The sequence below is a fragment of the Adiantum capillus-veneris genome, chromosome 7 (genome assembly GCF_014529385.1).
Source record: "Adiantum capillus-veneris isolate H3 chromosome 7, ASM1452938v2, whole genome shotgun sequence".
NCBI classification, from domain to species: Eukaryota; Viridiplantae; Streptophyta; class Polypodiopsida; order Polypodiales; family Pteridaceae; genus Adiantum; species Adiantum capillus-veneris.
Genome location: NC_140937.1, coordinates 39,865,748 through 40,009,926, shown reverse-complemented (window position 1 = coordinate 40,009,926; position 144,179 = coordinate 39,865,748). Strand labels below are relative to the sequence as shown.

The window sequence follows — 144,179 nt, the reverse complement described above, 5'->3', positions numbered from 1 at the left end:
TACGTTTGAGGAAAATGTAAAAGCTATATTTTTACTTGTTACGTTGCCTGAGTCATGGGACACATTTAGGACAGCCATAAGTAACTCGGTTCCTGCGAATGAGTTGACAAGTACTAATGTGGAGTCTAGTCTTCTCACGGAAGAGATTAATCGAAAGAATAATGCAGGTAGTAAGTCTTCTAGTGCAATGGTTGTCAGAGGCAGGACTATGGACAAGTATAAGTCCAACAGGGGTAAATCTAGAAGCAAGTCCCGTGCAGGCACAAGTAAAAAGGATGTGGAATGTTTTCATTGTGGTAGAAAAGGCCATTTCAAAAAGGATTGTTACAAGTGGAAAAGGGAAAATGGAGATGGTAAGAAGAAAGACCATGATGCTAAGGACAAGCCTAAATCCAATGTCAAGATTGAGGAGTTAAATGCAACACAGGGAGAGTGTAGCTCTCAAGATGACCATGTATGTGCTCCGACTAGTGCTACTAGTGAAGAGCTTGGTGATGTGTTGCTTGCATCCTATTTTGATGACGCTTTTCTTCTCACTCATGAGCGTAGTATGCCTATGGATTGGGTCATTGAAGTGGTGCTTCTTTTCACGTTACGCCTCATAGGTCGTGGTTTCATGACTACGATGCTTCGAGCACAGGTACTGTCAGGATTGCCGATGGGCGTTCTATGCAGATTCATGGCATTGGGGATATTCATTTGGCTATACCAAACTCTACTACGTTTGTCTTGCAGCGTGTGCGTCATGTGCCGGCTCTTGCAAAAAGCTTGATTAGTGTGGGTCAGTTGGATTCACTTGGTTTCAATGTATCTTTTGGTGATGGAGGTTGGAAGATCACTAAGGGCAGCCTTGTTTTGGTTAAAGGTGCTAAGAGGAATACGTTGTATTCCCTTTGTGTAGCTAGTGTGGCTGATCACATTGTGGGGATCACTGAGCAACCTCCTGCTTCTTTATGGCATCTGCGTTTGGGGCATATGTCACTAAAAGGTTTGAAGTTGTTGGCACGTGCGGATTACATTCCCGTTTCAGATTTTGGTGGTTTTGAGTTTTGTGAGCATTGCCTTTATGGTCGACATGCTCGGTCTTCTCATAAGAAAAGTGTTCCACACAGATCTTTGGAAAAGCTAGCTTTTGTGCATAGTGATGTATGTGGGCCGATGCCCAATGCTTCTCTTGGAGGTGCTATGTACTTTGTTACGTTCATTGATGATGCTAGCAGGAAGGTATGGGCATACCCCATTCGTAAGAAGGATATGGTGTTTGATATATTTAAGCAATGGTTGGCTCTTGTTGAAAACCAATCAGGTTGTAAGTTGAAGTGCTTACGTACGGACAATGGGGGTGAATTTATGTCTCATGCTTTCACAACATTATGTGTTGAGAAGGGTATACGGCGCGAGCTTAGTGCTCCCTATACACCTCCTCAAAATGGTGTGGCAGAGCGCATGAACAGGACTATACAGGAAAAAGTCCGTAGTATGCTTTCTATGGCTGGTTTGTCAAATGGATTTTGGGCTGAAGCTGTTGCCACTTCTGTGCATTTGATAAATCGTTCACCTAGTGTTCCTTTGGGCTTCAAAGTGCCTGAAGAGGTATGGACAGGTTTGCCACCTTCGTATGGTCACCTTCGTGTTTTTGGCTGTGAAGCTTATGTACATGTACCTAAGGCAAAACGCAGCAAATTGGATCCAAAGAGCAAGAGATGTATCTTCTTGGGTTATGGTAGCTCTGGTGAGATGGGTTATCGATTGTGGGATCCTATTGACAGGAAGATTGTGCGCAGCCATGATGTTGTTTTTCATGAGGACTCTATGTATAGAGCATCACCGCGAACGGTTGAGGTTCGGCGTGTGATATTTGAGGAGGATGGTCATCGGTATGATGGTCCCATGGCTGCTCGTGGGCAGCCCATTGACCCTCAAGTGGGAGATCAGCCCTTGTTGGGAGATCATGTAGATGTGGGACAGCTAGATCAGCCCTTGTTGGGAGATCATGTAGAGGTGGGACAACCAGATGCACCTCCTGCACAGTCTTTGAGGCGTTCAAAGCGGCGTGCAAGACAGCCTCAGCGTTTTGTGCCTTCTATGGATTATGTATTGTTGACTGATTGCGGGGAGCCATCATGTTATGATGAGGCCATCTCTAGTGTTGACAAGCTCAAGTGGGAGCAGGCTATGCAGTCAGAGACGGATTCGTTGATCCAAAATGAAACGTGGGAGCTTACTCCTTTGCCAAAGGGTAAGAAGGCACTACCATGCAAGTGGGTTTACAAGATAAAATTGTGTTCAATGGATGCAAAGCCTAGGTACAAAGCAAGGCTTGTGGCTAAAGGATTCAAGCAACAGAAGGGCATTGATTTTGACGAGATCTTCTCCCCAGTGGTGAAGATGTCTACTTTGCGTATGTTGTTTGCTTTGGTAGCTACAGAAGACATGGAATTGAAGCAAATGGATGTAAAGACAGCTTTCTTACATCCGGACTTGCACGAGGATTTGTACATGGAGCAACCAAGTGGGTTTGTTATTCATGGTTCAAAGAAGATGGTATGCCGGCTTCTTAAGACCTTGTATGGGCTGAAGCAATCATCTCGTGAATGGTATCATAAGTTTGATGCATTCATGAGTTCATTGGGCTATGTACGCAGTTATGAGGACCCATGCCTCTATACTCGCAAGGCTGCAGATGGTAGTCTTATTGTTTTGGTTTTGTATGTGGATGACATGCTAATCGCAGGGAAGTGTATTTCTGATGTGGATGCCTTGAAACATAGGCTACATGAGACCTTTTCCATGAAGGATCTTGGGGATGCCAGTCATATTTTGGGTATGCGGATCACTCGTGATCGTTCTCGCAAGATGCTCTTTCTTAGTCAGAAAGAGTACATTGACAGGGTGCTTGAGCGTTTTCATATGGAAGGGGGCAAGGCCATTAGTACCCCGTTGCCTCCATATGTAAAACTCAGCCATGATGACTGCCCTCAGACAGATTTGGAGACTACAGAGATGTCTCAGATTCCCTATGCGTCAGCTGTTGGTTCCTTGATGTATGCCATGGTGGCTACGCATCCAGATCTTGCTCATGCAGTTGGTGTGGTTAGCAGGTACATGTCTAACCCGGGCAAGCGTCATTGGGATGCAGTGAGAGGTATTCTCAGATACTTGAGAGGGACTTCAGAGTTGTCCCTATGTTATGGTGAGAAGGATATGTCTGTTTGTGGATATACAGATTCAGACTATGCAGGGTCAGTGGACTCGAGGAAGTCTACTAGCGGCTATGTGTTCACAGTTGCAGGTGGACCGGTTTCGTGGGCATCACGTTTACAGCCATGCGTTGCTTTGAGCACTACAGAGGCTGAATATATGGCTGCCACTGAGGCTGCCAAGGAGGCCGTATGGCTCTCACGACTAGTGGGAGATCTTGGTATGGCTGGTGATGCTCCGATTCTACATTGTGATAGCCAGAGTGCCATAGCGTTGGCACGGAATCCTGTCTTCCATGCGAAGACAAAGCACATTGAGGTGAGGTATCACTTCATACGAGAGGTGCTAGAGGACAAGCGCATAGAGCTTGTCAAGGTACACACTGACGATAACCCTGCTGATCTACTCACGAAGTCGTTAGCCTCATAGCGGTTTGCACACTGCAGATCGCTGATGGGTATGGCTTGACTTCTTTTGCTGTACTTTGGCCACTTTAAAGGCACACTGCCTTTAAGTGGGAGATTGTTGGGTTAAAGGCCCGTGTGCCCGGCTGCCCGTTGTTCAGCCGCCCATGTACAGCCATTCATTTACTCATTCATAATAACTATACTCACAACTACACATTGTAGTGTGAGTACCGCCCCGCCACACACTGTGTCTATCTCCTTCTTCGTGTTGGCTCTCTCTGTGTGTGCTCTCCGATCCCAACAAGTTGATACCAGTTGTAGGTCATGGGGGCAACAACTTCCCGGGAGGTCACCCATCCCAGTACTGTTTCCGCGCATATGCGCTTAACTGTGACGTTCCACAAATTGGTCTAGCCATCCAGACCCCAAAACCTTAAGGTGTTAGGGACCTCCGGTCTAACCAATTTATGCAAGCCTCATAGATAGACACCACTTTGTCACCACAAGTTGGGCTTACCCCAACAGTTGCTGGATTTGATGTTGTAGGTGGATTACAAGCATTAGTGCAAACAACTCAAAGAGCAAAGAAAAGGTTTGGGGTCTCTCATGGGAAAGCAGCCAAGAGCTCATCTAAAGAAAGAAGAAAAGTAGGTCGAAGAAAAAGAAGAGGTCAGATAATTCGGATTCGGACAGCGATTCGGATTCGGAAACAGATACTGATTCAGATACGGAAATGGATTCTGATAGTGAAGAGGATTCTAGTGAGAATTCGGATTCGGAAGAAGATGAGGATAAGAAGAAGAAAGGCAAGAAGAAGTCAAAGAAAAAGTCTAAAGAGAAAGAGGATAGAGTGGAAAAATTGGTAGCAAAGAAATTGAAGAAGTTGGGAGTGCAGAAAGTTGTGGAATCAAAAACCCCTCATTGTGAAATTTGTGTTAAGGATGGGCATTGGACAAAGGCATGTTGGTTTAATCCGAATTTTAGAGGTGTCGTACCAGAAAGGATTCAGCAAAAGTTACAGCAACAAGGACCTCAAACTCATGGGGTGTTTCCAAAGATAGGAGGAAGGCAGGGGATGTTCAATAATCAAGGATGGCAAAGGCAACAACCGTATTCAGGGTGGAGACCACAGTTTAATCAAAGGGGACCACCATTTAGAGGAAATTTCAATTCGGGCGGAGGACCGTGATTTGGAGGATGGCAGAATTCAAGACTCCCGTGGGGGGGAAATTGCGATCAACAGCAGCGGTGGCAGAATTGGTAGCCACAACCACAAGGATGGAATCAGCTGGTTTGGAATTATCAAGGGGGGAATCAGCAACAACCAAGAGGGCCAGTGCCGCAGTTGCCAGCACCACCAGCACAGTCAGCTGAAGCAAACAAAGAGCCTGGAAGCAGTTTGATAGTAGTAGAATCGTTTCAGGATCAAGGGGTGAATGAAGTCGCTATGGATTGTCAGCCGAAATGTGATTGTTCTAAATGTTTGCAAGAGGAAGTAGATGTATTAGTGACAACAAGGTCCAAAGCAAGGTTGAAACCTCCACTGGATTGGGAGGAACAGAAGGAGATTCGGGATGAAGTAGCTAAAGATTTGATGGAAAAGAATCAACAGCAAAGCAAGCTTAAATCGAAGGAGAAAGGAGTAAAAAAGGAGGAGAAGTAAAGAGAAAGGATGGATGCTTTGTTTGAAGAGTTAACTAATTCCTCTATACATTTTACCTTGGATTAGTTATTGTCATTAGTTCCAATTTTCAGAGATAGACTATATACAGTGATGAGGAGGAAAAAGAGGAGGTGCAGCAGACAGTTCAGAGTTGTCAGATTAGCTTTGTGGTCATCAAGACGAAAGATTTAAAAAATACCTATTCTATGTTGTTGGGGAGGCCATGGTTTCGCACGGCTAAGCTGAAATAGGATTGGGGAAAGAATGAAGTGACGGTTAAGAAAGGAAGGAGAGAAGTTACATTACCAATGAGGCCAAAGAAGGAATTGTCAGAAGAGACGAATCCAATGTTGGCACAAGCAATTAACATGTCTGAAGGATTGGAGGATGATGAAGAAGCATATTTCCTAGCAGCAAATCCAACAATTGTTCCCGTATTTGAGGTAGATGTGGAGCAGATCATTGACAAATATGTAGAAAAAGAGAACAGTTTGGGAATTGATCAGTTGTAGGGAAATACAGATGGTGTGGAACAGGTAAATTTAGAAGAGAAGAAAATCCGAGAGGAAACTGTGATCGAGGATTCAGAATTGGAGCCAAAGGAGGCAATTCAGAGAGCGGAAGCTCTGTATGATAAGATGATAAAGAAAGTTTCTCAAGTTAAGGAGGATGATTTACAGGATCTGAATTTGGGAACAGAGGATCATCCAAAGATGGTAAGAGTTAGTGTTCATTTGGAAGAAGGCTTCAAGGAGGACTTGAAGGAATTACTGTTGGAGTATATTGATGTCTTTGCATGGGATTATTCGGATTTGAAAGGCATGGATCCTCAAGTGTATAAGCATCATATAAATTTGAAAACGGATGTTGTTCCAGTGATTCAGCGAAGATACAGGATGAATCCAAATTATGCCAAGCAGGTGAAGGAGGAATTGGACAAATTGCTGAATGCAGGGTTTATAGTGCGAGTGGATCAAGTGGAATGGTTGTCACCAATTGTAGTGGCACCCAAGAAGTCGGGGAAGTTAAGGGTTTGTGTGGATTACAGAAAATTGAATGCAACAATAGTTGCAGATCCATTTCCATTGCCTTTTATTGATTTAGTTCTGGATGAATGTAGTGGGACATGAGATGTACACTTTTCTTGACGGATTTTCAGGGTACAATCAAATACCAATGGCTGAGGAGGATATTAAAAAAATTGCTTTTATCACAAAATGGAGAGATTTTGCATATACAGTGATCAGCTTTGGATTGAAGAATGGACCACCATCGTTTTCGAAGGCAGCTTTTAAAACCTTTGAGCCACATTTGACAGATTTTATGAGGATTTTTATGGATGATTTTGCAGTTTTTGGGGAAAAAGTCAGGCATTTGGAATATTTGAGGAAGTGTTTTGAAAGATGTAGGATGTTTTGGATGTCACTTAATCCCCATAAGTGTGCAATAGCAGTACAGAAGGGAAAATTGTTGAGACATATCATCTCTCAAGAAGGAATGTCGATTGATGGGGACAAAATTAGTGCCATTCAGAAAGCTATAGCTCCGGAAAATTTGAAGGCAGTGATTCTGTTTGTTGGACAGATCAAATGGCATGGTAGGTATTTACGGTATTTGGTGGATGTGAGCGCACCACTTAGTCATTTGACTAAGAAGGAAGTGGAATTTGTTTGGGGAGAAGCTCAAGAGAAGGATTTTCAGATTATCAAAAAGATGTTGGTAGTTTCACATATACTTCAACCACCAAATTGGAAATTGCCATTTCATGTGTATGTTGATGCTTCCGACATGGAAGTAGGAGTTGTTTTAATGCAGGAGAAGATTAAGGGATGGTTCAGGCCGGTTTATTATGCTAGTAGAATGTTGACAGCACCAGAGAAGAACTACACAGTTGCAGAAAGGGAAGCTTTGGGAATGATTTTTGCTTTGGAAAAATTCTGACATTATCTGTTAGGGAACAAAGTGGTTTTTCATGTGGATCATCAGGCTTTATTGTTTCTGGTAAAGAAGCCAAAACTGGAAGGCAGATTAGCAAGGTGGATAATCATGTTGCAAGAATTTGATTACATAGTTGTTCATACTCCAGGAACTCAGCATGCAGTGGCGGATTACCTCAACAGATTGGAACATAAGGAGGAATTACCTGGAGTATCGGATAAATTGCCTAATGCGGATTTGTTCCAAGTGGAAGGACATTTTTTTGACAATTGGTATGATCAGATGGTTCAGTTTCTAACAGATGGAGTTTTACCTTCAACAATGTCTCCTGATCAGAGGAAGAAGTTTGCATTGAGGAGCAGACTATTTCTAATTATAGCTGGAGCATTATATAGAAGAGGAGCAGATCAGATTATAAGACGATGTGTTCCGGATGAAGAGCAAAAAGCAGTGTTGCAGGAGGCACATTGGGGATCAGCTGGAGGACATTTCTCAGGGGAAATTACAGGTCGGAAAATTTTACAAATTGGACTTTGGTGGCCTTTGCTATTGAAGGATGCATATAGTTTTGCCAAGGAATCTGTTCAATGTCAGAAGATGGGGCAGCCTACACAAGGGGACAAGATGCAAGATCATCCAATATTGCCATTAGAACCATTTCAGAAGTGGGGAATGGATTTTGTAGGCCCAATAAAACCAAGGGCTAAGAGGAGAGGTTCCAGATACATTCTTGTTGCAACAGATTATGCTACCAAATGGGTGGAAGCAATGGCTTTGAGAGATAATAAAGCAGCAAGTGTAGCAAGGTTTCTATATAAAAACACTATGACAAGATTTGGATGTCCTATTGAGTTGGTGTCGGATCAGGAAACACGTTTTTTGAATTCTGTGATTCAGGAGTTGACATCCAAACATATGATTTTGCATAAGAAATCTACCCCATATCATCCTCAAGCAAATGGGCAGGCAGAAAGCTCTAATAAAGTGTTGGTGAGAATTTTGAAGAAGATTGTGTCAGAAAACAAATCGGCTTGGGATGACAAGTTGGATTCAGCACTATGGGCTTTTAGGACAGCTTTTAAGGTGGCAACTGGAATGACACCTTTTAAATTGGTCTTTGGGATTGAAGCTGTGGTGCCAATGGAATATGTAATTCCAAGTTTGAGATTGTCATTTCAGCATAAGTTAAGTCTGGAGGAATCAATTCCTTATAGACAAAAGGAACTTCTTAAATTGGAAGAGGATAGAATTCAGAGTGCCTATTTGGTGGAAATTGAGCAGAAGAGGAGACAAGCATGGATGTCTAGGCAGGTGAAATTCAAAATTTTTCAGAAAGGGGATTGGGTGATGTTATACAATTCTAAATTGGGACCACATCCAGGTAAGTTGAAGCTGAGATATTTGGGACCTTATCAGATTGAAGCAGAACAGGGTCAAGGAACATTTTTGTTGAAAGATGTCTTTGGAACAAAGATGGTGAAACCAGTGAATGGATTCAGATTGAAGAAATTTTATGGAAAAGTGCCTGAGGTTCCCAAGTGGATGGTCAATAGGGCTGAGGATATTGGCAGTAAATTGTTGACAGTTGGTGTTCTGGGAGTTACAGTGGAATGTTCAGAGGCAGAACTGGCAATTTGTTCTAGCAATTCAAAACTTGTCAAGAATGTTGGGATTTGGATTTCGGATTGCGGAATGGAAATCGGAAATCGGACTATTGGATTTGAGGTCTCGAAAGTGGAAAGTTGGAGGAATTTGGTGTTCTGGGAGTTACAGTGGAATGTTCAGAGGCAGAACTGGCAATTTGTTCTAGCAATTCAAAACTTGTCAAGAATGTTGGGATTTGGATTTCGGATTGCGGAATGGAAATCGGAAATCGGACTATTGGATTTGAGGTCTCGAAAGTGGAAAGTTGGAGGAGTGGAATTGAACAAAAGGGTACAGAAGTACTAATAAGTGGGGGTACTTATTTTAAGGCAGAAAATTCGCTTAGTGCTGATGTGACTCACTTAAGGAAGAATAATTTTTTGGCGAATCCTGCATGGCGTGCCCGAATCGAGGAGAATTTTCATCATCATAAGAGTAAGGTGGTGAGAGGAGGTGAGGATCACATCCAAGTGTGTGAGGGTTGCAGTTTAGTGAGTGTTAAGTCAGATGAGAAGGGCGACATGTTTTCAGAGAATATTAAGGAGACGGCGATGGAGGAGTTGTTTAAAGCGCGGCAACAGGAAGAGCCAATCGAGGTGGAAAGCAATGAGGCCGAATCTCTGAGTGATCAGGGCAGTGTGGAGATGGCGGTGGCAGCTTTTGACCCTAATGAAGCAGAAACCCAAGTATGGCTAAAGCGTATCGGTCTTTATGAATTTGCATGTCTACCATGGGATACATGGGCAGAAAATGAATTTGCTGAGCAGCAGTGGAATATGATAAAGGAAAGTGATGGAATGATTACAGCAGATGTGCGTTTGACACCAAAGCTGGTGTCCAAAGTCCTCAAGGTTCCTTGTCTAACTGTGCCGGCTAAGACGAGGAAGCTAACCGATTCCCAGATGAAAGGGGAATTCGGAAATCCAGTAGGCACGAAGGCATACTACATGGTGAAGAATGCGGGTGGAAACAGAGCTTCAAGTTTGTTTTGGTATTTGGAAAAAGTGTGTATCCTCCAGAAGACTACCTACATGTCCAAGGAGGCTTTTGCTCCTTTGTTTCAGGCGGAGAGAGGTATTAAAGTGGATTGGGCATCAATTCTATATGATCGGATGCAGTTAACTGGAAAAAGAGACCGACGTCGGACACCAGCAGTGGGCAGAGTAGCACCTTATTTGGCTGCAATTTTCGAGTATGTTCTGAAGGTTCCGACAGTAGCAACAAGTTTGAAGACACCAGTGGTAGATGTGGCTAAAGAAGAGGGCATAACATATGGAAGCAAGAGAAGGAAATTGTTGTTGGGATCTCCAACAGTTGAAAAAGGTAAATCACCTTTCAAAGTGTCTTGGAAGGGTTTGGAAGAATCGGAATCAAAGCCGAACAGTTTCACAATGGAATCAGAATCGAAGAAATCGGAGTCCAAGGGCAAGAAGATAACGCTGTTCATGAAAGGAATGGGTGGAGGTGTTGAGAAGACTGCTCTGGAAAGTTTCAAAGTAAAAGCGGGAAGCAGTGACAGCTATGAGCATAAGGGAATTTTTTATGTGGAAGAGGAAGCTAGCAGTTTGACTCAACTGAATGAGTTTATGCAGAATCAAGATGCAGCTCTGAGGGTGATGGAAGCTGAGAAAATGGAGCATAAATGCAGTGCTATCCCGGAGTGGGAAATGCAGAAGGTTCGGATGCAGTTGTTTCAGGAGAGATCAGATAAACAAAGATTGCGGGAGGAAGTTAGACGGATTACAGGAGAGGCCTTGGCGAGAAATGTGGAAGTTCTGAGTGTAGTTGAGGATTTTACTAAGTGGGCAGACGGACTAAAAGCTGTAGTGGATGACCAATTCAAAGAACTGGGAGATAAAGTGGTTGAGTTGACTACTGAGAATATCTTCCTAATTAATAGATTGACTCCGTTCATAGATATGGAGAAAGCCGCATTGCAGAACCAGGGAATGACAGATATTTTGGTTGCAGATTCGGATGCAGATGTTCTGAAGCAGGAAGTGTTGGAGTATACACAAGAGATGTGGAATAAAGCTACAAGGCTCTGGAGGGAACACATGGAGGTGTCGACGGACAGATTCAAAAATTGGTTTCAGTTGTGGTAGGAAAAGAAAGTGTAAGGAGGGAGAATGAGGAATTGAAGGTGGAAAATTAGAAATTAGTGGCAGAGATGCAGGAGTTGAAGGAAAAAAGTAAGGAGATTGAAGTGAATGCAGGGGAAGTGAGTAAGTGGACAGCAGAGCTGAGCAATGATGTTATGGGACCAGATCGGATTGTAGCAGGAGGAGCGGATTCAGAAGTGGAAAAGGAAGTGGAAGCTGAAGCGGAAAAGAAGGCGGATTCGGATGTTGCAGCAGAAAAGGTAGATACAGAAGGAGATGCTGGGGAGCAGGTTGTTTGATCAAGGGATTGTGGGTCCAGGTCAGCCTGTGGCTCTAGCCACCAGGCTATGCCAGGTGTTAAGCCTAGGAATTTTACGATGTTTTACTTAGTGGAAGTTGGAATGTGAACTTTTGTACTTTTGGGATTCCAAGGGGTGTTCTTGGGAAAGGGCGTTGCCCATTAGTCTTATCGAAATATGTAACTGTCGATCAGTATCTTCTTGGGAATGTGAAGGCGGAAGTTATGGCGGATTTAGTCTGTTGTCAATTTCTGTGCTCCAATTCCAGTTCCATTCTGATTTCTGTGCTTTGTTTATTCTGAATGTATGTGCCTTAAACATGAAATATGTAAGAAAATCATTCAAAAAACATTACAATTTTTAAATTTATGCTAGTATTTCCAGTTCGCTTCTTTGTGGGGTGGAAACTAAGCCGACGGCCGCTTAATAAAAGAGACTTTCCTGAATATTGACTAGAATTAAGTTATAGAATGTAAGAAAAGTCAAGCCATGTGAGGCTGTGAATACTATTAGAGAAAAACCGAGATACAATGTATTTTAACCGGCTAAAATCATAAAATCGCGGCTAGATTTTGAGCTTACCTTGAAAAAACCCTCCAGATTTACACAAGTTTTAGTGTAAATACCGGCAAAAGCTTCAAAATTTGACTTAAAAACCGGTAGAATTTCAACTTTTCCCTTATTTTCTTCGGCTAGGAAAAATGTATTTTTTTAACTGTGGTTGTGAAATGAAATGTGAAATTAAACAAACTCATTAACATATGTGTGTGTGTGTGTGTGTGCGCGCGCGCGCGCATGCACGTGTGTATCCATAGGATTTACTAGAATTATGCAAGTGAAGTTTCACTTTAACATTATAAAACAATAGAATGCAAGAAAAATCAAGACATGTCACAATATGAAATAAAAGTGAGATAAAAAGATCCATTTATTATTTTAAAATTGAAATAACATTTAAGGTAAGTCGAAATCATCACTCAAAACATTGAAAGTATGCCTAACCCAACTCAACTCTAAGGCTTCTTTTAGAAAGCCAAAAATGGGCCTCTTTATATAAGGTCATACACTACTACATTATATATGGGATTGTGACCCTTCACCTTCCACCATCCTTTCTTTCCTTCACTCTTTACAAACTTGCCATAAACTTCAACACTTGTTTCTTGTATGTAAGTGCTATGCCTAGTTTATTTTATTATATGCATAAACAAGGCAACTAAGAGTGATGATATGCATATGGTTCGAAGGGAAAACTTCGCAGAGTCCGTCCATGGTAGCTGGTTAGCTTCAAATGATGCCACTAAATATGTCTCCTTGTTTATTGCTTGTCAAGGAGATCTCTTGCAACAATAGAGGTATGACGCATTTCTCAAAGGTGTACACAAAGGGTGTGGTCCAATGAAAAATAGAAGAGCTTCAATGTCTACGGTGCCACTAGCAATAAGCAATGTTATTAATCTAATTAATGAGGTGGTGGTGGAATTGAATATATCCAAAAGGAGAGTATTCACTAATGATGATGCATGGATAGTAAGGAAAAATCATGAGGGCACACTTGAAACACCTGTTATGGAAGGTAACTCCCTGTTGGACGGATACGCCGCGACGGACGTCAGCACAGCGAGAACTCACGTAACAAGATTTGTCAGCTAAGGACGAAGCTCGACCTGCAGGCGCGTGGAAGCAAGCATAGGGTGTCAACCTACGCTCGACCGACTCCTAACTAATTCCTACAGAGGTCTCTACCCAATGTCTAAGCTACAGCCTTCAGGAGTGCATAAGAGGAGATTTCCTACAACACTTTCTAGAGCCAAATACCCATCAAACGATCTCGAAACGTCACAGAACTTGAAGGAGACCCTATTATCACCAATAGGTCGCTCTACCTAAGGTCTATGAACCAAAATCCCAACCCAAAACACCTGGTGCAAAATCACGTAGGATGTCTGGCCGAAATTTGCAGGTCGTTGTTTTCAAAATTTAAAGTGCCAAATGTGTAGCTCTACTCAATGTGAACGCGTGGATATGCTGAAATACGAAAACAAACAACGTATGCTCACCGAATCACCAGATGAAGCTCATAGATGGAGCTCGCAAAATCGAACCGTACGCACGCAATGTAGATATTGGTGCGTAGCTCTCGTCGGGGGCAACACACTGCACTTCTCCACACTCGATTCCAACCACCGGTGCACGCGTAGCGTCAAGATGAAACTCTCACTCTCTCTCGTACATAGTACGCTTACTCACAGACTTCAAACTTTTTTAAAAATGACAAAAGGTTTTTCATTGAGGTCAAAAAGTGGTATAAATACCTTATAATTCTCAAACTCTAATGTTCCAATTTAACCATCTACTCAATCTAAGTGTCAAAACTGGGATACAATTTGGAAACTTTTGTAAGCCCCAATATTTACAAAGGTGTAATGTCGGGTTTTTTCAATAAATGAATAATTACAAAAAAATAATAATCCTCCGAGCAGTTATTTTTTGTAGGGTGTGTCCAGCTTCTAACACTCCCCCCCTCCTTGCTCATGTCGTCCCCGACATGGCTGTTGAGATGCTTCTTCATCTTAGGCTTTCTCTCATCTTGAGCAGTGACTCATATCTTGCATGTTGAGCCAGTGGTGTCGGGCCGAATATGCCAGTGCTGATTGTGAAGAAGCCGGTGTAGAAAGCTTCTTCAAAGGCCTAGAGGTGATAGGATGGCAAAAACATGATCCTTTGATACGATGCATGTATCACCTCCTTGGAAGGCTTACCAGACAGATCGTATGCACATCTGTATGTATCTTGAAAGAAGAAGATATTGTCTGTCGCCTGGCCTGGTTTGAACGTCTCAAAGACTGCCAAAAGTGTTTTGCAAATCTTTCTCATCATAATGCAAGATAGGTCAGGCGAGCCAGTGAACAATTTGATGGCGCCCGTTAGGGTTCTCACCATGTATTCAATACTTATTCTCTCGTCTGCCTTCGAGCCTGGTAGCTTCGGATAATTTAGCCAAGTAGGTTGGCTTCTTTGCAATAGCTCATGGGCCTTCCACGTCCGCATCCTTGGTAGAGGGCAGAAACTTAGGTTATCTCTGATGACTTTAGGTGCCTCTACCAGATGGATTAGATATTGTGGATACTTTGTTAGCCATGCCTTTCTCCACCTGGGCTGAGAGTCGACTATCAACTTTACCCCTTCAGGCTTGGAGATGTTTGCTTTGTACAGTGGCACTGTTGGCTCCTCTCTGATTCTTTTGTTGATTGTGGCAGCTTTGTACTTTAGCAGGGGATATGGGAGAGAGGGCTGTAGCCATTCACGCCGAAGGTTGTTGGCGTCTATCTTCTGAACAGTCATTGATTTAAAAACCCTCTACTTCCATTCCAAGGATTCTTTGGCCGTGTCTCTGATTTCTGATTCTATGGCCTTTCGCAGCTTCTCTTCTTCTTCTAGTGTCAGATCTTGTGGCTCTTGAGAGGGTCCTACAAGGATTTCCTCTTGCATGGGTGTGTCCACAGGATCTGCCACATTCTCTAAATCTATTCCTTCCATGGCTGCTGGCCCGGTGTTGAACTGCTCTTCTGTCTGCTGGCCTCTTAGCTCTTCTATTTTCTTTTGGAATGTCTTCTTTTCTGCTTCAGCTTGCTCTCCCATATTCACAAGGAGGTCGTTCAAATCAACATTAATCTTCTCCGCCTCCTCGAGCTTTCTCTTGATGGTTTCTAGATCATTCTGCATTGCCTTGTGCTCTTCTTCCATGCAGGTTTGCATGACCACTGACCCCTCGGCCATCATCAGCCTTTGCTTTTTCTCTAAGGTTAACTCCTTTTGGAGCTCTTTCATTTGTTCTTCATAAAGCTGACTCTCTGAAGTGGTGTGAGTCGATCTAGTCGCTCTGCTCTGGCAGGAGATGCCCGTAGCCATTGGATGGTTTGATCTTTAACTTTAATCTGGTCTTTGAGCTCAATGACCTCATCCTGGCTAGCCTCCTGCTCTATCTCTGCCTTCTCTTTGGCATTCCGCATGGCTTCCACTTCCTTGGATTCTTCAGCAACTTGTAGGGTTAGGTTGTCCCTTTCCCTTTCTGCATCTGTCAATGACTTGCTGAGTTTTCTGTATTCGTCCTCAGCTCCTTGCAGTCTTTGAGTTGCTGCCTGATTCTCTCAATCCATCTCCTGGCATCTTTGCAATGCCTTTGCCAGACTGGCTTGCAGCTCTGCTTCTTTCTCTATATGCCCTTGGTTCTGTCTTTGTAGTGTGTCTACTTCGGATTTGATAAAAACTTCATTGGCTTTGAGATTATCCATCTCACTTTTCGTGGCCATTGATTGTGTCCTGAGCCCGGTTAGCTTGTTCATCACCACATCCCAATCATTGGTGGGTGGCTGCAGTTCCACTGTATCAGTGGCCATCTCTTTTAGTTCCACTAACCGCAGGCTTTGCATCTGTTCTTTGGGCCCTGTGCTTGCCAAGTCAAATGCGACTGTGGCTGCCTCTTCTCTTGAATATCCCGCAGCTAGTAGATCAAGAAATGTGTTAAACCTTGCTTCATCTGGCTCTGGCTCCTCCTCTTTGGGCTTAGCTTCTTCTTTTTGCTCTTGATCTTGGCTATGTTCTTGCCTTGAATCTTCTTGATCTTCAGATTTGTCTAGCTCCTCCTTTTGTTGACTTTGTGGAGGGTTACAAGGAGGTGGTGATGGTGGTGGACTGGCCTCCGGGCTTGACGGTGGAGTTGCCGGCTTTTTCTTGAAGTCCTTGTCCACCTTTGTCTTTCTCTCTCTCTCTCGGCCTTCTTGCTCTTCTAGCAGTTGCCGTCGTACTTCATCCACTTCTGCTTCTATAAATGGTACATTTGGGATATTTTCTGTCGTAGCATCCAGGATCTCAAATTTTTGATATAATCTTCAAACCTATCTCTGTGCACCCTTCGAGATGATCCCGACATGGTTTCCAGTAATGACTTCCATAGCTCGCTCAAATCTCCCTTGAGGGCTCTTTCGGCTCTGAAGCTTTCCATTAGCCGCTCTAGCCGTGCCGCTTTCTGTGATTTTGTCTCTTTGACCGGCACTTGTACAGATTCCTTCTTTCCCTTCTTCAACTCTGGCTGCTCCTCTTGCACGGTCTCTAATCGACGCTTCAAACGTGTTGCTACCCTAGGTGCTTTGGGCGGCTCATCCTCTTTATCTTCCTTGAGCCTTAGCCAGTCATTCTATGATGGAGGGTCAGCCCATCTTCCCTTGGCATGCAATGCCCCATAAACCACTTTCGTGATCGGCTCACCCGGCACAATGTAGGTGGGGTTCTTGTTGCCCATCTTCACCAGATTGTCATGGATATAAACATCATAGTTGATCACCTTCGGCTTGCTCTTCTGCATTGCCCAGGTGAAGGTTGTGGCAATTTCTCCAGGCGGCATTCTGTACTTTTGTGGCCGCTTTGTACAAGCCGCTCGTGAAGTTTGGTGGCAAACGGACATGTGGTTTGGCCGCAAGAGCTATTTGACGCTTTGTGTGTCTGATGCCGTTTTTGAAGTTTAGTGCCGCTTCGGGTCACCTTTTGGTCGCGTGGGTTACAAAGACTTGTCGAGCATGTCGAGATGCTCCTACCCATGAATTTTGGTAGCATTTGGGTGTCTCTCCGCCGATTTCCCATTTGGTGGCCTCTTGCGGGGATCTAGGAATTAGGGTTTTTCCCGATGGTTTTCTACTTCCTTTGAGCATCCAAGAGTGGTCTCCTATGCTAGGGTAAGCTACCGATGAAGTCTCATTGCTTTTGGGTTAGCCGTTAGGTGGCCACTTCTACTTGTAGGTCTCTACTGCTCGCTTTCTGTGTGAACCCTACGCTAATTTTCACGACAAAACGACAAACATGCGCGAAAAGCTCAAGGTGGTGAGCCTACCTCTCATGTCTTGAGCTCGTCGGGTAGTCGTGCGCGTCGTAGAAGCTGCTGGAACTTTCGTTCGCTCTAGGTGGCAGAAGCTCTCTCTCAAAAGTCAATAGTAGAAATGAGCTTAAAATGAAGTGAAAATTTCTTATAATGGGGTCCCCCGAACCACTTTTCATGAAATTTAACATGTGCTCCCAACTTCTTGCGAGATACGGTTTAGGCTCAAAAATTTCTTGATTTGGACTCCATTTGCCCAGTTTCCGAGAAATTTGGCATTTCGGTCAAAATCTGGCCAAATCACGCTTTTCGCTCCATTCACATAATTGCACCCCCATTGTACCATAGGTTGTCCTATAGTCACTCGTCATCCCCATATTTTTTGTTTTTCATTACGACCGTTCTTCACCTGCTTTTTGTAATTTTGTATTTTTTCTACTGAAAATTAGTAAAATTAAAAGAAAAATAGCAAATTAAACCGAGAAAATCCCCAAAAATCATAATAAATCAAAAACATCACCACAAAACATTATATACACTCACATGCAATTTTTATGATCGGATTTCTCCGTTTTACCACACACACCAAGGGGCTTGATTTGGCGTTTGGTCCCATATACTTGTAGATTCATGCTGAATAAGGGCATATGTACTTTGATTAGTCCAAAAAGTTTCGCAATCAAATAGCAACCCTTAAAAATAGTCAAAAAACATGCCCTTTTTTGCTCTTTTTGCCATTGGGTCCGCATTTGAGAATGCCTCCCCCCCTCCTAGCCGGAGTCCTCCCGGACGACAAGGTATCGCCTCGAAGTATGTGTCGTGCATGGGTTGGAAAAATTGTGCTAACGCTTGGCCGTGTAATGTGGCCCTATATTATGCATACTCGGTCAATGCATGGAAAAATTAATGCTGTGCAAGAGAAGGGTATAAGCAAGATTCTTATTGGCATTCGCCGTCGAGGTTTTCTGTTTTCTTTGCAAATAAAAGTTGTAACTCCACCGCTCTTTGTTTGATCGTTTTTCTTGCAACAGTCGCGAGTGTTGCCGCTACTGTCGATATGGCCGTAGTCGTCTCCTTGGAGAGAATTGGCTTGGCCGAAATGGCTGTAGACCCTTTCTCTTTTGCTGTCCATTTGTAGCTTTGTTTTGCCGGTGTTTGTAGGTTTATTGCTACTGCCGCAGTTGCCATTGTTTTGTTGCTGATTGGCACCCACATAAATCGGTTTGCCGATTTCATATGCAGTTGTCTGCCTTCCGATGTTGCTTGTACTAAAGGGAGTTCGTGTTGCTTCGGTTTCGGGATCCAGATGCGAGTCGTATTTGAGTTGTTATTGAGCATTTTCTTTGGAATCCATATCTTTTTTATTCCCTTGGTGTTTGGTTTAACTATCTGCTTCTGTTGACTTCTTCTGTTGTATTGTTGTTTGTCGGCCATGTCATTTCTATCCTTCTGCACCCATACTTGTTTTTCTCGTGTTGCTAACTCTGATCCCTTCACTGCAGTCGGTGACTTTTTCTACTTGTAGTGAACAATGTTGGCAGTTACCTGTTTGTTTACCCTGGGTATCGTGTTGTTCTTTAGTGGCACCCTTCCTTTTGGCTCTTTATCTAGTGATTGCATTGCTGGCAGCTGATTCTTCCGGGGTTGCTGAGCAAAGGATATCACCTGTTGTTCTTGTGCATGCTGAATCTTGACTGCATTCGCATTCCATTCTATCTACACATTATACTCTTTTTTCCAAGGTTGTCCCAATAACATGGGGTGTTGTGTGCTTTCATCCTCAACCACATAAAACTTGTGTGGGTAAATATATTGATGTACTTGTACATGCAATATAGTCCAGCCCAATGTTTTCAGTGAATGTGATGTACTACTTTCCAGCACCTGTGGAGTAGGATGAAGTTGACCTGTGGGCTTGAGCTGTTTGTATAATCTGTAAGAGAACAAATTTGCTTGAGCTCCAGAATCAAGCAATGCCGTCGATTCAACTTGATTGCTACCCACTTTGACTGCAATTATTGGCTCCACTGTGTCTTCGTCAAAATTCTTTAGTCGAATAGCATTTATTCGCAAAGGTGATCCACATTGTTGTTGTTGGCACAGAAGCCGTTTTTTGGCAATACGTTCTTTTGCTTCTGCTTGGGCTTCTTCCCGTACCCTCTGTTTCTCCTTCATTCGTTGTTTTTCTTGATGGATTTGTTGAATCATATCCTGTGTTAGTGGTAAATGATATTTCTTTAATCGACACCCACTAATCCAATTTGGCATTTCTTCTCCTGCTAATGTAGCAAGCTTAACAGCTCCGCTTTGTGATAGGTCACTAATTACAAAGGGTCCCACCCCTCGCTTTTTAAGTTTCTTGACATGTTGCTTCAAGGTATAAACAAGTACATAATCACCTGTTTTGAACTCTTTCGTGCGCACATGCTTGTCAAAAAACTCTTTTTGTCTTCTCTTTTTAGCATACATCGAAGCTACAGCTCTCAAGCGAAGTTCATCTAGCTTTTCAAGATCATCTATTCTTGAAGAGAGCTCATGCCCTGTCCATTCTAAGCATTTCACTACTCGTAGAGTTGGAATTAAAAACTCTACGGGTAATATAGCATTTAGGCCAAACACCATGTTGTACGGTGTCGTTCCTATCGATGTTTTATAAGCTACCCTGTATGCCCATAGTGTTGAGTGTAACTGCTAATCCCAGTCTGTTCTTGACTCTGATACAATTTTAGTGAGAACCGTGCATAGTGTTTTATTTGTGGCCTCAGCTTGTCCATTTGCTCCTGATGCTCTGCAGCTCTATCAGAAACACTCACAGTAACTTTTGGACTTCACTTCAGCTTTCAAATACACTTTTGCGTCTTTTACAACTTTGTGATGAATCTAACAAGCAAGTATACATGCATGAAGTGCTCTAGATCCTGAATCATGATGTCCTACTTACTCTACTCCTACTCATCATGTGAAATGGTGATAATGGTGTTTTGGTTGCTTCCTGGCCACTCCGGACTCTCAAGCTCTCCTCTCACCGCTTCTACCACTCCAACTCCTACTCTCTACACCACAACTCAACTAAAACTACCTAAGTCTACCTAAGTCGAAGGATCTAAGCCAGACACACGCTCCCTAGACTCCCTCTAAGACCTAAAGAGTCCTCCACCCTCTGATCTTATCTAAATGTAAAACGAGACTCTTGGCAAGCCAAAGAATCCCTATCCTCAAGGACTAGTCTCGGTCACCTACCTAGGGTTTTCGTCTTCGACAGCGGTGCCAATGTTGGATGGATACGTCGCGACGAACGTCAACACAGCGAGAACTCACCTAACAATATTTGTCAGCTAAGGACGAAGCTCCACCCGCAGGCGCGTGGAACCAAGCATAGGGTGTCAACCTACGCTTGACCGACTCCTAACTAATTCCTACAGAGGTCTCTACCCAATGTATAAGCTACAGCCTTCAGGAGTGCATAAGAGGAGATTTCCTACAACGCTTTCTAGAGCCGAATACCCATCAAACGATCTCGAAACGCCACAGAACTTGAAGGAGACCCTATTATCACCAGTAGGTCGCTCTCCCTAAGGTCTATGAACCAAAATCCCAACCCAAAACACCTGGTGCAAAATCACGTAGGATGTCTGGCCGAAATTTGCAGGTCGTCGTTTCTGAAATCTAAAGTGCCTAATGTGTAGCTCTACTCAATGCGAACGCGTGGATATGCTGAAATGCGAAAACAGACAACGTATGCTCACCGAATCACCAGATGAAGCTCATAGATGGAGCTCGCAAAACCGGACCGTACGCGCGCAATGTAGGTATTGGTGTGTAGCTCTCGTCGGGGGCAACACGCTGCACTTCTCTACACTCGATTCCGACCACCGGTGCGCGCGTAGCGTCAAGATGAAACTCTCACTCTCTCTCGTACACAGTACGCTCACTCACAGACTTCAAACTTTTTTTTAAATGACAAAAGGTTTTTCATTAAGGTCAAAAAGTGGTATAAATACCTTACAATTCTCAAACCCTAATTTTCCAATTCAACCATCTACTCAATCTAAGTGTCAAAACTGGGATACAAACTGGAAACTTCTGTAAGCCCCAATATTTACAAAGGTGGAATGTCGGGTTTTCTCAATAAATGAATAACTACAAAAAATAATAATCCTCTGAGCAGTCATTTTCCATAGGGTGTGTCCAGCTTCTAACACTCCCACGGCCCAAAATATGAGTAGGTTACACAAAACATGCGACAAACTAGGAAAAAACAAGAAGAGCATAAATGGATTTGTGAGATAATTGATATTAACATTCATCCTAGTAGGTGGCAGTGGTGGGTGGGACCAATCCTAGAAGTGAAGTAAGATGCCAAGGCTACCTCCACGACAAGAGGAGAAAATGTAAAAAGCTAATTGACCAAAAGGGAAGATCAAGGTTAGTGTGTGTGTGTGCTCCATGCTTTTAGGGGGTGGTACATATTACATCACAAGTTGGGAAGAAAAAACTTATGTGGTTTTTTGGAGATAATATTGACCACGCCACAACTCCAGCAAATATTGTGAGTGAAAGACCTACAAGTTGACCCTATTGTCTATGGCCAGTTGCAATTGGGACATGCTTGGATCCTGAGAAAAAAATTTCACTATGGGATACAAGCTTTCATTTTTTGCAGACTCCTAATGAGGATGCATCTATAGAGACAACAAGTATAACAACTAGGAAAATGGAAGGGACAAGCTTTGTATTTAATGATGCAAATATTTGTCCCCTACAATGTGATGGAAAGAGGGTGATTATTTATATAAGGTATTCCTAATGGCTTCAAAAAAAAAAATCCACTATCTACATAGTGCAAGGACACACTAAAGAGAAGAAAACATTGAAGGGAAAATAAAGGAGAAGAGAATGTACCAAAGTGCACTCCACCACCTCTTTACATGGACACAAAAAGTCTTTTAACTTTCAACCTTTATGTGTCTTTTAATTTCCTAAACTCGTCCTTCACTTATGCACTTAAAATGTTTTGAAAGGAGTTATTTATTTTTAGATTGGGAGGCCCATTGGCCATTATTAAGGATATGGATGCATGGTTCCAAAGAGCAATTGAGATAGTTTGTGTCATCAACAATATCAATATTGTGCATGCAAGTGAGCATATGGTATTTATCTTATCAATAACATGGAGCAAAAGGAATAAATAATTCACAATGTGGTGATTTCTAGCTTTCCCTCTTGCACTTATGAGGACTTTGAAATGCGGGTAGGTGGAGGAAAAAGATACTTGGCCTGCAAGCATTTCTATTTTATCTTTGTCAAATATTTAAAACTTGATATGGATCAACAAAAACTTTCCCACCAAGCTGCATGTACAAAGAGAAAGCTTCATCAAGTTTTGCAATCAATGGTATAAGATGACTTTGGCATAAGCCTTTTTTTTTTTTGTATGGAGCAATACTTTCTTGCCTCTCACTAATCTAGCGATAATTATGGGATTGTACTATATACATGATGACCTTGGCTTGGTTTACATAGAAAATTCTTCTCTGCTAGTGATATGGATGCCCTTGGTATATTTTTGTATGAGTTATGGCTTGTTTTTGTTTAGAGGTAAACTTTAATTTTCCATTGAAGGAAAAACACTTGGCCATCAAAAAGTACACCTAAATCGCAAAAAATACAACTCACCTTGAATTTGGCCAAAAGTTCTTAAAAAACTAAAAAAAAAAATCAATTTTTGGAGCAACTTAAAAAAGTAACAATGAACATAGTCAAAAAGACTTCAATTTTTTGAACTAAAGTCAATATAGACAGTTTTGTAAGACAAAAAAGTGCAAATATTCCTTAAAAAATTACACAACATTCCACTAAAAAAACAATTACATCCTCAAAAGCTTACAATTGAAGACTCAAGGCTTTCAATTACGATCCTTAAAAAATTTCCATCAATTTTTTTATGGTTTGTTGACAAAGATGACCAAACTTCTTCAAAGTGAGACCACAAACAAGAATTTTTTTATCCTCCAAGTTTAATTTATTAATACGTAGTTTGCTATTTTTTGTTTTCTTGTTCTTAGTCACCTTGATCACCTCAAGTAGTACTTACTTGTATTTGCATCTTCTCAAATTGCTTTGTATCAATGAACATCGATTGAATACAAATTTACAATACACTTGTATCATAGAATACACGAGTATGAAGATTTTTGTTCATTTGTTGTGTATAAGTATTTTAGGATTTTTAATTATAGAAGACAAGAGTACTTCAATCTTGTATTCCGAAATACGAGTTTTAGCACTTCTCTATTTTAGAACACAAGATTGTAACAATTTTGTATTTTAGAATACAAAATTACAACACAAGTGTATTTTAGAATACAAGTTTGTAACCCATGTGTATTTTGGAATACAAGTTTGTAGCACAAGTGTATTTTGGAATACAAGTTTGTAGCACAAGTGTATTCTGGAATACAAGTTTGTAGCATAGGTGTATTCCAAAACACAACAAGAAGGTTTTTCTCTCTCCAGAGGTCGTATCTAGGTATGTCTTTTCCATCTCCATCTCTATCTCCATGTTCTCCATCTCCTTGTTCTCTGTGAGAGTTTGCTTTATCTTCACGTGTGTACTTTGCATGGTTGTGTGCAAATCATTTTTGCATTTTTGCACGTGCGTGCAAAGTTTAAAGGCAATTTTCAGGTCCAAAATTTGGATAAGCATATTCAGCATTCCGTGAAATTCTCCATCAGGTGTCTTGGGGTGCCCCTTTCGGAGTTGTTTATACCCTCAAAATTTTGTTTTGAGCATCACAGTAGAAGATAGTTTTCAGCCATACAAAATAACTTCCTGTGTATCTTACAAAAAACATGTATTGGTGTGGAGCTTAGAATTACACATGCATGATGGATTGAAGATACAAAGAGAGCTATGTTTTGTCAATCTTGTGCAGCGAAAGTCTCCATTGGTTGTTCGATACATTGGTTGTGTAGATCTTTGTACACATGGTGAGGATTTATTATTATATGCATAAGGACACAACAAGAAAGCAAGTGTGATTCTTCTATTCTTGATGTACTTTTCAATGAGTGTAGGTTGGATGGTATAAACTACTCTCTTTGGTCTGCCTTGGTCAAACGAGTACTTGTTGTAAGAAATTTGTGAGATTATGTGGTTGGCTTGGAGATTGAACCGTTGAGTGTTGCTCTAGCCACTCCACAAAGAGATAGTGTGAGTACTATTGTAGCACCTATTGTCATTGAGACACTAGAGCAAGGGATGTAACTAGCATAATACACTTGCTTTTGGTATCATTTTGCTAACATATAAAGATCTATTGTGCTATAACTAAAGACATACTTTGATCTTTTTGCTTTAAATACACATAAATTCTTAATTGTCTACTTAAGAAAGCCTTGAAATATGAGGGATTTTTTAATCTTCTTTGTTTAATTTTTTTGCAAATTTTATATACTTCTTGTTGTTTTTAAGTATATATTTTGGATTTGGCATGCTTGATAGCAAGAATTTATGGTTCTTTTGGCGATGTTTGCAGCTTCTTCTTTGTAAAGCCTTCTCCTTCTAGTGATGCTCATGTTTTTAAGAAGCAAAGAAGAGGTCAACAATCTAATCTTGCTAATCAATCTTCACCTTCTCTAATTGGTTTAGGTCGTAGAAGTTCACTCACTCCCTCACGTAGTAAACTTGCTCCCATCAGTCCTCATTTTCAAGCACTTAGGATGCGTGTGTCAATCACTGGAGAAGATTCTAGAATACAACTGCTTCCACCTCCTTTCGCTTTTGAAAGTGGTGCTCCTCAGTGACATTTGTTAGCTGCTCATCAATTTCTAGAACAAGCTCAAGGTATTGGCGAGACTTTGCCGATGGTGCCTTTACAGAGAGTCATTGTTCCCCCTAGAGATATGCTTGCTACCTCTCATAAACAAAAAAAAGCATCAACTCATGATGTTCAAATCCTTTGGGAGCATGCACAACACAAGAAGAGTGAAAGTCATGCTTGGTCAATTCGAGTAGGTGTTTTTGGGCACAATCAAACAATTATTTAACCTCTTATTTCTTTATGTCGTTGATGATAAAGGTCTCAACAATGAGGAAAGCATTTTCAAAGTGGTAGGTTATCTTGTTGATGTCAGAGAAAATACCTCGCACAATATCTTACATTGTCTTTTAGAAGGGAAAGAAAAACAAATTGTGACTGAAAAAAAGAAGAAATATGCTTTTAAACTTGCTTCATGATTTTCTTCTCAATAGAAGAAATGCATCTATTATTTTTTTAAATAGTTTTCTAGAGATCAAAGAGAAGAGACTATGTATGAATCCTTTTTAAGTCTGAATTCATGGCATGAAAGGGACAACTATTAGGCCAATAATGTTTGAAAATAGCATTGAAATGATTGAAGATATAATCAAAAGTGTCTAGCAAGCCAGATCGGCCTCCAACATGTCTAAACTAAGCTCTTTTTTGGGATATGTTAATTTCTATAGCAGATTTGTTTATACGTATGCAGCAAAAGCATTACCTTTATATGAACAAACCTAGAAAGGTGTATGTTTGGTCTCTCGAATATGAAGCAGCCTTCTAGCCACTAAAATCACCTATCGACACAAAATCAATACTTCACCAATACCCAACTATAAAGTAATTTTTCATGTACATGTTGATGCATCTTGAATAGCAATGGGTACCATATTATCACTACCTGAAGGCAAACGAGACTATCTGGTATATTTTGCAAGCAGAAGATTCAACAAGGCAGAGCAAGGGTACTCTACCGCAAAGAGAGAAGCCTTGGGAATGGTGTTCAGTGCAACCAAGTTCACGCATTATTTGCTAGGAAAATTATCACATTTTCATGTGGATATTTTATTTTTATGTGGATCATCAGGCCTTGTTATATTTGATCAACAAAGTAGTCATCCAGAAAAGGCTAATCAAATGCATGATGTTTCTACTAGAGTTTAAGCTCAATATATTTCTAAGCCTAGGAAAATAATCTATGGGGCTGATTTTCTTTTTAAAAGCATTGAAGGAGTCTCATCATCATCATTGAGGGATGAACCAATGTATGTTAAATTATTTTAGACAACAATAACTGAAAAACCAGATCTTGAATGCATGAGATTTATGATTTCTTGTGACAAGGGAGTCTACCAAAAAACTGTTCTCTGGCCAATAAAAAGGCCCTCATATTCAAAAGTATGAAATTCAAAATAACTAGAGGATGTCTCTTTAGATTGGGAATAGATGGGGTGTTAAGAAGATGTGTACCAATTCAAGCCAGAATGCATATCATCTGTGAAGCTCATACTAGGAATTTTGGAGGACATTTCTCCACTATAATCACTCATAAAAAAATCTTAGAGGCTGGAATATGGTGGAAAAGCATGATGACAAATTTACAAAATTTTTGTAAAACATGTGAAATTTGCCAGAGAATGGGCATACCCAATGTAGTAGATTTGACAACTTTAACTACCATTTAGCCTTTAAATGTATTCATGAAGTGCTTGAAACCTCAATTTTTTTGTTATGGAGTAGCTTGAACACAGTAACAATGACTTCAAGGGTGAGTTGTAACCCATAGTTGTTGATGGTGACAGTGGCTATTTTTGCATCAAATGTGTGTACCACCTATTGGATGATAGATATCTCTATAGGTACTTTAGAAACCTCCATTAGCTTAATCATGCCCCATCTTGTCAGTAAAGATTTCTCCTCATCTTTGAATACATATTTACCAATGGGCTGAAAATATATGATAAAATTTTCTTCCTCTATGATAGGCTTCACAACCTTGGAACATTTTCCCTTAACTATAGAATGAGTTTGGTGTGTACCTTGATCAAAAGATTATGAGTGGCTTGAACTACTTGGGGCTGGAAGCAAGGTGACCAAAGATGCAGGCTCCTGTGTGGTTGTTAAAGCAGGTAGTAGATCTTAAGTAGATGATGCAATGTGGAAATATTGTGTGGTTGTAGAGGCCCAACCTATGTGTTTGAGAAAGTACCCAGCATGTTGTTGGTGTTGAGATGTCGAGCTCTACACCTTGAGCTGGCATCCACTACGGGTCTTGGCCGCTTACGGCATTTACTCACTGGCGCGTTAGGTGACCGACACGGAGGATCTCTGCCAGTGATTCTACAGCTGGACTACACTTATAGTGCCAGCCTAGTACGCTTCTAGCGAGTTCACACTTAGTGACCGCATGTACATATGTGCTACTTTTCAGCTTTAGCACTTAGTCATTTTGTACTCTCTTTTCTGTGAAGAAGAAGAAGAAGCTTTCCATCTCTGTGTGCTTTGTGCTTGTCTTGTGTAGCTCTCTTGCATCCTCATTCTTTACATGGTATCAGAGCCTAGTGCAGGCAAGAGAGGCTAAGAGAGCAAGAGCATCACAATCCCTTCGTTCGCAATCCACGACCAGATTAGGGGTTTTTCGCACAAGTTTCTGAACAGGTCTCCAAAGTGCAGTATACAGAGATTTACTGTACAAGTACAGTGGTTGTGAAACGCTTGATTGTGGACACTCGTTGAGTGTAGAAAGCGTTACAGGAACCACGATAGCAGGTTCAGCAGATTTGCAGGTTTTTGCAGATTGCAGCTATTTTGTCTTAGTGCTTCAAGATGTCTGACGGTTTCAGTCAGATTGTTACTGAGAAGCTTGAGAAAAATAACTACCCTGCATGGAAGTTCAGAATAACAAATTTCCTAAAAGGAAAAGGTTATTGGAACTATGTAGAAGGAGACAATGAAAAGGAACCAGAGATTCTCGAGGCAAATGCTACAGCAGAACAAAGGAAAGCTTTGAGGGACTAGCAACAAGGCCAGAGCAAAGTGATGTATTGGTTGTCTATGAGCATCACAGATGGCATGATGGGCTATCTACAGGATGCTGAAACCCCCGCCATTGCATGGAGAAACTTAGGCAGAGTGTTCGAGGTGAACACCAAGGCCAGGAAGCTTCAACTAAAGTCGGAGCTAAATCAGGTTAAGAGGAACAACCTCTCAATCAATGATTATGCCTTGAAGATCAAGAGTATCATTGAGGCTCTTGGATCTATTAAAGTCTCAGTGGAAGACGATGACATTGTCCGTGCATGCTTGGATGGTCTAGAGTATGTACATTTTAGGTCTTCCATGAATACAAGAGACGACATGCCCGTGTTCCAAGATTTGATTTCTATGCTTATTCTTGAGGAGAAGAACCTTGACACATCTTCTTCTCATGGCAGAAATAATTCTGAACAGGCCTTCTATTCTAACTCCAACAGAGGTAGAGGTAGAGGTTGTGGTCGAGGCCTAAGGGGTTGCAGGGGCCAATTTCTGGAAGGTCAATCAAATCAAAACAATACAGGTGGCAGGGGAAACCAGTCTCAAGGCAGGGGGAGTCAAAGAGGTCGTGGTGCAGGATCAAGCAGGCAGCAACATACTCCAGATAGTAGAGAATGTTGGACTTGTGGTGAAAGAGGTCACATGTCACGTGACTGTCCAAAGGGAAAAGCAAGTAGAAAGAGAGAACAGTGCAACTATGCATCTACTAGCAGAGATGCAGATGACAGCAAAAACGAGCGCATGTTTGTTATGCAACATGTAATGAATACAATGACTGCAGAGAATTCCACCCAAGATGATGTTTGGTATGTGGATTCAGGTGCCTCTAATCACATGACGTCTCGTGGAGAGTGGTTTAGAGATATGCGCAAACCAGATGTGTCAGGCTATGTGCAGACAGGAGATGACACAGCTCACCCCATTGCTCATGTAGGGGACATACCTCTAAATACGAAGAGTGGGAAATCAAAGTACTTAGCAGATGTACTTCATGTCCCAAACATTACAAAGAATCTTGTTTCTGTTGGACAAATGGTTGAGCAGGGTTTGCAGGTTCGCTTCAATCCAAATGGCTGTTATGTAGAAGATTTCCAGAATGGCTGTAAGCTGATCACAGAGGGCAAATGTGTGGGCAGAATGTTTACGCTGAATGTAGACATGCCTGAGGTAAAAGCTGCATTATTTGCACAGGGCACAGGTGTTGTGGCTGATGTTGACATTTGGCACAAACGCATTGGCCATGTCAATGAGCAGAGATTGCGCAGCATGCAATCAAAACAGATTGTAAAAGGTTTGCCCAAATTCAAGGTGGATGGTATGCATAAAGTGTGTGCAGCATGCCAGTTTGGAAAACAGTCAAAGGGCTCATTTCCACATGAGCGCAATGTATGTAAAAGGCCACTTGAGGTGGTGCACACAGATGTTTGGGGTCCAACCGATACTGCAAGTATACATGGTTGCAGGTATTATGTCTCTTTCATTGATGACCATACAAGGAAAGTATGGGTCTACTTCATGCGTAACAAAAGTGAAGTGTTTGGTCACTTTCAAGACTTCAAAGTCATGATTGAGAAGGAGACAGATATGCAAATCAAGACATTGAGGTCAGATGGAGGGGGAGAGTACTTCTCCAATGATTTTTCAGATTTTCTGCGAATGCATGGTATACACAGGCAATTTACATGCAGATATACTCCACAGCAGAATGGGGTCGCAGAAAGGAAAAACAGGCACATTGCAAAGGTTGCACGTGCATTGATGAATGAGAAGAACATGCCTCATCATTTCTGGGCTGAAGCTGTAAATACAGCTGTGTACATTATGAACAGGACACCTATAGCTGCGGTGCATGATGTAACACCTGAGGAAAAGTTTACAGGTACAAAGCCTGATTTGGCACACTTGAAAGTGTTTGGCTGCATAGCTTATGTGCATGTACCAGATGAGTTGCGTAGGAAATTGGATCCTAAAGCAGAGAAATGTATTCTTGTGGGATATTCCCTTGAACAAAAGGGGTACAAGTGCTACAATCCTACTACACGAGAATTACGAGTGAGCAGAGATGTAGTCTTTGATGAGATGAGCAGCTGGTACAGTAATGCACATGGCACTATTGGGGCTAATGTAAAAGATGATGTGGTTGTACAAAATGTGAGGCCACAGTCACAGGTTTTGAGTGGACCACAAGAGTCCTCTTCTCGTGCCTCTGTTGAGAAACCATGGAATGGTAGACTACGTACGCAGGTTACTCCACCAACAGGTACAGGGAATGTATCACGAAAAGGAAAGGAAAAGGTTGATGAACCTCCCTTTATGGTTGATGCATCATCAGGTTTTTCACATGTAGACATGGATTCAGATGGTTCTGAACAAAGTCTTGATGAGGAATTTGGAATTCCGGCTGTCAGGACACCTGGTGTAAGGAAAGTACAAGAAGATGCTAGAGGGCAAAGGAGTGACCCAGGACCGCGCAGATCTAATAGAGTCAGAAATCCAGTTCAGAAATTGACTTATGATGGGTATCTAGCGCATCACCAAGCCTACATGGCTAAGGTGATACAGGATGTGGAGCCCACATGTTTTGAGGATGCAGTTGGAAATGTGCATTGGGATGATGCAATGAATGAAGAGATGGCTGCATTGGAAGCAAATGACACATAGGAGTTGGTGCCATTGCCAAGTGGCAAGAAAGCTATTGGCTGTAAATGGGTGTATAAAACCAAGCATAAGGCTGATGGTAACATTGAGCGTCACAAGGCAAGGCTGGTCGCAAAGGGTTATGCACAGGCGTATGGCATAGACTATGAGGAGACCTTTGCTCCAGTGGCAAAGATGACGACAGTGAGAGCTGTCATAGCACTGGCTGCATCTAGAGGATGGATTATGCATCAAATGGATGTAAAGAATGCCTTCTTGAATGGTGAGTTGCAAGAGGAAGTGTATATGGATCAGCCACCTGGTTATGTCGATCCAGGTTACCCAGATTATGTATGCAGACTTCTCAAAGCTTTGTATGGTTTGAAGCAGGGCTCTAGAGCATGGTATGACAGGATTGCCAAGTATCTTGTCAGTATTGGTTTTAGGAGAGCTCATGCTGATCATTCACTCTATGTACGTGAGAGTGATGTGGGGATTGTGGTCATTACCATATATGTAGATGACCTTATTATTGTTGGTGACAATGCTATGGAGATTGACCATGTGAAGGGTCTTCTCAAACAGGAGTTTGAAATGAAAGATTTAGGCGAGTTGCGCTACTTTCTTGGCATTGAGGTGATCAGGACTCCAGAGGGTCTATGGCTATCACAGAGACAGTATGCTTTGGACATGTTGTCAAAGTATGGTATGGCTGATTGTAAGCCAATTTCTATTCCCTTGGATGTGAATGCAAAGCTGAGTGCAGAGAAGGGTGATGTTGTTGAGGATGTCAACATGTACAGGAAGATTGTGGGTAGTCTAATCTACTTGACTATCACAAGGCCAGAGTTGAGCTACACAGTAGGCTTGGAGAGTCAGTTCATGCAGCTTCCGAGGAAGCCACATTTGGATGGAGTACGACGCACACTTAGGTATGTGCAAGGTACTCTTGACTACGCATTGTTCTATGCAGCAGATGCACCATTAGCATTGTATGGGTATACAGATGCAGATTGGGCAGATAGCTTGGCTACGCACATTACTTGAGGACTTGGGAGTGCAGGTGGACCAGCAGATTTTCATCCATTGTGACAACCTCAGCAGCATGCAATTGGCTAGGAACCCAGTGTTCCATGCCAGGACCAAACACATAGAGGTCCATTACCACTACGTTCGAGAGCGAGTGTTGGTGGGTGACATCGACTTGGTCTACGTCAGCACAGAGGAGCAGATAGTGGATATCTTTACCAAGGCCCTCAGAGCTGAGAAGCTTCGACGGTTCCGGACTATGCTTGGACTCTGCGACATGCAGAGCTCGAGGGGGAGTGTTGAGATGTCGAGCTCTACACCTTGAGCTGGCATCCACTACGGGTCTTGGCCGCTTACGGCATTTACTCACTGGCGCGTTAGGTGACCGACACGGAGGATCTCTGCCAGTGATTCTACAGCTGGACTACACTTATAGTGCCAGCCTAGTACGCTTCTAGCGAGTTCACACTTAGTGACCGCATGTACATATGTGCTACTTTTCAGCTTTAGCACTTAGTCATTTTGTACTCTCTTTTCTGTGAAGAAGAAGAAGAAGCTTTCCATCTCTGTGTGCTTTGTGCTTGTCTTGTGTAGCTCTCTTGCATCCTCATTCTTTACAGTTGGCATGGGCAAAGGATGAAGCCTACTCAATTGATTTGAGTATTGTTTTGTATAAGAGTGTGGTAGCACAAAACGGCACTAACAAAACATCAAATTTTGTTCAAAGTTTGTTATGTTCTAGTAGCTTGCATACTAGAAAACATTTGAACTCGATCACACTAAGGTTGCAATGCTATCACTGAAAAGCAAAGAGGATCAAAAGGGAACACACCTCGATTGACCAAAAAGATGTATGGAAACCGATCAAAGGAAAAGGGAAGAGAACATTAGATAAGCATGAAGCTACCTCATAAATTGCAAGCTTTACAAAAAAAAAGCCTCAAGGAAAATTTGACACTTTGGTTGACTTTCACCATCTACCTTATGATGCTCCACTAGTGCAATTTAACAGTGACAAAATTATCTTAATTTAGTGATTTTAATGTAGTAGCCTAGTTAATTGAGGCTCAAGCCCATAGGAAATTTGGTTAACTTACCTACTTGAAGAAACAGCTAGTACAGGAGATCAACACTAAGCTCAGTGGAAACAAGAAGCTCAACAACGACAAGGCCTGCTTAATGAAGAATAAGAAGCAAGAGACCAATACAGGAAGAGAATTAAGGAGCTACAATAAGAATCCCAAAATTTAGAGACTGTGAACTCGAGACTAGTAGCACATAACAAAAGTCTAGCAAAGGAGCTCTAACAAAAAAGAAAAGAATATGAGTTACTTCTGAGCTAGAAACAAGCCAATATAGAAGGCTTAAGGGCTACAAAGAATGTGTTGAAATAGGGCATCATTTATAAACATATCTATCAATCATTGGTGGATATCACTAATTCGGAAGCAATCTGGCCTTGAACCCGAAGGATTTACAATAGCTATTTGCTAACAAGAAGGACAATTTGGATGTTGCTGCTTCAGAAAGCACTATTGCACTTGCCAATCAACTGATCATTGAGCACCTCCAAGAAGGGCAAGACACTGAAAATTTGCTAGATAAAGAAGAAGATAAAGATGATGAGTAAGAAGAGGATCAAGATAATAAAGATGATGAAGATGACATGGAGGATGCCATTATTGAACAAGACCCAGATTCATCACACAAGAAGGACGGCAATGATGATGATGATAATGATGACCTTGATCAAAGAAGAGGACTTGATAATACTAAGGAAACTCTAGCTCAACCCAAGGAGTAGCAACAACAAGCTTCAAACAACCAAGCAAATTAACTTGATCACATTGAGAAGCAACAAAACAATCAGAATGAGAACTAGTTAGAGTTCGCACGGATGGATAAGGGTGAAGTTGTTCAAATTGAGAAAGACTTAGATACCTAGTCTAGCCTTTTAATTTTAGATCAATTTTCAAGTTTGAATGCTCAATTGAGGAAGGAAAATAAGCTCTAGATTCAGGCTTATCTGAACAATGATGATTCTTATGTCGATCTAGAGAGATTTGACATGCTATGTGTGGGAGACAAAAGGATGGTAGCACATTGGAAAGCTCACAACTTTCATGATAAAGAAGAATGCCAGCTACCTCCTCATCCAAATGCTATATCCTGAGCAGAGTCCCACACTATGCACTGCCCAAGGCATATATGGATGTTAGTCCCCAGGTCAAAAAGCTGACCACAATGAACATGCAAAGCTTGAGAATGCAGTCGAAATTCTTATTGGGAAATCAACTCGCTTACAAGTGTATGCAGGTAGTGAGGAATCAAATGAAGTCAACCCTTTAGCAAATGCATATTGCTAGAAGAATTCTTGATCACATAGTAACTACCTTGTTGGAGAATAAAGCCTCAAGCAATAAAGAGAAGATCACCAGGATCACACTGAAGGAGCTCTCTAAAAAGACTATTCATTTGGTCCAAATCATAAGAAAGATGATGATGGTAGAGAATGATAGCCAGCTCGTGCAATTCAGAAGGCTGAAGTCAAGAAGGCACCTAACAAGGGGAAGGGCAAAAGGAAAAGATGATGCCTTTTTCACTCATGAGTTTTTTGAAATTTTGGATATGACAAAATTTAAAGAAAGGGGAGGAGGAATGTAGATGATGGGAGTAATCTCTTCGTTAATCTCAATGATGTCTCTTGATAGCACTCTTCTCAAGGAGGAGATCCATACTCCTGGGAGCAGGACTTGTCCCATATCGAGGTGTTGCAGCAATTTTATACTACATGTGGGTGGAACAATCAGAGCCCCGGAGGTGACACATATAAATAGAGCCCACTAATGTCATTTTGAAGACTATTGTTGACCATTAGTGCTTTGTAAGATTTTGAATATGAATCAATTTGTAGTTAGATATTATCATCGTTGTAATTTGAATCATGTTCAGAGTTGTATTAAAATGTTTATTTAGTAGCTGAATCTATGCTTTATATGATTCCATATAATATGATCATTTGATAGTTGAGGCTCTAAACCACTATCAATTCTTACCAATTCACCTAGTATTCAGATCTCCTATTCAAGAACTTTGAGTCTATCTCTAGAAGAGTTGTTAAGCTCCAACTTTTTCCATTGGACAAGAAACCAAGTTAGAAAATTGTAAGTAAATAAGAAACTAAGCTAGGAAATTGTAAGCTTACCATGACTAGTTCTTGCCTAGTTTGGCATGTGTTTTGCTACAAAAAATTTCTTTTCTAATTACACTCTTCAAAGTGATCATTGAGGACAATGATTTAGGTTAACAAGGTGAGAAGCTTAGACATTAAGTAAAACCTGTCGTATTTACAAGATTTCAAGCATTGAAAAGTCCATGAATTTATGATCCAAAAATTGCTAGGGTCTTTAGACCAAACATAGGTTCTAAAGTTGGACAAGGTGCAAGTGTGTTAGTAGGTTGGATGGGTAGGCATATCAAGTGTGACTACAACACCTAGAAACAGAGGCACCAAGATTAGCCATGGATTGCAGCAAGTAGTCAAGAATCCGGCCTAGGCTTGGGGTGCTCATAGAAGGAAAAGAAGCAAACATGGGACATGAATGAAAAGGGGTAATGGAGGATGCTCTAGTGGAGCCTCAAGGGCAAGGTCTCACATGACTATTCTAGAAGGGAAAAGTCTCACGAATTGGTTAGAAGGGCAAGCGCTTTTCCTATAATAAGCTAAGGTTGGGTGGAGATTTGAACACACTATGCTCATTTTTCACGTTCTCTCTCCCATTTTTTCTATGAGCGAATGGAGTTTGTGAGTTCTCCATATTTGTGAGACAAGTGCTTCTCACACTAAGACATTCAAAGAAGTTTGGGCATTTCTCAAGGTTACCTTTGGTGGTGATATTAACAACTCCAAGCTATTTCTTAAAATGTAGCTTTATAGTTTTACTTATCAACTTGTTGAAAATATTAAAAAACATTTTGATGTACTGATTCTGCTTTTTAAATAATTGGCTACTCTGAAGTGTTCTGTAGATGATGACAACAAGAAGGTTGCACTGCTTAAAAATCATTCAAAAGAAGATAGATTTATCTAGACCATCACTACTCTCAAGGTTAAGAGAGAAATGAAGTATATAGAGATGATCACCATTGTCTGAAAGTTGAGCAAAGGGCGTCTGACACTTTCAAGCAAGAGTTACCTCAAAGTCTCTCTAAAGGAAGGATGCAAAAAGAAGTGTACTTTTTTGCAAAGTGATTGGTCACATTGTTGATCAAATCAACGATGTTCCCAATTATCTTAAACATGCAAGCAAAGCTTAGGTTTAGTGTCACTAGTATCATGGAATTTTCATGTGAATTTTTGACTTTTATCTATGATTTTTTCAATTCATGCATGGCTTGTGGCTATATTCCCTTTTGGAATGTTCTTGTAGGGTGATTAAAGAGCACATTCTCTCAGTTTGAAACACCATGCTAGACTCTGGGGATGGTGTTACAATGAGAGTGTTTAAAAAACAAGGATGAAATATTCTATTTTTACATTCCCTAATGATTGCATTATTGGAGACATGCCCAAAACAAAGATATAATGCAAAGGCATCCAAGAACAAAGCATGGCACAACATGTGATGCAGTTTTTTTCACTTGTACCTCACAACAAGATTTCTTTTAATGTAAACCAAAAGCTGCCAATATGTTGTGGCACAAGGCCACGACATAAGATTTTTGCAAAATGTTTGGCTTGCAATCACATTGATGATACATGGCCACATTTTATGCTCAACATAATAGATAATGAATTGTTGATTCAAGATATAATGGTGGGCTAGAGCATGGGAAAGAAGATTAGCATGGAGATTAAGGAAAATATAATTTGCTTTTGTATACTTCACAAGTCAATGTTGGAGAAATGGAGAAATGGAAGGAATAAACAACCACCAATGTACTACCTAATGAAAGAAGGCAAGATCTAAACGTTCATGAGGTAGTACATTGGTGGTTGTTTATTCCTTCCAAAAGAAAGCTATGTAGCTTCTCTTTTCCACTTTTCATTCTCACATTAGTCAAGCCATTTCTCCAACGCTGACTTGTGAAGTATACAAAAGCACTTTATCGTTTCCTTAATCTCCATGATAATCTTCTTGCTAGCAAAAGGGAATACAACTTACAAGTGAAAAACAAGGAGTGGAAATTTTATAAATATTCAATCCTAAGGTAAAACCCTATTTACTTTTCCTTGGTAAGGTCTTAGGTGATTTTTCCCTGAAGATGGTTGTGCATTGTTTAATGTATTCCAAGACATACTTGCTACTTTCTCCCAAGAATGACAATGTAGGGTGGATAGGGTTGACACAACATGACACATGTTTGATCAAGGAGTCATGGCTAATCACAACCTACTAATTGATGATGCTCATTAGATGTAGAGCCAAGTGGTAACATAGATTTTGGATTTAAAACACTACGAGAATTGATCAAGGTGAATTATAAAGGATTTGATAGGGAGATATTTGAACATGATGTGTATTGGTCCAAGGTGAACATGGAAGGGGATGGTGCAATGGTGGGTAGACGAGAGTCAGTTTTTTTGAAGGTAGACTTGAACAAAAAATGGAATGAGCTATAAGGCATGTTCATCCCTTTCAAGCACTACATGTGGGTATGGACACCGCTTGAAGTACACATGGCCCAGTTGCAGGTAGTCTTAAAAATTGTTATGAGTAGCTTGATTAACTTTGAGATAGCTCAACAAAAGGAACCAATTTTTTTGAGGGAAGATATGCAAACAACTGAGGCGGTGCCAATTGTTTACTTCAGCACAAAGTAATCGTCCTTCAAAGATAAATTCCAAAGGGGGCTTGTACCCCAACATATGAAACATTGATAAAAGTTGAATTCTTAAAGGTGGTTCAAAGCATCTGATGGGTAGGGACAATTGTTGTGGCAATTGAAAGGCATGAAGTGCACTTCAAAATAAGGTAATAGAGATCACGATCTTGATTAGAACTACACCATGGGTTTAATAAGATCGAGTGAAAATTTATATGCTTAAGCGAGCTCCTTTATTTCTCAATGGTGATTTTTATCATGTTTAACATAGGTTCTATGAGACTAACATGTGAAACTTTGCATTTTCTCCATCCTTGGTCAAAGATGGGATAACCTAAATGTATAAATTGAGAAAAATGTGATAATCTTCTTAATTGTAGAGCCCTTCAAGATTCATTCATATAAGTCAGTTAAGCAACATCACCCACACCTTCAATTGGGACATTTGGTATGCCCAAACGACAAGGCCATATCATTGCTTCACCTTCTTGGGCTAACTAATCTCCAAAGTCATTTTTTAATTTGTTTTAATGACTTTGAATCATTCTCATTGAATATCTTTGCGATAAGTGCCACATTTTGATGAGGGATATTGGAAAGGTAAATATATAAAAATGGAATCTCTCTCTTTTTTTCTTGGCAATGCTCACACATTGTGAGCTATTTAAATTACACAAACAAAAAGACATTCATACAACCCATGCACCCACAGTGACATGGGCCCCCAACCTCGCCACATACAGATCATCATAACATCGTCCCAAGGGCTTTTACAGAGAGCCCTCAAATTGAGGTACAAGTAGAAACACATAAGCCATACATAAGCAAACTATAATAATGCTAAAACTAAACATGTTAAGAGAAGTAGACCTAGGTTGCCACCACAGAAGAAGGCCTGTGATCTCCCTTGATTTGCAAAATAAGATATGCACTTTAAGTGTACACACACTCTTTCTATCTTTTTACAAAACAAGGGGAAGCTAGTTGAGAGGAGTAAATAATTTCTGTTAAGAGAGAAAAAACTAGGCAGGCCTTGTGATTCAATCACTTGTTTATTTTATTTTGTACTATGATGCTCTAAGAAATGTGCATACATACTGGCTCCTTGTCATTTCTATCAGATGAATCTCGCAAGATTCTCTTTCGCTCATGGGAGTCTCCCTTATAAAAGGGGAGAGATCAATCGTAAGGATCAAACAAAGGTCAACACATGCTTTAAATTCCAGAAATGCTGGCCTAAGCCATCCATGATGGGAATGGGATCATGCTAGCTAGGGTGGATGAAAGAGAAACATCGTGCACACAAGTGAGTCTTTTGTTGGCTAGATTATCACTCAAGAGAATTAGGTTCCAAGATCAATTAACTTGGAATCAGTTTTTGCTAAGCCAACACAAGCTCACCATAAACAAGGGAGATGTAATGCAAAATAGACGATTTATTCATTCATGAAATGAGCTTTAAGTAGCTCTACAACCTTGCACCACTGCATGTGGGATAAATCCACTTTTCCTCTCCTTGACTCGTACTCTAGTACGTTAGGACAAAGCTCACACCTTACAATCCTCCCCTTGAGGTTTGGACTAGGAAGACACTAAAGAAACTGACATCTCTAGCACACTCCAATCCAGGATAAAAAAGAACATCTCCAATCCAGGAGACCATCCCCGATCCTGGAGACAAACTATCTCTAATCCAAGAGACACTCAACACCTCCCCTCAAATAGATGTATAGAACTGAGACCAAGCTAGTCCAAGCTATCTCCAAACAAATACAGCTGAAGGGGAAATGCAAAACAAAAAATCTAGAAAATGTCGTCGTAGACTAGAAGGCTATTGCCACCTTCTTCTTCATCTTCATCTTTGTCTTCTTCTGCCAAATACACTTTGGGCCTTGGATTTCTGCTAGTGCTACCTCTGTCCCTTTTGAAACACTTGGAAGAAAGGTGACCCTTCTTCTTGCAAATGTTGCAAGCCTTCGATGCTAAACTGTCCTTTGCTATGTGCCCTTCTTTGCCACACTTGAAACAAGTTTTGTAACTAGAGCTAATTGCAAAAGCTCCTCCCCCTGAAGTAGCATTCCTCCCTTGCTTCTTCTCCTCGGACATTAAAGAGTTGATGACATCTTGAAAATCTAGTTGTGTGGTCATGCTTTTGAGGCGATTGACCAAGCTTGGAATATCTTCGTTATGTTCCATTTGTAATTTGTATAGATCTTTCTTTAAGCTCACTTTGCTCTTCTTTTTCCTAGCTCCAAAGTTTTTTTTCTAGTGCTTCCAATGTAGCTGATGAGGTATCACAATCATTAGTAAAGTGTACATAATTGTCATGTAGTGGAGTGATTATGATTCCTAATGCCTGCTCATCCTTAGCTTGATTTTGTACGCTTATTGCTCGTGTCTGTATGTATGCTCCATCAATGACAGATTAGATATAGTTGGCTTGACGATTCCCCATAGCCCCTTTTTCATTAAGTAACCTTTTAACTTGGTCTGCCAAGTGTGAAAGCCCTCCCTGTTAAATTTCCTAAGCCCTTTCTCTTCCATTGCTAATAGAGGGGTCTTAGCTTAGGAGACTCCCTCGCGAGTGTCCACCTCTTTACACGAGCACAAATACCCCTTAGGAGATGATGTAAATTTATTTGCAAGTTATTATGCTTGGCTGCAATATTTGGAATTTTTAATTGAGAGAGAGAGAGAGAGAGAGAGAGAGAGAGAGAGAGAGAGAGAGAGAGAGAGAGAGAGAATTCCCTTTCGTGAAGCTCCTCTTCATCGGAGTGAATCTCCTCTTCACAAAGAGGTATTGCCCTTTGCTTTGATTGGTGATGCTTTGCCTTGGAGTGCGAACCTTCGACCCTTTGCTTGGACCTTTGATAGCCTTTGAAAACTTGCTAAAGTCCCTTTTGAAGCTTTTGAAAGCTTTTGAACAAATTTTGGAGAAGGCCTTTTGAATGCCTGCTTAAATTCCTCGAGAGAATGGGCAAAAGGGCATGGAAATGCTCCCCTTGTGAGGGCTTGGCTCTTGGGGTGCTTGGGGTTTCAAATCGGCACGGTGCGGGAAGGGGGCCCCCGTAGGAGCGGACCTGGAAAAAACCTTAAAAACAGTTGAGCGCCTTGGGGGAGGATGGTCGGACGTAGCGCCTTGGGGGAGTCAAGCAGTGTGGTGATGGTTGGACGGGTAAATTGCGTAGGCAAACGGAGACGTCGGTCGGAGGGTAAGAGGCGCAAGCGGTTGGTTCCAGTTTGGTGGCAAGCGTCCGATCGGTTGGTTCCAATTCGGTGGCAGGCGTCTGATCGGACCTGAAGTATAGTTGTAGCGCACTTTACCATTGGACTTCAAGTCTGCCTTGGCTCTTGGGCGCCCAAGTGGCCAAGTGCCTTCCGAAAAAGGGGTCAAACCCTCTGAAAATAAGCCGTTCCCACCACGTGGGGCTTCACAAGCTAAGAAAAAAAAGGGTAATAGTATGACAATAAGGTGATGAGCATTTAATGCAAAAGAAAATCCACCCCTACACACACAAAATTGGGCTTGTGCTGCAGCAGTTCCAGAGAGTGAGGGTGTGCAAGAGGGAAAAATTAATCAAGCTCTAGAATAGGCAAATGAAGTGCGATTTTAGCATGGGTAGGCTTGACGGGAAGCTCTCAATTGGGGCCACACACACACACACCAATTGCAAATGCCAATTTTGCTAAAATGAGGAGCAGCTATTGAATGAAAATACAAGTTTCGAATGGAAAATTAATGAACTCTAATGCTAATTAGACTTTGAATTAGCTAGTGAGTAGTGGCCCAAAAGTCTTTAACTCAAGAACATGCTCATGCTAGCCAATGGTATACTAATTAGGCATGAGATATGCAATAAGAGAGTAAACCTAATAGATCTAGCTAATGATGATTAAGGAATGCTAATCATACTAACACACAAATACATAATAATGAACATAGCTAGCATACCCATGCTGTGATACCACTTGATGAGACTGGGATCGTGCTAGCTAGGGTGGATAAAAGAGAAACATCGTGCACACAAGTGAGTCTGTGTTGGTTAGATTATCACTCAAGCGAATTTGGTTCCAAGATCAATTAACTGGGACTCATAAACATGATCTTGAGTATTTGCTAAGCCATCACAAGCTCACCATAAACAAGGGAGATGTGATGCAAAATAGACTTGATTTATCAATTCATGAAATGAGCTTTAAGTAGCTCTACAACCTTGCACTACTGCATGTGGGATAAATCCACCTTTCCTCTCCTTGACTCATACTCTAGTACTCTAGGACAAAGCTCACACCTTACAATCCGAGAAAACGGCCTTCATGCTCACCACAACGTGCATAAACCTAACGAAAATAAGGTGAGGAATCACGATATGGCCTGGTGAAGGTAAGGGGGGACAAGATTTATTGGGAGTAGGTCTTAATTGGTGCTGTAATTGTAATGTTTTGGTATAATATTTTATTGCCCATATACACACATAATTACAAACTAGCGGTTCCAAACCGACCTATTGGTCGGTCTGGCCCTCATCATTGCCTTTGATAACGTATTGTGGATATGGGAAATGCACTTTCCTTTTGTCCTTAGTCCCCCACACACAAATGCACACATGTCAAATGGTCAACATATAGTGAGATTAAAATTTGTGTAAATGTAGAAAGGAAAGGGGAGTTTTTTATGACCTTCAAAATGCAAAAAGTAGAGTCACCCTTAAGCAGACACTTGGATGCCTTGAGGTCTTACCAATTTTCCCAAGTTCCATAAAAAAGTAGAGATGCCCTATTTGTTACGACGGACCCACTTAAACAACAAAGTGAAAAGATCACATTGGCATTTTAAAATAGAATAAAATAAAACAAGCAAAATAAAAACAACAAAATAAAGAGATCCCATTATAAACTAAAATTGTTAGTTTAATAAGCATAAAGAATAATAAAATAATCTCTTTTAAGAGGTTCTTAAATAAAAAGATTCTTTCACAATTTAGATATTGAGATATCTCACATCATGGGATCAAAATTCTATGAATGCTCTCCTTAATGTCTTGTTCTTAAGGAGTTTTTTAGCAAGCCAATAATAATACCTTCATAAGAAAAGATAGGTTTAATAAACATAACAAATAAGAAAATAATTTCAAAAAAAGTAGTTTTAGGAGGTCCTAAAATGAAAATATTGCAATATTTTACATCATAGGATCAAATTTCTACAAATGCATATCCAATGCTTTGTTTAAGGCTTTTTTTAGCAATCCAAGTAAACAAAGACAAAAAGAAAGAAGAAGTCAAGAGATCTTTAAATGAAGGACCAAATCACAATGACATTCACAATAAAAAAAAAATATATAATCTTTACAAAACTTTTCTTTTCAATCAAAGAGGACACGTGTCTACCATTGCCAAGCTATGATCAACGACCGAAAAATTGCTCCATTTCTCCACTACCCCCCTATGGCCTTCTTCATGCCAAAAAAAGAAGCTTAAGGCTCCTTTCGTTTGCCATGCGGCTTGCCCACCTCTTGTTGTTAGCTCGTCGCCTCCCCTGCTTTCGACGATGCGTGGCTTGCTGCGGCCAGCTTTGCGTGCAGTGCCCCGCCCCCCCCCCCCCCCCCCCCCCCCCCCTTCTCTCTCTTCCTTGAGCATTTCATTTCCTTGTTGATTCCTGCTAAAATGCGAAATCGTAGGCACATGCTTAGATGCCAAACGTATATTTGGCCCCCCTATACAAAATTGTAAACGAGCTTAGTGTCAACGTCTTCGCCTTCGACTCGGCCAGTTGAGTGCGCGGAGATGGGAGGAGGTATGTGTTTCTTCGCGCTCGTCGTTTTCTCTGAGATCTCTGTGTATCTGCTTAGCTGCTATAGAAGCTTTCAATTCGACAGTCTATTCGGTATAGTGTTGGCGTTGAAGCTTCCTCCAAAGCTGTCCCAAGCGAATCCAGAATAGTGGAAGGGGATTCAAAAACTACATAGGTTCAGGGTTTACCATTACGTTTCTCAATTGTCTCCCAACCTCCTGGCCTTGGCTACAACTGGGAGCCTCATGTTTCCATGAAGGAGCGCAATCTCGAAGTTGAATTAATGAGAAGACAATGGTACGCTCCTATAGAGTTTATAGAGTTGGATAGGTTGACCCGAAGGTTCCATGAATTTAAGCGCCTCTTTCTCAAAAACGGTTGAACGAGAGTTAGGAGCCATACCATTTGAGATGGTTTCCATATACAATAGTTACTTTGTACCCATCAGAAAAATAGAGATTCCATATGGATGTTGCATGGTAATATCTCCATAAAATACTTGTTAGATGTCTTTGCTAACAAGGACAATCATATCAAATAGGCCCAAGGACATTCTTAGGAGCCAAAAAACGTTGAAATCAACACATTGCTAAGGGTATATGTGATAGACAGTTGTGGTTGCTACCATATTATGATTGTGATGTGCGTGCAGTGTCACCATGAAACGCATCGACGCTGAAACGTTTCACCCTTGAAATGTGGTGTTTCAAGATGAAATGTTTCAGTCTAATTTGGAGCAGAGTGAAACATGGACTGAAACATGCATAAATTTTGAAAAGCCCTAAAACCTAAAACTATTTGTTAGTGAAATGGCATGTGTTTCACTTGATGAGCGAAACGTTTCAAGGCTTGAAATGTTTCACCTGTTCGGACCCATTGAAATGTGTTTCATGGTGACCATGTGTGTGTGAATACACTTAGAACTATTGGTCCAAGTTGGTTTTGTGTAGTTTTTCCTCTACACGGGCAACTTTTGCATCAGGTGCAATCACTACCCATGGCGGACAACAATGATGTTTTTTGCATGTTGTCTTCTGAGGAAAAAATGGAATGTGGACAACTACCACAATGGATAACATGTTAGAGCTGGATGTGGGTGAGTTGGGGCTTGGCCGATGCTCACATGACAGAGAGCAGATGGAGTATGGGAGATACCTCACGGAGATGACGACTGCACATGGGTTAGCCATACTTAATGGCTTACAACGATTTCCTGGAGCAGCCGGTTTCACATGCTTTCCACACAGACACGGGGCCAGTACAGTGGTGGACTATGTTATGGCACAACCGAGCTTTATTCCTTGTATTCAGGATTCATAGTGGGAGCCAAACCAGTGGGCGTAGCAGTGGATCATGCACTTTTGACATTTTCTGTTTCATTTCAGTATAGTACAGCCCAGACATCAGGAGGTAGGTCACATACCCGTTATACATTTACACCAGAGACTGACTCAGTTTATACAGAGATCTATAGCCGTCTATGCACAGCTCGTCCTGGACTCGTTGCCTCTCAGCGAAGGAGTGCATGTAACAAACTGCTGACATGTCAAAGCCTAAAGAATGGAGCCAACTTACAGATGTGGCCGAGGGGCCTAAACTGTCACAAAGTGATGACGTGGCTGTCCGAGAGCAAAAACCCTAACCCTAATTTCTGTCAAAAACCCTAACTGTTGAAACCCTAATTCTAGAAAATCCTAACCCTAAAACTTGCAAACCCTAATTTTGGAAACCCTAACCCTAAAACGTGCAAACCCTAATTCTGTTGCCAGAAACCCTAAAACTGCAAAAACCCTAACCCTAATCCTAACCCTAAGGGCAGTAGGGAGATTTCCGTGTTTTGCGCTGGTGGTTGATGATGTGGTAGGTTGTACGGATTTCCGTGATTTACGCTGGCAGCTTTTTGGCTTTGCTTTTGAACCAGATGCTTTTGAGTTTGAAGGCTTTTCACTGAAATTGCTTTTTAGGCCAAGGGCCTTTAAATATGAGGTTAGGGCTCATTCTCTGGCATGCTTTTTGGCGAAGGTGCAGAGTCTCGAGTACCGGCTTGTACAGTGTTGATGCATTATAAAGAAATACCGAAAGGGGTGCCAAGGTTTGGGGCCAATACTCTCTGGGGTGGAATTCCGCCACTCCGTGTCGCGTGTTGTCTTTCTCTCTCTCTCTCTCTCTTTCAATTCAATTGTTAATGAATTGCTAAAAGTCTGTTCAATCTGTTCTTTTTTTTCTATTGGCACGTGGTGCCCGTCTTGTGACAGTGGTGTCAGAGCAACATGCGTGTGCTTTTCTGAAAGCATACCGGTCCTACAAAAGAGCAAACAGAGCTATTGATGGAATTTTATTTGAGGTATCTTCGCCCTCCAACCCGGACTTATTAGCCACTCCCACCCTTACTTCATCGCGCATCGGGCGCGCTCCCGTCTTCACCGCTCATGTCTTACATGGCATAAGCCATTAAGATCACTTGCAAAAGAAGAATCCCCGATTTGTTTCAAGTCATTGTTTTTCTCAGAAGCAGTGCCATGCAGATGTTGATGTCTACAGCTACCAAGTAGCACACTCCAAGGACTTGGTAAGCTTTCAAGAAAAATTTTGTTCGAAGTTATATGGTTTTTGACAAAATTTCTTGACATCTCTCAGTAGATGTCTCTTCACGAGCTGATGACCTTGGAGGTCCGATGTGACTGATATATCTTGGGACTACCATCGCCACCAATGAAAACATTGTTTGTCCAAGAGCTGATGGACCATGCTGTGCTCGGCCACGACCCTATGGAAGAAATCTAACCCTAATTTTTGATGCAGGTTTCAGGATGGAAAGTCAGTCGACTTTTCGAGCTTGACTGATGTCGAGATTGCTTTTTAAGTTTGAGTTCTGTTTGATCTTGTTTGGTGATCCTGTTTGGAATTTGTTTGAAATGGATGGTGTCTGTTTTGAACCTGTTTTGGTGCCGATTTGAATTGTTTGACTCTGGTTTGAAATTGGTTTCAATGATTGGTGATTTTACTCCCGGGTGGAGAAGTGAGAAATTATGTTTGAGAATGCTTGTTCATACTCATGGCCCGGACCCTTGTGGTTATTTACGGGGGAGTATTGTTGTTGTGACTCCCGGTTCGGACCTGGATGGTTATGCGGGAGGAGTATTAAGAAGTTTGAGCAGTGGTTACTCTCAACACCTCCAAACGACGCAGGCTGCGGTCTGGGGGCGTTTGGTTGTAAAAGGCCTCTATATCTCCCAGCCCGGACCTTTTTAGGTTATGCGGGAGGAGTGATGAGGGAGTCGTTAAATATCTCCCGGCTCGGACCTTGTTAGGTTATGCGGGAGGAGTGTTCATCGGCGGCTTTATGTTTCTATGTCTTGTAACATGCATATGTAAGCATTTGTGTTGCATTGTGATGTGTCAACTACTGAATATTCCTAATTGGATGAGATTGCCTGGGTATGTAATTTTAGTGCATCAAGACACCCGTGGAAGATCAGTATGGTCTGGGTGTGATGGCTAATTTTACTATGCCGAAATATCAAGAGTTCCGATCTGGACGAAAGGAGAAGCTAACTCCTTGATCAAAAGAGCAGAAAGGAGAAGCTAACTCCTTGATCAAAAGAGCAAACTGATTGTCCCTCGGAACGACCCTCGGAAATTTTTGAGCTAACTTGAGTTGTTTTGCAGATATGCTGTAACCACGGACGATTACTCTCTTTCAGGAAGGGGAGATGTAACAAACTGCTGACGTGTCAAAGCCTAAAGAATGGAGCCAACTTATAGATGTGAGGGGCCTAAACTGTCACAAAGTGATGACGTGGCTACCCGAGAGCAGAAACCCTAACCCTAATTTTTGCCAGAAACACTAACTGCTGAAACCCTAATTCTAGAAAACCCTAACCCTAAAACCTGCAAACCCTAATTTTGGAAACCCTAACCCTAAAACCTACAAACCCTAATTCTGTTGCCAAAAGCCCTAAAACTGCAAAAACCCTAACCCTAACCCTAAGGGCAGTAGGGAGATTTCCGCGTTTTGCGTTGGTGGTTGATGACATGGCAGGTTGTACGGATTTCCGTGATTTACGCTGGCAGCTTTTTGGCTTTGCTTTTGAACTAGATGCTTTTGAGTTTGAAGGCTTTTCATTGAAATTGCTTTTTAGGCCAAGGGCCTTTAATTATGAGGTTAGGGCTCATTCTCTGGCATGCTTCCTGGTGAAGGTGCAGAGTCTCGAGTACCGGCTTGTAATGTGTTGATGCATTATAAAGAAATACCGAAAGGGCGCCAAGGTTTGGGGCCAATACTCTCTGGGGTGGAATTCCGCCACTCCGTGTCGCGTGTCGTCTCTCTCTCTTTCAGTTCAGTTGTTAATGAAGTGCTAAAAGTCTGTTCAGTCTGTTCTTGTTTTTCTATTGGCACGTGGTGCCCATCTTGTGACAGTGCACCCACTTTACTGATTGAGACACTACATGGTGCAACATCAGAGGCATACCCACACACTCAGCCGGGTTGGAGGCGATATTCTAGGAGCATGCCTCAGAATAGTTGGTATGATGAGGAGTGCAGAGAGATGAGAGCCCAACTTCAGAGGGATCTTCTTTTAGGAGTCATCACTTACAGACAATTTTGGATTGCTTCCCGACGCCTTGTGCGAGGGAAGAAACGAGCTTACTTGGCCCAGATGGAGCGAGACTTGTATTAGCTGTTCTTGAGTAGAGACTAAGGAGAGCTCCCCCAATGATTACTTCTCCTGATGTGTGGGCCCAGCATGCCTCATCGTTATATACGGTTCCTGGAGAGGATCCCCTTCCAGATCCTACAAAGCCATGCCCACCTGCCAGCACCTTCTTTACTACTGAGATGGTAAAGAGAGCCATTGATAGGATGAGGACCAGCAGGGCATATGATCATGATGGTCTAGTAGCAGAGCACTTTACACATGCTAGAGATATGCTGGTAGAGGTTCTTGTAGTGTTGTTCAATCGTACTATGTGTGAGGGGTTACCTGAGACTTGGAGGTTGTCTAGTATTGTGCCTATCTTCAAAGCAGGTGATCCTATAGAGCTTGGGAATTACCGCACTATTATGTTTGGGCACACATTGGCACGGTTGTATGCATCCATTCTTGAGCAGCAGTTGAGTAATTGGGCAGAGGGTGAGGGTGTACGAGCAAAGGGCCAAGCCGGTTTCAAGAGGGGTTTCTCCACTCTTGATCATATTCTGACACTCAAAGCCATCATTGAGGAGGGCAGGTCACATGGGAGACGGATTTATTGTGCTTTGTGGATTTCCGCAAAGCATTTGACATGGTACCGAGAGCTCGATTGATGCACATATTGCAGGAGATCGGGGTGCCCATAGTGTTGATTTGGGGGATTATGGCTCTCTACAGATCAGTGATGGGACATGTACGCACTCCGGAGGGGATATCTCATTTAGTTCACTCCACCATTGGGGTGAAACAGGGTTGCCCATTGTCTCCTACTCTATTTGGTATGTATGTTGATGAGGTGTCTGATTACATTGACAGAGAGGGTGGTAGAGGTGCCCAGCTGGCAGGGACGTGGATCCCATTGTTGTTATATGCTGATGATATTGTGTGGATCTCTGACTCACCAGAGGGTATGCAGCGACAATTGGATGCATTACACAAATTTGCAGAGGATAGTGGATTGTCTGTAAATCTTGGTAAAACCAAGGTTATGGTGTTTAACACCACACCATAGTGGATCAGGAGATCAGCACCGACTTTCACATATGGTCAGAGATTGTAGAGTATACAGATGCATACACTTACCTTGGGGTTGTCTTTACTGGGCCGAGTTTTTTTTTGGGGAGAGCAGCAGAGACTAGACTGACTAGAGCTTTTGCAGCCTTGGGAGTCTTGGAGAGGATGTGTTCGCAGGTTCAGTTCCAGGAACCTCGGACAAAGTTATGGCTCTTTGATACCTTAGTAGCCTCAACTATGTTGTATGGGGTGCAGACATGGGGACCTTCTGTAGGTCAGGATGGTTGGAGACGTATGGAGAGGCCCTTGGTATCTATGATCTCTCGACTGATCAGAGCCAAGGCCTCCGTACCCCACGCTATCATTCGAGCAGAGCTAGCTACCCCTCCTATGGAGATTGAGGTGCTTACCAGATCAGTCTCCTTTGTGCACAGCTTGTGGGATACTAGTAGAGACAAAATATGCTAGATTGGCCCTTGAGTCTTCCAGATAATTAGCTCTTCAGGGGGACACTTCATGCTGATATGCACAGATGACATCATGGTTTCAGATGCATGGCTTCACCATGGACAAGCTGCCCCCTTTCCAATACTCTCTTCAGACACCCTCGATGTCTCTTACACGTGTGGAGATTACTAGACTCATTCGTCAGGACCTGATCCAACTGGATACTAGGAGGACATGGATAGAGCCGCCACAGGAGTTGGGCACGAAGATGGCTTTCTATAGAGAGCATCTTCTCCACCTCAAAGGAGATGGGTTTGTAATTCGACCCAGCTACATGGACACACATATGTCTCATGGTTTGCGGTGTGCCATTGGTCAGATACACACATCCTCACATCAGCCGGAGATTGAGACTGATAGATTTAGAGGGATACCAACAGACAGCTGGATATGCCGCTTATGCCAGTTAGAGCCAGAGCCAGAGTTACATTACAGATGTCATTGCACAGTGTACTATGAGATACGGGGCCGTTTCCATTGCTTATTCAGAGAGGGTTTCGGTCCTTTCTCTAGGGTCATGAGTTATGAGGATCAGAGATGTCTTGGGCTATATCTACTTGAGTTACACAGATATAGAGACACCTTACTAGGGAGAGATAGAGAGAGCCAGTCCCAGAGACAGATTACAGATTTCTTTTCACTAGATATGGGATAGCAAGAGGAGCAGTCATCATTGTAGAGCTCATCCCACACTCATTCGACCACTATCGGCACTCTGATCGACCGAGCACTAGAGCTACGGAGATCTAGATGGCCACTATTGAGGAGAGGGGCTACACAACATCGACGGAGACTACAACAGAGGATTCGAGCCATACTCTCTTGATATCCAGAGTGCAAATGAGGATGGATTCTAGTAGTAGTATCTAGTTCTTTTGTACCCAGACATGGTATTAGATTCACCATTTTGTAGCAGATTGGTCTCATAGGTCATTTTGGCCTTTTGAAGACGTTAATATAACATTTCGTTTCATTTCATTTCATCTCTCTCTCTCTCTCTCTCTCTCTCTCTCTCTCTCTCTCTCGCGTTACCCTTCCCCTCGGGGTTGACAGCCTACTTGCAAGTTTGCACTTGCAGATTGCTATGCGTGTCCATTCGATGGGTGGTACGCGATAGGAGATTTGTTGCGATAGATCCGAGATCCATTGGCTGCCTGGTCCCGAGAGGAGGTTTTCTCACGGTTATAGACGAGATCATCACCCAATTCACCCTTTTCCGCTGCACCTTTTGACATTTTCTTCACACATGGACAAGATCATCGGTTCTTTTCAATTGGGGGACCATACCCATATCACATGGCATTATGCACCTCCACAATGGATCATTTCACACTCATCGTACTGGCCACCTTGATGTTTACATAGCCCTCGCATTGTTGTTACTTGCTCTAGGGGATAGGCCATTGAGCATCTTCAAAGGTCTCTTTTGTACACAGAAAACAGCCCCTTTTCTCGCCAAAAGAAAGGAAGAAAAAAAATGAGGTGCTTGTGTTTGTGTGTTGCTTTTTACTACAATGCCCAACACCCTTAGTGACACCCGTGTTTGGGGGGGGGGGGTGTTCAGGTTGATAATCCTCTGCTGTGAAGGGTTAATGACGGGAGGTTCCAAATATTATCATTGAGAGTCCCATGAACGGATTTTAGATGAATTCAAGAGCACATGCCACCTCGAGTAGTGCCTCCATAAGCAAGAAATTGCCAAGCTGGTGGCAGTAATCAAAACACCCGACACTTATACAGTAGCAATGTGGTGGTTCATTTCTTTTCTTTAATGAGTTATTCTTAATAACGTCGCATACAATAAAATTTTCTTGCGCTATTTTGCTCTTCTCTTTTGTTTACCTTATTTGAAGTTTCTATGGCTTTCTTTTTACAGCTCCCTTTTCTTCAATGGAAGATAAAGTCTCATTATGGCCAAGTCTGGCCCTTCATGTTTAGAGTCACGAGAAAAATTCAGTACACAGACGTTCGTATTGCATGTCTCTCAATTGTCTGTTATGTCCTGTTTCAGCCCTTCGTATAGTTCGTAAGTTCAAATTTTAGAATTGATGCATATAAACCTGCATCAACTTCTTTTCATGTCATATTTTAAGGTTCTGCAACATGTCCCGCGTGAAGAATTTTGGCAACATGTTCTTTCATATTTTTGCTATTATATATGATAAGCAGTGTTCTTTTCAGATCGGAGCCAGCTGGCCAATAAAGATGATTCCTCAGGAAGTTTGTTCTTGTGTGAAGCAAGTTCTGGGACCGTTGTCCGGGCAGATTGCTGGAAGTCTGTTGATACGGGAATGCCTGAAAGTAGTGTATCTCAAGAATTGACTGATAAAATTCTGGCTTTTGAGAGCATGGAAAAGGAAGGGCTTATTGAGCGAATTCAGTTGCAAACTAAAGCTTTACAGGAAAACAGTGAGCAAAATCTTGAAGACGTCAGAGAAATAATAAAGGGGTGATTAAATTGGTTCCTTTTTAGTGTATGAAACCTGGTGTTTATTGACAAGGTGCACAAGGTGCTCACAATTTTTTTGGTGGTTCACAGGTATAGACCAGGAGATGGTATTCGTTCAGTGGGGGGCATATGTCGCTCAGGATTTGCCATTCCTGAAGCTACAACTTTGTTGGTTGTTGGGTTTGCAGGTGCTGGAAAGAGCTGTCTTATCAACAATATGATTCGGGTTGTGGATAATGTGACTGATGGCTTTGACAGAGCTCAAACTTATGGTGTGTACAAGCATCTGCTTTTCTTATTTATGCCTATAAATCCTTTGCCTATGGATTCATGTAGGTTTTATGCCTATGTATCTGTTCTGTTTGGAGGTTTCTTGACGACCATAGTCTACTCATAGCTTTTTATTTATTCATTTGAAACAAGAGTTTGATTGACACGCTTCTCAAGGAAATCCTAGGTATGTCTCCTCAAATCTTAGTTGTTTGGTGATGGAAGAGACAACCTTTATTATTCTTGTAATGCTTATTATTCGGTCTTTATTGGTGGCTGTTTTGGAGACTCCTATTGTGCTTGAGAAAGGACGAGGATTGGTTACATTCTTAGATTCCTTCTTGCACAGCAGGGGCAATCCTTTAAAGGTTGACCTTTCATCCCTGCAAAAAGGTGTTTGTAACACAATGGTTGTAGGATGCTGTAATGGAGGCAATTCTCGATTCATAATGGGTATTGCTGGCTAATGTTTTAGCCTTTATGTGCTATTTTATTACAAGCGTGGGGCCATACCTGGTTGAATGCTTCGTTAGCATAGTAACGGGGGACTTTTGGGGTATGATAGCCTTTTGAAGGGTGATTGTGTGTGCGATTATGGGAGAACAGAGGCTCATAATCATTAGGGTTGTAAAGATTCTTCACATACTGAATGCAGAATTGAAGCCAGACAGACAGACAGAATGGGTATTATCTACTGTAGAAAGAAACTCATGGAAACGACTTCAGTTTTGTAGTAGGAACACATAGTTGGGATCATCAACAGACTATGGTATTGTACAATGGTTGTATTCTGCAAATTGTGCATGGTCCTGACTCCTGTAGGCTGTGTCTGAAGAAGACTTATATATAAATGAACTAAGCAGTCTAGTTGGAAAACTGTCAATTAGGTTCGTAACAGCTGTAACAATCCTTTATGTACAACCATAGGCAACATGTATTGCCTCAATGTTTTCCGTATATAAAAATGGTTCTAGGGCTTGAAATGAATTTTGTACGTTGTTTTATTATACGATGCAGGACAATGCTTCCCCTATTTGCTAGAACTCACTTTACAACAATGAGGCCATCAGGGAAAAGATGCTTAAAAGAACAATATCTTAGGCCAGTGGAGATTGATGAGAACGCCTTATATGAATAAGACTTCCCAGTCAGGTGTTCATATGACCAGAAAGCCCATATGAGCAATGAGTGGTTTCAAAATGTGGAACCCAACACTCTTGAACAAACAACCAAATCATAAACTGGGGAAGCTGCTTGAATTCAATTTTGGCAACTCTTAAATTTTTAAAGGGAGTTGCTAAATTGGATGGGAAATCTGTTTGTGAGGAACAACTTTAACTTCAGTGGAACTGTCAAATTCCTGGCAGATATTTTCAGAGTAGGAGGTTTGGAAGCTTCATTGCCTAGAAAAATGAGATTTGGAATCAAGAATGGGATCCGTGTAATCAGAACATCCTCTCTTCATTTCCAAAAACCTTTAGTTCGAAAATTCTCTCTTAATCCATGTATACACCCATTTGTCACCCTAGAGATGTTATTATATACTTAGTTTACTTGACCAAATTGGATGTGCAAGAAGAAATAAGTCCACTATTTGGATCGCTCACATATTAGAATTAGGGTTTTTGAAATCGTACGTCAACCTTAAATAGCGCATGGACTTGTTTCGCCCATGGTTTGGCTTTGAATAAATTCCTGCAAAAGGAGGTGTTACAAGCTTGGAAACTTCAAGCCAGAAATCAATTACAACACATGAGCAGAAACTGCAAATAACTGCACTGAACTTAGAGAGAGAGAGAGAGAGAGAGAGAGAGAGAGAGAGAGAGAGAGAGAGAGAGAGAGAGAGAGAGAGAGAGAGAGAGAGAGAGAGAGAGAGAAAGAAAGAAAGAAAGATTTTTAACGTCTATGTCAGGCCGAAATCGGCCTATGAGACAAATCAAATGTACATGGTGTGTATGTCATCCGTCTATCGGAAAGACAAATGAATGAAACAAAACTGAACTGAATGTAGGTAGTGGAGTATCTGAGGAGGGATGGAGCTCTATCTCTAGGGGTATATGCATGTCTATATGCTCAAGGTAGTACAATCATGAGAATGCATCAAGCTATCTAGCTCCATCCTGTACTAATGGGGGGATGTAAGATGTGGTACATGGGCGGGTCTGGTGCCAAGGCTACCCGGATGAAAGCTATCGGGTCGGCCCTCATCTGAGCCACTCGCTCCTCAGTGGCACGGCGCTCCCGGGCTCGGATCTCCTCGATCTGTCGGTGGTGGGAGCTCGCGCCCCTGTAGCCTGTGACTCGTGGTCGTCGTCTAGAGAGAGAGAGAGAGAGAGAGAGAGAGAGAGAGAGAGAGAGAGAGAGAGAGAGAGAGAGAGAGAGAGAGAGAGAGAGAGAGAGAGAAAGAAAGAAAGAGAGTGTTTCGTTGCCCTCTGAGGACTTGCTTTCGGGTGTGTGTGTATGTGTGTGAGTGAGTGCATGTGTGCGTGGATGCATGTCCTTCAAGTTTACAGTTCTTGTTTTTTCCTTTCTATTGCTTTTGTTTTTTGTTTTAGTTTTAGTTTTTGTTTGTTTGTTTGTTTTCTCTCTTCTCGCTCTCCCATGGCTCTTTGGACGGTTTTTACTTGGTCGCAGTTTTCAGAGCCTCTTGCACTCTTGCCTTGGAGTTCCCTCTTCAGCTATGGTCTTCAAGAGCCACCTTCAGCAAGTGGACTACTCGCTCTTCTAGATGAAAGCTCCTTGTCTATTCTGGTGCAGTGCTTTGTTATCCACCTTGTACCATCTTGCTAAAGTCTCTTGGTGATGTCAGTTGCCTCTTCACCCTCACCTTTCTCCCCAACTGCTCTCTCACTTCTATTCCTCTGTTATCTTTTGCTATCAGATTTTACCAATTGGCGGACTTTGCCCGACATCGAGCTTCTCTTAGCTTCTCACTGTCATCTTCACCACTGGTGGCTTTGGTGGCTTTGGTTCTTGATTTACAGTTGCAGAATGGGCTTTTGTCCGAAGTGCCTATCTTTCAAAGGGTATTGCCATCCTCTCTCCATTTAGCTTGCGAGGGCACTTTTTACTCTCTTTAGGAGAGGTTTTTTACCCTGGCCTTCCGTCTTTTCCGTTTGGCCATGTGCCTAGTTGTATCTACTTTTACAGTTTTCCGTTTGATGCCTATGGGCTTGCTATGTAAATAGTGATGTACTTGCTCTCAGAATAGGCACCATTTGGGTGTTCTTGGAGATTTTGAAGTAATAGAATTAATTTCTTTTGTGAGAGAGAGAGAGAGAGAGAGAGAGAGAGAGAGAGAGAGAGAGAGAGAGAGAGAGAGAGATGAAATGAAATGAAGTGTTATATTAACGTCTTCAAAAGGCCAAATTGACCTGTGAGACTAGATTGTTACAATGTGGTGGATCTGATACAAAGTCAGACTAACAAAATGAATGACAAAATGAAAATGAAAATGAAATACTATGAAATCCTAAACTGGTAATGTGAACTAAGCAGCTAGTCGGGATAGCTAAATCACAAGTCACAAGAGATCCAGCATTGGTCGCTGACGGATCTCATCAATCTCCTCCATGGTCAGCAATCTGACCGGGCGTCGTGCATGTTGGGCCAAAGTGATCCGAATCCTCTGATGTCGTCTCCGTCCATGCTGTGTAGTCCTTCGCAGTTGTGGGCACCTGGATCTCCTCAACTCAGTCGCTCGGTCGATCATTGTGCCTTTGATGTGAGGCGACTAAATCTGCTGTGGTAGTAGCTCCTGTGTGTGTCCAGTGTCTGCTCTAAAGAAGTCTGTGATGTGTCTCTGAGATTGGCTGGCCTCTCCTCTCATCAGGCTCTCTTTGTGTCAGCGTAGCTCGAGCAGAAACAAACCAAGGCATCTCTGATCCTCGTACCTCATGATTGTGGAGAGTGGTCCAAAGCCCTCTTTGAACAAGCAATGGAAGCGGCCTCGTATCTCGTAGTAGACGGGGCAGTGGCATGTGTAGTGTAACTCTGTCTCAGGCTCCATGTCACACAGGGGGCATGTCCTCGCCTTTGCTGGTACTCCTCTGTATCTCCCAGTCTCGATCCGCAACTGGTGTGAAGATGTGCGTATCTGGCCAATAGCACACTGTATCCCATGAGTGACAAGTGGGTGTCCATGTATCTGGGTCTCGTCACAAAACCGTCCGTCGTAAGCTGGAGAAGATGCTCTTTGTAGAAAGCCATCTTCGTGCCCAATGCCTGTGCTAGCTATATCCATGTCCTCCTGGTGTCTAGCTGAGTCCGGTTCTTGCGGATGAGCCTGGTGATCTCGGACTGTGTAAGAGTCAAGGAGGGTGCATCTAGTGAGTATTGGAAGGGTGGTAATCTGTCTATATTGAACCCATGCGCCTCGAACCATGATGTTATCTCCCCATACCAGCATGCTGTATCTCCCTGCATGGCTAACTGTCAAGAGGACTCAAGTGCAAGGTGGGGGTATCTTTCTCTGGGAAGTTCCCACATGCGGTGTATGAAGGAGACAGATCTGGTAAGCGCCTCAACCACTAGTGAGGGGGCAGCTAGCTCTGATCGGATAATGGCACGTGGTACTGAAGCTTTGGCTCTAATGAGCCGCGAGATCATGGAGACCAGGGGCTTCTCCATGTCCCCCCACCCTTTAGTGCGACCTGTCCTCCCGTGATGATCCAATGAAGGCCCCTTGATCTCAGCTCCATAGAGCAACACAGAAGCCACCAAAGTGTCAAAGAGCCAAAGCTTCGTCCGAGGCTCCTGAAATTGAACCTGTGAACACATCCTCTCCAATCTACCCAATGCCGAATGGGCTCTGGTCAATCTAGTCTCTGCTGCTCTCCTCAATGAAAATGCTGGTCCACTAAAAACCACTCCAACGTAAGTGTAAGCATTTGTATACTCCACGGTCTCCTGGCCGTATGTGAATGCGGGCGCTGACCTCCTGATCCACTGTGGGGTGGTATTAAATACCATGACCTTGGTTTTACCAAGGTTGACAGACAAACCACTTTCATGGGCAAAACTATTCAAAGCATCCAAGTGATGTTGCATCCCCTCCGGAGAGTCGGAGATCAACACAATATCATCAGCATATAACAATAGCGGAATCCATGTCCTTGCCAGCGGTGCACCTCTATGCCCATCTCTCTCAATGTAGTCAGAAACCTCATCCACATACATACCAAATAGAGTAGGAGAGAGCGGGCAAGCCTGCTTCACCCCAATAGTGGAGTGAACCGGTGTAGATAGACCCTCTGAGGTGCGTACATACCCTACTACTGATCTGTACAATGCCATGGTCCCCCAAATGAGCTCTGTGGGTACTCCCATCTCCTGCAATCTACGCATCAATCTAGCTCTGGGTACTGTAAATCTACAATAAATCCGTCTCCCACGGGATCTGCCCTCCTCGATGATGGCCCTGAGTGTCAAGATATGATCAAGAGTGGAAAAACCTCTCCTGAACCCTGCGTGCCCCGTTGTACGTACTCCCTCTCTCTCTGCCCATCTACTCAACTGCTGCTCAAGAATGGATGCGTACAACCGTGCCAATGTGTGTCCAATCATGATAGTGCGATGTCATGCCTAGGAAAAGGAATCACATAAAGATGCTGACTAAAATACAGGAAACGATCACGAATGAAACACTCGAACAATGCGTGCTGACTAATCATGTGAACACAGTACTTCCTGTGAGGATTCTTTGGACCTAGGCTCGAGAGCCAAGATCGGTTCTTCACAACCGATCGAATCTTCTTGTGGGGGTTGTGTGGACCTTGACTTGAGAGCCAAGATCGGTTCTTCGTGATTGATCAAATCTGTAATGTGGTTAGCTTCCCTAGAGAAAGTATCAACTAACAGATCATCCTTGTGAACAATCACATCATTTTCATGCAAATTATCATGCTTGTGAGAAATCACATCTTGATCATGCAAACCATCATGCTTGTCAGTGTTATCCAAATCATCATGCTTATCATTATCATTCAAATCATCATGCAAATCCTGTGTATCATGCTTTGGAGAAGAAGAGACTGAGAGAGTCTCCTTTTCCCGAATCTCTTGCATCTGTGCCTGCACTTGAGAAAAGAGTCGCAACATCTCTTTCATGTGTCGGACGCTCTGTTCGACCGCCAAGTGCGCTTGCTCACACTCACGCTCACGCTCCAAGTCGGCCTTTCTTTTGGCTTCTCTTTGTGCTTTTGTTACTTTGGCTTCCAAGCGGTACTTACGCTCTATAGCTGCCACTGTTTCTTTGTAGTCACGATCTATGGCTGCTCTTCTTTCTTTGTGTTCTAACGTCCTGTCCATAAACAATTGCGTCAACTCCTTCATAGGAGTTAGTGCAATCCTTGGCGTAGACGGGGAAGGGGGAGGGGTCGGAAAAACCTCCTGGTGGGAAAAATTCTTCTTCGCCTCTCTCATGCTCATCACCTCCAAGCGAAGTATCCATTCCTCTTCGAGTGACGACCATCCACTGAAGTCGTGGGTTCTTAAGTTCACGAAGAACTTGGGTTCTTGGGGGTCTTGATTCTTGAGGTTCTTGAGGGTCTTGCGGCAATGCGGTTCTTGAGGTTCTTGCGGTTCTTCTTTCGCTTGCAATCTGTGCTAGAGAAGGATCTTCTCTTCACCCGAGTTCTTCTCTTTTCCGCGGGCACACCCTTGACGGCCTTGCGCTCACACCAAGGTTGCTTTTTCCCACCTCACGTTGATTGGCCGGCCTCTAAGTGCACGGTCTGCTCTCAATGAGTGAAAAGAGGCACAAGGGGAGGCTGGACAAGCCGTTCTTTCTTGGGTTTCCTGTCACTCTTCAAAAACACGATCAGGAATCGACACGCTTACGAGGACTTGGGTTACGTGCGACCGCAACAAGCAAAAAAAAATTCTATGGTTCTTTCCTTGAGTGATACAGAACACTGCCAAAGCTCTGATACCAAGGTAAGGTGCAGCGGAAGTGAATGTTGAACTTTGCACAAGATGAGTGCTCCGAACTGTGCTCAAGGGTTCCTTTTACTTACGGAAGGGAGAGCCTTCCGTTCCTTTAGTGAGAGAGTACAATGGACACAAACAAAGTGAATGGACACTGCGAATGAAAGTGCATGAATCTGGGAGATAAGAGAGAGAAGAATACGACACTAGAATGTTGTCAAACCCTCCCCCGAAGGCCCCACTCTCTATGGCGAGAGCGGTCTACTATTGATTGCACAAATCTCTACAATGCTTGGACTTGCCGACGATGAGGACGACGATGAGACGCTGAAATCTGAGAATGCTAATGGCTGAAATCTGCAAATCTCTATCTGCTGAATTTTGATTCTATGGCGGTAACGATGTTGATGACGACGATGCAACGACGATGCGTTGAAAACGCAGATGCTGAAATCTGCGTTTTCTGGGCTGAATCTGCAAACCTTGCGGGATCTGACCGTGGACGAGGATCTGCTGCGGGAAGGTGAGATCTGCGAGGTTCGGGGGTGCTACTGCGGTTTCTGAATGCTGAAAACTAAAAACGCTGATGCTATCTGGTGTTGCGTCGCGGTGAATCTGCAAAACGCTGAAGTGTCTTGCAGATGCAAAAACGCTAGGGCTGAAAATCTGCTGCTAGAGGAAATCCATTAACGCTAGGGCTGATTTGCTGTCGTCAAGTGGATCTGCTAATACCGAAGCTGCTTTGCAATGCAAAAAGGCCAAGGCTGATGTGTCTTGCAAAAACGCTAGCTTGATGCTGTTGCAAAAACGCTAGGCCATGTTGTTCTGGTCCTGCTGAGAAGTTGCCTGTTGAGCAAGGTGCTCCTGCTGCCTCTTCTGCCAGAAAGTGCCAGCGCTAGGTTTGCTTATATACAAACTTAACAAAATTGCCCTATCTACTTTCCAACAAAAGTCACTAAAAAATAATAAGTGAAAAATGTCAAAATAGGGAAATAGGTCTATACACTATAAAAATGCTACTGATGGGATCTGATTGGAATGTGATGGTCATGCGGTGTGCAACAAGAGGTTATGCATCTAATCTAAGTGTCTGGTCATGCACGTTCTGCGAACAAACTCACAAAAGTGCCATATCACTTCCTATTCTAGACTGACTTGACTGACTGAACCCTGGTTGTGCTGTAGCTTGTCCACGGACACATAGGGTTGGATGTGTCACGTGACATGATGGGCAGTCCTAGCATTGAAGTCCCCTAGAATGATAATGTCACGATCTCTAGAGAATTCCCATATGTCATCATCCAAAATAGAGAAGGGGGATTGTCCTCTAGGTGGTGCATATACTGACATACTCTGGGGAAAGTAGCAAATAGCAATGTAAAGATGTTTGCCAGTCTTTGCTTTAATCTCACCCACATGTACCTAGCTTGCTCATCCGTGCGAGCTATATGTATCAATGGTTGCAACTCCTCCATGAATAATACTGCCACTCCTCCTGAGCCCTGCCCTCTGTGCTCTGATCGTGTCTCATGTCTACATGGTGTCTCCCATCTGTATCCACTAATGTGAGGCATAGACTGCCCAAGGGCCTGATGTGTCTGAGAGTAGAAGATGATGTCTCTCCCACAAACTCTCCTCAAAAGCACCCACATCAAGATGCATAGATCCATTATAATTCCAGGTAGCAACTTTGATGTGGCCCCATAGGTCTCACACCGTCGTGTGGAGCGTGTCTCCAATATCACCACTCTTCCATCTCGGTTAAAAGCAGTCTTACCTTCTCCCCTTGCCGCTCTAATCTCTGGCATTACCTCTTGCATATGGGCGACCTGTGAGAGGGTAAGGTCATCTCCAAGAAAGATGCCCGTCTTCTTAAGAGTTGGTCTCTTCTTCAAAAAATCCTTCTTCGCTTCCATGGAGGGAAAATGAAGGATAAGTGTCCTTTCTTTCGAGGTTCCCCCTTGCTCCCACTTTTCTTGTTGCCCACTCTCCAAGCTCTTGAGTGCATCGGCTCATGTACTCCCATCAAAGCCATGAGTTCTTTTACCTCTTCGTCTGAAACCGGCCTGTTCGATCCAAAAAGGGCGGTAGACTTTACTTTAAACCTTGATTTAGCTTTCACCCATTATTAGTCGTCTATTTTACCTGTACTTTCAAGACACAACAAAGGGGAGAGGGATACAGGCTGCTAGATTGCACCTGTATGAGTAGACAGACACCAGATTGGCCCCTAACTTAGGCGCCCCTTTCGGTATTTCTTTATTGTTCAAAAGAGGGAATAAACGCTGTGGTTCCCTACAAGCTGCCCTGCACAAACTCGGCTGAATTTCCACTGTTCCAGCCCGATTTCGGCAGCATAACTGTACTAGAACCCTTCACGGTCAGTATTCCCACGCATTGAATGACTTTCCCGATGCATACGGGCACTTTGCCAAACCTGGCGAGAATCTGCAGCACGCTGAATTCTCTGTTTTCAGCCCTGAAAATGCGCCAGATCGCCTGTACAGCGGTCCCCTTGCGTCCCCGAACCTCCTGGGGGTATTAGGGTCCGTTTAGGGCCAAAACCCTAAACCTGCAAAAATACACAGCAGGCTGTAATTCACTGTTTCGGGCTCCGTTCCGCGTGCCGGTCGCATCCCTAGCAAGTCCTCGAGCTCCCGCACCTGTAGGGCTACTTGCCCTTTGAATCGGACGAGATTTCTGGCGTGAAACCTCTCCGAATTCACCTGTACCTGCGGGGGGATTAGCCGCTAGCTAATCCAGTACCTGTGCAAGAGGCTCTTGCCTCGGCAATCGCGCATGAACCCACACAACTGTACATTGGTCAAATGAAGAGCCCACTAGAGGGGCATAACATACTGCCAAAGGGGAGAGAGAGGGCAGTGCGTAGCGTGCAGGGCATCACTCCTGGCACCGCACTGTGCATAAAAGGGAAAGCAAGCACTCCATAGCTCTTAACCTGTGACAAAATCTGAAAATGAGGCTCTTCCCCTCCTAAATTCAGCGCCACTTCTTGTTGCATGAGGCAAGTGCACCAGAAGGTGCCACTTGGCACTTTTACAAGCATTTTCCCGTTTCGGGGTTGCCGCCTAAAAATATCCCAACCGGTTGCCCAGTTGACTTCACGGCAGAGTAAGAAAATGTTCCCTTTGTCATTTCGGAGGTAATGACGCCAACACATTTTCAGGTCCCAAAATAGCAGTTCCCTAAATTTTAGGAGATGCTGCCATTGTATCTTTCTAGGTCATCCGACCCTCTTTGTACACTGCGGCCACATCCAAAACTGAAATGTAGCCTCTGTAGCAAAGGATTCCACTTTGGCTAGTCAATGACCCCACTTGGCTAACCATAGTCCTTGTCCAACCTTAGTGCTCTCTTGCCCTCAGGCCTGGACTCCCTCTGGACAGTTCCACACTAGCTATGCAATGCAGGGCAGTTAGATTTCCCAAGGGGTGTTTCCAAAAAGTGAAAGTAAATAGATAATAAGAAAGAAATCAACAAAAAGGATAGATAGTAGTCACACGCTGGTGACATATCCCCCTCTTGAAATCTCAAACGTCCTCGTTTGCATCTATGTCATACAAGCTCCTAGTCAACATTGATGTATTCAACACCTGTCGACACATGTACGACACATACATGCTCATTGTCAACCCTGGTGTATTCAACACCTTGTTGACTCATGTATTGCCTGCGTGTGAACCCTGTCCCAATGACATAGTGGTAGCTTCGCACTCTGCCATTGCTTTGAGTCACTAACTTTCCAATGACAAAATGGTAGCTGCACATTTTGCCACTGTCTTATAGTACACGTTGGATCCTGGAACACTTTCGAGCATACCCAAACCGATAGTTTAAAAATGCAGTTACACATGTACTCTTCAATAGAAGCAATCACTGTATCCTTGACAAACTGACAAGAAATACTCACTTCTATAGCACTAACCAAACTTTTGGACATTCCATAAGAGCAATTGCCAAACTGACAATCTGTACAGCTCTAACATTCATGTAACAGGTATTTGATTTGAGCTCACTTTAAATACCTTGTACATCATTTGTTTCAGAAGCCATTGTCACACTGACAATCCATTTAGCTTTGAAACTGAAGGGGTCAAGGTAGGTTGCAAATCGAAGGCTTCCAGGTAAAGTGATAACACAGTTGGTGACTCTGCAAGTTCACCTTCTTCCATCCACTTAGCATCCATTGGTGGATAGTTTCTGAACTTTACCAAGTAACGCCTAGCAACCTTGCCTTTCACTTTCCTTTCTTTGTGTGCCAAAATCTGTTCAGGGACCAAGATCTCGTCAAGTTCCTCGACTTCCGGCTGATCTTCAGCTGGCATATCTTCTGGCACATCACCCACATAGGGTCTGAGAAGACTCACATGAAACGCATTGTGAATCTTCCAACTGTCAGGCAATTTCAGCCTATATGCAACATCACTGATTATGTCGCACACTTGAAAAGGCCCATAGTAACGCATGCTGAGCTTTGGAAACAGTCTTTCCTTGCCCTTCATCTTCTTTAACCTTGCCTTTTCAAACCGTAGAAGCACCCAATCACCAAGTGAATATACCACTTCACGACGGTGACGATCAGCTGCTTTCTTTTGCTTTGCCTGAGTCCTTTCTAAGGCCACTTTGACCTTCTTGTACATTTCATCCATGTCTTGAACATACTTATCTGCTTCAAATATCTTGTCCTTTGTATGCAGTATGGGAGGAACTTTCTTGCCACCTTCAACTATCTCAAAAGGTGCCTTGCCAGTTGATGAATGCACTGTATTATTGTATGCATACTCCACCAATGGCAAATACTGCTCCCACTTTCCTTTATGCTCTGACACATAGCACTTCAGCAGATCTAGGACAGTAGAATTTGCCTCTTCTGACTGCCCATCTGTTTGAGGATGAAATGACGAAGAGAATTTGAGCGTGGTACCCATATTCTCAAACAAGCCTCTCCAGAACAAACTAGTCATGCGTGGATCACGGTCGCTAATAATCGACTGTGGCATGCCATGATACTTGAAAATATTGCTCATAAACAAGCGTGCCATCTGATCTGGCTTTATCTTCTTCCTGACAGGAATAAAATGAGCCTGTTTGCTGAATCTGCAAATAATGGTCCAAATACCATCGTTTCCTGTCTGCGTTCTCGGAAGATCAAAGATAAAATCCATAGCAATACTTTCCCATGGTTTATCTGGAATAGGTAGTGGTTGCAATAACCCTGGTGCCTTTTGCCTGTCAAACTTGACCTTTTGACATATTAGGCATTCTCGCACAAAGGCATCCACATCTCTTCTCAATGTAGGCCAATAGAAGAATGTCTCAACCGCTTTAACTGTAGCATCGATACCACGATGCCCAGCATACGGTGGGACATGACTCTCTTCCATAACTTTGCGTTGCAATGGCTTTGTGACACACAATCTGCCATGCATCATCATGAACCCGTCTTTAAGAAGATAGTGTTCATGACGTTGTCCATCCATTAGTTGCTCGAAGACCCTTGCAAAATCTTCATCATTTGCATACTGTTCTCTCATATCATCAAGTTCATGATGATAAGGAATCGACACAGCTGAAATTTGTGGCTTCCTTGACAAGGCATCAGCCACAACGTTCTTCTTGCCTTCCACATGCACAATCTGAAAATGGAACATGGACAAGATATTTGCCCATCGCATATGCTTCTCAGATAACTTTGTCTGTGTCAAGAAGTATCGCAAGGTCTGATGATCCGTTTGGACAACGAAATCTGCACCTAGCAGGTAGTGTTTCCAACTTAAGAGCGCATGAATCACAGCCAGTAACTCTTTCTCATAGACCTGCATGGTCATCTCTGGCCCTTGCAAAATTCTGCTCTCATAGGCTACTACCCTGCCATCTTGCATTAGCACAGCACCAATGCTACTACCGCAGGCGTCGCACTGGACCACAAATGACTTCCTAAGATCTGGCAACACAATGACTGGATTTGAAGTCATCTTTTCCTTTAAGAGATTAAAAGCTGAAATCTCTTTCTGTGTCCATCTGAAGGTGACTGCCTTCTTTTGAAGAGCATGTAAAGGTGAAGCAATCTCAGCGAAATTTCGGATAAACCTTCTGTAATACGAGCATAGTCCCAAGAAACTTCGGACATCGTGCACCGTCTTCAAATTTGGCCATGACTTGATCGCTTCAACTTTTGCAGGATCCATTCTGACACCATCCTTTGAGACAATGTGTCCCAGAAAGTGAATCTCTTCCAGAAAAAACTCACTTTTCTTTGCATTGATGAGCAACCTATGGCTGCGTAGCTCTTTGAACACAATGGCCAAGTGATCCTATGCTCCTCTTCATTCTTTGAGTAGACTATCATGTCATCAAAGAATGTACCAACAAACTGCTGGTGTGGACGGAAAATTCTGTCCATCATCCTATTGAACGTAGCAGGAGCATTTGTGAGGCCAAAGGGCATCACTAAAAATTCGTAAAGGCCAAACGTTGTTCTAAAAGCAGTCTTGTGCACATCCTCTGATCTAATGCGGATCTGATGGTACCCACTCTTTAGATCTATCCTGCTAAACATAGCTGCTCCTTCTAATTTGTCCATAATATCATCAATTCTAGGTATAGGGAACCTATTCTTGATGGTATTCTTGTTCAGTGCACGGTAGTCGATGCACATACGCCATGAGCCATCCTTTTTCTGCACCAACAACACTGGAGAACAGAATGGAGATGAACTGGGCTGAATCAGCCCCTTTTCTAACAGCTCCTGTACATGGCCCATTATCTCTTTCTGCTGAGCCGCACTAACCCTGTACGGAGGCTTATTTGGTGGGCTACAGCCTGGCACCAAATCTATCGCATGGTCCTCGGGTCTCTTTGGCGGTAATTGAGACGGTAATGAATCGGAAAAACAGTCACTATACTGTTGTAAAAACATTGACCTTTCTTTATCTAGCACAGCTAAATTTGATTCATCACAATCTGACACTTCACGTGCAAAAACCAAGTACGCAGAAAGTTGCTTTTTCATTACAGAAGTAATAGCAGAAGCTGATACAGTAGGTATAGACTCTCCTTTAAGCTTTACATCCAGAATGTGAGTCTTTCCCCTGCTCTGTACAGTGATCTTTTTGTTGTAGGCATCCATGATTCCCTGTACACGAAACAACCAAGGAATACCTAACAACACATCACATCCGTCCAGTGGCATGATGTAAAATTCTTCAGCATCTACATAGGACTGGATATGTAGACGCAACTTTCCGATGATGGGTGTCACAGCCTCTGTATGGCCAGGACATGCCAAACCTGCCTCTGCTGTATACCCCATCTCTTCAGGTCTGATTCCCAACTTTGAAGCCAATTCTGGGGAAATGAAGTTGGCTTTGGCACCTGGATCAAAGAAGATAAGCACTGTTTGATCCCTAACCTTTCCCCATGCTCTGCAAAGCTCACTTGCATCTGAATTTGGCTTGTCGCCCACCATATCTGGCACTAGACCAGCCATGGGCTTCTTTCCTTTCCTGTCCTCCTTGTCATCAGAATCAGCTGGCCTTTTCTTTGTAGGACAGTTGTAGGCAATGTGGCCAGGCTGCTCACATATAAAGCATTTGTTCTCTGTCCTTAGGACCTTCTTTTGCTCTTCTGACTTGCGAGGAAAACGTCTTTTCCATTTCTTTGTTGGTCCTCTTTCTGATTCAGCCGTAGCTTTGTCTTTCCCTGCGTTGGCTGACTCCTGAGTCCCTTTAGGAGCCTCATTGGGAACGTGCTTCTTGGCTGAATTTTTCTTGCCTGATCCTGCCTTGACGCCAGTGTTAAATTCACAATCTTCTCCCTTGAGCAAACCATTGCCAGTGTTTGCTACCTCGATGAGCTGCGTCAAAGTAGTGACTTTTGTCTTCGTGCAGTATTTTCTCAATCCTTTGGGTAGGCCACAACAGTATTTTTCAATCTGTTCTGTCAATGGCACAAACCTATAGGAAGTTACTGGAAGTAGAGCTTTCCAAAACTTCCGATTGTAATCATCCAGATTTCTGCAAGTGGCAGCATTTAGCTGGTGCCATTCTGTCATGACATCTGCTTCAAAGTCATCAGATAACCATGCTGCTGCAAAAATCTGCTTGAAGTAAATCCATGTGGACGGAGCTTGCCCTTGAAGCAATAAAGTTGTCCACCATTGTCCCGCATTCCCTGTCAAGAAAGTGGCTGCCTTGCGGACCTTTGAAGCCTCTGTAAAGTTTCCCCCTGCATAGGCCTTATCAAACTGCTGGAGGAATGAAAGAGCCTTCTTCCTGTCATCAAACCTTGTAAAGGTCGTGAATGACACACCTTTGCCACCTTCTTTGTACGGAGTTGGCCTCTCCAGCGGCGTTAAATTGTCATATGGAAGTGACTGAAAGATGGGAACACTATTAGGGTTCATCTGTGTTCCTTTGCCGCTATTAACTTGACCTGGAAATGCCATATTTGGCTGCTGATTTGTAATTCCAGCCATACCAAAATTTGCCTGTGGCATCCCGAACTGGCCCTGAGTGCTTTGAAACCCTGGTTGCATACCCATGACACTGTACATGGGGTTAGACATCATCGTTTGAGCACCCCCAAACACTGTTCCTGGCGTATAAAACTGATTTCCAGGTGCATGACCAGCCATGCTCTGGAATACCGATCCACCTCCAAAATAGCCAGGGTGTACTGAAGGTGGTGGGAAGACCTGTTGCATAGCCTGTAAGTTGCTTCCCTGCCCATTAGAACCAGCTATAGGCTGTTGAAAGGTGGCGGGCTGAACTGGTACAGCTTGAAAGACTGGCATCTCAGCCACCTGTTCTTGCACCTTAGGCATACGTTGTGGAGACTGCATGTTCTCCGTCAAGTGTACAGGTGTTTCCATTGACTGTGCGGTATGAATCACCTGTGCTCGAGCCTTAACAGGCTTTTGAATATGATCTAGTGACCCAACTTGCTGAGACGGAACAGGAGGTTGCAGAAAGGCTAAAAACCTCGGATTCTGCATTACTTGTGTGAACATAGCCACAGCAGTAGCCAACTGGGTCCTGAATATATCATCATCAATCTGTGGTGGTCTTGAGGACTCACCCACTTCATGTGTCTGTTGACCTTGTGAAGAGGAAACCTCTTCAATCACATCATCTGGTCTGTCAGCCATAATTGCAATTCCCTGTGTCTGGTCTATGATCCCCTGTGTCTTCAAGTCCAAAGCTGACCAAGGCTCACTTCTATGGGAAAAAGTGATTTAATCCCGTCGATGGAACCATGAAACCGGCCTGTTCGATCCAAAAAGGGCGGTAGACTTTACTTTAAACCTTGATTTAGCTTTCACCCATTATTAGTCGTCTATTTTACCTGTACTTTCAAGACACAACAAAGGGGAGAGGGATACAGGCTGCTAGATTGCACCTGTATGAGTAGACAGACACCAGATTGGCCCCTAACTTAGGCGCCCCTTTCGGTATTTCTTTATTGTTCAAAAGAGGGAATAAATGCTGTGGTTCCCTACAAGCTGCCCTGCACAAACTCGGCTGAATTTCCACTGTTCCAGCCCGATTTCGGCAGCATAACTGTACTAGAACCCTTCACGGTCAGTATTCCCACGCATTGAATGACTTTCCCGACGCATACGGGCACTTTGCCAAACCTGGCGAGAATCTGCAGCACGCTGAATTCTCTGTTTTCAGCCCTGAAAATGCGCCAGATCGCCTGTACAGCGGTCCCCTTGCGTCCCCGAACCTCCTGGGGGTATTAGGGTCCGTTTAGGGCCAAAACCCTAAACCTGCAAAAATACACAGCAGGCTGTAATTCACTGTTTCGGGCTCCGTTCCGCGTGCCGGTCGCATCCCTAGCAAGTCCTCGAGCTCCCGCACCTGTAGGGCTACTTGCCCTTTGAATCGGACGAGATTTCTGGGGTGAAACCTCTCCGAATTCACCTGTACTTGCGGGGGGATTAGCCGCTAGCTAATCCAGTACCTGTGCAAGAGGCTCTTGCCTCGGCAATCGCGCATGAACCCACACAACTGTACATTGGTCAAATGAAGAGCCCACTAGAGGGGCATAACATACTGCCAAAGGGGAGAGAGAGGGCAGTGCGTAGCGTGCAGGGCATCACTCCTGGCACCGCACTGTGCATAAGAGGGAAAGCAAGCACTCCATAGCTCTTAACCTGTGACAAAATCTGAAAATGAGGCTCTTCCCCTCCTAAATTCAGCGCCACTTCTTGTTGCATGAGGCAAGTGCACCAGAAGGTGCCACTTGGCACTTTTACAAGCATTTTCCCGTTTCGGGGTTGCCGCCTAAAAATATCCCAACCGGTTGCCCAGTTGACTTCACGGCAGAGTAAGAAAATGTTCCCTTTGTCATTCCGGAGGTAATGACGCCAACACATTTTCAGGTCCCAAAATAGCAGTTCCCTAAATTTTAGGAGATGCTGCCATTGTATCTTTCTAGGTCATCCGACCCTCTTTGTACACTGCGGCCACATCCAAAACTGAAATGTAGCCTCTGTAGCAAAGGATTCCACTTTGGCTAGTCAATGACCCCACTTGGCTAACCATAGTCCTTGTCCAACCTTAGTGCTCTCTTGCCCTCAGGCCTGGACTCCCTCTGGACAGTTCCACACTAGCTATGCAATGCAGGGCAGTTAGATTTCCCAAGGGGTGTTTCCAAAAAGTGAAAGTAAATAGATAATAAGAAAGAAATCAACAAAAAGGATAGATAGTAGTCACACGCTGGTGACATCGTCTACATTATCTTTGTCTCTTAGGCCGCAAATTCTCACATGTAGAGAGTGTACACGTCTTCTTTGCTCCTCTGCTAGTGTCAGGTTGATAATAGTGGGTGTGGATGTTGTTTCCTTACTTTTCCCTTTCTTGGCAACCTCAATCTATTTCTCATCCTCATCTGCTTTCTGTTGAGTCTTTGTGATAACATCCACCCAAGAGGTCGTCATTTCTTTATGCTGCTCTTCCCCCTCTTTGATGGCTCGCACTTGCTCTTTGATTGTGTTGAGTTCTTCTATTACCGAGGGTTGCAATTCTCCCTCTTCAAGCGTATTTCGTGATCGTGCCTCCGCGAGCTCCTTCTTGAGTGACTCAATCTCTTCGTCTTGGGCCGTCACACGATCTCCCATTGCAATGATTTTGCTTTCTTGGGCCAAAACGCGATCTTCAAGCAGTTTTATTGTACCTAATAGGTGGCGGTTGATCTTGTTAATGGTCTCGACCATTTCTTCTTTGCACTTTTAGACTGCATCTTCTACAGGGTCGGCCTTGTCGTTCGACTTCCTCATGGTGGTCGTTGCTAACAAACGATACGAAAATTTGCGACGGAAGGAAACCTACACGCATCCGGGCTTCCACATTATGTATATCTTTCCCACATTAAGCATACATGGTGTTAACGTGTGGGATTTCTGCAAAATACAACCAAGCCCTGCTTTATTCAATTTTTGTAATTTTCTAAAAATCTGCAATTTTTTGAATTCTGCTGTTTCTGAACTCTGCTATTTCTTGCTATTTTCTGGAAACTGCAGTATTTGAAAATATTTGAAAACCTGCTCTGTTTTGCTCTGCAAAAATTTTGCGCAGAAAATGACTGCCTGCTGTTCCTGCCGGGGGGGGGGGGGGGGGTGAAAGAGGGCGGCAAGGTGTTGGTGGGCTGCTACCAGACAACCAACAGCATGCAGGGCGTGAACCAACAGCAGCCAGCAGCCTACGCGTCAGGTGCGACAGAAGAATAGCGCGAGGGCAGCAGACTGTCGTAAGGAGATGGCGGAAGCAGCAACCACCAGGGAACGTAGAGCAACGTGAGGGGGAGGGGCGGGATTGCACAGAGAGAGGCAACTGTTGAGAGAGAGAGAGAGAGAGAGAGAGAGAGAGAGAGAGAGAGAGAGAGAGAGAGAGAGAGAGAGAGAGAGAGAGAAATGAAATGAAATGTTATATTAACGTCTTCAAAAGGCCAAAGTGACCTATGAGACCAAGAAGTTACAATGCGGTGTATCTGATACCAAGTCAGATTAACAAAATAAATTAAACTAGGGATAACAAGATATAAATACTGCGGAATCCTAAACTAAGCGGATAGGTGTGAAAGGCGAAAGGCGTCAATTGTGTGAACTGAGCTATACAATGTGTAGACAATTTGGGAGGGAAGTAGAAATCTATCTGCATAGAGATCCATCTTCATCTGCACTCTGGACGACGAAAAAGTATGGCTCGAATCCTTTGCTGTAGCCTCCTTCGAAACTGTGTAGCTCCTCTTCTCCATCGGGGTCATCTAGATCTCCCTAGCTCCAATGCACGGTCTATTAGAATGCCAGTAGTGCGGGTAGACCTCTCCACTGTTGGTTGCTCCTCTGTCTGTTCTTCTGGGTGTATAGTATCTAGTGTAAAGAAATCTGTGATCTGTCTCTTGGGTTGTCTCTCTTCAGCTCTTCTCAGTAAAGTTTCTCTATGCTTGTGTAGCTCAAGTAGATAAAGCCCAAGACATCTCTGATCCTCATAACTCATGACCCTAGATAGTGGCTCGAAACCTTCTCTGAATAGACAATGAAAGCGGCCTCGTATCTCATAGTACACTGTGCAATGACATATGTAGTGTACCTCTGTCTCTGGCTCTAGATGGCATAAGCGGCATATCCTGCTATCTGCTGGTGTCCCTCTGAATTTGATAGTCTCAATCTCGAGCTGATGTGAGGACATGCGTATCTGGCCAATGGCACATCGGACACCATGAGAAAGATGCCTATCCATATAGCTAGGTCGAATCACAAACCCATCCTCCGTGAGGTGGAGAAAATGCTCTCTATAGAAAGCCGTCTTTGTGCCCAACTCCTGTATCGGCTCTATCCATGTCCTCCTCGTGTCCAACTGAATCAGATCCTGACGAATGAGTCTATTAATCTCTACCCGCGTCAAAGACCTCAAGGGTGCCTGTAGAGAGTATCGAAAAGGAGGCAACTTGTCCATGGTGAAACCATGTATCTGAAACCATGATGCCATCTGTGCATACCAGCATGATGTATCCCCATTAAGAGCTAATTGTCTGGAGGACTCTAGAGCCACCCTGGCATATCTGTCTTTGGTAGTATCCCACAGACTGTGAACAAAGGAGACTGATCTAGTAAGTGCCTCAATCACCATAGGGGGAGCAGCTAATTCCGCTCGAATGATATCATGCGGTACGGAAGCCTTGGCTCTAATCAGCCGAGAGATCATAGATACCAGGGGCTTCTCCATACGCCTCCAACCCTCCTGGCCTACAGAAGGTCCCCAAACCTGCACCCCATATAACATAGTAGAGGCAACCAGAGTATCAAAGAGCCATAACTTTGTCCTGGGTTCCTGGAACTGAACTTGCGAACACATCCTTTCCATTCCTCCCAGAGCTGCACCAGCTCTGGTTAGTCTAGTCTCTGCCGCTCTTTTCAAGGAAAATCTCGGCCCAGTAAAGACTACCCCCAGGTAAGTGTATGCATCTGTATACTCCACAGTCTCTTGACCATACTTGAAAGTAGGTACTGATCTCCTGACCCATTGCGGTGTGGTGTTAAACACCATAACCTTGGTTTTACCCAGGTTTACACACAATCCACTATCCTGTGCAAAACTGCGTAGTGCATCCAACTGTCGTTGCATACCTTCTGGTGAATCAGATATCAACACAATATCATCAGCATAAAGCAACAATGGGATCCACGTCCCTGCCAGCTGTGCACCTTTGTCACCCTCTCTGTCGATGTAATCAGACACCTCATCAACATACATACCAAATAGCGTAGGAGACAGTGGGCAGCCCTGTTTCACTCCAATAGTAGAGTGAATTAAATCAGATACCCCTTCCGGAGTGCATACATGTCCCATCACTGATCTGTACAAAGCCATAATCCCCCAAATCACCTCTATGGGCACCCCCATCTCCTGTAATCTGCGCATCAATCGCGCTCTTGGTACCATGTCAAATGCTTTACGAAAATCCACAAAGCTACAATAGATCCGTCTCCCATGTGCTCTGCCCTCCTCAATGATGGCCCTGAGTGTCAGAATATGATCAAGAGTGGAGAAACCCCTCCTGAAGCCAGCTTGACGCTTCGCTCGTACACCCTCGCCCTCTGCCCAATTACTCAAGTGTTGCTCCAGGATAGATGCATACAACCGTGCCAATGTGTGTCCAACCATAATAGTGCGGTAGTTCCCAGGCTCTGTAGGGTCACCAGCCTTGAAGATAGGCACAATATTAGACAGCCTCCAAGTCCTAGGTAATCCCTCACACATGGCACGATTGAACAACACTGCGAGAACCTCCATCATCATATCCCTGGCATGTATAAAGTGCTCCGCTACTAGACCGTCATGATCATATGCCTTCCTGGTCTTCATCTTGTCGATGGCCCTTTGTACCATCTCAGGTGTAAAGAAAGTGCTTGTAGCTGGGCAAGGCTTGGTAGGGTCTGGAAGGGGTTCCTGTCCAGGAACCGTATATAATGATGTCGCATATTGGCCCCACACCTCAGGTGAAGTAATCACTAGGGGAGGGGAGTGTTCATGGAAGAGTCGCCATGCCTCTCCTGAGTCCCTACTCAAGAACATCTGATACAAGTCTCGCTCCATCTGAGCTAGGTAAGCTCGCTTCTTCCGTCGCATAAGGCGTCGGAAAGCAATCCGAGACTGTCTGTAAGTGATGACTCCTAAAAGAAAATCCTTCTGAAGCTGGGCTCTCATCTCTCTGCACTCCTCATCATACCAACTATTCTGGGGCATGCTCCCAGAATGTCGTGTGGCTCCCACTGTGAAATCCTGAATGCAGGGGACAAAGCTCGGTTGTGTCATAACATAATCCACTGTATTGGCCCCATGTCTATGTGGAAAGCATGTGAAACCGGCTGCTCCAGGAAATCGCTGTAAGCCATTAAGTATGGCTAATCCATGTGTAGTCGTCATTTCCATGAGGTATCTCCCATACTTCGTTTGCTCTCTGTCATCTGAGCATCTGTCAAGTCCCAACTCACCCACATCCAACTCTCTAAGCATCTCATTTGAAGTGTCGTAGAAGACTGTCTGCGAGTTGCCCGTTCGGGCATTGAAGTCCCCTAGGAGAATGATATCACCCTCCCTAGAGAACTCCCAAATGTCATCATCTAGGATAGAGAAAGGCGACTGCCCTCTGGATGCGGCATACATTGATGTACTAGGAGGAAAGTAACATATGGCAATATATAGGAACCGGCCTGTGTCAGCTCTCAGTCTCACCCACATATATCTAGCATGATCATCTCTTGGTACAATATGCAGTAATGGTTGTACTTCCTCTCTGAATAGCACTGCTACTCCTCCGGAGCCTCTACTCCCATGCTCAGATCTCGCATTTGTCCTGTGAGCTGTTTCCCATCTGTATCCCACCACATGTGGCATTACCTGTCCAGGGGCCTGATGAGTCTCTGAGAAGAACACAATATCCTTGTCTTTGAAACTCTCCTCAAATGCACCCACATCCAATCTCATAGACCCATTACAATTCCAGGTAGCCATCTTCAGTGTGGTCCCATATGTCTCGCACCGTCATGCAGTACGCTGCTCTAAAATCACCACCCTTCCATCTCTGTAGAAGGCTATCTTTCCCTTCTCCCTTGCCGCTGTAATCTCTGGCATTACCTCTCTCATATGTGCGAGCTGTGAGAGAGTCAGATCATCGCTGAGGAAAATACCTGTCTTTTTGAGAGTAGGCCTCTTCCTCAAGAATTCCTTCTTCTCTTCCAACGAGGGGAAGCGTAGTATGAGAGCTCTCCCCTTTGAAGACTCTCCCGTGCCATCACTTTTCTTACCTACCCTCCATGCCTTTGTGTTCAAAGGCTTCTCCATCCCCATCATGGATGTAAGGCTTGTGACCTCTTTCTCTACATTGTTTATGTCCTTGAGACCGGTCACTCTCACATGCAATGTTCGCATCCGCCTTCTTTGTTCCTCTTCGAGAGTCATGTTGATAAGCGTCGGTGTACAAGGAGTTTCTTGACCTTTCCCTTTCTTGGCGACCTCAATCCATTTTTCAGCCTCGTCTGCCTTTTTCTGTGTCCTTGTTATCATCTCCGCCCATGAAGATGTCTTTGCCACACTCAGTTTCTCTTCCTCGGTGATCATCCTTACCTGTTCCTTAATTTCCTTGATTTCATCTATTACACACACACACAGAGAGAGAGAGAGAGAGAGAGAGAGAGAGAGAGAGAGAGAGAGAGAGAGAGAGAGAGAGAGAGAGAGAGAGAGAGAGAGAGAGAGAGAGAGATCTATTAACATCCATGGGAGGCCTATGGGACAAAGATATTTCATTACATTACACTTTGGGTGTCGATAAAAAGAAAATCAAGATAGAGAGAGAGAGAGAAATGAAATGAAATGAAATGTTATATTAAGGTCTTCAAAAGGCCAAAGTGACATATGAGACCCAAAAGTTACAATGTGGTGGATTTGATACAAAGTCAGAGTAACAAGATGACAAAATAAAATACTTTGGAATCCTAAACTGCTTTTGGTGTGAACTAAGCAGCTAGCTGGGATAGCTAGATCACAAGAGATCCAGCATCGGTCGTCGCTGGCGGATCTCATCAATCTCCTCCATGGTGAGTAGTCTGACCGGGCGTCGTGCATGTCGGGCCATAGTGATCCAAATCCTCTGATGCGCGTCCATCGATGCTGTGTAGTCCTCCGCAGTCGTGGGCGTCTGGATCTCCCCAACTCGGTCGCTCGGTCGATCAGTGCCTCTGGTGTGAGGCGACAAGCTTTGCTGTGTGTGTGTGTGAGAGAGAGAGAGAGATGATGATGATTGTTGATGTTGTATTTACGTCCTCGGGGGGCCAAAATGACCCATGGGACCACAAAAGGTCTACAAGATGCTCCCCTCATGTGAGAGGGGGTAGTGGGCTAGTAGCTTTCTTGTGTGTGAGTGTTGTGTGATGATCCAATATTTTGGCAAAGTAGATGCCTAAAGCTACCGGGGAGGGGTGTATCCGAGAGAGAAGCTCCTCAAAGGTGACATTCCCTTGAAAGAGCTGTGGAAATTTAACACGGATGTGTGCGTATGTTGGGCACTCAATGGTGACATGAGCCTCGCTTTCCACTTTGTTCAACTTGCATTGTGGGCATGTCCTCCTATTTTCCTTAATATTCAGCCATCCGTCCGTTTCAATCTTGAGCATGTGTGATCGCGTCCGCATCAAAGTAATGGCTCGTCTTGCCCGGTGGGACATGGGTGTCTTTATGTGCATGTGAGTGTCCCCAGTCTTGTAGGTCTCCCAATATTGTGTATTGATGTGCTTGCCGTAGTACTCAAATTTGGATCTGTGTACTGCTGTCTTCCATCTGGTGTGTCTGAGGATTCTAGGTACTAATCCTTTATTAAGTACTTAAGCTCATGATTAAGACTTAAGAAACTTGAACTGTACTCGAAACAAGACTTAGAAGACTCTGTGTTTGATTGATTGAATGTGTGATACAAGGGCTCCTTATATAGGAGACGAAGAGACATAAATGAAAAGACACGTCTCTTGGTGAAGAGACACGACTTTAGACGTAAAGACACATCCTTTCGGCGAAGAGGTGCAACCATTGGGCGAAGAGTCGCACCCGTAGAGCGAAGGGGTGTTACTAGTCGTCGAAGGAGTGGCTTTTGGCGAAGAGACACGTCCTTTGGGTGAAGGGGTGTGACCATCCAAGCGCAGGGGTCCTCCTTGGCATGGCACTTCGCGTATCTGCAACTAGGAGTAGATGTATTGCTGTTAACATAGTCACAATGGTGACATTCCCTTCCATTTAAAATGAGAGCCCGTGTCAAAGAGATGACTTCTGATGTTGATAGAACTCTCGAAAAGCATTGAATCTTCGAAAATCTTCAGTCTTTTAGTTATCTGAAGTCTTTGTCTTGAACCTTTGCTTCTTGCGAAACCTTTTTGCTTTGACTGCTAAATCCCATGTCATTGCATTATTCAAAGACTTTTTAGAGGAATCTGGCATAATCAGGTTGACTGCAACAAGAGATTGATCTTCAAAATCTTTCATGCGATGTAAGATTTTTGGTTCAAAATCTTTCAATAACTGTGAAATATTTGGGGAAGAGGAAATCTTCTCAAGGTACTCTTCAGATGGGGTAACTTCAACTTTAGTAATCACTGGAGAGAATTTTGGCTTGAGACTGTAATCATCTTCCAATAATGAATCCCAAAATTCTTCAGAATCATCTTCTGGAACTGTAACTTCATGACTTGTAATTGGCATATCATCATCCAGTAAAGAATCAAAGAAAGCATAGTCGTCTTCAGACTCGGAATCTGCAACTATATCTTTATCTTTGTCTTTATCAATTAATTCAGGAGAATTTAATGAATTCAAAAATTCATCAATAATAATATCTGCATCTGCATCTGCATCTGCATCGGGGGTCATATTCGTTTCATAATCCACTGTATCATGCTGTTTAACTTGTACACGTGAGGCTTGAATCACTCTTTCCGCATGAGAAAGCCTGTGTAAAGTCAATTCACGTCCATCTTTGAACAAATTGATAGTATGTCCTCGAAAGCTAATTGCTAGATCATATTGAAATAACCAATGTTGACCAAGAATCATGTCGTAATAAGATAAAGGCATGACTTCGAAATCCAATTGATCTGCATAAGTTTGAATCTCAAACTGCAACTGTCTAACTGTTTGATCACAAGTCAAAATTGATCCATTTGCTAATTCCACATCATGTAAGTGAGATGTCTTTTGAGTTGGTAAGCCAAGCTGTTGAACTATCTGAGTGCTGACGAAATTATTCGAGCATCCGCTGTCCACTAAAATATTGATGGAGTGACCATTGAGTGTTCCAAAAAGGCTCAAAACTTGCTTTGAGAGAGGCTCCAAAACTGAAGAATTGCATTGAGCATGCTTCATAAGAATAGTCGTATCCTCGGAGACACGAATCGTATTAACCACAGATTTTCCTTTATCCTTAGCAGAATCTAGTTGTTCAAAATTCGATGATGTTTCCGCGTTGGAATTTCTTTTCGAATTAGACGAATTTGGTCTCTTTGGACATTGATACCATCTATGGTCACCACTGCAAATTGTACATAATCCTTTCTTCTTTGAAGTCGAAGATCCATTTGACGAAGAGCCTTGCTGAGTATTGGAATGCTGATCTTGAGAAAAATCACGTTCTTTACCACGATCAAGTGGAGGAGCATGTGAAGAAGATCTGCTTTGAGATTGTCGATCTTGAGAATAGAACCTTGAAGTTGAATAAGGTTGTGTTGCTTGCTGTCTGAACTGAGACTGATGTTGCTGACTTTGGCTATAGCTGTCTTTGTGATCGTGCTGTGAAAAGCGAGCGCTATTTGAAGATCTGTTACCAGGAAGAAAATTCCGTGTAGGGTGCCGATTATCGCCAAGACGCTCCACATAGGCAATTGTAGCATCCAAAGTGGTAGGGTTGTATTTGTGCACATCATCCTTCAGGTTGGGTTCAAGTCCGTCGATAAAGCTGTGAAGTTTATCAGAGGGACTAAGGGTCTCTATCTCCAGAGTTAGCCTTTGGAACTCTGTGATGTACGCGGCCAAGGAACCTGTCTGGCTCAGGCGGTGAAGAGAGGACCGGGCATGAAAATCCGCATTGGTAGGTTTGAACGCCTTGCGAATAGCACGCCGGAATTTATCCCAAGAAGGTGTATGTTTACCATCAGCAACCCGTCGTTGCCACCAAAGAAATGATGTGTCCTTGAGCAGAGAACTAGCAAGTGCAACTTTTTTACTATCGACCAAGTGCGTGTTCGATAAGTAAATCTCCATTTTGAACAGCCATTGGTCCAGCACGCGCTTGTCACGGCGACTAGTGTATGGTTCCGGCAATTTAACATCAAGCTTCTTCTTCTGCGCAACATTAAAAATTTTATAAAGTAATTGAAGTTCGCGATTGTCTACCTCATCAGTTGGATCTGGTTCGTTCGGTTCATCCACTGAAGCTTCAGATGAAGGTGTCGAATCAGTATGTGTAGTCCGAGAAGCAACAGGTCGACTTCGAGAAGTGTTTTCCGTGTGCATCTGATCCAAGCGAGTGTGAAGTGATGCGAGGCTTATGGAAAGTGTGGCCATCTGATCCTTGATAAGAGCAAGGGCATCTTTTGCTTGTCCTTCTCCGTCGTGTGATGTCGGCATGGTTATTCTTCAAAGGAAATAACGAACTGGAACAGGTTCGGGTTCTGAAGACGGGTAATCGGGAATTATGATAACCTCCAGCTCGGGTTTGGGCTCTTCTGGAGTGTCTTGAATGACAATGATCTCCAGTGCAAGGAAAGAATATGCCGGTAAGTTTTTCTCGGAAACTTCGTCTATGTACGAAATATACAGAAGAGGTTCGTTGGTCATGGCTGGCAAAAAACCCACGTCTGCACCAGACGAAGGCCAGACTGTGTAGCGCTGAGAATTGGCAGAAGAGGAGGCGGCAGATTTTCTTCACGCTGGTTGCAATTTCTCATGGTGCTGGCTGTTTCGCTGGCTTGTAATCTTTATTTTTTAAAAAAGATTTGGTACCCAATGGGTGCCCACTTAAATTAATCGGGCGGCCGGCCAAGGCCCTTTAAAATTTTAAAGGGTGGCCCTCTTATTAAATTCAGCGCTGGTTGTTCATAAAACTTACGCTGGCTGGGCAGAATTTGCAGCGCAGCCTTTTCTATTGCCTTGCGTAGCGTTTCGTGACGAAGAGTTGCCATCGATGGCTGGTTGTGCTGAGGATGCCCCTTGAGACGGGTGCCCTTTGGGTGAGTTGGACCATGCGGAGAGTCACCAACGAAGAGACACCGCGAAGGGGTGCAAAGCAGCCCACCTAAAATTTCAGCCCGTCGGAGTAGGAAGTCCGCCAAGAGGTGCTCACGGGTACTCACAGGTTCACAGGTACTCCTTAGCACTTGAAAAGGCACACACTTCCGCTCTTATCCATGCAGCAGCACGCGAATCACGCATGCACACAGCCATGCTGCTGTTTCTGGTTGACTGCATTATATTTTTTTATATTAGAACATAAGTAATTTATGTTACCTCATGTCGAGATGTGTGCGTAAGCCACCGTTCTTCCGATTCCATACAACGCCGGAAAGGGGGGTAGAGTGTAGCGTCAAGAGTGAGAGGCTCACAACCGTAGGGTCCCTGGAAAATTTTTTGCTCTGATACCACTGTGAGGATTCTAGGTACTAATCCTTTATTAAGTACTTAAACTCATGATTAAGACTTAAGAAACTTGACCTGTACTCGAAACAAGACTTAGAAGACTCTGTGTTTGATTGATTGAATGTGTGATACAAGGGCTCCTTATATAGGAGACGAAGAGACATAAATGAAAAGACACGTCTCTTGGTGAAGAGACACGACTTTAGACGTAAAGACACATCCTTTCGGCGAATGTGACTAGTCGTCGGAGTGTGGCTTTTGGCAAAGAGACACGTCCTTTGGGTGAAGGGGTGTGACCATCCAAGCGCATGGGTCCTCCTTGGCATGGCACTTCGCGTATTTGCAACTAGGAGTAGATGTATTGTTGTTAACATAGTCACAATCATGATAGTGTGTAGGGCTTCAAGTATGCTTATGTCAAAATTCAGCCCATGTTCATGTTCGGTGTGTTCCTCTATATGCATGTCCACATGGTCTCCCACATTCCATCTAGAGAACCATTTTTGTATGTCTTCTACAAGACTAGATGTGAGAAACTTACTCTTGTAATTCTTTTGCGGCTTACATCCGGTTTGCCATGCCTTGTGGGGTAGACGGCTCTCTGGCATCATCTTAACTTTCATGAGGTATCTGTGTACTCTCTGTAAGGCTTGCATTTCCAAAGGTCTCTTGCCTGTCTCCAAAAGCATCACTGAGTATGGGGTGGTAGTTTTGATCCCCAGGTGTCTACATAGGAATTTCTTCTGTATCTTTTCAATGTCATTCCAAGTGCTAGCGGGGATACTCCCCTCCCATACCTCTACACCGTAAAGTATTGTTTGGACCACACATGCATCAAATGCCATAGACTTAATTTCCCATCGCTATGTGACACTCTGCTTGCACATGTTCTCAAATTCATAGTATTTTGCATGTCCTGCATCAATTCTGTTTTGCACGCAACTCCCCCATGCATGGTTTGAGGGAACATAGATGCCCAAGTACTTGAAACTCTCAACCACTTGGAGTGTTTGCCCGTCATACGTGATGATGGGTTGATTCTCATTTCTACATGTGTGGACTGACATAATCTTTGTTTTGGCTACATTGACTGACAGGCCCGTTGCATTGCAAAATGCATGTACTGCATCCAGAAGTTTCTGTAGAATGAGGGCATTGTAGGCAAGGAGAACTACATCATCGGCATATATGAGGAGAAGAAGCGTGAAAGTGCCAATACTAGGGTGATCTCCCCCCTCTCTCATAGCTTCGTCGATGAAGTCATCAAGCTCGTCTATGCATAGTCCGAAAAGCGTAGATGACAAAGGGCATCCTTGTTTAACTCCCATGGGCTCCTGAATTCTTGTGAGAAACCTGTTTTTGTCTTGAGTTTGCATCTGACCTCTTGGTATAGGCGCCCTACGGCTGCCCTGATATGCATAAGAACTCCTAGAGTTTTCGTACGTGACCATAGACCTTGACGGGGTACTTTGTCAAACGCTTTCTTGAAGTCCACAAAACAGCAATACAGAGTTTTGCCTTTTAGCCTGGCTTCTTCCATCAAGACCCGGAGTGTCATCAGGTGGTCTACCGTGCTATGACGGGCTCTAAATCCTGCTTGTCCAATGGCGCGTTTCCCGTTATTTTCAGCCCATGTGCTAAGATCTTTCTCGATAATGCTTCCAAAAAGTTTTGCCATACATGAGCTCACCATGATGGTGCGATAATTAGTAAGCAAATTGCGGTCACCTCCTTTAAAGAGCGCTTTCACCCAGTTCTCTTGCCAGTCTTGAGGTAGGTATTGGCTGATTGCTTGATTCATCATATGGTGTATTCATTTCTTAGCCTCACTACTTGACCATTTCAGCATTTCAGAGTTAAGATGTAATGTGTCAGCTGCTTTCCCATTCGCCAGGCTTTTGAGGCCTTTAATGATTGCCTGGAAGGTGATGGGCTTTGGATATTCAGCCTGAGGCCCTGTGTATATCACCTCTTGAGCCCCCGGCGGGGCATACAGAGTTTGTACATAGGCATACATTTCGTGTGGGCTGAAATCTCCCATCATGTCCCCTTTCTTCCCCTTCATGTTACGCCAAGCTTTCTTTGGCTCTTTCTTGAACTTGCTCAAGTCTAGTTGTTCTTTTGAGAGTTCATACATGCGTCTCTTTTTCGTCGTGAGTGTATTGTATTCTCTAGCAGCACATTCCCATTCATTTGAGTGTTGTGATAGGCCTCTCATCTTACGTTGGGCCTCCTTGCATTCTGCATCAAACCAAGGATTATGAGGTAAACCCTTCCTAATCTGTTTGCCACTTTGATATTTGGCCATAATGGTTCTTGTCGCTTCCTCCATTGCATGTCGGAAGATCTTCCGCGTCTCTTCAATGTCACAAGGCATGTTCCGGTCAAACAATAAGCTATCTAAGAGACTAGCATAGTACTCTTTTTTCGTGAGTTGCATCTTGTATGACCAGTTCGGTGTATTCATTATGTTGACAATAGGCATACTTGGCATGTGTAGGCATATATGGATTGGTGTATGGTCTGAGGTCGGTAACCTGCTACCCACTTCAAAACGGTGGACCAAGTCCAATGCATCGTATCTCACCAAGGCATAATCATTTGTACTCCTCCCATGACTTGCCGTGTAACAAGTGTGTGATCCAGAGTGTATGAACTTTTCCGCACCATTCATGGCTACAAGCTGGATTGAGTTCATCATACTTATCATAGCTGACCCCTATGCAGTCATGATGTTATCACTTGAACATCTGTCCCACATAGGACCAAGCATAAGTTCTCCATTCTTATCCGCAGGGTGCAGTGAATGGTCCGTCAATTGTACCTGTGTGTTTGCAATCCGGGCATTCAGATCCCCAAGAATGACAACTGCTCCCTCACGGGCATACAATGCAATGTCTGTACATAGGTCAACAAAGGGAGCCTTTTTAGGTAGCTGGTTTGTGTCATAAAAAGGTGACTCTCGATGCGGGATATAGCATCCTATGATAAAGATCAATCCTTTTGATGAGCAAACCTTAACCCATATATAGCGTTTGTGCTTGTCAACCTTGCATACATGAACCATCTTTTGAAGCTCTTCCTTATATATTACAGCTACACCTCCTTGTCCTCGTATTTTGGTACCAGTCCACCATACTGAGTGCTTGATGTACCCACTAATGTCCGGCAGCCTGCATGTGTTTTGTTCCCATGTTTCCAATAGAAAGAGTATGTCAGCTTGTGGTAGAATATCTACCAATCCTTCTCCCTTATGCCATGGGAAACCTCTACAATTTCAACTCGTAACCTGTATGGTCGTGATCCCATGGGTCGCGTGCCCCTATGCATCCTTAGATATTGATGTCTGTTTTTTCTCCTTGAGGCGTTCCTCATATGCTTTCCTTCTTGCTGCCTGTTGTGCCAGTGTTCTATCTTCACTTACATAGTACTTAGTGCCTTTCAAGTAGAAGCGTGTAGTTTCCAAAATTATGTTCCTTTTACGAGCATCCAACATTGTGCATACAACTGTCCTGCATCAGTCTTCTTCTGGCCCACTCTATGTGTCCCATATACTCCTGCATCTTGCATGTCAAGCTTTTCTGCTAACAAGGTGGTAACATCTACGTTCAATGACATGACTGTTTCCCCCTCAGGTTCTGGCATGCCTCGTATCACAATGTTTCGGGATCTTTTCTCCCGTTCCTTGTACTCAGTAGGATCCTCCATGCGTATACATGCTCTCATGCGTATACATTTCTCCTGTCATGTGCCCCATAGTCTTCTCTTGTTTTACTATTTGTGCCCAAGATGGAGGAGACCCCTCGGGTGCATCGATTACATTATTGGTGACCTGTGTTATGTGATTTCCTTGTTCCAGCACTTGGGATTGCAGCGTTTTCATGGTGTCTTCTTGTTGCTGAAGCTTTAGAGCTTGTAATTTAATGGTATGATCCAGCTCTTGGTTGCGCAGTGTTAGGGCTTTGATGTCGTCATTTTGACGTGAAATCACCTCATTCTGTTGTTGTACCTGTTCCTGGATAGACAGTAGCAGTCCCCATATGTCCTGGGTAGTACATGTAATTGTCATGTCCCTTGATTCCTTGGGGGGCTTGGGGGTCGTGTCCTTCGGCATTGTTTTGATAGGTGATGAGCTCACTGTTCGACCGCTTCTTGATCTTCTTTGGTTAATGTGCGATGATTGCATAGAGTCATGCAATAGCCACACAGAAGTACATGGGTGTCTGAGAGAGAGAGAGAGAGAGAGAGAGAGAGAGAGAGAGAGAGAGAGAGAGAGAGAGAGAGAGAGAGAGAGAGAGAGAGAGAGAGAGAGAGAGAGAGAGAGAGAGAGAGAGCGTGTTCTCCTGCGTGCGACCCTGCAGCCTGCCCTGCTGCGCGCCCTACTCCTTGCCGTCGCGCCTTGCTCTGCGCACGTTCTGCTGCCTGCACGTGCTGCCTGCACACCCTTGCTGCCTGCGCACGCTCTGCTGCCTGCACACCTTTGTGGCCTGCGCGTGCTCTGCAGCCAGCCAAACCCTAATTCCCTGCAACCCTAACGGTTTTAGAAACCCTAATTCCACGAAACCCTAAAAATCCGAAAACCTAACTGTCCCAAACCCTAACCGCGTCTTCTTTCAATCGCCTGCAAGCGAAAGCGAGAAAGAGAGCGATAGAGAAAGTGTCCAGTATTCCATTCGGGTCGTGCTTTCCCCGTTTGTCAGTTTCGTCCATTCTTCATGGCGGCTTTGCCGGTCTTGAGTGCTACACACGACGCTCCATCACCACTTGCTTGTCGCGTGGACTGTACTGGCGACTTGTTGACACGCATTGACTCCAAAGTACAACACTTGGCACAGCATGCCTTGGTTGGCCGGATGATTGGACAGTCTCCACCTCGATCTTCTATCCGCGATTGGTGTCAGACTGCATTGGGCACTACTCAGGGACGGATCTCAGAGCTTACATTCCTTGGCAGAGGCATATTCATGGTACGTCTTTCTGATCCCGCCACTGCATCAACTCTCCTGGCTCACTCTCCGATACTCTCTGATCGCAGGATGATATACCTGACGCGGTGGTATCCCGAGTTTACTACTGAGGAGTTTGACAATCGACACCTTATTCCCAGATTCCCTCTGACCCTCTCCTTCCCGGATATGCCTCTTCATTTTATTGATGAGCATCTCCTTCAGATGATTGCTGCTCACTTTGGCACAGTAGTTCCGGGATCCTGCATCTTCTCCTCTGGTCCACCTCACATTCAGGTTTTGGTGTTTGGGGATACTTCATTACCAGATTCAGTTACTGTGGCTGTGCGCGATCGAGACTACTCTTGCCGAATGGTAGTCACTGGCCGTCCAGGACAGTGCTTACGCTGTCACGAGATGGGACACTTGGCGCGAGAATGCCCCACAATGCCATGCCATCGGCAACAACAGCAACCGGCTCGTGGCTCTCATGCTCAGCCACGTGGTCAGCGCCAACAAGCGGCTCCTCCTACTACTACTCGAGCACCTCCTCAGCCTGGAGGTGCTCCTAGAGCTTCGACCCTCCATGTCCCTCCCTCTGCTTCGGCTCCTACTGAGGCAGCATGACAGACAGTGTGTCGTAACCATTCCTGTCGTCCTCGTCCGCAACCTCCAATGCATGCAGCTCCTAGTGTTACCTCTCCTACTCCCTCTCAAGTTTCCACCACCCCCTTACCACCTGCTTCTCCTCACCATTCTTCTTCTTCAGCACAGGATCACTTACCTTTGCTACCAGCTCCTCCTCCACCTGCTGTTCCTCCTCTCGCTCCTCCCCCTCTTCCAGAGGCTCCTATTCCCATGCAGATGGATCATTCACCGCTACTACCTCTGCCTCCTCCTCGTCCTTCTCTTATCCTAGCTCTCCCCCCTCCACCTTCTGCCCCCCCCCCCCCCCCCTCAGCAGCACATACTTACGTCCCACGCAGTTTTCTCAGCTCTTGCCCTCTTTCCTGGGGCACTCATCGGGCTGAGATGTGCGGTGACTCCGACGGACCATTGCGGGTACAGCTCTACCTTATGCATCACAAGACAGGTTGTGTTCCTTCTTTGATTGGCAGTCGCTCTCAGCCTACGCATTCCTTTTTCCTTCCATTCCACGCTGCTCAGGAATGGTCCGAGAATCAGGTTCTCCATTTTGTGCACGCCCAGACTATGGCTCACCTAGATTTATGGTTGTCTACTTGTGCCCCCGATGTTCTGTCTCCTCACTATCCTTCATGTATTGGTGCTATGGAGTGGAGTGATGTTTATGCTTGCTATTCATTGCCTATGGTCATTCATGTATCCTCAGATGTGGTGCTTCCTATGTCTATGCGCATTTGGGGTGTCAAGGCTGCAGCATCGGTAATGCAATGTAAACAAGCTGAGGTTCGCAGTTGGTGCAATGAAATACCATATTTTAGAGAGGGCTTGCGGGTTGCTTTCCTACCGCCTGAAGCTCACCCCTTGGATGGTCCAACTGCCTCCAAGAAGATGCGCAGTTAGTCAGATATTATACCTACACTTTCATGCAGTCTATGGATTTACATGTACTTTCTTGGAATGCTAATGGTTTACAGACTTCTCGGGTAAAAGGGTCCCGTAAGCTTTTACTTCGCAGAGATTTACACACTCATGTAGTGGGCACTGTGGACATACTACTAGTACAGGAGCATAAGATTGCCGCTCCTTTTGGCAATCTCATTCCATCGGGCGCCCGCACTTTTTGGGAGCCTGCTGTGGGCATTCATGGTCAGAGTTGTGGTGTATGCATCTCAGTGGGGTCACGTTTCTTGGCCTCAGTTCAGCAGCATGGCACACTAGTCGCTGGCAGAGCAGTTTATGTTTCTATTCGGATTCGAAAAATCTATCATTGGTTTTATGTAAGTCTATGCACCCACTACCCCTCGGGAGAGGGCTACTTTTTGGTCCTCCCTGGGTGCTGCTCTACCTGCTGTAGACTCTTGGGTTGTTGGAGGTGATTTCAACAACGTTGAGAGCGATTCTGATTGGCGAGCCACCACACCTCCTGTTCTATCATCCATTTCTCCCGATGAGTAGCCAGCTTGGGATTGATTTCTCCTAGCGATTCAAGGTGTGGACGCTTGGCACATACCCTCTTTTGGTCATCACCCTGCTACTCTTCATTACTCTTGGGGGTTTCAGCGACAGCAGGTGAGATTATTAGAGCGACTTGACCGTTTTTCCATTGGCACTTGGGCAGCAACTCTAGGCGGATTTACTATATATGGAGAGGAACCAGCCTTCAGATCATTTTCCCACATCATTATTCCTCTCCTTCACTAGATCCTCTGCTCAGAGACGAGGCTGCCGCATCCCTGACCGTGTTCTTACCACTCACTTATTACAGCAGCAGATTCATGACTTGTGGTCCTCGGATGCTTCTTATAGTGGACCCCTTGGAGAGTTTCTTGCTCACTGCATTTCTCAGTCTAGTACTTACTGCCGTGATCAGACTGCTATCATTCATCGTCAGTTGAGAGTCCGTGAGTCTGATCTTCACATCCCTCTGGGTTCCACTCAGCGCTTGCTTGAGGAGTGGCCTCAGGATGCTTATCTCGCTGCTAGACAGACGGAGCTCATAGAAGAGATTCGTCGCGTACAGGAGGCTAGGTCTGAGTTCACGCATCATGCTTCAGTGTCTCATTGGATAGCTAAAGTTGATCGAATGAATAAAGACTTCTTCGCGGCACATAAAGAACGCCCTCCTGGCACCACTCTGCGGACTTTGCGCGATGCTCAGGGGACACTACATATGCATCTTGATGTTATTCTTGATATGTCTGCAGATTATTTTGAGACAGTGTTCACTGCTGATGTATGCACTCCTGAGGTTTTACTTGCCCGTGAGCAAATCTGGCAGCACACTAGACATCGTTGTACAGACACTATGGCAGAGATCCTGTTGGCGCCTTTCACACTTACAGAGCTCCATGCTGCTATAGACAGTCTTGATCCATCCTCCTGTCCAGGCGAGGATGGTCTCACTAGAGTCTTCTTTTTGACATATTGGGATGTATTGCATACACCATTGCTTCGCGGTTGTCAGGACATCTTTGACTCAGGATATATGCATCCGGCTCTTTGTTCAGGTCTCATATCTCTTATTCCGAAGGGGGGTGACACCACTCAGCTCCGACAGTGGAGACCTATTACCCTACTCCCTTCGGTCTATAAGATATTAGCGTTACTGATCAGCCACCGCTTGCGGTCGTTCCTACCAGATATTATTCATACTTCTCAGACAGGCTCTGTTAGGGATCGATGCATTCTGGATAATATCTTCACTTTTTATGAGGCAGTAGAGTGGGCAAGATCATCTCTGAACCCATGGCTTTTTTCATCCTAGACTTCGAGAAAGCATACGATTGTGTTGATTGGGACTTTCTCAAAGGATCTTTAGCCAGGATGGGTTTCCCTATGAGTTGGATTTCAGGTATTTCCGCTCTCTTCAGAACTGCCAGCAGCGCTATTACCATTGGTGGCCGTGTCAGTCTCAGTTTTGAGCTTTCTTGATCTGTTCGTCAGGGATGTCCTTTAACAGCTTATCTGTATCTTTTTGTGGGAGAGATTATGTCTGACTTTCTTCGTGCTCAGAGTCATGCATTTCGGGGATTGACCATGCCAGTATCTACAGCTCCAGACCTTATCGATCAAGAGTTTGCTGATGACACTATGCTCATGTTGCGCTATTTGCTACCCGCTCTTGATGCAATGCGGAAGGCCCTACAGGTTTTTTGCATTGCCAGTGGTGCACGCATTAATTGGCATAAATCCTTTGGGTTATTGGTTGGCAGTGATGACATACCTACTTGGGGGGCAGCTAATGGTTTCACATGGCTACAGCGGGGTCAGACATGCCGATACCTGGGCTTCCAGGTTGGATTTGATGTTTCCTCACAATAGCAGTTTGCACCCGTACTACAATCTATTCGCAGGAAGCTATGCCATTGGTCTTCACGTCATCTGTCGTTGGCTGGCCGTGCATTGGTCGCCAACCAAGTCATTCTGGCTACAGTATGGTATATGGCTTCTTGTTGGATGTTACATTCTGGTGTGATAGCTCAACTCCGCCGACTAGTAAGGAACTTTTTATGGAGTGGCACAGACGGGATTATTGATACTCGTGCTAGAGTTCGCTGGTCCACGATCATTCGTCCTAGATCAGAGGGAGGCCTTGGCATCATTGATCTAGAGTTACAGAGCCGCGCACTTCTTACCAAGCTTATTGTTCGGGGTCTTTTTCCTGGCCAAGAACCTTGGAAGATGCTTCTTCAGGCTGCTCTTTGCACAGTGACTCCACGACTCGGCACTAGAGATGGTCATACTTGGCATTCAGGGTATCGTTTTCTCTTTACGGATGCTCCTTTGTCTACTTCCACCCTCTCACCCTTTCTACGATCGCTCCTTCAGATTTGGGTTTCCATGAGACGGACTATCGGACGCTCACCTCCCTCATGTCGTGAGGAGATTGAGGGCCAGCCTCTCATTTGGAATGCTACAGTTCTTGATTTTTCGGTTCATCCACCTCGTCAGCTTGGAGAGAGGACTCACATTGATTGGGCTGCTTGGGATTCTGGCCCTGCAGCCTCTATGCGGTTGTTTTATGAGACACGTATGTTGGATGCAGATTTTGTGACAGAACATTATGACATTGGTCGCGGGGTGCTAGACAGACTGCTTGAGATTGATTCTGCCGTTCCTTCACAGTGGGATGCAGTCATGCGCGGCACGCTTCAGATGCCTCCTCATTGTGGCTGGGAAGGCCTCTTTGACCGCAGCACTCTCTTATTAGTTCTTTTGGACTCCATGCTATTCACAGTTGATACTGACAATTCTCAGGGGATTCATGCTCGATTGACATACTCGGCCACTTCTCCAGTACTTATCTCCTCCCGTGCTCGATGGGAGGCCATACGAGTAGTTGGCTCACGCAGGAAGCGTCGTTGTGTTGAACCCCGTTTTGCTTCCGCTGATGTTGCACTTTGGAGGCTTTGGGTGTGGGAGGGCTGTGCCCTATCGCAGCTTTACTGGGACCCAGGAGAGTGGCATTGGCCTCACACAGACCCCACAGGGGCACCCGTATCTTTCTTTGAGTACTCTGTCCGGATTGGAAGATTAGCATTGATGAGACAGCAACCTCAGCAGCCCACTCGAATGCGTTTCTGGTTACATTCAGGCCTCTCTCATGCCTATCTGCTGCAGTTTTGGTCCGCGATCTGGGATTTACATGTTGCTCGTCGTATTTCCTTTTTCATGTGGATGATTGCTCATGCGGGACTACCAGTTGGGACTTGGCTAGCTACTATGGGTCATGATCCGTTATGTACTCGCTACCCTTTGCGTCAACTTGAGTCACCTGCTCACTGTCTTTGGTCATGCTCAACTTCCCATGTAGTGTGGCTTGCAGTTTGCTCTCTACTCAGCAGATCAGGTGTTCAGCATAGATTTCTTACTTGGGGATATGTCTCATGGTTGATGTCGATGCCCGGCCCGCATCTTTTCTACGAGGGCTCAGCCACAGATCCAGCCTTCATGCTTACCTCCACTGGTTATTGACGAGGGACTTTGGCTATGATACCACAGATTGCTTGGCAGGGAGATACGCAGACACGTGATGCAGTTTTCTCAGTCATCACTAGTATTACACTATGGAATATTTGGAGAGCTCGTTGTCTTCACATTCTCAGTGCGGCTCCACAGCTGCTTCAGGATATCCTCACTGCCATTTGGCTCGACACCATTCACACCCTGATTTGGCAGTGGGATTCCTCCTCCGGTACATCTAGAGCAGCCGAGGCTCGTCGATTTGCCTTTCTTCGACGTTGGGCACGATCCCCACTCTTCTTCACAATGACAGGTGGTCAGCTTACTTGGCATTATGCCCCTCCTCAGTGGTTTCTCCTTCATTCCTCACAACGACCACCATGAGATTGTTCTAGTCGAGTAGTCACTATAGTGGCTCTCCTTCTTTCATTCAGCTTGTACACCCCACGTGATAGGCTATTTTGGCATCCGCTAGGATTATTTTGTACTCAGTAATATACAGCCCTGACTTTTTCCAAAAAAAGAGAGAGAGAGAGAGAGAGAGAGAGAGAGAGAGAGAGAGAGAGAGAGAGAGAGAGAGAGAGAGAGAGAGAGGCAGTAGCTGTCAGGTGGTCATGGCGGGGAGGCAGCGCCCATGGCAGGCTGGTGTGTGTGTGTGTGTGTGTGTGTGTGTGAGAGAGAGAGAGAGAGAGAGAGAGAGAGAGAGAGAGAGAGAGAGAGAGAGAGAGAGAGAGAGAGAGAGAAAAGAAAGAAAGAAAGAAAGAAAGATTTTTTATTGTCCATAGGAGGCCGAAATCGGCCTATGAGACAAATCAAAGTACATGGGGTGGGTGTCCTCTGGATATCCTGTGAAGGATGAAAAGGTACAAAACAAAAATAGCTATCCTGTGTAAGGACTGAGGGAAGAGGGAGGTGGTACAAGGGTGGGGTTCTAAAAAACAGGGGAGAGATGCAATCCTATATGCTGGGGTATATACAATCATGAAAGAAATGCTATCATATCTCTAGCTCCATCATGTCCCGTAATCAGGGTGTAAGACATGATGCATGGGTGAGTGAGGTGTGAACAATCCCCGTAGGATGGCGGCTGGATCTGCAAAAGCTCGGATGCGTCTCTCCTCTAGAGATCTGTAGTAGCGCTCCTGGATCTCCTGGATCTCTCTCTGGTGAAGTCGGGGTGCCCTACACCTATGGAGACGTGGACGTCTACGAGCTCGGACCTCCTCAGCCTGCTGTAGAGTCACTCCTCTCTGAGTAGTCTGGGATGGTGGTACTACTGTGTCCCTCTGGAAGAAATCTGTAAGCTGTGTTTGGCGCTCGTCTCTGTGCTGTTGTGCCTCTATGAGGAAGCGGCCGAAAAGTCGTCGGTCTCTAGACTGAAGAATCTAGTGTAAGGTGGGCTGATCTGCAAACAAAGTCGGATATCTGCCTCTGATCCCCTCATATGCTCTACATCTGCACACAAAATGCTCCTCACTCTCAATGTCTGCATATCCTCTCTGCCATGGGGACATGTGCAACTCTCCCTGCCTCAATCTCTAACTGGCAACCCGTGCTCTATGTGGCATGTGGACATCCATGTATCTCGGTCTTTGGATGAAACCATCTGCTAGGATGGTTAGGAAGTGGTCTCTGTAGTATTGCCTCTTCGTAGGAAGAGGCTCTCTGGGTGTGATCCATGTCTCTCGGATGTATAGCTGCCAGAGATCCTTTCTGAGAATTCGATTCCTCTCATGGTGTGAGAGGCGTATGTATGGGGAGTCAAGATCATACTGAAAAGGGGGCAAGTCTATGATGTCCAAGCCATGGGATGTGAACCACTCTGTGACCTGTGAGTACCATGCTCTGGTGTCCCCCTCCTGATGTAGCTGTATCGATGCCTCGAAAGCTCTGCGTGTGAGTCTGTCTGGTGGAAGCTCTCGCATGCGCTGGATGAAGCAAACTATCTGGAAGAGGGCGTCTACTAGCATCGGGGGTGCCGCTAGCTCTGCTCTGATGATGTCGTGTGGTACTGATGGTTTGCTATGGAGCAAACGAGAGATCATAATGATCTATGGGCGCTCTATCTGTGTCTAGAGAGATGCTGAGAGTCCTGGTGCCCATACTGCGGCAACGTACATCATGGCAGGTGTAACTAAAGTGTCGAAAAGCCACCCTTTGGAGCGGGGCTCCTGGAAGTGGGCCTGGTGGCATTTGCGCTCTGAGGTGGCCAATGCTGCGTATCCTCGTGTAAGCCGGTCTCTGGCTGCCTGGGTCATAGAAAATCTGCCCGTGGTGCCAGTGAAAGTCACCCCCAAATATACATATGAATCAACTACCTCAACCTATCCACCTGCTACCATGAGCACTGCTCTACTCCGGACTGTCCTGGAGGTGTGGAAGATCATGACTTTGGTCTTGCCAAGGTTCACTGTGAGCCCTCGATGTGTGCAGAAATCATCCAAGGCGTGTAGGTGGCTCTGTAGTCCGTCCTGTGTCTCAGAAACTAGAATAATATCATCTGCATAGAGCATAATATGGACTGGTGTACCTGCCAAGTCGGAGCCCGCCCCGCCTGCTCGTAGGATGTAATCTGCTATCTCGTCGATGTAGAGGTCAAATAGGGTCGGGGAGAGGGGGCATCCTTGCTTCACACCAATGGTGGTAGCAATGGGGTCCGATACTCCACCTGGGCACCGCACTCTACCTATGACCTGTGCATACAAAGAATGAATGGCCCATATCATCTCAGACGGTATCTGCAGCTCCTGGAGACGCTGAAAGAGTCTCTCTCTAGGGATGGTGTCAAAAGCTTTGCGGAAATCCACAAAGCAGTAGTAGAGTCGTCTCTTCCGTGCTTTCGCTCCGTCGATCAGGCAGCGAAGCACGAAGATGTGATCGATGGTCGAGAAAGTGCGTCGAAACCCTGCCTGTCCTGGTGCACGTAGCCCTGTTGCCTCTGCGTATGTGCTGAGCTCTGCCTCAAGAACTGCCCCATATAGTTTGGCCAATGTGTGGCCAATCATGATAGTCCTGTAGTTCCCTGGGTCCAAGGTGTTGCTAGATTTGTGGATCGGCACAATGGTGTGCATGGTCCACTCCTCTGGTAGTCCCTCAACCAAAGCGCGGTTGAAGAGACGTGCTATCAAGGGGGAGAGGGTGTCTGCTGCATAGATGAGGTGCTCGCTTTGTAGTCTAGTGTGGTCTGCTGAGCGGCCATGCTGGAGGTGTCGAATAGCCCTCTTCACCATACTAGATGTGAAGAAAGTCGAGGTGGTAGGTCGAGGGTCGGGTGGCTCCGGGATCAGTGGTTGCCCAGGTATCTGGTATAGGTGCTCGGCGTAATCATGCCTGATCTGAGGATCCTCCAGGGGGGTTGTAGGACGTGGCTCTTTGAGAATCCTCCATGCGGTGGCGCAGTCTGTACTCATGAGAAGGTGGTATAGCTCAAGCTCCTGTGCCTCTTCGAAGGCTCGCCGTTTACGGCGTGTGATGGCTTTCATCTGTCGCCGAACCTCGCTCTCAGTGATCTCCTCCAAGGCTCGTCAAGCCCGTAGCTGCCTGTATAGATCCCTACACTCCTCGTCGTACCACCGGTTCTGGGGCATCGTCCGAGAGGGTGGAGGTCTACCAATGTGGGTAGTATGTGGAAAGCAGCTGAGGGCTGAGGTGTGTAAAACAGCACAAAGCTGGCTAGTGAGTGTAGAGAGTGGTGTATCTGGGTCGAGAGTGTAGATCCCCTCGTAGACATGCGATGAGTAAACTCTGGCTAGCTCATGTGTGAAATGTATGGCAGTGTGTGATGTGAGTGTGGGTGGTGTGTGTGAGATGGGTGAGCCAGTGAAAGAGAGGGCAAGATATGCATGGTCAGTCCCAATAGGTAGTGGTGGGATGGTGAAGGATGTGAGCAGGTGAGCTGCCTCTCTGAAGCCGATGATGTAGTCCACTGTACTGCCGCCGCTGGGGACTGATGGTGGTATGCAAGTCAGGCCTCCAGATGATGGCCATTGCGCCATCCCGTTGTAGATAACGAGACGGTGCTGTGATCCCAAGCGAAGTAGATGTCGCCTGTACGGTGTCGGTGTGGTGGTGTCTCTGGAAAACCTCTCTGCCTCTGTGTTCTCCATGGTGGAGAGTAGCTCTGGGTCGTCAAAGTCGTAGATGTCACACTGCCTACTCTGTGTCCTGGCGTTGAAGTCTCCCGTGAGGAAAACTTCTCCAAGCGTGTAGTATTCCATGATCTCCTCCCTGAGACATGCATATGGTGAAAGTGTATCATTCTCCTCCTCTCCTCCCTGCGTATGAGCCTCATCTGTCTCTCCTCCGCCTGTCTGTGCAAATCTAGAACCACTGGGTGCGAAGTAGCAAATGGCAATGTAGAGAATGTGTTCATCAGAGAGCTCAATCCGCACCCACGTATAGCGTGCTCCTGGGTCATGGGCTACTATCCTTATCCTGCTATGGAGTGAGCGACGGTAGAGGACTGCTACTCCGCCAGATCCTCTAGTGGTGTTGTGCCGTGTGTACTTCCTGTGTGTAGACTCCCATTGATAATCCTGTACTCGGGGTAGACCTCTCTCTGAGCTCTCATGTGTCTCTGTGAGTAGAATGATGTCTCTGTCATGCATCACCTCCTCCAATCTCCCTGGGTGTGTCCACAGAGAGCCGTTGCAGTTCCAAACTGCCATGTGTATCTCCTCATATAGTGTCCCATTGGCCGCGAGTCATTATGCTACGGCCTTGCCATCGATGATGACCCGGCCGTCGCGATAGGAGGCTCGTTTTCCTTCATTGCGTGCTTGTTGGATCCGGGGCATGCATGCTCTTCTATGCTCCACTTGCATTTTTGTGAGGTCGTCATCTAGGTAGATGGGGGGGCCCGTGAGACCTCGTAGGATTACCCTCTTTCGGATGAAAAGGGTGCGTGCTTCTTCCGATGGGAATTGGAGTATAAGAGGCCTCTTCTTGGTGAGGTCTTTGCCGGCTCGCCAAGCTTTGGCGAAGGGGGTTGGGTCTTCTACTTTGTAACCAAGTGTGTTGCATAAGGTTTTACCATCTTTCTCGGGGGTGGATTCCTTCCTTTCTTCAATGCCGGTGACTTGTATGTTGAGGCGACGGGCATTCCGCATCTTCTCCTCTTCAAGGGTGGTGTGTACAAGGAGAGCTTCTTCCTTGTGGGCGTCCTCTTTCGCTTCTTTCTTGAGGTTCTTCTTGACCACTTCTACCCATCCCTCCTTTGTGGCTTCGAGCTTGTCTTCCAGGCTCTTGGTAAGGGCTTTAGTGAGTTCTTCTTTGATGGCCTCCTTTGTGTCCTTGTTGATTTCCCCTTCCTCGGGGGTAAGGGATGCGATTGAGGCCTTGAGGATGGCCATTTGCTCATGCATCTCTTCCTTCTCTTTCTTCCATCCTTCAAGCTCCTTCTTTTTGTCTTCCTTCTCCCTTGCCCATTCTTCTTTCTCTTTGTTCAAGACTTCTACTTCTTTCTCAAGTTTGGAGAGGCGGTTGATGATAGTGGTGATGGCGGAGTTGGTCAATTTCTTGTTTTCTTTGATCGTGGCGTGTAGCTTGTCCTCCATTTTGGCCATTTCATCCTTTGTGGCCCCTTTTGCCATAGCCGTTCAGGGGGTGACTCAATGGGTGAGGCCCCTTTGTATTGAAGGTTGAAAAAGGTGACGGGAGAAAACTTGACGGGCAGGGGCAGACCTGACGGGCAAGGCAGTGGGAATAGCTGACGGGCACGGGCAGTGGGAATAGACTCCAACGCGCAGGCAGGCCCAAAACGAAAGTCAAAAAAAAGAAAAGGCTGCGCGCAAGTAATTAGGCGTGCAAAACAGGCTGCGCGTAGGTAGCTGGGCACGCGCAGGCAGTGCAGCAGGTCATGGCGAGGGTGCAGGAGGGCATGGCGAGAGAGAGAGAGAGAGAGAGAGAGAGAGAGAGAGAGAGAGAGAGAGCCCGTCACCTGCGCGAACAGTGAGCCCGTCACCTGCGCGCGAACCCTGCGAACAGCAAGTTTGCGCGCGCGAACAACTGCTGCTGCAAACCTGCGCGCGAGCTCTGCTGATGCCACATCTCGTGCACGCAGTCTGCTGCTGCAACAGTTTCTGTGCCCGAACCTTGCTGCAACAGTTTCTGCGCGCGCCTTGTTGCCTGCAGCCCCTCGCCTATTGGCCTCTGAGTCCCCCTGAAACCCTAATCTCTGCAAACCCTAATTTCTTGAAACCCTAATTCCTCGAAAACCCTAATTCTCTGAAACCCTGACGGTCTGTCAACCCCACTTGTTTCAACCCTTCCCGTGTGCATCGTTCTAAACCTTGCAAGGGAAGGAGAGAACGAGAGAGAGAGTGAAAGAGTTAAAGCTTCGCTTTGGGTCTTGCTTTTCCCGTTTACCAGTCTAGCCCATTCTTCATGGTGGCTTTGCTGGTCTTGAGTGCCACACACGGCGCTCCATCACCAATTGCCTGTCGCGTGGATTGTACTGGTGACTTGTTGACACGCATTGACTCCAAAATTCAACACTTGGCACAGCATGCCTTGGTTGGCCGGATGATTGGATAGTCTCCACCTCGCTCTTCTATACGTGATTGGTGTCAGACTGCACTGGGCACTACTCAGGGACGTGTCTCGGAACTTACATTACTTGGCAGAGGCATATTCATGGTATGTCTTTCAGATCCCGCCACTGCCTCAGCTCTCCTGGCCCGCTCCCCGATACTCTCTGATTGCAGAATGATCTACTTGACAAGGTGGTATCCAGAGTTCACTATTGAGGAGTTTGACAGTCGACATCTTATCCCCCGATTCCCTCTGACGCTTTCCTTCCCGGATATGCCTCTCCATTTTATTGATGAGTATCTCCTTCAGATGATTGCTGCTCATTTTGGCACAGTAGTCCCAGGATCCTGCATCTTCTCATCTGGTCCACCTCGCATTCAGGTCTTGGTGTTTGGGGATACTACATTGCCAGATAAAGTTACAGTGGCGGTGCGTGATCGAGACTACTCTTGCCGAATGGTAGTCGCTGGACGCCCAGGACAATGTTTACGTTGTCATGAGATGGGACACTTGGCACGCGATTTCCCCACTCAACCACGCCATCGGCGACAACAACAGACAGCTCGTGGCACCCACACTCAGTCACGTGGTCAGCCACAGCCAGCTCCTACTACTACTACTCGAGCACCTCAGCAGCCTAAGGGTGCTCCCAGAGCTTCAATCGTCCATGTTCCTCCCTCTGCTTCAGTTCCTACTGAGACTGCATGGCAGACAGTAGGTCGTAACCATTCCTTCCGTCCTCGTCAGCAACCCACCCCGCAAGCAACCCCCAGTGTTAACTCTCCTGCTCCCTCTCAAGTTTCTTCCACTCCCTTATCCCCAGCTTCTCCTCACCATTCTTCTTCCTCAGCCCATGATCACTTACCTCTGCTACCAGCTCCTCCTTCACTTGTCGTAGTTCCCTTGGCTGCTCCTTCTCCTATTCCCGAGGTTCCTATTCTCATGCAGATGGATCCTTCACCGTTGCTCCCTCTTCCTTTCCCTCCTCTCCCTCTCGCCCTTACTCCCCCCCCTCCACCTTCTGGTCCACCCCCTCCCTCAGCCGCCCATACTTACGTCCCTCGCAGTTTTCTAAGTTCTTGCCCTCTTTCGTGGGGCACTCATCGAGCTGAAATGTGCGGTGACTCAGAAGGACCATTGCGGGTGAAGCTCTACCTTATGCATCACAAGTCAGGTTGTGTTCCCTCTTTAATAGGCAGTCGCTCTCAGCCTACCCATTCCTTTTTCCTTCCATTCCATGCAGCTCAGGAATGGAACGAGGATCAGGTTCTGCATTTTGTGCATGCACAAACTATGGCTCAGCTTAATTTATGGTTGACTACTTCCGCTCCAGATGTATTGTCTCCACACTTCCCTTCCTGTATTGGTGCAATGGAATGGAGTGATGTTTATGCTTGCTATTCATTGCCTATGATCATTCATGTATCCTCAGATGTGGTGCTTCCTATGTCTATGCGCATTTGGGGTGTTAAAGCTGCAGCATCGGTCATGCAATGTAAACAAGCTGAGGTCCGCAGTTGGTGCAATGAGACGTCATATTTTAGAGAGGGCTTACGTGTTGCTTTCCTCCCGCCAGAAGCTCATCCCTTGGATGGCCCAGCTGCCTCCAAGAAGATGCGCAGTTAGTCAGATGCTTTATCAATTCTTCCATGCAGACTATGGATTTACATGTAGTTTCTTGGAATACTAATGGTTTACAGACTTCTCGGGTAAGAGGTTCACGCAAGCTTTTACTTCGCAGAGATTTACATGCTCATGTAGTAGGCACTGTGGATGTATTACTAGTACAGGAGCATAAGATTGCCAGTCCCTTTGGTAATCTCATGCCCTCGGGCGCTCACACTTTTTGGGAGCCTGCTCTAGGCATTCATGGACAGAGTTGCGGTGTATGTATCTCAGTGGGGTCACGATACTTGGCATCAGTTCAGCAGCATGGCACCCTTGTTGCTGGCAGAGCAGTCTATGTTTCTATTCGGATTCGGGACTCTACCATTGGCTTTATGTCAGTATATGCACCCACTACTCCTCGGGAGAGAGCTGCTTTTTGGTCATCCTTGGTTGCTGCTCTACCTGCTGTGGACTCTTGGGTTGTTGGAGGCGATTTCAACAACGTCGAGAGCGTCTCTGACTGGCGATCGCTCACTCCCCCAGTTCTATCATCCATTTCTCCAGATGAGCAGCCGGCTTGGGATCGATTTCTTCTAGCTATTCAAGGTGTTGATGCCTGGCACATACCCTCTTTCGGTCATCACCCCGCTACACTTCATTACTCGTGGGGGTTTCAGAGACAACAGGGAAGACTATTAGAGCGCCTTGATCGTTTTTACATTGGCCCTTGGGCAGCAGCTCTAGGTGGATTTACTACTATTTGGCGAGGGACCAGCCTCTCAGATCATTTTCCTAGCTCATTGTTTATCTCTTTCACTAGATCCACTGCACAGAGACGAGGCTGTCGCATCCCTGACAGTGTTCTCACCATTGAAGTTTTGCAGCAGCAGATTCGCGACTTGTGGTCCACGGGAGCTTCTTATTGTGGTTCCCCTGGAGAATTCCTTGCCCATTGCATTACTCAGTCTAGTATTTACTGCCGTGCTCAAACTGCTAGTATTCATCGTCAATTGAGAGTACGTGAGTCTGACCTCCACATTCCTCTTGGTTCCACACAGCGCTTGCTTGAGGAGTGGCCTCAGGATGCTTATCTCGCTGCTAGACAGACAGAACTCATACAGGAAATTCGTAGCATACAGGAGGCTAGGTCTGAGTTCACTCATCATGCTTCAGTATCTCATTGGATAGCTCAAGCTGATCGAATGAATAAGGACTTCTTCACTGCGCATAAAGAGCGCCCTCCTGGCACCACCCTCAGGACTTTGTGCGATGCTCAAGGAACACTTCATATGCATCCTGATGTTATTCTTGATATGTCTGCAGATTATTTTGAGGCATTGTTCACTGCTGATGTATGCACTACTGAGGTTTTACTTGCCCGTGAGCAGATTTGGCAGCACACTCGCTATCGTTGTACAGACACTATGGCAGAGATCTTGTTAGCCCCATTCACACTTGCAGAGCTTCATGATGCTATCGAGAGTCTAGATCCATCTTCCTGTCCAGGAGAGGACGGCCTCACTCGAGCTTTCTTTTTAACCTATTGGGATGTATTGCATATACCACTGCTTCGTGGTTGTCAAGATATCTTTTCATCAGGCTATATGCATCCAGATCTTTGTTCAGGACTCATATCTCTTATTACGAAAGGGGGTGACACCACTCAGCTTCGCCAGTGGAGACCTATTACTCTCCTCCCTTCGGTCTATAAAATATTAGCATTACTGATCAGCCATCGCTTGCGACCGTTCTTACCAGATATTATTCACACTTCTCAGACAGGCTTTGTTGTGGATCGATGCATACTGGACAATATCTTCACCTTTTATGAGGCAGTAGAGTGGGCCAGATCATCTTCGGATCCTCTCGCTTTTTTCATCCTTGACTTCGAGAAAGCATACGATCGTGTTGAGTGGAAGTTTCTCGAAGGATCATTGGCTAGGATGGGTTTCCCTTCAAGATGGATCTCAGGCATTTCCGCTCTCTTCAGAATTGCCAGCAGCGCTATTACTATTGGTGGTCGTGTCAGTCGCAGTTTTGAGCTCTCTCGATCTGTCCGTCATGGATGCCCTTTAGCAGCATATCTGTATCTGTTTGTGGGCGAGACTATGTCAGACTTTCTTCGTGCTCAGAGTCATGCATTTCGTGGCTTGACCATGCCAGTACCTTCAGCTCCGGACCTTATCGATCAGGAGTTTGCTGATGACACTATGCTGATGTTGCGCTATGAGTTAGCAGCTCTTGATGCCATGCGGGGAGCCCTGGAGGTTTTTTGCATTGCCAGTGGTGCACGCATTAACTGGCATAAATCCTATGGGTTATTGGTTGGCAGTGATGACATACCTACTTGGGGGGTAACTGATGGTTTCACATGGCTACAACCAGGTCAGACATGCAGATATCTGGGCTTCCAGGTTGGATTTGACGTTTCCTCACAGCAGCAGTTTGCACCTGTGCTACAGTCTATTCGCAGGAAGCTTTGTCATTGGTCTTCACGTCATCTGTCGTTGGCTGGCCGCGCATTGGTCGCCAACCAGGTCATTCTGGCTACAGTATGGTATACGGCCTCCTGTTGGATGCTACATTCTAGTGTGATAGCTCAGCTACGCAGACTCGTGCGGAACTTTTTATGGAGTGGCACAGATGGGATTACTGATACTCGTGCTCGAGTTCGTTGGTCCACGATTATTCGTCCTAGATCAGAGGGGGGCCTTGGCATTATTGATCCAGAATTACAGAGTCGTGGCCTTCTTACCAAGCTTATTGTTCGGGGTCTTTTTCCCGGCCAAGAACCTTTGAAGATGCTTCTTCAGGCTGCTCTTTCCATAGCGACTCCGCGCCTCGGAACTAGAGATGGCCATACTTGGCAAACAGGGTATCGTTTTCTCTTCACGGATGCACCCTTGTGCACCAGCACTCTCTCACCCTTCATTCGTTTGCTCCTTCAGATTTGGGTATCCATGCGACGCGCTATCAAACGCTCACCTCCCTCATGCCGTGAGGAGATTGAGCGCCAGCCTCTCATTTGGAATGATGCAGTTCTTGATTCTTCGGTTAATCCACCTCGTCAGCTTGGAGAGAGGACTCACATTGACTGGGCTGCTTGGGACACTGGACCTGCTGCCTCTATGCGGTTGTTTCATGAGACGCGTATGCTGGATGCAGATTTTGTGGCAGAACATTATGACATTGGTCGTGGGGTAACAGACAGACTGCTTGAGATTGGCTCCGCCATTCCTTCACACTGGGACGCAGTCATGCGCGGTACAGTTCAGATGCCTCCACATTGTGGCTGGGGAGGCCTCTTCTATCAGAGCACTCTCTTACTAGTTCGTTTCGACACTATGCTGTTCACAGTTGATACTGACTACTCTTCGGGGATGCATGCTAGACTGACTTATGCTACTACCTCTCCGCACCTTGTCTACCCCGATGCTCGCTGGGAGGCCATACGAGTAGTTGGCTCCCGCGGGAAGCGTCGTTGTGTTGACCCCCGTTTCGCTTCCGCTGATGCTGCACTTTGGAGGCTTTGGGTGTGGGAGGGTCGTGCCCTATCTTAGCTTTATTGGGACCCAGGAGAGTGGCATTGGCCTCACTCTAACCCTACCGGCACACATGTATCATTCTTTGAGTATACAGTCAGAATTGGAAGATTCGCATTGATGAAACAGCACCCAGAGCAACCCACTCGTATGCGTTTCTGGTTACATTCAGGTCTCTCACACGCCTATCTACGGCAATTTTGGTCAGCCATCTGGGATTTACATGTGGCTCGTCGTATTTCCTTTTTCCTTTGGATGATTGCACATGCAGGACTTCCAGTTGGGACTTGGTTAGCTTCTATGGGTCACGATCCGTTATGTACTCGATGTTCTTTGCGCCTACCTGAGTCACCTGCGCATTGCCTTTGGTCATGCTCATCTTCTCATGCAGTTTGGCTAGCAGTTGGTTTTTTACTTAGCAGAGCTGGAGTTCAGCATGGATTTCTCACTTGGGGATCTGTTTCCTGGTTGATGCCGATGCCCGGACCGCATCTTTTCTACGAGGGCTCAGACACAGATCCAGCTCTTATGCTTACCGCGACTGGTTACAAACGAGGGACTTTGGCTATGTTACCACAGATTGCTTGGCAAGGAGATTCTCAAACACGTGATGAAATCTTCTCAGTAATCACCAGCATTGCACTCTGGAATGTTTGGAGAGCTCGTTGTCTTCATATTCTCAGTGCGGCACCGCAGCTCCTTCAGGATACCCTCACTGTCATTTGGCTGGACATCATTCACACCCTCATCTGGCAGTGGGATTCTTCCTCAGGCACATCTAGAGCAGCCGAGGCTCGTCGATTTGATTTCCTTCGGCGTTGGGCAAGATCTCCACTCTTCTTCACACTTACAAGTGGACAGATTACATGGCATTATGCGCCTCCTCAGTGGTTTCTCCTCCACTCATCACACAGACCACCATGAGATTGTACTAGTCGAGTTGCCACTATAGTGGCTCTCATCCTTACATTCAGCTTGTACACCCCACGTGACAGGCTATTTTGACATCCGTTGGGGATTCTATTGTACTCAGTAATATACAGCCCTGATTTTTCCAAAAAAAAAAAGAGAGAGAGAGAGAGAGAGAGAGAGAGAGAGAGAGAGAGGCAGTAGCTGTTAGTAGGTGGTCATGGCGGGGAGGCAGCGCCCATGGCGGGCTGGTGTGTGTGTGTGTGTGTGTGTGAGAGAGAGAGAGAGAGAGAGAGAGAGAGAGAGAAATGAAATGAAATGAAATGATATATTAACGTCTACAAGAGGCCAAAATGACCTATGAGACCAACTGATTACAATGATGAGTCTAGTACCAAGTCTGGGTACAAACAAGAAAACTACAAAGAAAGAACTGATAGGAGTGGTAGGCTGGTAGGCTGGTAGGCTGAGCAATGGTATCACCATAAAGGTACAAAGTGGGGATAAGTGTCACCATGATACAATATAACAGTAGCATGAAGCCTATCCCGATCGACATTCTGGGTGTCGTGCTAGAATCCTGTGGATCCTCTGCCGCAATCTCCGCCGGTGCTGCGTGGCTCCCCTCCTCAGTCGCGGTCGTCTCGATCTCCCTAACTCTGTAGCTCGATCAATGAGAGTACTGCTGATGTGTGTATGGGTGGGAACCGAGCTCTCTGGTGGTGGTGTCCCCTCTGACTCTGTGGTACTCAGACTGAAGAAATCTGAGATGCGTCTCTGGGACTGTCTCTGTCTTTGCCCATTCAGTAGAGCGTCTCTATGTCTCTGAATCTCAAGTAGGAATAATCCGAGACATCTTTGATCCTGATATCTCATGACTCTGTCTAACGAGTCAAAACCATCTCTGAATAGACAATGAAAGCGTCCCCGTATCTCATAGTAGACTGTGCAGCGACATATGTAGTGAAACTCTGTCTCTGGCTCTGCATGGCATAACTGACATATCCTACTGTCTGCTGGTATGCCTCTGAATCTACCTGTCTCAATCCCAAGCTGGTGTGAAGATGTGCGAATCTGGCCAATAGCACATCGTAACCTATGAGATAGATGTGTGTCCATGTAACTGGGCCGTGTGACAAATCCGTCTGTCGTGAGTTGAAGAAGATGTTCTCTATAGAAAACCCTCTTCGTACCCAACTCCCGTGATGGTTCTATCCATGTCCTCTTGCTATCAAGCTGGATAAGATCGTGCCGAATGAGTCTAGTAGTCTCCATCCGTGTAAGAGCCAAGGATGGTGCATCAAGAGAATACTGGAAAGGGGGCAGCCTGTCCATGCTGAAACCATGCCTCTGAAACCATGAGCTCATCTGTGCATACCAACATGATGTATCTCCCTGTAATGCCAGCTGTCTGGATGACTCGAGAGCAAGCCTGGCATACCTGTCCCTGGTGGTGTCGCATAAGCTGTGTACAAATGATACTGATCTGGTGAGTGCCTCAACCTCCATAGGTAGGGCAGCCAGCTCCGCTCGTATGATGTCATGTGGGACTGAGGCCTTGGCTCTAATCAGCCTAGAAATCATAGATATCAGGGGTCTCTCCATATTAGTCCATCCAGCACTGTCAATAGACGGTCCCCAAACCTGAACCGCGTAGTGCATAACTGAAGCGACCAAAGTATCGAAAAGCCAGAGCTTTGTTCGAGGTTCCTGGAACTGAACTTGCGAACAAATCCTCTCTAAACCACCTAGGGCTGCATAGGCACGAGTCAATCTAGTGTCTGCTGCCATTTTCAGTGTGAACCTTGGTCCACTAAAGACCACCCCAAGATATGTGTATGCATCAGTGTACTCCATACTGTCCTGACCATATGTGAAAGTAGGTGCTGATCTCCTAACCCACTGTGGCGTGGTATTAAATACCATGACCTTGGTCTTACCAAGGTTGACAGACAATCCACTATCCTCTGCAAAACTATGCAATGCGTCCAAATGTCTCTGCATACCCTCTGGCGATTCTGATATCAACACGATATCGTCAGCATACAATAAAAGAGGGATCCATGTCCCTGCAAGCTGAGCACCTCTATCTCCTCCTCTGTCAATATAATCAGAGACCCCATCAACATACATGCCAAATAAAGTAGAGGACAGTGGGCATCCCTGTTTCACTCCGATGGTGGAGTGAACTATGTCGGATATCCCCTCTGATGTGCGTACATGACCCATCACTGAACTGTACAATGCCATGATCCCCCACATCAGCTCTGTGGGTACCCCCAATTCCATAAGCCGGTGCATCAATCTGGCCCTCGGCACTGTGTCAAACGCTTTGCGAAAATCCACAAAGCTGCAGTATATCCGTCTACCATGTGCTCGACCCTCCTCAATGATAGCTCTGAGTGTAAAGACATGATCTAGTGTGGAGAAACCCCTTCTGAAACCAGCCTGCCCAGGTGCTGTATGCCCATAATCTCTGCCCAACTGCTCAGCCTATGCTCGAGGATGGATGCATATAACCGTGCCAATGTGTGTCCTACCATGATAGTACGGTAATTCCCCGGCACTGTGGGGTCACCTGTCTTGAAGATAGGTACAATAGTAGATAATCTCCAAGACTCAGGGAGACCCTCACACATGACACGATTGAATAGCCGTGCAAGCATCTCTGCCAACAAATCCCCAGCATGTATAATGTGCTCTGCTACCAAACCCTCATGATCCTGTGCCCGTCTGGTCTTCATCCTGTCAATGGCCTCCTTTACCATCTCAGTGGTAAAGAAGGTGCTCGTAGCCGGACATGGCTGTGGTGGGTCTGGTAATGGTTGTTGTCCAGGTACAGTGTATAAAGATGTTGCATACTGCCCCCATATCTCTGTAGAAGTAATCACTGGTGGGGGAGACTTCTCATGGAATAGACACCAAGCCTCTCCTGAATCTCTACTAAGGAAGAGCTGATATAAATCTTGCTCCATCTGGACCAAGAAAGCTCGCTTCTTCCGCCGCACTAGTCGTCGTGTAGCAATGCGAGACTGTCTATAGGTGATCACTCCCAATGTAAGGTCCCGTTGTATCTGAGCTCTCCTCTGTCTACACTCCTCATCATACCAGTTGTTCTGAGGCATGTGTCCAGAAAGACGTCTCTGCCCCGGCTGAGTGTGTGGATATGCCTCTGTCGCTGCCCCATGTAATGTCACTGTCAGCATAGATGTGATCTCCTCCACTGTGTATACTGGCTCTGATGTGCATAAAAGCCTACGTATCTCCTCTACATAGACTGAGTCAGTCTCTGGTGTAAAAGTATAGCGTGTATGTCCACCACCCCGTGAGGCCTGAGATGTATTGTACTCAAAGGAGACTGATAATGTTAAAAGTGCATGATCTATTGCTATCCCAACTGGCCTGGGCCCCACTGTGAAATCCTGAATGTGAGAGATAAAGCTCGGATGTGTCAGAACATAGTCTACAGTGCTGGACCCATGTCTATGTGGAAAACAAGTAAAACCTGTAGACAATGGGAAAGTCGTTAAGCCATTCAGTATGGCTAAACTGTGAGTAGTCGTCATCTCTCTCAGGTATCTCCCATACTCTGTATGTTCTCTGTCGTGTGAGCATCTCTCAAGTCCCAACTCCTCTGGCTCTAGCTCTCTAAGCATCTCCTCTGATGTGTCATAGAAGACTGTCTGTGAGCTGCCTGTACGGGCATTGAAATCCGCCAGGAGTATGATGTCTCCATCTCTGGAGAACTCCCAGATATCATCATCAAGTGCAGAGTAAGGAGACTGTCCTCTAGGTGAAGCATATACTGAAGTGCTGGGAGGAAAATAGCATATGGCGATGTACAAGAAACGTCCAGTCTCTGCCCTCAGCCTCACCCACAAGTATCTGGCCTGATCATCTCTCCGAACTATGCGCAATAGTGGTTGGAGCTCCTCTCTGAAAAGAACTGCTACACCTCCTGATCCTCTAGTCCCATGTGCAGTTCTGGTGCATGTCCTACAAGCTGTCTCCCATCTGTATCCTGATATGTGCGGCATCAACTGTCCTGGAGCCTGATGAGTCTCTGAGTAGAAAACAATGTCTTTGTCTCTGAAGCTATCCTCAAAGGCCCCCACATCAAGTCTATACGAACCATTACAGTTCCAAACTGCCATCTTGAGAGTGGTCCCATAGGTCTCGCACCGTCATGTAGAGCGGTGCTCTGTAATCACTACTCGTCCATTTCTGTAGAAAGCTAACTTCCCCTTCTCCCTTGCTGCTATAATCTCTGGCATGACCTCTCTCATATGTGCAAGCTGTGAGAGCGTAAGATCATCTCCTAAAAAGATACCTGTTTTCTTGAGGGTTGGCCTCTTCTTTAAAAAGTCTTTCTTTTCTTCCATGGAGGGAAAGCGCAAAATGAGAGCCCGTCCTTTTGAACTCTCCCCATTACCTTCACTCTTCTTGCCCACTCTCCAAGCTTGTGTGTGCGAGGGCTTCTCCACTCCCATCATGGACATGAGGTTCTTCACCTCTTGGTCCACTTTATCTGAATCTTTTAGGCCGGTCACTCTCACGTGTAGAGCGCGTACCCTTCTTCGTTGTTCCTCTTCTAGTGTTTTGTTGATGATGTCGGGTGTAGTCGGAATTTCCTTGCCCTTTCCCTTCTTGACAACTTCAATCCATTTTTCAGCCTCGTCCATTTTCTTTTGCGTTTTGGAGAGAACCTCCACCCATGAGGTCTTCATTTCTCCTTCCTCCTTTATTTCTTTGACTTGTGCTCGTATACTATTCAGCTCGTCAATCATTGATGGCTGAATTTCCCCATCTTCGAGGCGTCTTCCCTCTTTGGTTTCGTCGAGTTCCTCCCGAAGGGCTGAGATGCTACTTTTTAAAGCTTGAATTTCGTCCCGGAACTCCTTGTGTTCTAGTTCCCTCGCCTGTTCCTCCCTCTTTTTCCATTCGAGAATTAAATTCTTCTCTTTCTTCCACTCATCCATGTGAGCTTTGCATTCTTTCAACTCCTTTTCAATGGCTGTCATCCTCTTGCTTGTGACCATGTAGTGCGCCGCCATTTGTCTTGCCTTATTTGTTTCACTTTCTGAGAGAGAGGAGAGAGCACCGCATTATGCATACATATGTTTCCCCATTCAGCCTACATGGCATATGTTTGCTTTCTGTATGTGTCAATTTGCAATTTCTGTGAGCTTTGCAGTTTTCAAATTCCTTGCAAATAAATCCCTGCAGGTTTGATGAACGTTGCAAGCCGGTAAAGCTGGTGGGCACTGCAGAGGGTGACGGCGATGGGAAGTCTAGTACTGAGTTGATAAAGAGAGAGAGAGAGAGAGGGTGCGCCAGTGACCTGCACCCTTTTCGTTTCTGCAGCCCTGTACTTTCAACAACCCCAGCCTGCCTTAAAACCTGTGCGCTGTGGTACTGAGGCTGAAAACTTGCGCACTGTGTTGCTGAGGCCGAAATTTGCGCGCTGTGGTGCTGAGGCTGAAACCTGCGCGCTGTGGAGCTGACTGAAACCTGCGCGCTGAGGCGCTGTGGTGCTGAGGCTGAAACCTGCGCGCTGTGGAGCTGACTGAAACCTGCTCGCTGAGGTGCTGAGGCTGAAGAGAGAGAGAGAGAGAGAGAGAGAGAGAGAGAGAGAGAGAGAGAGAGAGAGAGAGAGAGAGAGGGGTGGTTCAAGGCCATGAAAGAGTCTCAACAATGCTTCACTGTGCAAGCAGGTAATACTGTGGATGGCTCTAGTGGAAGTGTTTCTAAGAGAGAGAGAGAGAGAGAGAGAGAGAGAGAGAGATGAAATGAAATGTAATATTAACGTCTTCAAAAGGCCAAAATGACCTATGAGACCAAAAGGTTACATGTGGTGAATCTAATACCAGGTCTGGGTACAAAAAGTACAAAGAACTGAAAAGAAAATAGTGGGTAGGGGTGGGGTGAAGCTGATACAAGGGGAATACAAAGGGTGAGCTGATACAATGGAGCTCTCTGACAGTCGAGGCATCATATACATATACATCAATATCCAAAAGGCTATATAGATTCAATGTCCTCCAAGGTAGGCACTCTGTTAGGACGGCTCCTATGTCGCGCCAGTATGGTATGGATCCTCTGGTGCAGTCTGCGTTGACGCCTAGAGGGCCCTCTCCGTGGGCGACGGGACCGCCCCAACTCTGTCTTTTCGATCAAGCAGTATGCCTCTTGTGTTGTTATGCTGTTTGGGCTGCTCGGACTCCTCTGTCTGTGACTGAAAGAAATCTGTAATCTTCCGTTGTTGCTAGATCTCTCTCATTGTGGCCCTCTTCAAGAGGTCCTCTCTGTGTTTGTGAATCTCCAGTAAGTATAATCCGAGGCATCTTTGATCCTGGTATCTCATGACTCTAGAGAGAGAGAGAGAGAGAGAGAGAGAGAGAGAGAAATGAAATGATATATTAACGTCTTGAAAAGGCCAAAATGACCTATGAGACCAAAACCAATACAAACTGGTGAATCTGATACCATCGTAGGTTGCTTTCTAGCTTTCTGCCCCCCCTCGCGCTGGACGTTTGACGGCCGGGAAAGGTCATCCACTTACAATTCCCTTCAGAAAGTGCTCCCACCATGGCTCTTGGCATCCGCCGATTGCCATGTGGTAGGGAATGGTGAGTGGATGACCATTCCCTACTCCTTCTCTAATAGGATATGTCCTTTAGAGCCAGAACGATGTATATTCATTTGTAATGATTTAAGGGAAAATTACCAAAATACCCCTCTAATTTGTGGAAATTCTCAAAATACCCCTCAAATTTCAAAAATTCCCAAAATACCCTTGTTTTTATTTTGATTCGATTGTTCAAGATTTTCTAATCTGGCCACATACATCAGGGGAAGTGATCACTGGGGGACGAGTGCTCTCAAAAAAGGTCGCCATGCCTCTCTTGAGTTTTTGCTCAAGAACAACTGGTATAAGTCCTGCTCCATCTGAGCTAGGAACGCTCACTTCTTCTGTCGCACAAGACGCCATAAGGCTATCCAAGACTGTTTGTGATCGATGACCCCTAGGAGAAGATCCCTCTGAAGCTATGCTATTAGGTGCAGCGGAATGAATGTTTGCGGTTTGCTCAAGGTGATTGCTCCGAACTATGCTCAAGGTTCCTTTTTGTTCTTATGGAAGGTAGAGCCTTCCGTTCTTAATGAGAGAGTGCTATGATCACAAACAAAGTGAATGGACTCTGTGCGTGCAAGTGTATGAGACTGAGAGATAGAGAGAAGAGAGATACGACACCAGAGACGTTGTAAAACCCTCCTCCGAAGGCCCCACTCTCGTCGGTGAGAGTGGTCTACTTATGATTGCACAAACTAGTACAAATAGAATGCATGTGACTGATGCAAGTCTAGGCTATGTTGACGATGATGACGGTTAGGATGAGACCGACCTAAGGGTTGAAATCTGCAATCTTTCTACTGCTGTCCAAAAACGCTATGGGCTGAAATCTGCGATTAGTCCAAAACGCTGATTTGGGGGGCTGTTTTCTGTGGGTCTTTGTCGCTGAAAATCTGCAGGTTTAGGGCTGAAAACTGAGGTCTTTCTGGGGCTGAAACTGCTGCTTCTTCATGGGCTAAATCTGCTACCTTTAGGGGCTGAATCTGAAGGTCTTTATCTGCGTGGAATTTGCAATCGCTGGACATCCTCAAAACTCTGCTGCAGACGAAAAACGCTAGCTGATGGTGCATCTTCAAAAACGATGGCATAGGGAAAAAACGCCAGGCATGTGATGGTCTTGCGGTGACGATTTGATGCAAAAACACCAAGGCTTGGGCTTGCTGGCGAGGGTGCTGTTGTTGAAAACGCTAGGGATAGGCTGATGTAGAAAACGCTAGGTGAGGGAAGGGGCTATGGTGATGGTTCTTGCTTGGAGGGTATACACTAAGGGTCTTGTGAGAAGTTGCTTGTTGAGCTTGGCTCCTGCCAAATAGTGCTAGCTCTAATTTGCTCATATACAAACTTAGCAAAATTGCCCTACCTACTTTTGTTGGAAAGTCACTTAAATTAATAAGTGAAAAATGTCAAAAACAGAAAAAATAGGCTAAAATCACTGGAAAAATCCCCTAACTGATTCTAATGGATTTATCGATGATCATGCTGTGTGCAACCAGAGGATATGCATCTACACTAAGTGACTGGGCATGCACGGTCTACGAATAGACTCACAAAAAGTGTCAGATCACTTCTAATCTAGACTGACTGGACTGACTGAACCCTCTTATGCTATAGCTTGTCCACGGACACATAGGGTTGGATGTGTCACGTGACATCCCCTCCTTTTCAAAGTGAGGTACTGGTACCGAACTGTATGGCGTCGAGGGAGATCGCCAATAGCATCCGGAATGCTGGAAGGGACTCTTCGCCGGCCCACTCTGATGTGTGGGTCGTACTGTACTTGAACTTCATAAAGGTTTGCAACGCTTGCTTCTTTGGGCCGCGCCGAAAGCGACACAGAGTCTTTTGTGTCTCCTTCAATGCTTCAACTTCGTCGATAGTCATGCTTCTTTCTTCTTGAAGAATCTCCATGGCTGAAAATTCCTAAAACCATTTCCAACACAAAACCATGAACATACCCATTTCATGTAAAGTGAATGGAAAAAATCTTGTCTTCCTCAAAGACTGTGCATGCAATGTAGGTGAACCAATAGGCTGAATGCCAAACCGTTCACCACATACACGCAAACAATGAGATCGAATGTTTCTCTTATGATCTAGAGCAATCAACTGTGGCAATTCACAAGGGAAATGTCCATGCTTGGTGCTCATACTTTTATGTGCTCGTTCTACGAATGTGTCATGCCAAGGAAGAGACATGGAATGTGACTTCCTTACATACATACTTTTCAGCTTTTCATGAAAAATCCGCATACATTCGTGCTCATCCATGAGAGAAACATGCTCAACATACAATATGTCATGCCTAGGAAAAGGGATCACATAAAGACGCTGACTAAAATACAGGAAACGATCACGAATGAAACACTCGTACAATGCATGCGTATCAATCATGCGAACACCTAATAATTCCTGTGAGGGTTCTTTGAACCTAAGCTCGAGAGCCAAGATCTGTTCTTCCTAAATGATCGAATCGTCTTGTGGGGGTTCTTTGGACCTCGACTTGAAAGCCAAGATCGGTTCTTTGTGATTGATCGAATCTACAACGAGGTTAGCTTCGCTAGAAAAAGCATCCACTAACATATCATCCTTGTGAACAATCACATCATCTTCATGCAAATCATCATGCTCGTGAGAAATCACATCTTGATCATGCAAATCATCATGCTTGTCATTGTCATCCAAATCATTATGCAAATCATTGGCATCCAAATCATCATGCTTATCATTGTCATTCAAATCATCATGCAAGTCATTGTCAATCAAATCATCATGCTTATCATCATGCAAATGCAAATCATTGGCATCCAAATCATCATGCTTATCATTGTCATTCAAATCATCATGCAAGTCATTGTCAATCAAATCATCATGCTTATCATCATGCAAATCCTGTGTGTCATGCTTGGGAGAAGAAGAGACCGAGAGAGTCTCCTTTTCCCGAATCTCTTGCAGCTGTTCCTGAGCTTGAGAAACGAGTTGCCATAACTCTTTCATGTGTTGGTCGCTCATTCCTTTGACGGCGGCTGCAATTCTTTCTTGGTGTCTGCGCTCCATTTCTGCTTTTCTTTCTGCGTGGCTGCGTTCCATTTCTGCCATTCTTTCTGCTTCTCTTTCTTGGTTCAACTCCTCCATAGGAGTTAGCGCAATCCTTGACGTAGATGGGAAAGGGGAAGGGTTGGAAAAACCTCCTGGTGGGGAAAATTCTTCTTCGCCTCTCTCATGCTCATCACTTCAAGCGAAGTATCCATTCCGCTTCGAGTGATGACCATTCTGAAGACGTGGGTTCTTGTTGTCTTGGGTTCTTAAGTTCACGAGGAACTTGGGTTCTTGGGGGTCTTGGTGTTCTTGAGGTTCTTGAGTTCTTGAGGGTCTTGAGGTTCTTGAGGTTTTCTTTCGCTTGCAAACTGTGTTCGAGAAGGATCTTCTCTTCACCCGAGTTCTTCCCTTTTCCGCGGGTGCACCCCTTGGCGGCCTTGCGCTCACACCAAGGTTGCTTTTTCCCACCTCACGTCGATTGGCCGGCTGCTAAGTGCACGGTCCGCTCTCAATGAGTGAAAAGAGACACAAGGGGAGGCCGCACAAGCCCTTCTATCCTGGGATTCCTATCACTGTTCCAAAACACGATTAGGAATCGACATGCCCAAGCGAACTTGGGTTCGTGGGACCGCAACAAGCAAAAAAAATTCCTTGTGATTCTTGTGGTTCTTTCCTTGAGTGATACAGAACACTGCCAAAGCTCTGATACCAATGTTAGGTGCAGCGGAATGAATGTTTGCGCTTTGCTCAAGATGAGTGCTCCGAACTGTGCTCAAGGTTCCTTTTTGTTCTTATGGAAGGTAGAGCCTTCCATTCTTAATGAGAGAGTGCTATGATCACAAACAAAGTGAATGGACACTGTGCATGCAATTGTATGAGGCTGAGAGATAGAGAGAAGAGAGATACGACACCAGAGACGTGGTAAAACCCTCCTCCGAAGGCCCCACTCTCGTCGGCGAGAGTGGTCTACTTATGATTGCACAAACTGGTACAAATGGAATGCATGTGACTGATGCAAGTCTAAGCTATGTTGACGATGACGATGGTGAGGACGAAACCGACTTAAGGGGTGAAATCTGCAATCTTTCTACTGCTGTCCAAAAACGCTATGGGCTGAAATCTGCGATTAGTCCAAAACGATGATTTGGGGGGCTGTTTTCTGTGGGTCTTTGTCCCTGAAAATCTGCAGGTTTAGGGCTGAAAACTGAGGTCTTTCTGGGGCTGAAACTGCTGCTTCTTTATGTGCTGAATCTGCTACCTTTAGGGGCTGAATCTGAAGGTCTTTATCTGCTTGGAATTTGCAATCGATGGACCTCCTCAAAACGCTAGGGCTGCATGTCTGCTACAGACCAAAAACGCTAGCTGATGGTGCATCTTTAAAAACGCTGGCATAGGCAAAAACGCCAGGCATGTGATGGTCTTGCGGTGACGATCTGATGCAAAAACGCGAAGGCTTGGGCTTGCTGGCGAGTGTGCTGCTGTTGAAAACGCTAGGGATAGGCTGATGTAGAAAACGCTAGGTGAGGGAAGGGGCTATGGCGATGGTTCTTGCTTGGAGGGAATCCACCAAGGGTCTTGTGAGAAGTTGCCTGCTGAGCTTGGCTCCTGTTGCCTCTTCTGCCAAATAGTGCTAGCTCTAGTTTGCCTATATACAAACTTAGCAAAATTGCCCTGCCTACTTTTGTCGGAAAGTCACTTAAATTAATAAGTGAAAAATGTCAAAAATAGAAAAATAGGCCAAAATCACTGGAAAAATCCCCTAACTGATTCTAATGGATTCTAATGGATTCTAATGGTCATGTTGTGTGCAACCAGAGGATATGCATCTACACTAAGTGACTGGGTATGCATGGTCTATGAATAGACTCTCAAAAAGTGTCAGATCACTTCTAATCTAGACTGACTGGACTGACTGAACCTTGTTATGTTGTAGCTTGTCCACGGACACATAGGGTTGGATGTGTCACGTGACATATGCTCTCGTGTCTCTACATTCCTTGTCATACAAACTGTTCTAAGGCATGCTCTCAGGCCGACGTCTCTGGTCAGGCTGAGCATGTGGGTATGCCTCTGCTGCTGTATCATGCAATGTCTCAATCAGTAAAGTGGTGAGCTTTTGCATTGAAAGTCCTGGCCTGGCTGCTGTGCAGAGAGGACGAGAGAGAGAGAGAGAGAGAGAGAGAGAGAGAGAGAAATGAAATGAAATGAAATGTTATATTAATGAAATGTGGTGGATCTGATACAAAGTCAGAGTAGCAAAAATGAAATGACAAAAGGATGAGATATAAATACTATGAAATCCTAAGCTGGCAGGTGTAAATTGGTTGGTCACCCACACCGGAGTAGAACTAGGACAAATCTCCCCACTCCTTAAGACTTGTGGCCTTATCATTGACTTCATCTTCTTGTATTTCTTCATCTTGGATTGAGTTCAAGTAAGAATCATCACCCCGAGACATTGTGGATGAAAACCTCCACATGTGATGGGGCAAGGATTAGGTGGGATGAAGAGAGCTCTTCAAATCAGCCCACAAGAGCTCCGAATCCTCCCTAAGAGGGTGAAAAACAGCAGTAACCGGCAGCACGCTCCTTTTCATCCGGAAAAATCAGCATCACAAACTCGCATAGATCACAGATCCGACTCAAGAGCACACCTTGGCTATGCTATGTGTAACAAACTTGGACACTCCAAGTCAAGAATCTACCGCGACAACACTAAATAACCACTTCAAAATAGTTCACAGTTCACAATTGATTCGACACTGGCCCGGCGGAGTTCCATGCCTAGAGATATTGGCCCCAAAGACTGGTGCCCCTTTCGGTATTTCTTTTTGTATTAATCTGTGTCCAAAGTACAAAAATGCGGGTAGGTGCTCACACTCAGACTCTGCGTCCAGATGCTCTGAGTTGTGAGAGGCCTGCTCACATATTTAAAGGTACAAGGGATGCCAAAAGCAAAGCCCAAAAGCTGAAAATCAAAAGCCTAAAAGCTTTCTAAAAATAAAGCAAGGGTTTTTCTCTCTCTTTCTCTCTTGCTTAATAAATTAAAGCAAGAGGCTTTTCGGCTTTCTCTCAATTGCGTAGAAATCGGCTCATCCACCAGTGTAGAAAAAAGCACCAAAAGCAATGCCAAAAATTTGCCGTTGTTCTGGCCTTCTGTCGAAAATCTCTCCGAAATTCGCGGGGGGTCCGTACGGCTGTCACGTGTCAGTTCACCACGTCAGCAAATTTCAGATTTCTGCAGTTAGGGTTAGGGTTTCTAGCAGAGGGTGTGATTGTATAGCAGACAGCCACATCATCACTTTGTGACATACCCCCCTCTTGAAAGCATTATAATCGCCCTCGATTACGCCTGCAAAACAGACAGAGGCCATAAACCGTCTTAGCAGACACCGATTGTTAGTACCTACGTACTAGGAACACACATCTAGCACATGTACCAATCGACAGTCACATCACACGACATCACAGGACATCACATGACATTCAACATTCAGATGGATCTTAGACCATGATTTATCAGCAATGTAGCTAGCAAGCACATCTAGATCCAGTCGGGACCTCATCTTAGACCATGATTTATCAGCAATGTAGCTAGCAAGCACATCTAGATCCAGTCGGGACCTCATCGATGGCCGATTGACTAACCCCTATTGCAACCATGCTATTCGAGATCAATTAGACCAATGGTGCAGTCATTTCGTCTATCAGTTCTTGCACTTAAAAACAAGTCAAGAACAAATCAGTTTCATATTTAGGAATTCCATTTCATAAAGTCATACAGCAGAATACTGTCAGCTCTCAGTATCCTGAAGCTCAAAGAGACATCAGTGACTCTAGTATTCTAAAAATCAAGGCATCTGTTGACAAAGGAGCGGAATAACTCCCCTCTTGTGCATCCCACTGCACCAGATCTGCGGCCAAGCTGAATTCTGGGTTCCATTTGTAATAGACTATGCTAAACCAAAAGCTTCGGAGTAAAGTTTCACAATCTGAGGAGTATCAGCTAGGTCCTCCTCCATCCACTTCGCATTCAATGCAGGATAGTTCTTGAACTTATCCAAGAACCGTCTTCTTACTTTACGCTTAGTCTTTGTCTCCTTATGTGCCAAAATCTATTCAAGAACAAGGATCTCCTTGTTTTCTTCCAGTTCGGGTTGCTCATCGGGCTCCCCATCATCAGCCACATCACCTTTGAAAGGTTTCAAGAGACTCACATGAAATGCATTGTGAATCCTCCGAGTGTCAGGCATTTTCAGACGGAAGGAGACATCATTGATCTTTTCAAAGATGTGGAAAGGTCCGTAGTATTGCATACTAAGCTTTGGAAAAAGCCTCTCCTTTCCCTTTTCCTTTTCAATCGTGCCTTCTCAAAACGTAAGAGCACCCAATCATCCTCCTTCAATTTCAAATCGCGACGATGGCAATCCGCTGCCTTTTTCTGTTGTTCTTGAGATTTCTACAAAGCCTCGTAGACCTTGGTAAAAGCCGTGTCTAAGTTGCGCGTATACTCATTAGCTTCAAAAATCTTATCTTTTGTGCTTAGGAAGGGTGGAACCTTCGCAGCACCTTCAACAATCTCAAATGGCGCCTTCCCTGTCGAAGAGTGTATTGTGTTATTGTAGGCAAATTCCACCAAAGGTAGATACTTTTCCCATTGAGTCTTCTGATCTGAGATATAAGACTTCAATAAGTCTAAAACCACTGAATTGGCAATCTCAGATTGACGGTTAGTTTGCGGGTGGAAAGATGACGAGAACTGCAACCGCGTGCCAATGTTCTCCCAAATTGCCTTCCAAAACAAAGTCGTAAATCTGGGGTCCATGTCGGAGACAATCGTCTCAGGCATGCCATGTAATCTGAAAATCTGGGCCACAAACAGTCTTGCTAAGTGATCCGGCTTGACTCTCTTCTTCATTGGAATGAAATGAGCTTGCTTGCTAAATCTGTCAATAATAGTCTAGATACCATCATGACCACTTTGTGTTCTCGGGAGATTAAAAATGAAATCCGTTGCAATACTTTCCCAGGGACGCGTGGGTATGGGCAAAGGCTGTAACAATCCCTGTGCTTTATGCCTGTCAAACTTGACCTTTTGGCATACCAAGCAACTACGCACAAAATCTTCCACATCCTTCTTGAGTCTCGGCCAAAAGAAATATCTCTCTACCCCTTTCATGGTGGTAGCAATGCCGCGGTGACCCGTAAAAGGTGGACAGTGGCATTCAGTCATAACCTTTTCCCTCAACGGTTGTGTAACGCACAACATGGTTTTCCTCATCAAATAGCCATCCCGAATGGAATATCCCGCTACTGTCTCTCCATCCTGTATCCGTGTGAAAACATCTGCAAAATCCGGATCTGTGGCATACTGGTCGACCATATCCTTGAAGCTCCTATGATGTATCGCGGAAATAGCCAGAACCAACGGCTTCCGAGACAAAGCATCTGCCACCAAATTCTTCTGTCCTTGAACATGAAACTGTGACAAGATGTTCGCCCACCGCATCTGCTTTTCCGATAGCTACTTTTGTGACAAGAAGTAGCGCAAACTATAATGGTCTGTAAAGACAGTAAAATCCGCTCCGAGTAGGTAGTGCTGCCATTGAGTAAGAGCATGGATAACCGCCAAAAGCTCTTTCTCATAAATCTGTGCTCTCAATTTCGGCCTTGAGAACAATCGGCTCTCGTAAGCAATGACATGGCCTTCTTGCATTAAGACCGCACCCAGACTACGACCACAAGCATCACAATATACTTCAAATGAGTTCTGCAAGTCTGGCAAAGTCAAAACTGGTCCCGTAGTCAATTTCTCTTTCAAAGTCTGAAAGGCAGTCACCTCTGTGGGTCCCCACGAGAAAGGGACTCCTTTCTGTGTCAAGATACACAAAGGGGAAGCAACCTCTGCGAACTTTCAAATGAACCGCCTGTAGTACGAACACAGTCCCAAGAAGCTTCTAACTTTATGGACATTCTTCAAATCGGGCCAATCACAGATAGTCTCTATCTTGGCCGGATCCATCTGCACTCCTGCTTCTGCTGCTGAGACGATGTGTCCCAAAAAGTGTATCTCTGGTAGGAAAAATTTACTTTTCTTTGCATTAATGACTAACTTGTGATCTCGTAATGCCTGAAAGACCTGAAGCAAATGATCTCTATGTTCTGCCTCATTCTTGGAGAAAACAATGATATCGTCAAAGAAAGTACCAACAAATAGCCTGTACTCTCGAAAAATCCTGTCCATCATCCGGTTAAATGTTGCAGGAGCATTGGTTAGGCCAAAAGGCATCACCAAAAACTCAAATAACCCAAAAGCCGTCCGAAAGGCTGTCTTGTAGACATCTCTCGGCGCGATTCTGATCTGATGATATCCGCTCTTCAAATCAATCCTGCTAAAATCCCTGTAATCTGTCGAGTGTATCGTCGATCCTAAGAATCGGAAATTTGTTCTTGATGGTGATTTTGTTAAGAGCTCTATAATCAATGCACATTCTCCAAGATCCGTCTTTCTTCAAAGCCAACAACCCTGGAGAGCAATACGATGAAGTACTAGGCTGGATAAGACCTTTTTCCAAGAGGTCTTTCACTTGGTTCATAATCTCTTCCTTCTATGCTCGGCTCACACAGTAAGGTGGCCGGTTCAGTTGTGTGTTTCCAGGAATCAGATCAATGGTATGATCTTCAGGATGAGCGTGTGGTAACTCGCGTGGCAGGCCCTCTGAGAAGCAATCGGCATGAGATTGGAGAAATCTTGGCGTTCTTTATCAAGTTCAGACATATTTGTCCTATCCTCATCAGTGAACTCTTTTATAAAGATCGAGTAAACAAACAGACTTGATTTCATTAATTTTGAAATGGCCGAAGCCGATACAGTAGGGATAGACTCGCCTAAGTTTAATGTCAAGTACAATGGTTCTGCCTTGCTCTGAAGTCAATGTCGCTTTCGTAGATCGATAGTCGACCATGGCGTTGTTCTTGTGGTACCAGGGAATTCCCAAGAGAACATCACAACCTTCCAAAGGCATTATGTAAAAGTCCTCATGCCCCAAATACCCCTGACAATGCAACCGAAGTTTGCCAATGACAAGTGTAATGGCTACGTCCCTGCTGGGTGCCACTAGAATTGCCTCCGAATGTGGTCCCATCCGATCGGGAGTGATCTCGAGCCGCGCCGCCAATTCCGGTGAAATGAAGTTGGCCTTGGCTCGCCTTGGCTCCTCCATCAAAGAAGATCAGGGCCTCTTGGTCTTTCACTTTGCCCCAAGCTCGGCAAAGTTATGTACTCTCGTCCAACGTGTTGGGATCGGTACCCACGTAGTCTAGAACGACGCCTGTTTTCATCTTGCCTTTTCTTCCACGTTGTCAGCTGCTGTCGAACTCTCAAGCCTTTTGTCATCCTTGTCGTTCTATTCTTTTTGTGCCTTTTTAGGGCACTTCGCGGAGGTATGCCCAGGTTCCCCGCATCCAAAGCACTTCCCCTCCCTGATGAAGCGAGCTCTCTCCTGAGGAGTAAGCTTGGGTCGTGCATCTTTCTTTTCTGAGTTGCTCTTTCTCTTTCTACTTTCATTTGTCGAAGTCTATTCAGCTCTTTGTGTCATGATCTCATCGGTGGGGTAAGTCAGACTGTCCGAGTGGATGGCAAAACCCCGTTTCGCATGACTCATCAACTCCTGAATGGAAGGTGACTTCTGTTCCAAGCAATGATCTCGGATCTCTGTAGGTAGACCCAAGGTAAACCGCTCAATCTGTTCCTTGAACTAGATCTTCTTAAATGAAGAGGCGGGTAGAAAAGAGCTCCAGAATCTCTCGCAATAAGCGTCCATTGTATCTTTCTTGGTCATCTGAAGATAGTTCCAAGCAGTTCGTCTATCACGTTCATACTCTCGAGTCAACCAAGAAGAAATAAAAAGCCTCTTGAATTGCAGCCATTTAACTGGCGCAGTCTTGCTTAATAGAAGCGTGGACCACCAAGTTCGAGCATTCCCCTTAAAGTAAGAGGCAGCTCTCCGAATCTTAGAGTGCTTTGAGTAACGTCCTCCCGCGAAAACGATGTCAAACTGCTGTACAAAAGACAAAGCCTTCGAAGCATCTTTATATCCCAAAAATGTGTCAAATTTAATTGACTGTCCACCTCGCTTTTGTCTTCGAGAATCGGTTGGCTTTGTAAAAATTCTTCTTTTGTGCATAAAAATTGTTTTCATCAGAGTCTGAACTGTTTGTAGACGAGTTCTTTGTAGAATTGTCACTCAGTGGGCAAGATTTGGACGTCTTTGCCTTTTTCTTGCCCTTTCCGAAGCGTTGTTTCTTGGTTTGCTTTTTGCCTTTTTGGTTTTCTTGCTCGAGTCATATGAGCTAGAAGAACTGTCAGAAGAAGAAGAAGAACTCCTTCAAATCGAACACGCTTCTTCTGTTTCTTTGCCTTTCGAAATGTTGGCTGACGACCCAAATAAGCCGGGAAGTCAGTGCCCTTCTTTTGGCTTTTGCCGTGCTTTTTAGCTTTGTTTTGCGCGTCAAAAAGTTGAGCAATCCGTGCATCAACCACCTTTTCTAATTTCTTCTCCGAAGAGCAAAAGGGTTTTTGAGAGCGGGTTTTGGGGGTGGTGTTGTGGTTTTTTGCCACTGCTCGTGCACTTCCTGGAAAGAAGTCTCGCTCATATATTTTGCAAATTTTGGGTCCTTCGCAAAATTGAGCATCATCTTTGTTGCATCGCCGATCAATTGACAACGCTCCGCCTCTAAGTAGGCTGAGGCGGGCCATACTCCTTGCCGGAATCTTCTTTGTGATCCCTTCCTGCATCTCCGGATGCAGAGGCAGTCGACGGATCTTTGCCTGAAGCCATAGGTGCCACGGAAAAAAAAATTGGGATCGGATTTCCAGTAGAAGAGAAACCGGCTTTGCTCTGATACCACTATAACAGACTTGGACACTCCAAGTCAAGAATCTACTGCGACAACACCAAATAACCACTTCAAAACAGTTCACAGTTCATAATCAATTCAACACTGGCCCGGCAGAGTTCCCTGCCTAGAGATATTGGCCCCAAAGATTGGCGTCGCTTTCGGTATTTCTTTTTGTATTAATCTATGTTCAAAGTACAAAAGTGCGGCCAGGCGCTCACACTCAGACTCTGCGTCCAAATACTCTGAGTTGTGAGAGGCCTGCTCACATATTTAAAGGTACAAGGGATGCCAAAAGTAGAGCCCAAAAGCTGAAAATCAAAAGCCTAAAATCTTTCTAAAAATAAAGCAAGGGTTTTTCTCTCTCTTTCTCTCTTGCTTAATGAATTAAAGCAAGAGGCTTTTCTCTAGCAAATAAAGCAAAGGCTTTCTCTCAGTTGCGTAGAAATCAACTCATCCACCAACGTAGAAAATAAAGCACCAAAAGCAATGCCAAAAAATCTGCACGGGCCGCGGGGACGCGCGATGGACCCGGTTTGGGGACGACGGACGATGGGACATAGTCCTGACCTATATTTTCTCCTCACCACACCGTCTAGGTACTACGGACGCGTATGGGGGTTTGAGAGCGCCCGGTAACGGGAGTGTCCCCCTCCACTTCATCACGTGGAGGTAATCGGGGGAGTCCGCCACGCACGGGGACTCCATGACCCAGTTTCGGGGCCGTCGGCTCGTAGTCGGCGGGTCTCTTCGGCAAGCGTCGGCAAGGCGCCTCATGCGGACAGGTGATCCGTTTTGGACGTTCAAGTACTCCACGCGGAGGTCTTGACTTCCTCTACAAGCTCATCTATGCACATTCACGAACGCGCGCCCGACGCGCTCCTCGTTCGTAGACGAAGGCTGCGGCAGATTCATAGTCGGTTCATTTCGGCGAGCGTCGGCTCGACGCTACACGCGGACGGTATGTCCGAATTGGACGTTTAGGTACTCCACGCGGAGACCTCGGCTTCCTCTTCGAGATCAGCCATGCACACTCATGAACGCGCGCCCGTGGCGCTCCTCGTCCTCAACCGACGGGCTGCTGGCAGGTTCAGCCCACCCCGACCCGAGGCTGTCCGGGGCCCATTTCGGCAATTTTCCAAGATAGCCCAAAGTGGCCTGAGAGAGTTCCAAAGGGACCTCCCAGATATGCGCTCAAGGCCCGAATAGCCTCGTTCGCTCAACTTGAACATAAAGACGCTTCCGCACTCAACTAAACTTCAACTCCGCGCGGTGTCACCAAGGCTCCCGCGCGCGTCAAGCTAGACGTGATCTCGGGTCGTTTTCTAGATGAGCCCATCAACGAGCCACGAAAGGAACTCAAGTCAGTGGATGCGAGCCTCCCAGCATGTGAGCTCCAAGTTACGGGCCCTTGGCCTCTTGGTGAAGGTGTTCATCTTGAGTGTCCCAGGAGTCCCCGTAACGCCGGAAATCTCGTCGCAATTCGCGGGGGTCTGTACGGCTGCCACGTATCAGTTCGCCACGTCAGCAAATTTCAGATTTCTGCAGTTAGGGTTAGGGTTAGGGTTTCCAACAGAGAGTGTGAGTGTATAGCGGGCAGCCACGTCATCACTTTGTGACACTATGTAAACAGTACCGATTTTGGCAATTGCAGGGCTGATCTGCAACTGTGTCCATAGCCACGGACAGGGCTAAATATCTGCGAGTATTGAGTGCATTGATATGCTTGTTGATTTTGCAAGAATCACTTGAGAAGCTGTAGGAGATTCTATTGCTTGTGAAGCAAGAGGTTCTTGACATGTGCAGGGTGCTCAAGATGGCTTATGTAAGTTAATTGGAGTCCATGCATGGCAGGTAGCTGCTCATGCAAGGCAACTCAAGTTCATGCATGGAAGGTAGCAAGCCATCCATGTAAACTGAGTCCATGGATGGAAAGTGCGGTCCATGCAAGGCAACCGGAGAGCATGCATAGGAGGCTGCAGTTCAAGGATAGCAAGAACCAAGCGACCCTAGTGAGGGCAAGTTCAAGCATAGCTGGAAGCAAGCGACCCTAGCAGAGAGAAGTTCAAGCATGGCAGCCCCAAAACCCAACTGCTGATTTCAGCTAGGGCGACCACACATACGGTGTAACCGGCCAGGTAACTTCAAAAAGGGCGGTAGACTTTACTTCAAACCTTGATTTAGCTTTCACCCATTATAAGTCGTCTATTCTACCTGTGCTATAATGACACAAGAGAGGGGAATGGGATACAGATGCTAGAATGCATCTGTATGCGAGTCAGACACTAGATTGGCCCCTAAACAGGCGCCCCTTTCGGTATTTCTTTATTCTTTAAAAGAAAAGAGGGGATAAAAGCTATGGTACCCTACAAGCTGCCCCGCACAATCTGGGCTGAATACCATCTGTTCTGGCCCGATTTCGGTAGCATAACTGTACTAGGACCCTTCACAGTCAGTATCCCCACCCATTAGATGACTTTCCCGACGCATACGGACACTTTGCAAAACCTGGCGAGAATCTGCAGCACGCTGAATTCTCTGTTTTCTGCCCCGAAAATGCGCCGGATCACCTGTACAACGGTCCCCTCGCGTCCCCAAAGCTCCTGGGGGTATAAGGGTCCGTTTAGGGCCAAAACCCTAAACCTGCAAAAATACACAGCAGGCTGTAATTCACTGTTTCGGGCTCCGTTTCGCGTGCCGGTCGCATTCGTAGCAAGTCCTTGAGCTCCCACACCTATAGGGCTACTTGCCCTTTGAATCGGACAAGATTTCGCACGTGAAACCTCTCCGATTTTACATGTACCTGCGGGGGATTAGCCGCTAGCTAATCTAGTACCTGTGCAAGAGGCTCTTGCCTCGGCAATCGCGCATGAACCCACATAATTGTACATGGTCAATCTGATGAGCCCACTAGAGGGGCATAACCATAAAGAATAGGGGAGAGATAGAGCAGTGAGAGGTGTGCAGGGCATGACAGCCTGTACCTCCCTGTACATAGAGGGTAAGCCAGCACTCCATTGAAGCTCTCCCACTTGTGACAGCACTCAAAAACGAGCTCACAGCTGAAAATCACGTTTTTGCCTTCTCTTTAAGTAGTAAACTGGCCTCATAGTGCCAAGTGTCACTCATTTGTGCATTTTCCCGCTTTAGATCCTCGGGTTTAAAAATATCTCACGTGCAGCCTCTGTTGACTTTGCCACAGAGTAACAAAATGATCCCCATGTCAAACTGCACGTAATGACGCGAAGACATTTTGTCGTCCAAAAATAGCAGTCCCTAAAATTTAGGAGTTTCTGCCATTAAATTCTTCTAGGTCATCTGACCCTCTTTGTACACTGCAGCCACACCCAGAATTGAAATGTAGCCTATGTAGCAAAGGATTCCGCTTTGGCTGGCCAATGACCCCACTTTGGCTAACCATAGTCCTTGTCCAACCTTAGTGCTCTTTAGCCCTCAGGCCTGGACTCTCTCTGAAGAGTGCCACACTGGCTATGCAATGCAGGGCAATTAGATTTCCAGAGGGGTGTTTCCAAAAGGTAAAACAAACGAAATTCCCCAAAGAAAGGGAAAATAAACAAAAATGGAATTGCCACTGGCTGGTGACATACCCCCCTCTTGAAATCTCAAACGTCCTCGTTTGCACCTATGTTGTGCATGCTTACAGTCAGCACTCGGGTGTCCAGACACCGTGTCGACACATGTACGACACATACATGCTCACAGTCAACACCTCGTTGACACATGTATGCCTGCGTGTGAACCCTTTCCCAATGACATAGTGGAAGCGTCACACTTTGCCGTTGCTTTAAGTCCATAACTTTCCAATGACAAAATGGAAGCGTCACATTTTACCACCGTGTTTTAGTACACGTTGGATCCAGTAACCTTTCGAGCATACCCAAACCGATAGTTTAAGAATGCAGTTACACGTGTACTCTTCAATAGAAATAATTGATGTACCCTTTACAAACTGACAAGAAATACTCACTTCTATAGCACTAAACAAACTTTTGGACATTCCTTAAGAGCAATTTCCAAATTGACAATCTGTATAGCTCTAACATTCATATAACATGCACTTCATTTGAGCTCATTGTAAGTAACATGTACATCATTTCTTTCAGAAGCGATTGTCACACTGACAATCCATGTAGCTCTGAATCTCAAGGGGTCAAGGTAGGTTGCAAACCAAGGTTTTAAGTTCCCATACTTTTAGTAACTCTGCAAGTTCACTTTTTTCCATCCACTTGACATCCAGAGGTGAATAGCTTTTGAACTTTACCAAACAGCACCTTGCAACCTTGCCTTTTCTTTTCTTTCTTTATGTGCCAAAATCTGTTTCGGGACCAAGATCTCGTCAAGTTCCTCGACTTCCGGCTGATCTTCAGCTCGCATATCTTCTGGCACATCACCCACATAGGGTCTGAGAAGACTTACGTGAAACACATTGTGAATCTTCCAACTCTTAGGCAATTTCAACCTTTATGCAATATACTGATTTGCATACTGAGTATCGAAAACAATCTTTCTCTGCTCTTCATCTTGATCTTTGGAGATTAACCTGTGATCTACGCTTATGCTGTCACTTTTATTGGGCTGAGAATTCTCTTTTTGACCCAATTTTGGCAGCATAACTATAGTAGAAACCTTCACAACCAAAAATCCACACATATCCAAGTGATTATCCACGCATAATAGAGCACTTTTGCAAACATGTCTTGGGAATTTAGCACGCTGAATTCTCTGTTTTTAGCTCCTAAAATGCTCCAGATCACTTGTATTACTGTCCTCTAGCTTCCCCGAAGCTCTTGGGACAAAAAAGCATCAAATAGGGTCAAAACCCTAAATCTGCAAAAAATACAGTAAGCTGGATTTTCTTTTTTCGAGCTCTGTTTTGCGTGCCAATCGCACCAATTCGTAGCCTTTGATCTTCTGCATCTGTAGGACTACTTGCCCTTTGATTTACACGAGATTTCTCGCAAGAAATCTTGTTAAATCATCCTGTACCTGTTTTGAATTAGCCTTTAGCTAATTCGGTACTTGTATGAAATCATTCCAAGTGGAAGGAGTCTATCGTTGTAACAACAGTGTATTCCACCCCTAACTTGCATTTTTTTTCAGAAAAGTGGTAGCTTTCCTGACTTTAAATGCTCCTTCCAACAAATACTTTGTCAAACTGTTTGAGGAAAGAGAAAACCTTTGTCCTCTAATCAAAGCCATTGAATGTGTCAATGGACTCACTGATCATCTTCTTTGTATGGCTTTAGCTTATCCATTGACTCCAAATTGTCAAAAGAGACAGTTTGCATAATGGGTACACCTGTGGGAGCCATCTGTACTCCCTGGCCAGTAACATGTTGATGTCCAGGTGTCATATTTACTGATGGGATTGAAAAACCAGTCATACCCAAGTTGCCTTGTGACACCCCAAACTGACCTTGTGTGCCCTGAAATCCTGGGTGCAAACCAATGTTTGCATACATAGGGTTGGGCACTATGCCTTGCATACCCCTAAACACTGTTCCTGGCATGCCAAAACTGCCTTGAACTTGATGTGCTATTGATGAAGATTGTATGAACTCCATAAATCTTGGATTCTCCATCAATTGCTTGAACATGGTCACAGCAGTAACAACCTGCAAAGCTTTCTCTGCTTGGCCTAAACTCTCGCCAATTTCATGTGCAGTTGGAATAGGCTGTCTATCCTCTGAAGAGGAACCCTCTTCCTTGTTGCCATCCATCCTGTATCCAAAGAAAAACTCCTAGCCTTTCTCACCTCTATCCAAAGAAAGACTCTCGTAGCCTTTCTCACCTGTAAATCCAAAGAAAGACTCGTAGCCTTTCTCACTTGTATCCAAAGAAAGACTCTCCTAGCCTTTCTCACCTGTAAATCCACTCAATCTACTTTCAAACTCTCTGTGTTTTCAAGGTCATCCCAAACTCTCTCTGTGTCTTCAACCCAAACTGACCAAGGCTCACTTTTTGAGAAAAAAGTGATTTAATCCCGTCGATGGAACCATGTAACCGGCCTGTTAACTTCAAAAAGGGTGGTAGACTTTACTTCAAACTTTGATTTAGCTTTCACCCATTATAAGTCGTCTATTCTACCTGTGCTATAATGACACAAGAGAGGGGAATGGGATACAGATGCTAGAATGCATCTGTATGCGAGTTAGACACTAGATTGGCTCCTAAACAGGCGCCCCTTTCGATATTTCTTTATTCTTTAAAAGAAAAGAGGGGATAAAAGCTGTGGTACCCTACAAGCTGCCCCGCACAATCTGGGCTGAATACCATCTGTTCTGGCCCGATTTCGGCAGCATAACTGTACTAGGACCCTTCATAGTCAGTATCCCCACGCATTAGATGACTTTCCCGACGCATACGGACACTTTGCAAAACCTGGCGAGAATCTGCAGCACGCTGAATTCTTTGTTTTCTGCCCCGAAAATGCGCCAGATCACCTGTACAGTGGTCCCCTCGCGTCCCCGAACCTCCTGGGGGTATAAGGGTCCGTTTAGGGCCAAAACCCTAAACCTGCAAAAATACACAGCAGGCTGTAATTCACTGTTTCGGGCTCTGTTTTGCGTGCCGGTCGCATTCGTAGCAAGTCCTCGAGCTCCCACACCTATTGGGCTACTTGCCCTTTGAATCGGACAAGATTTCGCACGTGAAACCTCTCCGATTTTACATGTACCTGCGGGGGATTAGCCGCTAGCTAATCTAGTACCTGTGCAAGAGGCTCTTGCCTCGGCAATCGCGCATGAACCCACATAATTGTACATGGTCAATCTGATGAGCCCACTAGAGGGGCATAACCATAAAGAATAGGGGAGAGATAGAGCAGTGAGAGGTGTACAGGTCATGACATCCTGCACCTCACTGTACATAGAGGGTAAGCCAGCACTCAAAAACGAGCTCACAGCTGAAAATCACGTTTTTGCCTTCTCTTTAAGTAGTAAACTGGCCTCAGAGTGCCAAGTGTCACTCATTTGTGCATTTTCCCGCTTTAGACCCTCGGGTTTAAAAATATCTCATGTGCAGCCTCTGTTGACTTGGCCACAGAGTAACAAAATGATCCCCATGTCAAACTGCACGTAATGACGCGAAGACATTTTGCCTGTAAATGTACCAAGTGGCACATTTTTGTGCACTTTCCTCATGCATGAAGGAGTGGCGTTGATTTTAGAGAAGAGAGGCCCATTTTGCAATTTCTGTCATAGGTTGACAGCTATGGAGTGCTTCCTTTCCCTCTTATGTACAGTGCGGTGCCAGGAGTGATGCCCTGCAGGCTACGCATTGCTCTCTCTTCCCCCTATGGCAGTATGTTATGCCCCTCTAGTGGGCTTTTCAATTGACCAATTTACAGTTGTGTGGGTTCATGCGCGATTGCCAAGGCAAGAATCTGGATGACTACAATCTGAAGTTTTGGAAAGCTCTACTTCCAGTAACTTCGTATAGGTTTGTGCCATTGACAGAACAGATTGAAAAATACTGTTGTGGCCTACCCAAAGGATTGAGAAAGTACTGCACAAAGACCAAAGTCACTACTTTGACGCAGCTCATCGAGGTAGCAAACACTGGCAATGGTTTGCTCAAGGGAGACGATTGTGAATTTAATACTGGCGTCAAGGAAGGATCAGCCAAGAAAAATTCAGCGAAGAAGTACGTTCCCAATGAGGTTCCTAAAGGGACTCAGGAGCCAGCCAACGTAGGGAAAGGCAAAGCTACGGCTGAATCAAAAAAGGGACCAGCAAAGAAATGGAAAAGACGTTTTCCTTGCAAGTCAAAAGAGCAAAAGAAGGTCCTGAGGTCAGAGAACAAATGCTTTATCTGTGAGCAGCCTGGCCACATTGCTTACAATTGTCCTCAAAAGAAAAGGCAAGCTGATTCTGAAGAAAAGGAGGACAGGAAAGGAAAGAGGCCCATGGCTGGTCTAGTGCCAGATATGGTGGGCGACAAGCCAAATCCAGATGCAAGTGAGCTTTGCAGAGCATTGGGAAAGGTCAGGGATCAAACGGTGCTTATCTTCTTTGATCCACGTGCCAAAGCCAACTTCATTTCCCCAGAATTGGCTTCAAAGTTGGGAATCAGACCTGAAGAGATGGGGTATACAGCAGAGGTAGGTTTGGCATGTCCTGGCCATACAGAGGCTGTAACACCCATCATCGGAAAGTTGCGCCTACATATCCAGTCCTATGTAGATGCTGAAGAATTTTACATCACGCCACTGGATGGATGTGATGTGTTGCTAGGTATTCCTTGGTTGTTTCGTGTACAGGGAATCATGGATGCCTACAACAAAAGGATCACTGTACAGAGTAGGGGAAAGACTCACATTCTGGATGTAAAGCTTAAAGGGGAGTCTATTCCCATTGTATCAGCTTCTGCTATTACTTCTGTAATGAAAAAGCATCTTTCTGCGTACTTGGTTTTTGCACGTGAAGTGTCAGATTGTGATGAATCAAATTTATATGTGTTAGATAAAGAAAGGTCAATGTTTTTACAACAGTATAGTGACTGTATTTCCGATTCATTACCGTCTCAATTACCGCCAGAGAGACCCGAGGACCATGCGATAGATTTGGTGCCAGGCAGTAGCCCACCAAATAAGCCTCTGTACAGGGTTAGTGCGGCTCAGCAGAAAGAGATAATGAGCCAAGTACAGGAGCTGTTAGAAAAGGAGCTGATTCAGCCTAGTTCATCTCCATTCTGTTCTCCAGTGTTGTTGGTGCAGAAAAAGGATGGCTTATGGCGTATGTGCATCGACTATCGTGCATTGAACAAGAATACCATCAAGAATAGGTTCCCTATACCTAGAATTGATGATATTCTGGAGAAATTAGAAGGAGCAGCTATGTTTAGCAGGATAGATCTGAAGAGTGGGTACCATCAGATCCGCATTAGATCAGAGGATGTGCACAAGACTGCTTTTAGAACGAGGTTTGGCCTTTACGAATTTTTAGTGATGCCCTTTGGTCTCACAAATGCTCCTGCTACGTTCAATAGGATGATGGACAAAATTTTCCGTCCACACCAGCAGTTTGTTGGTACATTCTTTGACGACATGGTAGTCTACTCAAAGAATGAAGAGGAGCATAGGCATCACTTGGCCATTGTGTTCAAAGAGCTACGCAGCCATAGGTTGCTCATCAATGCAAAGAAAAGTGAATTTTTTCTGGAAGAGATTCATTTTCTCGGACACATTGTCTCAAAGGATGGTGTCCGAATGGATCCTGCTAGAGTTGAAGCGATCAAGTCATGGCCAGATTTGAAGACGGTGCACGATGTCCGAAGCTTCTTGGGACTATGCTCCTATTACATAAGGTTTATTTCGCTGAGATTGCTTCACCTTTACATGCTCTTCAAAAGAAGGCAGTCACCTTTAGATGGACATAGAAATAGATTTCAGCATTTAATCTCTTAAAGGAAAAGATGACTTCAGATCCAGTCATTGTGTTGCCAGATCTTAGGAAGTCATTTGTGGTCCAGTGTGACGCCTGTGGTAGTAGCATTGGTGCAGTGCTAATGCAAGATGGCAGGGTAGTAGCCTATGAGAGTAGAACCTTGCAAGGGCCAGAAAAGACTATGCAAGTCTATGGAAAAGAACTGCAGGCCGTCATTCATGCGCTCTTAAGTTGGAAACACTACCTGCTAGGTGCAGATTTCGTTGTCCAAACGGATCATCAGACCTTGTGATACTTCTTAACACATGCAAAGTTATCTGAGAAGCATATGCGATGGGCAAATATCTTGTCCATGTTTCATTTTCAGATTGTGCATGTGGAAGGCAAGAAGAACGTTGTGGCTGATGCCTTGTCAAGGAAGCCACAAATTTCAGCTGTGTCAATTCCCTATCATCATGAGCTTGATGATATGAGGGAACAATATGCAAATGATGAAGATTTTGCAAGGGTCTTCGAGCAGCTAATGGATGGACAACGTCATGAACACTATCTTCTCAAAGATGGCTTTATGATGATGCATGGCAGATTGTGTGCCACAAAGCCATTGCGACGCAAAGTTATGGAAGAGAGTCATGTCCCACCGTATGCAGGGCATCGTGGTATTGATGCTACAGTTAAAGCGGTTGAGACATTCTTCTACTGGCCTACATTGAGAAGAGATGTGGATGCCTTTCTGCGAGAATGCCTAATATGGCAGAAGGTCAAGTTTGACAGGCAAAAGGCACCAGGGTTATTGCAACCACTACCTATTCCAGATAAACCATGGGAAAGTATTGCTATGGATTTTATCTTTGATCTTCCGAGAACGCAGACAGGAAACGATGGTATTTGGACCATCATTTGCAGATTCAGCAAGTAGGCTCATTTTATTCCTGTCAGGAAGAAGATAAAACCTGATCAGATGGCACGCTTGTTTATGAGCAATATTTTCAAGTATCATGGCATGCCACAGTCGATTGTTAGCGATTGTGATCCACGCATGACAAGTCTGTTCTGGAGAGGCTTGTTTGAGAATATGGGCACCACGCTCAAATTCTCTTCGTCATTTCATCCTCAAACAGATGGGCAGTCAGAAGAGGCAAATTCTACTGTCCTAGATCTGTTGAAGTGCTATGTGTCTGAGCATAAAGGAAAGTGGGAGCAGTATTTACCATTGGTGGAGTATGCATACAATAATACAGTGCATTCATCAACTGGCAAGGCACCTTTTGAGATAGTTGAAGGTGGCAAGAAAGTTCCTCCCATACTGCATACAAAGGACAAGATATTTGAAGCAGACAAATATGTTCAGGACATGGATGAAATGTACAAGAAGGTCAAAGTGGCCTTAGAAAAGAGTCAGGCAAAGCAAAAGAAAGCAGCTGACTCGTCACCGTCGTGAAGTGGTATTTTCACTTGGTGATTGGGTGCTTCTATGCTTTGAAAAGGCAAGGTTAAAGAAGATGGACTGTTTCCAAAGCTCAGCATGCGTTACTATGGGCCTTTTCAAGTATGCGACATAATCAGTGATGTTGCATATAGGCTGAAATTGCCTGAGAGTTGGAAGATTCACAATGCGTTTCATGTGAGTCTTCTCAGACCCTATGTGGGTGATGTGCCAGAGGATATGCCAGCTAAAGATCAGCCGGAAGTCGAGGAACTTGATGAGATCTTGGTCCCGGAACAGATTTTGGCACATAAAGAAAGGAAAGTGAAAGGCAAGGTTGCTAGGCGTTACTTGGTGAAGTTCAGAAACTATCCACCAATGGATGCTAAGTGGATGGAAGAAGGTGAACTTGCAGAGTCACCAACTGTGTTATCACTTTACCTTGAAGCCTTCGATTTGCAACCTACTTTGACCCCTTGAGTTTCAAAGCTATATGGATTGTCAGTGTGACAATGGCTTCTGAAAGAAATGATGTACATGGTATTTAAAGTGAGCTCAAATCAAGTACATGTTACATGAATGTTAGAGCTGTATAGATTGTCAGTTTGGCAATTGCTCTTATGGAAAGTCCAAAAGTATGGTTAGTGCTATAGAAGTGAGTATTTCTTGTCAGTTTGTCAAGGATACAGTAATTGCTTCTATTAAAGGGTACATGTGTAACTGCATTCTTAAACTGTCGGTTTGGGTATGCTCGAAAGTGTTACTGGATCCAACGTGTACTAAAAGACAGTGGCAAAATGCGTAGCTACCATTTTGTCATTGGAAAGTTAATGACTCAAAGCAATGGCAGAGTGCAAAGCTACCACTATGTCATTGAGACAGGGTTTACACCCAGGCAATACATGTGTCGACGAGGTGTTGAATACACCAGGGTTGACAATGAGTATGTATCTGTCGTACATGTGTCGACAGGTATTGAATACACCAGTGTTGCCTGTGAGCATGTACGACATACATACAAACGAGGACGTTTGAGATTTCAAGAGGGGGGTATGTCACCTACGTGTGACTACTATCTATCCTTTTTGTTGATTTCTTTCTTATTATTTTCTCATTTTCACTTTTTGGAAACACCCCTCGGGAAATCTAACTGCCCTGCATTGCATAGCTAGTGTGGAACTGTTCAGAGGGAGTCCAGGCCTGAGGGCAAGAGAGCACTAAGGTTGGACAAGGACTATGGTTAGCCAAAGTGGGGTCATTTACTAGCCAAAGTGGAATCCTTTGCTACAGAGGCTACATTCAGTTCTTGGTGTGGCTGCAATGTACAAAGAGGGTCAGATGACCTAGAAAGATACAATGGCAACATCTCCTAAAATTTAGGGAACTGCTATTTTGGGACCTGAAAATGTGTTCGTGTCATTACCTCGGGAATGACAAGGGGAACATTTTATTACTCTGCCGTGAAGTCAACTGGGCAACCGGTCGGGAGATTTTTAGGTAGCAACCCCGAAACGGGAAATAGCCTATAAATGTGCCAAGTGGCACATTTCTGTGCACTTTCCTCATGCATGAAGAAGTGGCGCTGATTTTATAGAAGAGATGCACCCTCCCTGTCTCTCACACAGACAGAGATTACTAGACTCATACGCCAGGATTTGATTCAGCTAGATACCAAGAGCACATGGATACAGCCGACATAGGAGTTGGGAACGAAGATGGCATTTTACAAAGAGCATCTTCTCCAACTCACGGAGGACGGTTTTGTGACTAGGCCTGCATACATGGATACGCACTTATCTCATGGGAACGGTGCGCTATTGGGTAGATACGTGCATCCTCACATCAGCTCCATATCGAGATTGGCCGATTTCGAGGGGTGCCAGCAGGGGTCAGGATATGTCACCTATGTCACTTAGAACCAGAGACAGAGCTGCACTACACATGTCATTGCCCAGCGTACTATGAGATACGTGGCCGCTTCCACTATTTGTTCAGAGAGGGCTTCGAACCATTTTCTAGAGTCATGAGATACGAGGATGAGAGATGTCTTGGATTGTTCCTGCTAGAGATACGCAGACTCAGGGAGAGCTTGCTAAGGACATCAGGGGAGAGACAGTCTTAGAGACGAATCACAGATTTCTTTACACAAGCCAGGGGAGATGTAGAGGAGCAGTCACCACAGCAGATCTCAGAGCCCACCCACACTAGAGGTACGTTGATTGACCGAGCCATGGAGCTAGGCAGATCCAGACACCCACGACCTCGAGGGGTCTCCCACCATCGATGAAGGCTGCAGCAGAAGATACAGATCACTCTAGCTCGACATGCAAGACGCCCAACCGGAGTACTGACCATGGAGGATGTGGATGAGATTCGACAGCGAACGGTGAGAGATTTCATATGAACCCACCAACCCCCCCCCCCCCCCCCCCCCCCCCCCCCCCCCCCCGAATCAGCTTCAGGTTCATTTCCTTAATGTTTCTAGTGTTAGTTCTTTGTACTTTCCGTACTAAGACATGATATCAGATTCACCATAACTTTTTGGTCTCATAGGTCATTTTGGCCTTTTGAAGACGTTAATATAACATTTCATCTCTCTCTCTCTCTCTCTCTCTCTCTCTCTCTCTCTCTCTCTCTCTCTCTCTCTCACACACACACACACACACAGGAGTAGGGCGCCATCTCTCATGAGCATTGTAATGTCACTCTTTACATAAATTAATAAATACCAAAAAGGGCGCCTAGTAGGGGAGGAACTTTGCCTCTCCATCTCTGCTGATCCCATCCCAATCGTCCAGTCTCTTTGTCTCCTAATTACTTTGTCTTATATTTACATTATTCATGTGCTGAAATTCTAGTTCTCAGAGCTGAAAATTACTGTTTTGCTGTCCCGTGCCGCCTGGGTAGTGATCCATCCGGTAAGAGTTACCATGTCAAAGGTGCAGCGGTAAAGGTGAATTGGATGATTATAAAGGAGAGAGAGAGAGAGAGAGAGAGAGAGAGAAATGAAATGAAATGTTATATTAACATCTTCAAAAGGCCAAAGTGACCTATGAGACTAGAAAGTTACAATGCGGTGGATCTGATACAAAGTCAGACTAACAAGATGACAAAATGATAAAATAAAATACTATGGAATCCTAAACTGCTAGGTGTGAACTAAGCTGCTAGCTGGAATAGCTAGATCACAAGAGATCCAGCATCGGTTGCTGGCGGATCTTATCAATCTCCTCCATGGTCAGTAGTCTGACCGGGCGTCGTGCATGTCGGGCCAAAGTGATCGGAATCCTCTGATGCAGCCTCCGTTGAGAGAGAGAGAGAGAGAGAGAGAGAGAGAGAGAGAGAGAGAGAGAGAAGGCTAGACAGATGTAGTCTCCCAAAACGCTAGCACATTATTCATCCAAATACCCCACGATCTAATAAAAGAGGGGGGCGCCCAAACAAATTCCACATCATCACTGAAGTGATAATAGAGGGAAAAGTGCAGATACCCGAGAAATCCTAGGAATTGGTGTCCCACCTCATGCCAGCCTACCGAGGCACGACACATGACTGGTACCGCCAAGAAGGTACGTCTACCTCAGATACGGCCGGGCACAGTGACAAAACAGCCCCCGCTCTCTAAACTGCTCCTCGGAGATACGAAAGCCCCCACCGGACAGAAGATGCTTTAGGGTGACCCCTCTCTCTGAATGTCGGTGGACAGAGATCTATTATGCAATGTGATGCTACATTTGGCGGAACAACTACATGGGAAATTCTTGGATCAGGATTGCTAAATTGCACTTGAAGGATACTGGTGGCTGAAGTTTGTCCAAGAAGGAAAGGAACTCAAGTCTTGGAAGGACAGTAAGGCAATTGTTTAACAAGAAATTCTTTCTTCCTCCTTTGCTGAGTTAAAGCGAATCAGGGCTTTTCTTCCACATATCACATTGCAATTGTGTGGATTGTGAGGCCCTTCTTATCATTGTTCACATCGGTGCAGTTTAGACCATGTTGTGAGGCATTTGGAAAGTGGACCTCTTATCCAACCTATAAATGTGGCCGAAAGGGCTGATGATACAGGGCCTACAGCATTTAAGATGCTAATTAGGGGATTAGGAGCGGTAACAAAGTGGGTGGGATGTAGATATAGAGTGTTTGTTGATTGAAGCAAGTGTCTTGGGTTATGTAGTTCTCAACCCACCAACCAAATTAATGCATGCCGGGGCTAGATTTTCTTGTTTCAGAGGAGAATTTACTTTGCTATTTGAAGTTCTTGCTAGCCTCATTATGAGTTATGACTTGTTTTTCCCTCTTGAGACCCTGATTGAGATTCTCTGACCTGATGCTGTTCTACTTCACAGTTGACATGGCAAATGGCAGCTTGTTCTTGCAGGAGTATTTTCTGTCCGGAAGTGCACAGAACTTTTGTGTTTTTGATAGTCGAGGCTTTTCTACGACTAATGCATTTGAAGATCTTGACATTATCAAAAAGTGGATATCAAATGGGATTTGCCATGGAGAGGCTGTTTGCAGGTGCGTCCGTTTTAGCATGTCAGTTTCATTAGATGCCATCCTTTAACTATTTCAGAATGTCACAGGCCATCAGACACGAAGACAATCAGGGAGGCTCTTGAAGGAAGAGGCAGGCAAGGCCATTCTGATTGCACTGTAAGGAGGGTGGTGGATTTTGTCATTTTCGTCGTGGATGCTTTCACAGTTCACAGGATGCGAGAGAGCCATGATGTGGCTGCTCTAGGAAACCTGGCAATGCTGTACAAAAGCCCTTTTCTTTCATTTAAGGGTGAGTTTGAGAAAGTTACTTTGAATTGGCGACAAGAAAACTCATGTTGGTGAAATGGTTCAAATAGTTGCATCTTGGTGCACATATATTTCAGAATGTTTTTAACATCACAAGCAAGTCCAATTTGCTCTGTTGCACTTTCCTTGAAAGGTGAATCTGGGATTTTCTTGGATTCATCTACTTATATGTGCTGCAGATGATGTACCTGTGGTTGTCATGACCCATGGAGACAAACTTGCCCCTCAGGATCGCGTTCTTACTCGTATTTTTATCGGGGAACTCTTGGGCGTGTCGCCGATCGACCACATTTTTGACATATCATGTAAGTTGAATAATGGAGATTGTTTGGAATGAAATTTTGTCTTCTATTAAATTTTTGCTACTTTTTTTGAGTGCCAATATCAGCACATTAGTGGCATGGGCTTCATCGGAGTATCGTGGACTTTCAACAGGTTTCACAGAGAGGTCTATGCACCCTGGGGATGTGGACACTTACAATGACCTGGTTCTGGTCAACATGCTGAAGTTCTCTCTGGAGCGAGCCGATAAGAACCTTCCATATAAAGCAAGAGCTGCATTACTACCAAGCAAAGTAAGATCATTTACATTCCGACGCTTTGTTGCCTAATTTCTTGCATGGAACCTTAGACACAACTCTTACACAGATTTGTGGTGCAATGGGTGAGAGCTGGAACAAGCTTGGCAGTCAGCGTCTCCTAATGATTGTGATGTTGTTGTGGTTGGTCTATGCAATATTCATAATGGTTGTTTATGATTGGAAGTCCAACGGAGGGTTTAGAAGTCTGGGTGATAAAATCTTTCAAAAGATGCAGAAGAAGTTGAGACATGCCCACCGACATCAGTATCGACTATAAATGTGTTTTGCCATCCCACACCTCATGCAGTGTACAGCCAGACAAATGAGGCGTGGGAATATAGGCTTGGTGTACATATAAAAGAGTATGCTCACAAGGGTTCAAGAGCTTGTATATCTTGCAAAGTTACAGGTCACAAACAAAGATGTTTCTAGAATAAGGTACTGCGGCTTCAAGCAATCACAAAGTCATGACTTAAAAACCTGAGGTTGCTTGCTACTTATACCTGGGTAGTCGCTTTTCAAAACGTGTATCATATCACGTGAGTTAACGGAGAGGATTATTAATACTAAAAAATGTCTACTTTTATGTATACATTAGAGAAGGGTGGAGCTTTTTTAAATAGGCCTAAAGTGTGTATATTGGGGTATTATTAAAAATCTCTTGAACGCACGTGATATAGGCAGCTTCTGATGAGTGATCGCCCCAGGTATCTAGACAGCTTTGAGCATAAAGTTTGCAATTTTGATGAAAGGGAGCAACTTGCTTGAACTGGTTTGTCGATTTCTCATATCAAGTGACTGAGCTCTCTCTCATTTGGAAGTGGTGGAAAGAGCTGAATATGGTAAGTGCTTGTTTGAAGTAAATTAACTTGCTCCTACCTAAATTTAAACAATCACATTCTCTTTAAGTGGTTTACCCACCTAATATATTGCTCCATATGCAAGTTTCAAAGTAAAATCACACTCCCATTAGCCTTCAAGTGTCTCTACACATCTCTCATCTCAACCGAATATCCGGTCGGGCATTCACGAGTGTTAGTGATAGTAGAGAAAATGTACGACAAATAGATGTGCCTGAGTTGTGAAAGTACCAAATGTCCCATTGAATTCATCCATCATGTTTTGTATATATATTATAAGTGTTTTATCAGGCACGCCCAAAAAAAAGTTGGCTTTTTGTTGGTTCTTGTGTCTAAAAACCCACTGGACATATTCAAGATTTTAGGTCTACCAAAAAGAGGAAGCACAATGAAGAGAGTTGAGGGTGTTTCTAGAAGCAAAAGCAAAGGGCCTTATTATTATAAAGAATAGTACAAAACCCTTGCTTAAATAGCTCTTGCCTTTGTCGTTCATATTTATGGCTTTCAATGGCATGGTCATTGGATGAATAGGCTCTTTGAAATTTCAGTTCATTAAGGCTGTTGAGGCTAGAGCCTGTGTGTGGTGGTATGTGTGATATTTGAATGCATCCTTGTAATCATTATGTGATGGTCTAAATGTTATTGCAGAACTCTCAACCTTCTCCTTCCTAGTTTATGTGCTTCTAAATTAGTTAAAAAGGGAGTTCAGCTACTGAATCAGATAGTATAAACTTTAATAAACCTATAATCTATCGCACATTGAGTATTAGCTTGCACATTTTAAGGGAATGAAGAGCTACCCTCATCCAACACTACCTTCTTCCCTTTGTTAAGATATGTTTGAGCCATGTCAGATTGATACATTAAAGGTCTCTATCATCTTAAAATTTAAATAGTCCAAACTATTTGAAAAAATAGTGTGTGCACGTGCGCTTAAATGGGTGACCTCCAAGAAAGTTTTCCTCCTATAATTTAAATGGGAGTGCTTGTTTAAGCATATGAATGCTTATTTAGACATACCAATAATGCCATCAGTTTCTGACACAATTACCAATGTTGCTTTTGTGTGGGGTTGGTGTTGGTGGTGCTTGACTTGCTAGCTTTGGACCTACATCCTTTGGTGTTGATGAAGTACAAACCAAATGCCAATGGTAAATGTGTGGCAATGGTTGGCAATCTTTGGCATGTTGGAGATTTTGCGTTAAGAGGGATGTTGGAAGCATGTTGTCTCAACTACCCATGTCCCACGTGACTCCATAATAGCATGTGGAATCAATCTAGGCAAGGAGATTAAAGGGCCAGTATATTGGCCATGATTAGTTGCAAGTCGATAGTAGGCAACTTGGCACAATGGGGAGATGTGTGAACAAGTGGAGCCACCTCGTGAGAGGACTCAACGTGTAGAGGTTCCATCACCTTGGCTAGACCAACATGGCAATGGTGATAGAATTGCATGGGTGACCTCTAAGCATTGTGGAAAAGTATCCTCACATCCAGTTTAATTGCACTTTCTATCGGAAAATTTTGTTTTATTGTGTTTATATGTATGTATGCTTGTTTATGAATGAGAAAAAGTGATTGTGGAGTGTTTGCTTGGATCTTTTTTTGTTTGGGGGGTGGGGGGCACATCCTGGTTCACGTGGGATGCTCATGTTTATTTGTGGGACAAAACAAGTGAGAAGAAATTCTAGGATTGCTTGTCAACTTTAAATTTTAAGAGTGAAAAAGTTTACATTTTCTTTAAAAAGTGCACTGTTTTCTCCACTTTAGCAAGGTATCCTTACTTTGTGATCGTACTTTAAGATTTGGCCACTATCCTATCCACAGTATCTGAATACCTGATGTGCAAGCCTATTCAAGATGAATACATGATGCGATCATATCCTGTCTTGACTTGAATGAGTATTATTTCATGCTTTATTGTTAACTTTTGTAGCCACAATATTTTCATACTATTTTAAGTATCTAATTGGCTAATGATTCATTTGTAGCTTGCCAATGAAAAATGCTAGGTATGTGTATAAGTCATGAGTGTATGTTTCAACACGTGTGTGTGTGTGTGTGTGTGTGTGTGTGTGTGTGTGTGTGGTGTTGTTTTTAAACTAATACACAAAAGAACATATTAGTTCAAAAGACAGCTAGCTTTAGACAAAGGACAAAGATTAGCACAAAAACGGCTCAGTCTTTGATTCAATTTTTGTACATCCTAGTAGTATAAGATAGTCAACAACAACTGATACTAAAGTGACAGAGGCCAAGTTTGACGGTGATAGATAGCATTGAAGCCAAAAAGATTCTAAGTAAAGATAGAGTCCTCACCTGCACCCATATAAACAAGACAACAAATTTGTTAGCATAAAATACATTTTATATGTGTCAATGAACCCCATCAGTTGTTATCCATGTCTTACTTAAAACCTTTTTAACTTATAGCTACCATCCAATTAGTGCAAAATATTCGCAAGTATTCATTCACAAAACAATTGATATGAAGCTATCACTGTTTTTTTGTAATCAGAAGACCATTAGTCCTCTTGATTAAGTGTAAAGTGTTTCACTTATAATTTCTTTTAGTTTGTTTAATTTGTGATCTGAAGGTCATCACTCTTTCAGACCCAAATGAGATCATAGTTAATATTTAAGGTTTAGTAGTAACCCCATTTTTTAAAGGAATTTATACATATTTATTTAAATAGATTAAGTTTCGATCAGAAGGCCATCACCCTTTCTGATCCAAGTGTCTTACCTAATCTTTTAACCCAAAGAATTTAATATATGAAATATTTTGGCCAATTTAATATCATTTTACAAGTACATGTTTATACAAAAAATGAAAAATCAAGAGATGTGTCGAATTTATAATCTTATAACTAACTAGTGCTAGCAAGGTAATATATGAACCTAAGTGCTCAATAATCACCAAAGTGGATATTTTTTGCAAAATAACTGTAACCAATCCCAAAAGTAGAGCCTTAAGACTGTAGTACAAAACTCGGAAAAAATATATCATTCACATCAAATGAGCAGATTTCAATATCAACACTGTAAGTGATCCTCTGGGTTTTATATGCAAACTAGTACCAACACGAGTTCAAATTATCCCAAAGTCCCCCAAGTGTAAGTCCGGAACCACTAATCCCATTGATGGAGCTTATGAAGGAATATTCATTTACTAACAGAAAGGTTTCCATGGTTCTAGTCCAAGCTAGGTAAATAATATCAACCAACTAAGCCCAAGTACTGCCAGGTCATATAGCTCTATTTATTCTAGAAGTAACGGATCAGAATTCATATAAACAATAGATCCAAGGACACCCAAAAAATTAGAGTAACTAGGATTATATTATAATTAGAGTGTAAGTATCATAAACAGTAGCATGGGAAGTAACAGCCAGGCAATGATCTTAACCTAAGCATTATAAGTAATAACCATCAGAAGCATGTCCATTACTGCTTTGTTTAAGTGATCCAAAGATATTCTAGATTTAAACCATTTCAGGTAACCGACCCATCTTTAGAGTTTAAACCTTTCTTGGTTACCAACACAGCACCAAGCAAGTTAAGAACCATTAATCCCGAAAGTGTGTACCAGTGGTAATCTCGGTTTGAGATGACCTGCACATATTAGAAGTCAAACAACAAAACAATATCAAGTAAGAGATCTTAATAGGTCCATATTAGCTTAGCAATTCGAGCCCGCAAATGACCAACATCACCTAGAAGTTATTAAAAACCAGCCACATTTAACTAATGTAGAACAGTCACCAGAGAGTAGAAAACCCCCCCTTTTTTAGATTTGTAATCATCGGAGTGCATTTTTTCCATAAAGTATCAGTAGCTCCACATTAAGAAGAGCCGAAACCCACATAGTTTAAGGGTAATACTCAGTTATCAAGAAATTGGCAATAACCCGAGATAATAATCCAGGACTCAGATCATCCATCAGTAGTGCAACAATAATATCCCGACAATAACAAGGAAATGTAACAGACCGACCAACACTTGTTGACTTTGCATGCTATACCAAGAAGAATTTCCTCAATGTAGCTATTGTTACCTACCAGTCAAGGCAGAAAGCATGATTTGCAGAACCAGGAAGGGTTTTCAATTTTTTCTAAAACCAAAAAGAACCAATAGTTCGGCCTTAGCCAAGATGGCAAATGGCTACATATCAGATGTTAGATTATTGGGGGAGATTTTTAAACACATTTTAATGTTAACAACATACCATATCAAATCATAGCAACCTAAAAAGTCATCAGTACCAATTAATTTTGGCATCAACCAGTCCAAGCAGCAGAGACCATCATCATCCCCCAAGTTGCAACAGTTTAAACACACAGAGAGGCCACCATCATCAACCCACATGTTGCAACAATTTAAACACACAGAGAGGCTACCATTTCATATATTCAAAAGGTTTCAATGCAAAAAAAACAATCAAGGTTTTAATGCCACCAAACGAGAGAGAGACTAGTTGGGCCCCATCTAGTAAGAAGAAATGCATTACCACAAAAGTTAAATCAATGTGAGGGGTCAACATTAAACATTAAAATAGCCAGGAAGAAGAAATGCATTACCACAAAAGTTAAATCAATGTGAGGGATCAACAGTAAAAACTAAAATTGGCACCAACCTTGAGAAGCTACATATTTGTTAGTGATTTCTCACTCAAGGCTGTAAACACACCATGACTCTCCTTCATTGAATGCAAGAAAAGACGAGTTTCAAGGCTAAGTGACGGAAAAGAACTTCCCTCACCTAAAAATAGAGGAACCACCAACCGAGATCAGACAGAGTTGCCCGCAAGCTCAGTTGCCAGAATCTGCACATAATTCAATTGTGTAGGCGTCTCAACAACCATATCAAGGCATGTGAGCCATTAGTGATGTCGCGGGGGGAGAGAAGGAGAGAAGAAGAGAAGGGGGACAGAGAAAGAACTGCTATGCAGTAGGCAGGGGAAAAAACCAGCAAAACGCATCTCGTCATGCTTCGGGAGACTCATTCAAGAGTGAGAATAATTCCATGCTAGGGGTAATAGACCCAATGAATAGTACGTTTTAGGTTGGTTTCCCACCCAAGGTTC

The 144,179-nt window shown here is 44.5% G+C and overlaps 2 protein-coding genes across 2 annotated transcripts; one reads left to right on the top strand and one right to left on the bottom strand.

The window, feature by feature from the left end:
- The first annotated feature begins 43,090 nt into the window (after positions 1-43,090).
- On the top strand, positions 43,091-139,008 carry LOC147453719 (P-loop containing nucleoside triphosphate hydrolases superfamily protein). The gene is made up of 8 exons (XM_086515825.1): positions 43,091-43,247; positions 51,641-51,908; positions 51,999-52,180; positions 137,196-137,367; positions 137,433-137,635; positions 137,832-137,957; positions 138,088-138,227; positions 138,301-139,008. Exons 1-8 carry the CDS (start codon positions 43,238-43,240, stop codon positions 138,508-138,510), a joined length of 1,311 nt encoding a protein of 436 aa, XP_086371951.1. The 5' UTR covers positions 43,091-43,237; the 3' UTR covers positions 138,511-139,008.
- Positions 95,568-96,452, bottom strand: LOC147453720 (uncharacterized). The gene has a single exon (XM_086516903.1). It carries the CDS (start codon positions 96,450-96,452, stop codon positions 95,568-95,570), a length of 885 nt encoding a protein of 294 aa, XP_086373029.1.
- Positions 139,009-144,179: the final 5,171 nt, after the last annotated feature.

Bases quoted from the DNA above. Each gene is read 5' to 3' on its own strand.
- LOC147453719 (XM_086515825.1), top strand. The intron at 51,909-51,998 runs GTGATTAAATTG...GGTGGTTCACAG, and splicing joins GTCAGAGAAATAATAAAGGG to GTATAGACCAGGAGATGGTA. The intron at 137,958-138,087 runs GTAAGTTGAATA...GACTTTCAACAG, and splicing joins CCACATTTTTGACATATCAT to GTTTCACAGAGAGGTCTATG.
- LOC147453720 (XM_086516903.1), bottom strand. From the start codon at position 96,452: ATGGCAAAAGGGGCCACAAAGGATGAAATGGCCAAAATGGAGGACAAG.